The sequence below is a fragment of the Watersipora subatra genome, chromosome 2 (genome assembly GCF_963576615.1).
Source record: "Watersipora subatra chromosome 2, tzWatSuba1.1, whole genome shotgun sequence".
In the NCBI taxonomy this organism is placed as follows: Eukaryota; Metazoa; Bryozoa; class Gymnolaemata; order Cheilostomatida; family Watersiporidae; genus Watersipora; species Watersipora subatra.
This window is the reverse complement of record NC_088709.1, coordinates 55523398-55667576: the sequence shown is the minus strand read 5'-3', so window position 1 is coordinate 55667576 and position 144179 is coordinate 55523398. Positions and strand designations below refer to the sequence as shown.

The 144179-nt window shown below is 34.2% G+C and overlaps 1 long non-coding RNA gene across 1 annotated transcript in view; it reads right to left on the bottom strand.

The window, feature by feature from the left end:
* The window catches only part of LOC137387232 (uncharacterized), a 3944-nt gene extending 3630 nt beyond the window's left edge, over positions 1 to 314 (bottom strand). Inside the window, exon 1 of the long non-coding RNA XR_010977886.1 lies at positions 159 to 314. This is a non-coding gene — a long non-coding RNA (uncharacterized lncRNA). The remainder of the gene's footprint in view (positions 1 to 158) is intronic.
* Between the last annotated feature and the right edge of the window lie 143865 nt (positions 315 to 144179).

The following is a 144179-nucleotide window of genomic DNA, read 5'->3' as shown; positions in this document are numbered from 1 at the left end:
TTTTTTAAACAACACGACACATATACCGGACATTTGACAAGGCTAAAGGAAGAAGTAAGAAAATGTTCACGAAAAGAGGAGTACATCATTCATCAACACGACTAACCATCCCATACCAATCATTTCTAGACAGCATAACTAGGAAGAATTTAACTCACCACATCAGAAATAACAGCGATCAGAATAAGGAACAACAGAGAAAGTAATGACATGCTTCAGATGGCATGCTTATCATTAGCTCGCTGTCTAAGAATGCTTACGGAATGCGAAAGTCAAACATCAAATAGACACCACGTGCAGTCAAGCGATACCGAAGATCCTATCATTAAACTAGCCAGCCAAACTAACAGCTCAAGACGATATACAAGCTCCGCCCATCCTCCAAATTCAACAGCTACGCAAGTTCCACAAGCAACTACCAGACAAGATCAAATATTATCCATTTGCAGTGCGCCTATAATCAACCCGAAGCCTGAACCAACAGACCATGACAGTAACGTATGTATGAGCTAAATTGTTGCCTCTTCGCTTGACAGACTGGTATTTGCCTAGTAGCACTTGCTATGACAATTTTTCATGCTCTAACGCTACTAGTAACTGTCCATTTATCACTAGTAACTTGTCATAATGCTCACCACATGCTAACATCTATATTTCCTTGACAGGTACAGCGTGCCGTATCATTTTCTAATCTCAGATAGTGGCTGATTGATTACCAAATTTGATCAAACACAGCATTCATGGTTCATTTAACCTTAAAAAAAAAAACTAGACGTAGCCACTATGGAATAAATGGCGTGTCTCACTCATGTAACAAAAATTGACTTTTGAATTTTTAGGATAGACTTTATTATGAAATAGACACGGCACATACCAGAAAACGAACTCGTTTAAAACTGTTAACTTTTATTGTGACTTTCTATTTTTTAGGATAAGACAGGTTAGTGATGAAAGGAGATGCTTGGACAATTTTTTCTTTTTATAGGTAGCTCCAGCAGTGGAAAGTGAAAATGTCTTACACACAACTGAGTCATGCATGTTATAACATTTATTTTGTGATTTTAGAATTTTAAAAAGACACGCCAGTTTTTGCTATAACGTTATGTGAAGTTTCTATTTCAAGATTTAGCTTTCTTCCTGACCATAAGACCAATGACTACCCTCCGCATACAACCACCCATACATACCGACATACGGGAGGACCCGTTTACTTTGCCAAGGGAGACGCAATACAAAAACCAGGACAATAATACGCGACACCGAAAGGACAATTGACACTCACCTGGACCACATGGCAAACTAACAACCATATACTTCTACTACTAACCTAAATCTTATTGCTTTGAGAAAATAAAAAAAAAAACAACTTTTATTTCCACTTTTAACATCTTTATGTTTTGGGATTCCATTCATGGTTTTGGTTTTACGAATTATTATATAATTTTTTTTTTAACTCAGGTACATGGGTTTTAAATATCTTTATTCTAACCACAATTTTATAACTTCATTTCATTTTATATATTCTGTTTATTTTACTACCGTTATGCCAACAGCAACGCTACCACGAAATACGACATGAGGACATATCGTTCTTTAACAACGGGAGAAATGTTGTATGGAAATACTCCGAAAACATGATAACAGCAGGAATGTAGCCAAACCGCCGTACAAGCATCGAAACGCCTAAGAGACATCAAAAGATCCCCTAATTGGAAATGTCAAAATTATAATACATCAATCTGGAAACTGATGAGTCAACACCGCCTATGGAAACCGCCAAGGAATTTGGGAGTAATTATATCTATCCACCCATCACCAAGCACTACCAAAAATAACTGAACTTACCATCACCCTAAGCCAGTACTTTTCCATGACATGTTACGGTGCTGACGGAGACAATATTACGCAATCCTAGCATCCAGCCACAATCTCGGCGCACCCCCTGTGACGTATCCAAAGACAGTGTTCCTTCCAATGGACTTACTCCTACAACATAGTATATGATACGAACATTATATACCCGTCCTCAGGCTATCCTAAATGCCTATAAAAGCTTGTGTTTTTTAATAGCTCAGCCTCTTTGGCAGTGACACTTACAGACGTGTAAGACTGAGCTTTAAGGGCAGACACAAGCTTGATGTTGGCGTAAGAGATTTATATTACTTAGTTCTTTCTCACTATTTGTTATCTTTCTCATATTCTAGAACTTTGTTACTGTATGTTAGGTTTTGGTTCATGAAATAAAGAGTGTTGCTATTTGCTAACAATCAACATCGGAGCTTAGCTAGTGTTAGGCTTGCACTAAAGATCTTGGTCAAGTCCCATAAATTGAACTCACACTTTAATCAATCATTGAACAAACCAGGCGGCTTGCCTACACTTAATCAACCATAGTAATATTAGTCTAGATTGGAGAAGAGCTAACAGTGATTAATCATTGATGTTATTGTGCTGTCAAATAAGTCAAATACTTCGATAACACATATAACAGTGGTAAAGCACCCATAGATCCTTTAATTAGATTAAACTAGTACACTTGCTAGTTCCATTTACTGTGAGAGATCATCATGAGTAATCAGTATATTGAGAATTATTCCATGAAGCGGTAAAGCACCCATAGATCCTTTAATTAGATTAAACTAGTACACTTGCTAGTTCCATGCATTGTGAGAGATCATCATGAGTATTCAATATATTGATAATTGTTCCATGAAGTGGTAAAGCATCCATGGATCCTTTAAATAGATTAAACTAGTAGACTTGCTAGCTCCATGCACTGTGAGGGATCATCATGAGTAATCAGTATATTGAGAATTTTTCCATTAAGTGGTAAAGCACCCATGGATCCTTTAATTAGATTAAACTAGTAGACTTGCTAGTTCCATTCACTGTGAGAGATCATCATGAGTAATCAGTATATTGAGAATTATTCCATGAAGTAGTAAAGCACCCATAGTTCCTTTAATTAGATTAAACTAGTAGACTTGCTAGTTCCATGCACTGCGAAAGATCATCATGAGTAATCAGTATATTGAGAATTATTCCATGAAGTAGTAAAGCACCCATAGACCCTTTAATTAGATTAAACTAGTAGACTTGCTAGTTCCATGCACTGTGAGAGACCATCATGAGCAATCAGTATATTGAGAATTTTTCCATGAAGTGGTAAAGCACCCATCGATCCTTTAAATAGATTAAACTAGTAGACTTGCTAGTTCCATGCACTGTGAGGGATCATCATGAGTAATCAGTATATTGAGAATTATGCCATGAAGTGGTAAAGCATCCATGGATCCTTTAAATAGATTAAACTAGTAGATTTGCTAGCTCCATGCACTGTGAGGGATCATCATGAGTAATCAGTATATTGAGAATTATTCCATGAAGTGGTAAAGCACCAATAGATCCTTTAATTAGATTAAACTAGTAGACTTGCTAGTTCCATGCACTGCGACAGATCATCATGAGTAATCAGTATATTGAGAATTATTCCATGAAGTAGTAAAGCACCCATAGATCCTTTTATTAAATTAAACTAGTAGACTTGCTAGTTCCATGCACTGTGAGAGATCATCATGAGTAATCAGGATGTTGAGAATTATTCCATGAAGTGGTAAAGCACCCATAGTTCCATTAATTAGATTAAACTAGTAGACTTGTTAGTTCCATGCACTGTGAGAGATCATTAGGAGTAATCAGTATATTGAGAATTTTTCCATGAAGTGGTAAAGCACCCATGGATCCTTTAATTAAATTAAACTATTAGACTTCCTAGAACCATGCACTGTGAGAGATCATCATGAGTAATCAGTATATTGAGAATTATTCCATGAAGTGGTAAAGCACCCATAGATCCTTTAATTAGATTAAAATAGAAGACTTGCTAGTTCCATGCACTGTGAGAGATCATCATGAGTAATCAGTATATTGAGAGTTATGCCATGAAGTGGTAAAGCACCCATAGATCCTTTAAATAGATTAAACTAGAAAACTTGCTAGTTCCATGCACTGTGAGAGATCATCATGAGTAATCAGTATATTGAGAATTATTCCATGAAGTGGTAAAGCACCCATGGATCCTTTAAATAGATTAAACTAGTAGACTTGCTAGTTCCATGCACTGTGAGGGATCATCATGAGTAATCAGTATATTGAGAATTATTCCATGAAGTGGTAAAGCATCCATGGATCCTTTAAATAGATCAAACTAGTAGACTTGCTAGCTCCATGCACTGTGAGGGATCATCATGAGTAATCAGTATATTGAAAATTATTCCATGAAGTGATAAAGCACCCATGGATCCTTTAATTAGATTAAACTAGTAGACTTGCTAGTTCCATGCACTGTGAGAGATCATCATGAGTAATCAGTATATTGAGAATTATTCTATGAAGTAGTAAAGCACCCATAGTTCCTTTAATTAGATTAAACTAGTAGACTTGCTAGTTCCATGCACTGCGAAAGATCATCATGAGTAATCAGTATATTGAGAATTATTCCATGAAGTGGTAAAGCACCGATGGATCCTTTAATTAGATTTAACTAGTAGACTTGCTAGTTCCATGCACTGTGAGAGATCATCATGAGTAATCAGTATATTGAGAATTATTCCATGAAGTGGTAAAACACCATAGATCCTTTAATTGGATTAAACTAATAGATTTGCTAGTTCCATGCCATGTGAGGGATCATCATGAGTAATCATTATATTGAGAATTATTCCATTAAGTGGTGAAACACCATAGATCCTTTAATTGGATTAAACTAGTAGACTTGCTAGTTCCATGCACCGTGAGAGATCATCATGAGTAATCAGTATATGGAGAATTATTCCATGAAGTGGTAAAGCACCCATAGATCCTTTAATTGGATTAAACTAGTAGACTTGCTAGTTCCATGCACTGTGAGAGATCATCATGAGTAATCAGTATATTGACAATTATTCCATGAAGTGGTAAAGCACCCATGGATCCTTTAATTAGATTAAACTAGTAGACTCGCTAGTTCCATGCACCGTGATAGATCATCATGAGTAATCAGTATATTGAGAATTTTTCCATTAAGTGGTAAAGCACCCATGGATCCTTTAATTAGATTAAACTAGTAGACTTGCTAGTTCCATTTACTGTGAGAGATCATCATGAGTAATCAGTATATTGAGAATTATTCCATGAAGCGGTAAAGCACCCATAGTTCCTTTAATTAGATTAAACTAGTAGACTTGCTAGTTCCATGCACTGCGAAAGATCATCATGAGTAATCAGTATATTGAGAATTATTCCATGAAGTGGTAAAGCACCGATGGATCCTTTAATTAGATTTAACTAGTAGACTTGCTAGTTCCATGCACTGTGAGAGATCATCATGAGTAATCAGTATATTGAGAATTATTCCATGAAGTGGTAAAACACCATAGATCCTTTAATTGGATTAAACTAATAGATTTGCTAGTTCCATGCCATGTGAGGGATCATCATGAGTAATCATTATATTGAGAATTATTCCATTAAGTGGTGAAACACCATAGATCCTTTAATTGGATTAAACTAGTAGACTTGCTAGTTCCATGCACCGTGAGAGATCATCATGAGTAATCAGTATATGGAGAATTATTCCATGAAGTGGTAAAGCACCCATAAATCCTTTAATTGGATTAAACTAGTAGACTTGCTAGTTCCATGCACTGTGAGAGATCATCATGAGTAATCAGTATATTGACAATTATTCCATGAAGTGGTAACGCACCCATGGATCCTTTAATTAGATTAAACTAGTAGACTCGCTAGTTCCATGCACCGTGATAGATCATCATGAGTAATCAGTATATTGAGAATTATTCCATGAAGTAGTAAAGCACCCATAGATCCTTTAATTAGATTAAACTAGTAGACTTGCTAGTTCCATGCACTGTGAGGGATCATCATGAGTAATCAGTATATTGAGAATTATTCCATGAAGTAGTAAAACACCCATAGATCCTTTAATTAGATTAAACTAGTAGACTTGCTAGTTCCATGCACCGTGAGAGATCATCATGAGTAATCAGTATATTGAGAATTATTCCATGAAGGTGTAAAGCAACCATGTATCCTTTAATTGGATTAAACTAGTAGACTTGCTAGTTCCATGCACTGTGAGGGATCATCATGAGTAATCAGTATATTGAGAATTATTCCATGAAGTGGTAAAGCACCCATAGATCCTTTAATTAGATTAAACTAGTACACTTGCTAGTTCCATTTACTGTGAGAGATCATCATGAGTAATCAGTATATTGAGAATTATTCCATGAAGCGGTAAAGCACCCATAGATCCTTTAATTAGATTAAACTAGTACACTTGCTAGTTCCATGCATTGTGAGAGATCATCATGAGTATTCAGTATATTGATAATTGTTCCATGAAGTGGTAAAGCATCCATGGATCCTTTAAATAGATTAAACTAGTAGACTTGCTAGCTCCATGCACTGTGAGGGATCATCATGAGTAATCAGTATATTGAGAATTTTTCCATTAAGTGGTAAAGCACCCATGGATCCTTTAATTAGATTAAACTAGTAGACTTGCTAGCTCCATGCACTGTGAGGGATCATCATGAGTAATCAGTATATTGAGAATTATTCCATGAAGTGGTAAAGCACCAATAGATCCTTTAATTAGGTTAAACTAGTAGACTTGCTAGTTCCATGCACTGCGACAGATCATCATGAGTAATCAGTATATTGAGAATTATTCCATGAAGTAGTAAAGCACCCATAGATCATTTTATTAAATTAAACTAGTAGACTTGCTAGTTCCATGCACTGTGAGGGATCATCATGAGTAATCAGTATATTGAGAATTATTCCATGAAGTGGTAAAGCACCGATGGATCCTTTAATTAGATTTAACTAGTAGACTTGCTAGTTCCATGCACTGTGAGAGATCATCATGAGTAATCAGTATATTGAGAATTATTCCATGAAGTGGTAAAACACCATAGATCCTTTAATTGGATTAAACTAATAGATTTGCTAGTTCCATGCCATGTGAGGGATCATCATGAGTAATCATTATATTGAGAATTATTCCATTAAGTGGTGAAACACCATAGATCCTTTAATTGGATTAAACTAGTAGACTTGCTAGTTCCATGCACCGTGAGAGATCATCATGAGTAATCAGTATATGGAGAATTATTCCATGAAGTGGTAAAGCACCCATAGATCCTTTAATTGGATTAAACTAGTAGACTTGCTAGTTCCATGCACTGTGAGAGATCATCATGAGTAATCAGTATATTGACAATTATTCCATGAAGTGGTAAAGCACCCATGGATCCTTTAATTAGATTAAACTAGTAGACTTGCTAGTTCCATGCACTGTGAGGGATCATCATGAGTAATCAGTATATTGAGAATTATTCCATGAAGTGGTAAAGCATCCATGGATCCTTTAAATAGATCAAACTAGTAGACTTGCTAGCTCCATGCACTGTGAGGGATCATCATGAGTAATCAGTATATTGAAAATTATTCCATGAAGTGATAAAGCACCCATGGATCCTTTAATTAGATTAAACTAGTAGACTTGCTAGTTCCATGCACTGTGAGAGATCATCATGAGTAATCAGTATATTGAGAATTATTCTATGAAGTAGTAAAGCACCCATAGTTCCTTTAATTAGATTAAACTAGTAGACTTGCTAGTTCCATGCACTGCGAAAGATCATCATGAGTAATCAGTATATTGAGAATTATTCCATGAAGTGGTAAAGCACCGATGGATCCTTTAATTAGATTTAACTAGTAGACTTGCTAGTTCCATGCACTGTGAGAGATCATCATGAGTAATCAGTATATTGAGAATTATTCCATGAAGTGGTAAAACACCATAGATCCTTTAATTGGATTAAACTAATAGATTTGCTAGTTCCATGCCATGTGAGGGATCATCATGAGTAATCATTATATTGAGAATTATTCCATTAAGTGGTGAAACACCATAGATCCTTTAATTGGATTAAACTAGTAGACTTGCTAGTTCCATGCACCGTGAGAGATCATCATGAGTAATCAGTATATGGAGAATTATTCCATGAAGTGGTAAAGCACCCATAGATCCTTTAATTGGATTAAACTAGTAGACTTGCTAGTTCCATGCACTGTGAGAGATCATCATGAGTAATCAGTATATTGACAATTATTCCATGAAGTGGTAAAGCACCCATGGATCCTTTAATTAGATTAAACTAGTAGACTCGCTAGTTCCATGCACCGTGATAGATCATCATGAGTAATCAGTATATTGAGAATTTTTCCATTAAGTGGTAAAGCACCCATGGATCCTTTAATTAGATTAAACTAGTAGACTTGCTAGTTCCATTTACTGTGAGAGATCATCATGAGTAATCAGTATATTGAGAATTATTCCATGAAGCGGTAAAGCACCCATAGTTCCTTTAATTAGATTAAACTAGTAGACTTGCTAGTTCCATGCACTGCGAAAGATCATCATGAGTAATCAGTATATTGAGAATTATTCCATGAAGTGGTAAAGCACCGATGGATCCTTTAATTAGATTTAACTAGTAGACTTGCTAGTTCCATGCACTGTGAGAGATCATCATGAGTAATCAGTATATTGAGAATTATTCCATGAAGTGGTAAAACACCATAGATCCTTTAATTGGATTAAACTAATAGATTTGCTAGTTCCATGCCATGTGAGGGATCATCATGAGTAATCATTATATTGAGAATTATTCCATTAAGTGGTGAAACACCATAGATCCTTTAATTGGATTAAACTAGTAGACTTGCTAGTTCCATGCACCGTGAGAGATCATCATGAGTAATCAGTATATGGAGAATTATTCCATGAAGTGGTAAAGCACCCATAAATCCTTTAATTGGATTAAACTAGTAGACTTGCTAGTTCCATGCACTGTGAGAGATCATCATGAGTAATCAGTATATTGACAATTATTCCATGAAGTGGTAACGCACCCATGGATCCTTTAATTAGATTAAACTAGTAGACTCGCTAGTTCCATGCACCGTGATAGATCATCATGAGTAATCAGTATATTGAGAATTATTCCATGAAGTAGTAAAGCACCCATAGATCCTTTAATTAGATTAAACTAGTAGACTTGCTAGTTCCATGCACTGTGAGGGATCATCATGAGTAATCAGTATATTGAGAATTATTCCATGAAGTAGTAAAACACCCATAGATCCTTTAATTAGATTAAACTAGTAGACTTGCTAGTTCCATGCACCGTGAGAGATCATCATGAGTAATCAGTATATTGAGAATTATTCCATGAAGGTGTAAAGCAACCATGTATCCTTTAATTGGATTAAACTAGTAGACTTGCTAGTTCCATGCACTGTGAGGGATCATCATGAGTAATCAGTATATTGAGAATTATTCCATGAAGTGGTAAAGCACCCATAGATCCTTTAATTAGATTAAACTAGTACACTTGCTAGTTCCATTTACTGTGAGAGATCATCATGAGTAATCAGTATATTGAGAATTATTCCATGAAGCGGTAAAGCACCCATAGATCCTTTAATTAGATTAAACTAGTACACTTGCTAGTTCCATGCATTGTGAGAGATCATCATGAGTATTCAGTATATTGATAATTGTTCCATGAAGTGGTAAAGCATCCATGGATCCTTTAAATAGATTAAACTAGTAGACTTGCTAGCTCCATGCACTGTGAGGGATCATCATGAGTAATCAGTATATTGAGAATTTTTCCATTAAGTGGTAAAGCACCCATGGATCCTTTAATTAGATTAAACTAGTAGACTTGCTAGCTCCATGCACTGTGAGGGATCATCATGAGTAATCAGTATATTGAGAATTATTCCATGAAGTGGTAAAGCACCAATAGATCCTTTAATTAGGTTAAACTAGTAGACTTGCTAGTTCCATGCACTGCGACAGATCATCATGAGTAATCAGTATATTGAGAATTATTCCATGAAGTAGTAAAGCACCCATAGATCATTTTATTAAATTAAACTAGTAGACTTGCTAGTTCCATGCACTGTGAGGGATCATCATGAGTAATCAGTATATTGAGAATTATTCCATGAAGTGGTAAAGCACCGATGGATCCTTTAATTAGATTTAACTAGTAGACTTGCTAGTTCCATGCACTGTGAGAGATCATCATGAGTAATCAGTATATTGAGAATTATTCCATGAAGTGGTAAAACACCATAGATCCTTTAATTGGATTAAACTAATAGATTTGCTAGTTCCATGCCATGTGAGGGATCATCATGAGTAATCATTATATTGAGAATTATTCCATTAAGTGGTGAAACACCATAGATCCTTTAATTGGATTAAACTAGTAGACTTGCTAGTTCCATGCACCGTGAGAGATCATCATGAGTAATCAGTATATGGAGAATTATTCCATGAAGTGGTAAAGCACCCATAGATCCTTTAATTGGATTAAACTAGTAGACTTGCTAGTTCCATGCACTGTGAGAGATCATCATGAGTAATCAGTATATTGACAATTATTCCATGAAGTGGTAAAGCACCCATGGATCCTTTAATTAGATTAAACTAGTAGACTCGCTAGTTCCATGCACCGTGATAGATCATCATGAGTAATCAGTATATTGAGAATTTTTCCATTAAGTGGTAAAGCACCCATGGATCCTTTAATTAGATTAAACTAGTAGACTTGCTAGTTCCATTTACTGTGAGAGATCATCATGAGTAATCAGTATATTGAGAATTATTCCATGAAGCGGTAAAGCACCCATAGTTCCTTTAATTAGATTAAACTAGTAGACTTGCTAGTTCCATGCACTGCGAAAGATCATCATGAGTAATCAGTATATTGAGAATTATTCCATGAAGTGGTAAAGCACCGATGGATCCTTTAATTAGATTTAACTAGTAGACTTGCTAGTTCCATGCACTGTGAGAGATCATCATGAGTAATCAGTATATTGAGAATTATTCCATGAAGTGGTAAAACACCATAGATCCTTTAATTGGATTAAACTAATAGATTTGCTAGTTCCATGCCATGTGAGGGATCATCATGAGTAATCATTATATTGAGAATTATTCCATTAAGTGGTGAAACACCATAGATCCTTTAATTGGATTAAACTAGTAGACTTGCTAGTTCCATGCACCGTGAGAGATCATCATGAGTAATCAGTATATGGAGAATTATTCCATGAAGTGGTAAAGCACCCATAAATCCTTTAATTGGATTAAACTAGTAGACTTGCTAGTTCCATGCACTGTGAGAGATCATCATGAGTAATCAGTATATTGACAATTATTCCATGAAGTGGTAAAGCACCCATGGATCCTTTAATTAGATTAAACTAGTAGACTCGCTAGTTCCATGCACCGTGATAGATCATCATGAGTAATCAGTATATTGAGAATTATTCCATGAAGTAGTAAAGCACCCATCGATCCTTTAATTAGATTAAACTAGTAGACTTGCTAGTTCCATGCACTGTGAGGGATCATCATGAGTAATCAGTATATTGAGAATTATTCCATGAAGTAGTAAAACACCCATAGATCCTTTAATTAGATTAAACTAGTAGACTTGCTAGTTCCATGCACCGTGAGAGATCATCATGAGTAATCAGTATATTGAGAATTATTCCATGAAGGTGTAAAGCAACCATGTATCCTTTAATTGGATTAAACTAGTAGACTTGCTAGTTCCATGCACTGTGAGGGATCATCATGAGTAATCAGTATATTGAGAATTATTCCATGAAGTGGTAAAGCACCCATAGATCCTTTAATTAGATTAAACTAGTACACTTGCTAGTTCCATTTACTGTGAGAGATCATCATGAGTAATCAGTATATTGAGAATTATTCCATGAAGCGGTAAAGCACCCATAGATCCTTTAATTAGATTAAACTAGTACACTTGCTAGTTCCATGCATTGTGAGAGATCATCATGAGTATTCAGTATATTGATAATTGTTCCATGAAGTGGTAAAGCATCCATGGATCCTTTAAATAGATTAAACTAGTAGACTTGCTAGCTCCATGCACTGTGAGGGATCATCATGAGTAATCAGTATATTGAGAATTTTTCCATTAAGTGGTAAAGCACCCATGGATCCTTTAATTAGATTAAACTAGTAGACTTGCTAGCTCCATGCACTGTGAGGGATCATCATGAGTAATCAGTATATTGAGAATTATTCCATGAAGTGGTAAAGCACCAATAGATCCTTTAATTAGGTTAAACTAGTAGACTTGCTAGTTCCATGCACTGCGACAGATCATCATGAGTAATCAGTATATTGAGAATTATTCCATGAAGTAGTAAAGCACCCATAGATCATTTTATTAAATTAAACTAGTAGACTTGCTAGTTCCATGCACTGTGAGGGATCATCATGAGTAATCAGTATATTGAGAATTATTCCATGAAGTAGTAAAACACCCATAGATCCTTTAATTAGATTAAACTAGTAGACTTGCTAGTTCCATGCACCGTGAGAGATCATCATGAGTAATCAGTATATTGAGAATTATTCCATGAAGGTGTAAAGCAACCATGTATCCTTTAATTGGATTAAACTAGTAGACTTGCTAGTTCCATGCACTGTGAGGGATCATCATGAGTAATCAGTATATTGAGAATTATTCCATGAAGTGGTAAAGCACCCATAGATCCTTTAATTAGATTAAACTAGTACACTTGCTAGTTCCATTTACTGTGAGAGATCATCATGAGTAATCAGTATATTGAGAATTATTCCATGAAGCGGTAAAGCACCCATAGATCCTTTAATTAGATTAAACTAGTACACTTGCTAGTTCCATGCATTGTGAGAGATCATCATGAGTATTCAGTATATTGATAATTGTTCCATGAAGTGGTAAAGCATCCATGGATCCTTTAAATAGATTAAACTAGTAGACTTGCTAGCTCCATGCACTGTGAGGGATCATCATGAGTAATCAGTATATTGAGAATTTTTCCATTAAGTGGTAAAGCACCCATGGATCCTTTAATTAGATTAAACTAGTAGACTTGCTAGCTCCATGCACTGTGAGGGATCATCATGAGTAATCAGTATATTGAGAATTATTCCATGAAGTGGTAAAGCACCAATAGATCCTTTAATTAGATTAAACTAGTAGACTTGCTAGTTCCATGCACTGCGACAGATCATCATGAGTAATCAGTATATTGAGAATTATTCCATGAAGTAGTAAAGCACCCATAGATCCTTTTATTAAATTAAACTAGTAGACTTGCTAGTTCCATGCACTGTGAGAGATCATCATGAGTAATCAGGATGTTGAGAATTATTCCATGAAGTGGTAAAGCACCCATAGTTCCATTAATTAGATTAAACTAGTAGACTTGTTAGTTCCATGCACTGTGAGAGATCATTAGGAGTAATCAGTATATTGAGAATTTTTCCATGAAGTGGTAAAGCACCCATGGATCCTTTAATTAAATTAAACTATTAGACTTCCTAGAACCATGCACTGTGAGAGATCATCATGAGTAATCAGTATATTGAGAATTATTCCATGAAGTGGTAAAGCACCCATAGATCCTTTAATTAGATTAAAATAGAAGACTTGCTAGTTCCATGCACTGTGAGAGATCATCATGAGTAATCAGTATATTGAGAGTTATGCCATGAAGTGGTAAAGCACCCATAGATCCTTTAAATAGATTAAACTAGAAAACTTGCTAGTTCCATGCACTGTGAGAGATCATCATGAGTAATCAGTATATTGAGAATTATTCCATGAAGTGGTAAAGCACCCATGGATCCTTTAAATAGATTAAACTAGTAGACTTGCTAGTTCCATGCACTGTGAGGGATCATCATGAGTAATCAGTATATTGAGAATTATTCCATGAAGTGGTAAAGCATCCATGGATCCTTTAAATAGATCAAACTAGTAGACTTGCTAGCTCCATGCACTGTGAGGGATCATCATGAGTAATCAGTATATTGAAAATTATTCCATGAAGTGGTAAAGCACCCATGGATCCTTTAATTAGATTAAACTAGTAGACTTGCTAGTTCCATGCACTGTGAGAGATCATCATGAGTAATCAGTATATTGAGAATTATTCTATGAAGTAGTAAAGCACCCATAGTTCCTTTAATTAGATTAAACTAGTAGACTTGCTAGTTCCATGCACTGCGAAAGATCATCATGAGTAATCAGTATATTGAGAATTATTTCATGAAGTGGTAAAGCACCGATGGATCCTTTAATTAGATTTAACTAGTAGACTTGCTAGTTCCATGCACTGTGAGAGATCATCATGAGTAATCAGTATATTGAGAATTATTCCATGAAGTGGTAAAACACCATAGATCCTTTAATTGGATTAAACTAATAGATTTGCTAGTTCCATGCCATGTGAGGGATCATCATGAGTAATCATTATATTGAGAATTATTCCATTAAGTGGTGAAACACCATAGATCCTTTAATTGGATTAAACTAGTAGACTTGCTAGTTCCATGCACCGTGAGAGATCATCATGAGTAATCAGTATATGGAGAATTATTCCATGAAGTGGTAAAGCACCCATAGATCCTTTAATTGGATTAAACTAGTAGACTTGCTAGTTCCATGCACTGTGAGAGATCATCATGAGTAATCAGTATATTGACAATTATTCCATGAAGTGGTAAAGCACCCATGGATCCTTTAATTAGATTAAACTAGTAGACTCGCTAGTTCCATGCACCGTGATAGATCATCATGAGTAATCAGTATATTGAGAATTATTCCATGAAGTAGTAAAGCACCCATAGATCCTTTAATTAGATTAAACTAGTAGACTTGCTAGTTCCATGCACTGTGAGGGATCATCATGAGTAATCAGTATATTGAGAATTATTCCATGAAGTAGTAAAACACCCATAGATCCTTTAATTAGATTAAACTAGTAGACTTGCTAGTTCCATGCACCGTGAGAGATCATCATGAGTAATCAGTATATTGAGAATTATTCCATGAAGGTGTAAAGCAACCATGTATCCTTTAATTGGATTAAACTAGTAGACTTGCTAGTTCCATGCACTGTGAGGGATCATCATGAGTAATCAGTATATTGAGAATTATTCCATGAAGTGGTAAAGCACCCATAGATCCTTTAATTAGATTAAACTAGTACACTTGCTAGTTCCATTTACTGTGAGAGATCATCATGAGTAATCAGTATATTGAGAATTATTCCATGAAGCGGTAAAGCACCCATAGATCCTTTAATTAGATTAAACTAGTACACTTGCTAGTTCCATGCATTGTGAGAGATCATCATGAGTATTCAGTATATTGATAATTGTTCCATGAAGTGGTAAAGCATCCATGGATCCTTTAAATAGATTAAACTAGTAGACTTGCTAGCTCCATGCACTGTGAGGGATCATCATGAGTAATCAGTATATTGAGAATTTTTCCATTAAGTGGTAAAGCACCCATGGATCCTTTAATTAGATTAAACTAGTAGACTTGCTAGTTTCATTCACTGTGAGAGATCATCATGAGTAATCAGTATATTGAGAATTATTCCATGAAGTAGTAAAGCACCCATAGTTCCTTTAATTAGATTAAACTAGTAGACTTGCTAGTTCCATGCACTGCGAAAGATCATCATGAGTAATCAGTATATTGAGAATTATTCCATGAAGTGGTAAAGCACCAATGGATCCTTTAATTAGATTTAACTAGTAGACTTGCTAGTTCCATGCACTGTGAGATATCATCATGAGTAATCAGTATATTGAGAATTATTCCATGAAGTGGTAAAGCACCCATAGATCCATTAATTAGATTAAACTAGTAGACTTGCTAGTTCCATGCACTGTGAGAGATTATCATGAGTAATCAGTATATTGAGAATTATTCCATGAAGTGGTAAAGCACCCATGGATCCTTTAATTAGATTTAACTAGTAGACTTGCTAGTTCCATGCACTGTGAGAGATCATCATGAGTAATCAGTATATTGAGAATTATTCCATGAAGTGGTAAAGCACCCATAGATCCTTTAATCAGATTAAACTAGTAGACTTGCTAGTTACATTCACTGTGAGAGATCATCATGAGTAATCAGTACATTGAGAATTATTCCATGAAGTAGTAAAGCACCCATAGATCTTTTAATTAGATTAAACTAGTAGACTTGCTAGTTCCATGCACTGACACTGAACTACACGGGAGACTAAATGAGTCAGAGCTGATAACAAATCCAATTGATGAAATTCTGAAATAAGTATATCTTGAAGTGGTGTTCGAGATTTTGCAAATGCTCTATTCGGTTATAAGTCGAAGTTACAGATTATGATTCACCATTCTTAAAATGAAGGTCTGAACTTTCATTCGATTGGAGATGAATGTGTTTAACATGTCTTTTGAGGATTGATTTTTTGTTAAATGAAGTCGAACATTCTAAGCAGATATATTTATTAGCTGAAACGGATGATGCACTTCTTTCCCTACTTCTGCTTCTTTCTCTATTATCAATTGAAGTGGAAGGAGTAGAATTTTCCGATGAAATTAAATTATGCTCCCGTGAAATCTTGAACATCTTTGAGGAAGATTTCCAGCTGCCAAGGATTAAAAATCTCATTTTACTATTCTCTCTACATTTATTCATTCATTAAAAGTTTTTTCCACCAATTATTGTAAATCAACTTACCGCATCAGATTTGCTCCAGTTTCCTTCTGAATGGGAAGATGCCGGATACATTTCCTTGTTGTATTCAAATTTCGGAGATATATAATCCGGTGAAACAGAGATAATCCAAAGTTCTGAGAGAAGATTATACATAGATATCCAAATTGTAGAATTAATCCAAACTTTTGTGAGATATATAATCCAGTTAGTTCGGAGAAATATAATCCAGTGAAACAGAGATAATCCAAAGTTCTGAGAGAAGATTATACGTAGATATCCAAATTGTAGAATTAATCCAAACTTTTGTGAGATATATAATCCAGTTAGTTCGGAGAAATATAATCCAAAGTTCTGAGAGAAGATTATACGTAGATATCCAAATTGTAGAATTAATCCAAACTTTTGTGAGATATATAATCCAGTTAGGTATAGAAATAGTTCGAAGTTCTGAGAATTTCATGTATAATAACTCCAGGAAAAAAAAAAAAGTCTCGATAATGGTGAGATCATCAAACTTGGCTGTATTTATACTAGTCAAGTTCAAGGAGGTGGAACCCGGACAAAAGCTATAAATCACTTCTAATCCATCTTGTCTCACTCAACTTTCGCGAAAATTGAATTTCGCGAAAGTGAATTTCGCGAAATTGGATTTCACGAAATTATATATTATATAGTCAACTTTCGCGAAATTGAGTTTCGCGAAAGTGAGTTTCGCGAAATTGAATTTCGCGAAATTACACATTATATATATTATATAGTCAACTTTCGCAAAATTGAATTTCACGAAATTGGATTTCGCGAAATTACACATTATATTTTATATAGTCAACTTTCGCGAAATTGAATTTCGCGAAAGTGAATTTCGCGAAATTGGATTTCGCGAAATTATACATTATATATATTATATAGTCAACTTTCGCGAAATTGAGTTTCGCGAAAGTGAATTTCGCGAAATTGGATTTCGCGAAATTACACATTATATATATTATATAGTCAACTTTCGCGAAAGTGAATTTTGCGAAAGTGAATTTCGCGAAATTGGATTTCACGAAATTACACATTATATATTATAAAGTCAACTTTCGCGAAATTGAATTTCGCGTTTTTCAATTTCGCGAAAAGTCTTCTGATATTATGGATGATGCAGCTAAATTTATCAAAACTCATTAATCATTTGATGAGGAGAATTGTATATAACCAGCAGAATTTTACTAAAACAATATCAATTCTTCATTCAAACTCAGAGAATTAACACACTACACAACTATGGAGGATAATACTCAATCTGGAGTGATAAAACCTGGATCGAATAGTTTAGTGAAGATGTCGAAAAAGAAAATTTCACCTGTAACTCTTTCTAACACGACTCCTCCAACGAAGAAGAAGAAATCCAACCAAATCGAAACGGATTTGGAGCAAAGGGCAAAAGATGTGGCAGACAAGTTAAGAACATTAAGTAAGGATACTTTAATGGAAGCAAAATCACTGCAGAAAATGACAGACCTTTCAGTAGGATTGATTATGGAGGTGACAAAAACGGAAGAAGCTCATTCGATCCATGGAGCTTGCTGTATCATTCACTTCAACTATGTGGAAAATGGGATTAGTAAATCTTCTGCTGTATTTGCTCCAAAACGATTTCTAGATGAATCGCTGTCTTATCCAAGTATTATGGTATATCTTGGACTAAAACCTAAGAGTAATGGACAGGGAAGTTACCATGACTTAAGACGAGTAACAGAAGGAACCTCAACTCCCTTGGACATGAAACGCACTCTAGCCAATCTGAGAACGAAGAGACTTGAAAAACTTATACAACTTTTCGAGACTCGTCATCTCAAGGAGTTCAAAGCACCATCTATTTTCTACTATCACAATGTTGGAACAAGTGAATACAAAGATGCTGAAGGCAAGGTGAATGTGGTACCAACTGTAGCATTTTCAACCAAAGTTTATGGAGAGGAAGTTCAAGGAACTTTAACGATGCCTTCGAGATATGCCCTTTCGTTGAAAGAAAATTATCCGGGTATCATTATATACAAGGGACTAGTAACATCTCACAATACTCGCGAATACTACGATGTAGTAGTCATGGGACATGAAGAAGCAAGCAGATTTTACGAGAGTTCGGCACAATGCAAAAAGGATCCTGCTATCATAGATATTTCCGATGACGATGAGTGATTGATGAACAACTCGATACAAACTTCGTTTTAAAAATTGTACATGATCATTTTCTTATATATATATATTCAATGTTTCATTTATACTATATTATCTTTATTGTGACCTATCTACTTGAACATTTTCATATATTTCAAGTTAAACATAAACTATTTTATTTTTATTGAAACAAAATGATGATGGAAATAATGAATAATACATATAAATATATCTTTTAAAGTGAATAATTTTGTAATAAAACTGATCTTTCATTCAACTTATTAATTTCTCCAACAAATTTCAATCTTACATACAAAAAAAAATACAAAAAAAAAACAAAAAATAAATTCCTTAAAATTCTTAACCATTCAAGAGCTTCAACATTACAAAAACATCAAATCTTCAAAAAATAACTTTGTACATAAACACTTTCTCATATATATTCAATGTTTCAAATATATAACAATCTCCGGAAAATCAACCCCTCGGTGTCCCAGATATTAACCCCCTAACTCATCCGGTAATCTCTCGCTCTCCTCAATAATCCGCGAGATCCACTCCGGAAAACCAACCAGCCCTCGATGTCCCGGATATTCACCCCCCACTAATCCACCGATAATCCGCGACGATTCGGCCGACTAATCCGCAACGATTCCCCCGACTAATCCCGCGATAATCCACGTTTAATCGGATGACTCATCCCCCACTAATCGGATGACTCATCCACAGATAATCCGCCGATTACGCCAGGAGCGGATCCATACCCCCTCGAATTCAACCCCCTACTCTACACCACAATTTCCCCCCAAACCCCAACATCTCATTCAACTCCACGCAATTCAATCTACACCCTTAGCCAATTTAATTCGCAACCCCCTTTTTCTATCCCCCCGCTGGATCCGTCACTTTTTTGTGTATATCTGCTCTCTACATAGTACTATTACCTAATAGCATATATTATACTGGCTGTGGTATCACTCTAAAAGTCTGATAATATAAGGTTGTTGTTGATCAATAATGGTTCACTCCTGGTAAATTTATGTGAGTATGTTGATGCTGCTTAAGGTATAATTGTATGCGGTTCAACCGGAATGGCTGGGGTTTCATTTCCAGCTTGACTTTATCATATTCATAGATTTTTGTTATGACTGTCTCCCTGTTCATCAGTAAAAAGGAACTCTTGTTTGTATATAAACAATAATGAAAAATATTATTCATTTGAATATGGCTGCTATGCCAAAAGCTGAAAAAATTTTCCATCTACCTGAAGGCTCCATGTGATTCTCCCGCTAATCAATGTCACAATCCGTAAAGTTAACACTAACTTTACCTTTTCATATCGATACAAATTGTGTTTAAGTATTGTATTACTTTGTATGCACATAGCCAGTTTTAGCTGGTTTTCCTTTCTCGTTTGAGTGTATACATACTCTTTGATATACAAATACTATCTGTGGTAAGCAGCAACTTATCTCATGATCAGACAGCTATCACTCACCTTATATTTTTATCCGCATGCAAATTTGTTTGAATATTTTATTGTTACTAATTTAACTAGCAATGGTTGACTGTTCCTCTTTTCACTTGATTATGAAATTGATTTCAGTATTCTCAAACTGCACCACAGTGGATGATTAAAAAAATCTTAAAGCATTAAATATATCTTCCGAGTAATTAGTTCTAGAACCATGCAAAAGAACTTGAACAAACCAAGACATTGGCACTATATATGAACTATTTATTTTTACAGTCTTTCTGCACAGGCCAGTTTTTCACATTGTGAGAGGTGGAGTAAATAAAACAATAGCCTTAAAATGCTACACATACATGATTACACAGTGACCATTACCTTTATAATGAATGTATTCAACCAGCAGTCAGACTTAGTTTAAGAAACCTGTATTGTTTTGGTCCCAGCAGTTCAAAGTTATTGTAAGGTAATAAACCATTAACTGCTGGAAGCATGCATAGTGTGTTGATTTCAATTATAATTTTTGTTGTTGGAAAGACAAAGGAATAGGATTAACATATGAGCACATTCAGTACCTGAATAATGTAAACTGGTGCCCCTCAGGCTTAAAACAAACATTACCTCTGTAATAGAGCTGCAGTGTTGCTCATCACCTGGCAACCAACAAAAAATATTGTATGTTGTTAAAACAAATTAATATGTAATAGGCAATTAATAACCAATCAGAGTAGATAAATGTTATTGCAAGGTTCCAACCCAGGAAATGATTAAATTAACCTTTAGTATTCTGCTAAACCTATGGATAGTCAAATGGTCGCAGCTTCAGGTACCTGGTTAAAAAGCATGGCGGCATCAAGTAATTTAGGATTGCCTTTTGTCATATTTTCTATCAGCTTGATGACTGATTTTGCCCAATCAGTCAATCATGTCATAGCTGTATCCGGAGCAATTACCTACATATAATAAGTTATTATTAATTGTAATTACTAACCTATTACGATGAGGGATTGCTGAAACTTGTGGCGTCCAAGACTATACAAACCTATTAGCTGTTGAAGATTCAGGATAAATACTGAGTCTCTAATTTGCTCTACCAACATTGCTAAATAATTTAGCTATGAAGAGAAGATATAGTGAGATTATCGGAGATTGTTTGTATAAGAAATAAACAGAGCAAATGACTAACCCAACTAAACCGATGTTGAAGTCATTAATTCTAGACCTGACCCCCAAAAGATTTTTAATTGCTGACAAAGTATTGAGTGGTTTTGAACACATTTGCAGCCATGACTCTATCGTCATGTTAGAAATAGTGATGGCTCTGAAACTCTAAATAAACTGCATACATTAATCCATAAGGTTTAAACTAAACATATTTACAATGCTTGCATTTGAGGCATAGATAGGAAGGCTGTTGGCTTTTATTACCACATTGATAAAATTGAACAGTATCACTGACTTTGGTTAGAAATACCCTTCAAACCTCAAAAGTTAACTCTTATAAATATTTAGATCCAATAGTCGTTGTTATGTGTTTCTGCTCATTTTCGGCAGCTCTAATACAGAATATAATTCAGTGCCATTAAATGTACTCGAAATTTCAACAGTCGACTGTTTACCAACCATTTACGTGTACATGCTTTTGCTTATTCTTGTTAACTGTCTTTTATTAAGGCTGCCGCTAGTTTAGTTAGCTATTCATACCGCTCAAAAACCATACAATTTTTTTCAATTTGTTTTCCCATGTGTTTGTATATCACTATGTCTAAATTCTATTCTTACAAGCAATAAAATTGTAACGGCTACCTTGTTTAACTTAAGCTATCAACGGATTATGGATATCTATTACAGCGCTACTTAGTTTTGTCTTTCCAGCATGCATACCAAATAAATGTTTGAACGTTTTCCCGCACATACATGAATTTAGTTGTTTATTGGGTTGTCATTAACCAAACAGAATAGGCAGTTATACAGCAGAACTAGATTTAAGAGTATAAAAGCGCCAACATACACAGAAATATCTTATGTGCTATATTAAATATTGCTGTGTGATGCCACTTTGTATAAAAATTTCAAAGCGAGTTGATGCTGAGCGTAATACGAAACTTGCTAAAACCTTATTTTATTGTGCATGAAATGCAGTTTGGTTGGCTGTTTTCACTAAGACTGCAATGCTCTGGCAGCTGAAAGCTGAATTATTCAGAGAGTCACGGAGAGCACACCCAGCCATGAATGACACAACACAGGTATTAAAAGGTCCTCAGCTAGAGAGCAGCATTTGGATGACAACCATTGTGCAGATTGACCATCTTGAGAATAGTAAATATTTAATATATCAAAAATGAAAAATTACTGCGGATGGAAAACCGTTTAATACTATTGTTCAAGATGTAAAATTGTTGCCATTTGTGAAAGTGAGACTAACAAAAACAGAAGTTGCTTACATAGTTGTCTAGAAGGCGCCATTATTTACTTGAAACTATCAACAACTTAGAAGCAACTGGGAATACAAAACTAAATTGGCAGTTTGCCAGTAGTCATGCTATCTTCCGCTAGTGAATTGACCAGAAAATTGTTTGGGCACACACCACCTATATCTTTGTAATCCTCATGATACACATCGTGTAATCAACTGGCGTGTTTGTGCCTTATAAGTCTCCAATCACCTGAGGAACTGGGTTAGCCCCTCCTGAAGTCTGCATTTTTGAAGTCGGCCAATCAGAAACTATTTACTTGCATCCTCATCATACCTTCTGTTAACTCTTTTTTCTGTTCCATATTCAGTGTTTTTACTGGCATCTGTTGGAGCTTCATAGAAATTGATAATTGATTTTGTGCTAATTATATGCAGGCCATTAGTCACTCTCTTAAAGCCTCAATAATTCTAATCATGGCCAGGGAGCCTAAAATTAGGATAAACACATTCTGGTTACCAGCCCACCAAGTTCATTAAAAATTGAGACTAGCTTTGTTAGGTCATCAGTCTAATCATCTCTCCTGACTAACCACCCGTTCCAACCATGACTTCTCCTTCCGCACTGAAATTGATGTGAAGGCTAATATTTGGTGCTAATAATAACTAATAATAGTACCTGTAACGTTGAAAGTAGTAAACATGAGATTCTTACCTCACATTTTTAACATCCGTCCGGCTCTGCAAACAACTAGTAAAAATTACCTACTATGTTGTGGCATTTACTGGGATCCTGAAAAGAAAGTTTCTACACTTCAAAATAAAAACTGACCTTTGGTAGAAATAAAATCTCAGGCTATGCGTCTTTTCAAGAAGCTAGTTTTTTGCTTTTACATCTTTCATGAATCTTTTGATTTTCTTTTCAAACTTCAGTACATAACAGCAGCCAATTGTAGTAAATTACTTGTAGTTGTGTGTAATACCTGTACTGATAAAGGTTTAGATGATCAAAAAAGTCATTTACTCCAGAACTCGAATTTGCTCGCATTTTAAAATGTTTTCTCTGCACGAATACATCGATACGAACACCTATGACGAGTTGACATGAGGACTGATGTGAGCTACGAAACGAAGTTCCGATGCCCCAAACGATATAAGCCTCAATATGCAAGCAGATATACATGTCAATATAACATTTGACAGGAAGTGTAACATGACCATTGGATAATCCAGTGTGTTAATTGCTTTTAGACCTAGCATTTTGCAGTGGATTTAAGCTGTAGTATTTCTACAGACTTAAAAGCCATAGAGACCAAGGAATAGACGGAGTATCTCAGACAAGAGCCAAAGAGGGAAGAAGCCATTACATCGCTAACATTTTATTTTCAATGAATGTATTCAACTGGTTGCCATTACTGATTAAACAGGAAAGTAATATTCATCTTCGAGTAGAGCAAAGTTATAGTAAAGCTATGAAAGAATCAGTTCATAACAGGTTTGGCTTCAATCAATTTTATTTGTCCGAAGGGCAAAGAATTGTGATTAGCATTTAGACCATTTAAGTTGGTAATCATGTAATTGGGTGCATTTAACGTTTAAAACAAATAAACTATTTACAGTACCAGTACCAGTACTAGCGACCTCATCACCTAACAACACCTAGGAAGCCAGCACAAGCATTCAATTTTTGCATTAATTAGCTTAGCCTAGGATTTTGTAGCGTATCATTCCCTCACGCTCTTTAAAGGTATAAAATATTTTGACTTTCAATGTATCCATATATACAAATTTATTATTTATATATATCAAAGGGACAGTATTCACAGTCTCTTGCATAAAAGATAAGAAAATAGAGCGATGTAAAAATAAGTAAGATGAAAGTTTAAGTTAAACTTAAAATTATTACACCACTGGTAGTTTAAAATTGCAAAATAAAAATCATTAGATAAAATAGCTAACACTGAAAGTGTTTCGTACATGTACATAAAGGTTTACATAAAAGCATGGCTGTTAAAATAACTGAAACTATTGCTTATAATTAGAATTAAAACTAGCAAGCAGTGTGATGATGTACAATGTAAAAAGAAAAAAATTAATAAATTATGCGTCAAAAAGTTAAGTTTTAAATTAATGTATAATGGCAATTACATATTTAATGTTTAACTATCAACTTACCCTGATATTATACGTATAAATGTATGTACACATACATATATATATATATATATATAGATATATATATATATACATATATATATTTATACATGTATATACAATATATATTTATTTTTTTGTATATGCATATATATACATATATATTTAGATATATACAGTATATACATATGTGGGTGCAAAGCTCATCTCTTTTTGTGATTTGAGCACTCTGGTGTCTGCGCATTGACACCCTTAAAGTCTGTGAGGCAACTTAGTTGTTTGGTGGCAGGAAGTCAACTCTCATGGGTAATGGGATTTGTGTCCCTTGCTAAGTTCTGAGCTGCACTGATGAGGCTTCAATAGCCGAAACAGTACTGTCTGTAGCATGAGTATATATATATATATATATATATATATATATATATATATATATATATATATATATATACGTATATATATATATAAGTTCTGTGTTTGTCTACTCAATTAGAACAACACTATATATGTGTAGCTATGAAAACTCCGGTGCCAAAAAGGATTTTGATTCAAAACTTCAAGTTTTAGAGATATCTAGCATGTCCATTAGAATTCTGGAATCAATTAGGAATTAGGCAATAGATCACACATAATGATTAGTAGTTAGCCTGATTAGGTGAGTGCCCGACAACGCAATAGTAATAAAATCACCTTATAAAGAGTTTCAAGTAATGCAGTGTAGAGGTCATGTAGTAGGTAAGCTAAGGTAATTTAATGTTTACCAGCTTTTCTTTATTATGCAATCAGAGCAAGTCAATCATGCAATTACTGTAGTTCAATGCAAAAACTGCAATAACCAATAGTAACCAATGCTAGTATCATTATAATAATTAACCAACAGTATGTTGAATAGGCATCCTGGGGATCATGAGTCTTTTTTTATTTTAGATAGCATTTCTGCGATATCATCCGCGTCCATTTTATGTAAAATGTTTTGGTCACACATTTTGGTACCGTTCGTTTTGAGACATTTCATCAGGGTAAAAATCTGCTGTCAGCGCTCGCTCAACTTTCCTTCTATCAGCCAATACATTCTCATATTGCCTTTCATTAGCAAACGCTCTCTCATCTTGCCTTCGGTTAATCTCTTGGATTCCTAATCATGTATAACCATTTGCCACCATTGGCATTTTAAAAATATAACATACATGTATCAGGAAAAAAATCAACATGATGCTTTATATATGCATCAATAGGTATAGAAATATATATTAAGGTATACGAATGCGTATAAAGATGACATCGCATGAATTTTTATAACTGCATGCTTCTAGTGTTCACCAGCATGCATTTATTATAGATATAGATATATATAAATATATATATATATATATAGGTACATATATATAAATATATATATATAAATATATATATATATAAAGGCCTGAGCCAATGGTATAAGGCCTTATATATATACAAGGCCTGTATATACACAAGGCATATATATACATATATACATATACATGTATATATAAATATATATGCATATAAGTATATTTATATATACATATGTGTATATATAAATATATATATGTATATGTATATATATATTTATATATACATGTAGTAATATAAATAAATATATACATATATATATATGCATGCATATATATATATATATATATATATATATATATATATATATATATATATATATATATGTCTATATAGCCTTTGAAAGGCTTTTTATATATTACTTATATATAAAGCCTCGTTCAAAGGCCTGAGTTGGCTACATTGAACAGGCAAAATTAACTGTCATTTACATGCAGACATGTAGACAATTTCTTGTTATGCAACCACAATACATAGTTTGTAGTAAGACAATGGACTCTATGTAGTTAAAAATTTCAATCTGTTAGCTACTTCACCTCTATTATATAAACACCTGTAGTTGATTGACATATTTTATTTGACGATTGCTCCTTCAGAGCATGAAACTATTAGTAATAAAAGTGTTTTAGCCACAAGTTTTAAACTTCTGTTTCTGTGTAAATCTATATATAGATATATATATATATATACATATATATACTAAAAATTCCACTGTTATACAGCCCACGACCAAAGTGATATTGAAAAAAAGAAAGGGTACTAATGGTTGAGAAATGCATTATTAGCAGTCAAATAGCACTGCAGTACAATAGGATAACTGCAATGGTAGCTGTAATATACTGGGTGTGAGTGTTATTATATACGACAAATAGCAATAATGAAAGGAAAAGATTATATGTTTATATCTCTCCACCACAATAAGAGAAATGCAATATTTGCCAATATTAGAAGTAAAACGGACTGATATTATTAGAATAACCAATATTATCTATATAGTAATGATTTAAAATCAATGCACAATTTTGTTTACAATTCAAAACTTCTTAGCTAACAATATAACAAAGTTGTGATAATTATATAGATCTTTAGATATTCTGTACTACGAAGTCATTGTTCTGTAGTCATCCAAACTTACAAATAATTATAGTAATAATCTCATAAGAAACGTTAAAAAAAATAACATCGTCATTTTCTTAACTTGCACTGCGTTAGATATCAATTAGAATACCAAAAAACTTAAAATTGTCTAAAATGTCAGTTACTCTGAAATCGGCAAAAATGAAACGATTTCAGTACTCTTAACTAAATTACAAAAACCTTCGGCAATTCGAAAATGCTATCGACAGGAGAAACGTGTATGTTCTTTTTTTGTGAATTGCGCACGACTTAATCGTTCTATTCTCTGTCGCTCGGTGTTTTAATTTCCGATATTAACTTCGATAAAAGTGAGGCTTAGCAAGTCTTAATAACAATTTTCGGCTAAGTAAATCTGTCTATTTATGTATTATCCGATCAGATGGGCTGGTTTTAGGAATTTGCGGTAACCTTTCAAAGGCTTGGTAACATATTTAAGGAGGTTTATATGCGTTTTGTATCATTATTATACTTAAACGACTTTACTGAAAGATAGTTAACTTTGTTAATAAGCTTTCGTTACAAGGGTTTGGTGACGGCCGTTAACCGAAGGTTTTTCAGGAGTCGTGTGCACATGTGCATTCATCATAAATCTACCAAACCAATCGCTTCGCTCGTGTTTGGCCGTGAGATAATATATATATATATATATAAATATATATATGTATACACAAAAAATATGTAATATATATACATGTAGATACATATATCTATATATATTATATATGTATTTTTTGTATGTGTATATATATACATATATATTTAGATATATACAGTATATACATATATATGCGCAAAGCTCATCACTTTTTGTGATTAGAGAGCTCTGGTTTCAGGGCTTTGACACCCATCAGGTCTGTGAGGCAACTTAGCGGTTTCATGGCAGGGAGTCAACTATCATTGGTAATGGGACTTGTGTCCCTTGCCTAAGCTTTGAGCTGCACTGATGAGGTTTCAATAGCTGAAACAGTACTGTCTGTAGCATGACTATATATATACATTTCTAGAAGTGGGTCGTATGTATATTTGAGTATACGTCATATTCATTGTCTACCTTTGGTTATTATTATAGTGTCGGACCCACACAAACTATACCTCCGTGAATATATATTTCTCAAAATTGGCTTGCCCATCCATATGTGGATCTCTCCGGCAATAGCTATAATGAAGTTTTGTGTTACAGAACACCTGTTAAGAAGTATTTTTTGTAAGGTTCAATTACCATATCTGGGGTCAAAAACCAACTCTTCTCACATAAACAAATACAATTTATTCATGGAAAGAACCTTGATATTCTCACTATTTTTTGTCAGACAAAGTATGATATCTTATTTTTACTTTTGTACCAGTATCGAGAGATAGTATTATTGTTGTATTCAAAGTTTTGATGGATAACTTCTTGCGGAACGGTAACCTTTATCAAACACACATAGTTCTATGGAAGAACTGTTATCATTAATTCAACATATTCAGGATTTTTTTGACAGTTCGTAATAATTGTATATTTACCAAATCATCATTTATTGTACTCGTAGGAAAACCGACTTAACTTAGGTATTACTTGCAAATTATTTCACATTTTTATCTAAACCTTTTGTATAGTTGTTTTATTTTTTGTGATTTATTTGACTTGCACAAAACAGTTCTTTCATGGTGTAAAGTTTGAAAGTTGGAGTTGTTTGACCAAGTTTAGAAACCTTGTCAGTTGTTTTAATTTCTTCGTTAATTTTTTATTTAAAATATATATATATTTATATACTGTATATATATATATATATATATATATATATATGTACATATATATAAATAGTTAAAGATATACACATGTTTATTATCTGTGTCATATATATAGTGTATAGAGGTGACGGCTAAGGCTGGTCCTCCTGAACTCTGGGATTGAGCTGGCTGTCCTAATAAGCTCAAATTATCTGTAATAATTTTAATTTTTGAGCTCTTTCAAAGTAGCTTCCACATTTAGCCTCTGCTTCCAAGTCTTTGAGGGGTTTGCTTCAGAAGGAAAATCTCGAGTTTTACTTTTAGCAAGAGCTCTGACTTTGTTTCCTTTTACCCGTTATTATGTGGTCTACATGAGGCACACAAGGTTCAATAGTTATCGAAGCTCATTTCACTCTGCTGAGTTGGAGAGGTAAGGTCTTATTGAGATTTCAATTTCTATTAACAAATGTCCTTAACTGGAATATTCACATAACAAACTAATCCCCGGAAGCATACTGTATCCGTGAAGTTCCTCAAAAGCAAGTTGCCAGCACTAAATAACGCGAGTGCAAAAATATCATTGTTTAAACACAAGCAAGTTTATTTTAATTCAATTAGACTGTGCCATCGATCAGATTACAAGAAGCAATGAGTAGTTTAAGTCAAAGATATGTAACTCAATACAGAAATAATGTAATTGTTGTTGTCCTATTATATAAATACAATAGTTACATTACTTCTACACTGAGTTACATACAAGTAGCTTTAAGCCAAACCACTCCTCATTATTTCATATTATCTGATTGTTGGTGCAGTCCAATTGAATTATCATATACTTCATTATGCTTATGAAATGATAATTTGCACTCCCGTTATTCATTGCAAGCAGCCTACTTTGATACCTGTAACTCAATATGACTCATTGTAACAGTAAGAAGATACACAAAATATTTGCATGATTTTTCTTTGTATATTTATACCTATATGAATGAATCATGAAGCAAAAAATAACACCTGATATAACCAATCAGTGCACACTTACAAGTTTATAATTTAAAGCAACGGTATATAAGTTGCCAAAAATGTTTAAGCGCAAGCTTTCATGTTGCTTATCAGTCTAAAAAAGAATAAGTGAAAAGCAACCAAATTTTAAATTAAGCATTATATAACAACACTAACAGAATAGTGCTCTATAATATCGTTACACAAATACTGAACTTATATATATACATAAGTTCTTTGTTTGTCTACTCAATTAGAACAACAAAATATAGCCATGAAAACTCTGGTGCAAAAAAGAATTTTGATTCATAGCCTCAAGCTTTAGAGGTGTCTACATGTCGATTAGATTATGGGAATCAATTAGATTGGGTAATCAATAATAGTGAGAATATTTATTACAGCTAAGTTGACATTTTCATTACAACAGTGTAACACACATAATGATTAGCAGTTAGCCTAATTAGGTGAGTGCTCACCCATGCAGAGGCAATAAAAACACCTTATGAAGAGTTTCAAGTAATGCAATGTAGAGGTCATGTAGTAGGTAAGCTAAGGTAATTGATTGTTCACCAGCTTTTCTTTATTATGCAATCAGAGCAGGTCAATCATCTAGTTAGACCAATGCAAAAACTAAAATAAACCATAGTATCACTATAAAAATTACACCATAGCGTGTTAAATCAGCATCCTGGTGTCCATGAGCCCTTCTTACATTAGATAGCGCTTCCGCTATAACATGTTCATCAGCGTTAAGTAAAATGTTATGGCCACCCCTGTTGAAGTCTTTGTTTTGCCAAAACATTTCACTACTAGGCATTTCATTAGGATAAAGAAGTACTGTCAGCGCTCTCTCAACTTCCCTTATCTCAGCCAACCTGCTCTCACCTTGCCTTTCATTAGCCAACGCTCTCTCGTCTTGCCTTCGGTTAATCTCTTGGAGTCCTAACCATGAATAACCATTTGCCACCATTGGTGCTTTAGAAATATAATATACATGTATCAGTAATAAAATTAGCTGATCATGATGCTTGATCAATGCGTCAAGAGGTATAGAAATATGTAAAGGTATACTAATGTGCATAAAGATGACATCGCATGAATTTTTATTACTGCATGCTTCTATTGTTCACCAGCATGCATTTATTATAGAGATATACATCTATGTATATATTTCTCAAAGTATGTCGTATTTGTGTAGGTTTTCCGGCTATAGCTGTTATTAGAATAGCTGAGCTGGACAACAATGCAGATAACAATGCAGAATGGTAAGTCATGGCTTACCGTCATTGGGATCCTAACCTTGTTAACTAGCTTAGTGCAGTTTTCCATTGACAATATGCCAGTCTACTAGCTTAAAAGGTACAGTTGTTTGACAAATTTTAAAACCTTTACAGTTGTTTTATTTTTCTCCTAATTTATTTCAACTACACGACACACTTCTCTCATGAAATGCTGTTTGAAAGTTATAAAAGCAAATGCTGTTATATGTTAAATACCAATCAATTTTCTGTCCAAAAACTCTTTTATTACACGGAAAACGCAGGGTGGCACAGCTAGTATAAATATATATATATATATATACATATATATTTATCCCTAAAACTATATATGTAGATTTACGTTACATGCATGCATATCTATGGATATATACTGTTTCAAGAGCTCAATGAATATTCTATTTTAAGTTCAACCAAATAAGAATGGTAAATTTAATAATATATACCATATGAATCTGATACAAAATATACCATGATCAGTTCAGACCATTTTGTCCTTTCTTGTGAAAGCCACAAGTCAACTAGACTGTTTTAAAGAAAATAATTACAATGTTATCTGAGACTCTACTACTTACCTAAACTTCTGTTTGTTGAGGCAACGTCCATTTTTCTTGTAAAGCTGTCAAAAAACTTCTGGTATAATAATACGAGAGCAGACTTCCAGCACATTCAGGTTTATGGCTAAAACTAATTCGAATAGATTGAGTGCTTGCACGCTGAATGCTTAATCAAATCTACATTGAAAAAGAACAATCAAGTTTTGGCAAGATTCTTTGTCTTTGAATCGGCTCAGTCTGCTGAAACAGAACAAAGAAATATGGCCAAGAGCCATTAGCTGAGGCGGAACAGGTTCACTTATGCAATAAGTTATATATAAAAACGCACACAATACAAACTTTCACGTGATACCAAGTAAACAACGAACTGGACACATGAATAGTGTCTTCGTAATCTACAATGTTATTGACAATTCACATATTGTAAAGGGAACTGCCTTATTTTTTACTCTCCGCACAACAATGATAAACACACAGTCTGCTCAACTATATATATATATATATATTTATATATATATATATATATATATACATATATATACATATATATATATATATATATTTATATATATATACATATATATACATACATACATATATACATATATACACGACCAAAATGCTACAGTACTGTTTGTAGCATGAGTATATATATTTGCTCAATAATCAAGTCAATTAGAGCCGGGTATGAAGTTTATTAAAAACTACAGGTTAAAATCATTACTACTATTAGTTTCATGCAATCGCGTTGCAATCTTCAGGTAGAATGACTAAAATTTATAAGGTACAAACTATAAAATTACTTTATCAAGCTGAAGGCTCAATACTATTGTATGATATATACGTAGTATACAGCAAATATGTAGTCAAAATATGTTATAAGGCTAATTAGGTGTTTTTTAGCATGCCGGCATGTGGAGATCAGCTCCCTTCTAGTGTTAAGGATGGCTAACTTTGGTTCGAATATGATGAAGTACTTTTCCCATAAACATAACTGGCAAGATTTTGTTGATGTGTTGTATGACCGCGCTCTTTTGATGATCTTCCAGGTTATATTATACGGAATGTTTTTGTCTTTCAAGTTCCATATGAGTTTACTCAATTCTGTTTGTAGCCTATTAGAAAGATATTTATAAGATCTTTTGTGGTTGGCTAATCTTGTTTTAAAAGTTGTTTCAGTGAGGCCTACATATGTTTGTGTCTCTTGCGCATCACGTTCTTCAGACTCTACGGTTGCCTGATATACTATGCAGTTTGAAAGACATGCTCCGTTTACAGGCAATTTTCCCGATTTTTGCAGTTGCATTTCCTGTTGATGTTGAGTGGTTGCGATAGTGCTTGTTTAGTATGCCCGCTAGTTATTTGGTTGGTGTTTGAAGTACAGCTATAACTTGTTTTTACCGAGTTTTTGTGGAAGAGTTTGGGTAATTTGTGTTCTGGTGGAAATTCACTCTTTGGGATCTTGAAAAATTGGTTACCGATCGTGGTGTTAACAGCTTTGTTGTGGGGGGGGGGGGGGGTTGTACCATATTGTTTGTCGTTTCCTGTCTCTGTGTTGGTTGGTTTCTTTGTTGGGGTTGTTGTTCTGGTACTTTAGTCAAGTAATGCAGTGTAGAGGTAATATAGTAGGTAAGCTAAGGTAATCTAATGTTCCCCAGCTTTTCTTTAATATGCAATCAGAGCAGGCCAATCATATAGTTAGCCGGCTGCAAGAACCAATAGAGTTTTGCTATTAGGCAGTTTAATAATGTGAGCGAACAGCTTCTCATGACGCGGTTCTTATGACGCGGTCATACTTACAGCAGTTAGGTATTGCTTTGATATAATGCTTTATATTGACATGCCGGTAAGTTGACTTCCATAGTCTGGTGGGCTAGATGTAAGACCTGTGAACGGCTTGGTCAGAGATCATATCCTCTTCAGTACGGAATGATTATTTCAAGATTTTAAGATCTATAGCCGGATTTCCGACATACATACGAAACACGACATACTTTTGAGATATATATATTATACATACATACATTTATATATATATAGTATACCTTTATATATTTATATTTAAATATATAAAGGTAAACGAATGTGTATAAAGATGACATTGCATAAATTTTTATAACTGCATGCTGCTGGTGTTCACCAGCCTTCAGCTATTATAGAGATAAACATATATCTATATCTATATATATATATATATATATATACATATATGTATAAATATATATATATATATATCAATATATATGTTTATCTCTATAATAGCTGAAGGCTGGTGAACACCAGCAGCATGCAGTTATAAAAATTTATGTAATGTTATATATATATATAACATGCAATGCAATTTATATATATATATACTAGAAATTCTACTGTCATACAGCCCACGACCAAAGTGATAATGGAAAAAAGAAAGGGTACTGTTGGTTGTTGAAAAAGTAGTTTTCAGCAGGAATTGACAGGGTATAGTGTAAATGGGACTTGTTTGAGATGATATAAAATAAATTTTAGGGAACACGACTCTAAAAAAGTGCGACTAACAATTTATTTTGGAGGTAAAGTTGGGTTGAAACCAGGTACAAGAGTTATTGGTTGTTTGTTAATATTGCAATATCTATTATAAGTATACAGTATCTTTTAAAGGTCGCGTAGTCTAGTCTCCTCTCTTTTGCGTTGTAAGATTTGGTCATTGAGAGCTAATCTAGTGATGCGCTCCCTAGCATAGGTTCACCTTGTCTTGCAGGCCAGTCAATTACATCATTGTTATCAATTGCAGCCTGAATAGCTAATTTATGCTCATTTTGTGCGGGCCTTTGTGCAAGCGCAAATGTACTTGGAGTGATATGGTCATTTTGAATATTTGGTTGACGTTGCAAGTTAGGTTCATTCTTGTTGGCTTCATTTGGGTTGTTGGCGCCATTATCTGGATTAGGTGCTGGAAGTAGGTCAGCATCTAACTCTTGCACTATATGATGGTCAGGTAATTCCACAATGTCATCAAGTGGCAAAGCATCTATGTTTGCTTGGATAATGTTTATGTTACGATAAAATTCATTGTTAGCGTGATGCCAAATGAGCGCGGCAAGAACTCTTTGACGACGAACTGTAAAGAGATTGGCTGGCAAAGCAATTACGTCAACGTGTCGACGAAGGACAATTATGTCAATTTTTTGTTGTCGGTGAGGTAAATTTATAACAAAGTCATTTACGTTCTGAGGAAAATTGATGACTTGACCTCTGAACCCAAATTGGCCACCACGCGGAAGTCGGAATATAGACATTGTAGGATTAACCTGAGCAATGAGTAATTGTTCTATAAGTGTAAGAGAATATAAAAATTCAACAGATGGATCTGGGTCCATATTGTTGGCTGCACTAAATTTATTAACACCGTCAGGTCCAACTTGTTGGCACGTATGACATAGTTGTATTTGAGCGTTTTATGTAATAAAATGTTTCTCATTACATCCAGTACATATGAGCTGTGATATGTTGTTGTCAAGTCTGCCTAGAAAATTGTTACGCAGTTCTTGAAAAGCAGGACAATCTAAAAATTGAAAATGAGGGATGTGATGAAGGGAGCATCATTGGGAGGAGCATTATTGCTTTGTGCAATATTTTCATGGTCAATAATGTCCATAAAATCATGATCATCCCCTGGAATCAAAGGTGCTGTCAAGTCAAATGTCAATTACATTGCCTACAACATCTACTAAAGAATTATCTCAATCAGATGAGTTGTTGTTATTAATTTTAGTAGCGTGTTGTTGAACATTAGCATTTGATGTAGATGGTTGCTGTGAGAACCTATTTATCCTTCTATTTATCCTATTTATACTCCTATTGAGCTGTAATAATTGAGCAACTTGTGTACGGCCTGTTCTGGGAAGTAGTATGTCCATGGTAGTTGTCAAATTGTTTTGATATTAAATTCAAAAAGTCAATTATGCAAAAGAAAAGGTTGTAAAACATCACACCTAATCTACCACAATCTAAGAACTAGGCTTTAGAACCCAATTTCACCGAAAATCGCAACAAAACGCTTGAATATGTAAAATGGCAAGCTATTGTGTACTACTATACACAGTTTGACGGTAAGTTGTGTTGAATGTAGAATGGCAATGATAGCGATCTTTAATATAAAGCAAGTATAAGCGTTTACACATCTAGAATTTTTTTGCAAAATGCAGCAATATAAAAGCTGTTATAAAACTGTTATAAAGCTGTAGGCCTAATCTACTGTAATGTATGTAATTTAACAACAACAAAAAGGAAATATGTTTACGATAACTCTGAAATGCAAAATTAGAAGTAAAATGGCAGCTACTGTGTACTATTATACACAGTTTGATAGTTAATTTGAGAGTTAATTTGAAAGTTAAGTTAGAAAGTTGAAAAAAATATCAATTAAAGCTGTAGGCCTAAACTACCATAATTTAACAATAAGTAACTTAACAATAAATAAATAATTATTTTAATAATGCTAATTTAATAATGTAATTTAACAACAATTAACAATAAGGAAATATTATTATCATAACTATGAAATGCAAAATTAGAAAAAAAATGGCAAGCCTCTGTGTACTACTATACACAGTTTGACAAGTTAGTTGACAAAACAAGTTGGTTGTGTTGAATGTAGAATTGTTTTGTTAGCGATCTTTAACAGAAAGCAAGAATGAGCGAAATAAAAAAGGCTCTGGTCATAAAAAGGTTTTGTTGTTCAGCCCTAGCTTGTACATAAGTTGTAAAAAATATTTGGTAACGTTTTAAATAATGAAGCCTTCAGTGATTAGACAAAAAACAAAAGCTGATAAACTGTGTTCCACAATTTTGTACCTAGAAATCGATCAACGCCTCTAATGGTCTACATCTATTACAGAAACCTTCGAATATATTCGATTACAAGTAAACAATGCTATAGACTGGTGGAATGTGCATGTTATTTTTCCTCGAATTGCGCACGACTCAATCGTTCTATTCTCTGTCGCCTGCCGTTTCAATTTCCAGTCTTGAAAACTTTTATTAAACCAAGCTTTTCAAGCGTTTTGTGACAATTTTCGTCCTAACAAATCTATCTATTCGTGTATAATCCGATCAGATGGGTAAGTATTAAGAGAATTTCGAGAGTATACAAATACTTGGTAACATATTTAAATAGGCCTATATGTGTTTTTTATTGTTATTATACTTTAACTAATCTACGAAACAATGGTTAAATTTGTTGAAATTTTATTACAAGGGTTCGTCTCATTGTTGATGAATAACTTTTGTAAGTTGTTTGCACATTCATTTATCGTAAAAATTCCCAAAATTCGCATCATCTTGTTTGGTCATGGGATAATATATATATATAAATATATATATATATATATATATATATATATCTTTATATGTGTTATATCTTTAATATTTATATGTTAATATGCAGACATGTATAGGTATATATGTACACACAAACTTATATGTACTGACATGTATGTATATTTGCTAATATATTGACTCGCACATATATGTACAGGCTGCACATACATGTTTATTTGCATGTGTTCATATACACTTTTAATTTTACTTGAGGTTAAACTTGTACACTCAGCGTACACTATAACAAGGGAAATATTAGCACAAGCAAATCCATATACACACAAAATGAAATGATGCAAACAATGTTTACTAAAAAATACTTCATATTATTGAGCCAATGGAACAAAAGAAATAAGCTGTCTTCCAGTTGCACACTTGCTAAGTGTTATATTTTCAAGTACACTTACAACTAACGCGAATGGTGAAAAAGTCGAAGTCATTTCTGAAATTTTGTCACAGCATTTTATTTCCTTCAGACCACGCTTAAGGAGTGCATTACACAAAACCGATTTGAAGCGCTTTCAGTGAAAGTTCTCCGCCTTCTTAATATTTTTTTTATTGGAAATATTTTTGTAGGTTTGTGTGTCTGTGTGTTTTTTTTCTGTGTATATCCAAACACATATGCGCACATATGCAAGCACAAATCTAGTTATGGCTATTAAAATCTAGTATTTACAATTCCACATTCTGATAGATTTGAACTTAAGGTGATTGCAACAGCAAGTTTTAAATCCAAGCGGTGTACCGCTAAGCTATGCAAGGCATTTTAATCCAAAACATTGTCATATACCACATAGCGTACGAACTCGCTAAACTATGTATTATTTTATTGTATAGTAGAAAATCTATTAAACACGATGCTCTATTGTGTTTGCATGAAATTCTATTTCTATTTGTTTCACAATGATCAATCGCCAAATTGCAGTCAAGGCCATATCCTTATATTCAGACATATGTATAACATCTCCGTAGAAAGAGCCTATACATTCTCTCTCTATTTGATCAGACCAAAACAGTACAATATCTCAAATTTTCACTTGTACCAGTATGGAAAGGAAGCAGTATTTTTTCTATACACAAGGACTTATATGCAACAATAGTTGTTGTTAATTCAACATGTTCAGGATTTTTATTTGGTTTGTTGTAATTCGTGTTAATTGTAATGTACTAACACTGCTTCATCTTTTATTGTGATGATAGCAAAACAGACTTGATTTAGCTTGTTATATTGCTAATTATTTCACTTTTACATTTAAAGTCGTTTATAGTTGTTTTATTATTCTTTAATTCAGTTGAACTGCACAAAAGTACTTTTTGTAAGCTTGGTTCCCATAACAATTTCTAGACAAGGGCGGTAGCTTGCGCAGGAAATTGCTTGTGACAGTAAGTTCAACGGCTTCTGTTGACACATAAAACTGCCTTGCCAATAATTGCATAAACTACTTGCTTGCCAGGCCGTTTCATAAATGGTGACCGTCACCTGTACAGTTCTTTTCAAAACAATTTTGCCTGCAGGTTTTCGCGAAATTTAAACAGCACTAGACTCTTGCATTAACTGTCGTTAACTAATGGTGGTACTCGACGGTACCCAGTGTGTACGTTCTCATTTCACCGCCTTAACTGCGGTGCTGTCGCTGGTGCTTTGGCATATTTGGGAACCAGGCTTTGGGATATAAATTTTGAAAGTTACAGTTGTTTGACCAAGTTATAAAAAAATTAAAGTTGTTTTTATTTTCTCTCCAAACATACTCAATTTAGACAAAGCACTTTTCTTGCTACAGGAAGTTGGAAAGTTAGATTGCCAAATGTTGTTATATGCTAAATACAGATAAGTATTCTGTTCAAAAATTTTTTTATAACCCACTAGACATTAAAATAGTACATATATATATATAAATATATGTATATGCATATATGTAGATATATATATGTATATATATATATATATATACATATATATATATATATATATATATACATATATATATATAAATATCTACATATATGCATATACATATATTTATATATATGTACTATTTTAATGTCTAGTGGGTTATAAAAAAATTTTTGAACAGAATACTTATCTGTATTTAGCATATAACAACATTTGGCAATCTAACTTTCCAACTTCCTGTAGCAAGAAAAGTGCTTTGTGGGAAGTTTCGACGGTGCCGAAACTTGTGAGCTGGTCGGTACGTTTCTACTCCATCAGATCACAACAAAATATGGTAACAACTTTAGATTGTACTGAGATGATGGGCTAGGCATAGTAAAAGGTTCAGCATGTAATGCAGAATCTATGAAAAAAGATCTCTGTGCTATATTCAGCTCGTATGGACTAAAGATTACCATCAATGTTAATAAAAGAGTTGTAAACTTCCTTGATGTTACCCTCAACTTAGACAATGGTAAACACATGCCATACGTCAAACCCAATGAGAGACCAGTGTATGTCAACAAAGAGTCCAACCACCCACCTGGCATAATCAGAAACATTCCAGCAAGTATAAATAAGAGGCTCTCTACAATTTCGTCTGATGCTGAATGCTTCAATAAAACAGCAAATATCTACCAAGAAGCACTAACCAAGAGCGGATATAGCCACCAACTAACATACCAAGAACATCTATCAACATCTGAAAACAGACAATGCAAACGGAGCAGGACGATTACATGGTACAACCCACCTTACAGCAGTAATGTCCATACTAACATCGGCAAACTCTTCATCCAACTAGTCAAGAAGGGATTTACGACAAGGCACCCACTGCATAAAATATTTAACAGCAACAATATCAAAATTAGCTACAGTTGTATGAGCAATGTAAGAGAGTCCATCAATGCTCACAACAAAATTATACTGACTGCAAACACCGCAAATGAAGACCGAACATGCAACTGCAGAAAAAGAGAAGAGTGCCCGATGAATGGAGAATGCCTGAAAACATCATTAATTTACCAGGCTACTGTAAAAACCAACACCGATTCACCAGACCAGACATACATTGGACTAACAGAGAACACTTTCAAGACGCGATTCACTAACCATAAAGCTTCTTTCAACCACCCATCTAAGAGAAACTCTACTGAATTAAGTAAATATATATGGTCACTAAAGGACAATAATACCAACTACGCAATATCATGGAAGACCCTACGGTATGCTAAAGCATACAACACTATCTCAAACAAGTGTAACTTATGCCTATGGGAGAAATTCTTTATTATTTACAGACCATCATTAGGCACTCTTAATAAACGTAACGAGCTATTATCATCATGCAGACATTCATCTAAGTTCTTGCTACGTAATTGTATCACTTAACTATTTGGCTTTTGGCTTCTGTACACTCATCCAATTATCAGCTTATCTAACTCTGCATAACAGCGTATTTAATACTGGAGTATGAAATTCATTTTAGACATTTTATCTGAAGAGTGTGATACTGAGTGTACCACATGAAACTATTAGTAATAAAATGTTTAACTTATAGAGTGAAGTTCCACTTATAAATATTTTATATATATATATATATATATATACATGTATATATGTGTATATACAACGTATGTATACATACATATATATATATTTATATTATATATATATATATATATATATATATACATATATACATAATTGGATTTGTGACCTATGCTATCTGAAACTGTCAGTCTTCAGGTAGCAGCCTCAAGATCGATAAAGTCTGGTCAATTATAGGTAGATGAATGTTAGATTGTCATTCAAAGTTTTGGACTTTTTAATTTTCAGATGTAAATTGTGGGCCACCACCATTGGTACAGAATTCCCAGAGGAACACATATGGAAGCTTCTATCTTGCCAACACTAACTACACATGTGATTTTGGATATGACATAAGAGGTGAAAGTACTATTGTCTGTCAGGAAACTGGAAACTGGACATCTCCACCTATATGTAAAGGTATGGTTCTAAACTGTAGTCTTACTAATTATTTGTACTCCTTAAACAAGTTTGTATACTTTTATTATTGCAAATTTTTAAACTTTTATTCATGCCTATAAGTATCTTGTATTATAAAATCAACCTACCTGTGCCTTTTTGATATTCAAAAAATTGAAAAGAGCCACTGTTCACCGCGCTTACACAATCATGCAACTAGCTAACCAATATTGTTTCTTGTAACTTTGGTGGTTTTTAAAACCTCTCATTTGCTTCCGCCATAATTTTATACATATGCATAATTTTAAGCCAACTTTCTGACTGAGAGCCTCAACAAAAAAGGGATTTTAAATAATTCTTTTCATATCACATCGAAAACTCTCCTTAATTCTTCTTACAGGTTTTACAACAATTTACAGCCAAACGAATAAAAATTATTTTTCAAAGGATTATATTGGTGACTTGAAACTGAAATTTCAGAACTATTTTTAGGCGTTTATTTTGGTATAGTTTTGAGACTCATTTTTGCAGCAATCTTTGGCCAAACGCATCAGGCACCTCAACATTACCAATTAATTTTAATTACTGGAACAAAGTTTGATCAGACCGCCGTTTATAAATGTCAGCATGGTTACACAACTAATGATTCTAAAGACATAATATGTTAGCCAAATGAAGTCCTGCTCTTAGTTGTAATTCACATGAGACAGATGTTAAAGCTAAAGATTTTCCAATTTTGGTATTATGCTGATTTTTCTCTAATATTGTAGAAAACCAGTTAATACACTGATCCCCTGGTATTTTTAACATCAGAGTTACTGCACGGGGAGTAGAAAAATTGACTTTTTTTAGTTGACTATTTTTTTGGAGAAATATTTCTAATATGTTTATGTTGACTTGTATCTGAGTTAAAAAACAAGGCACTGATCTGTTTTTTGGCTTAACTTATAATAACATGAGGTGGGCTCAACATTTTTGAAATACTGATTTTTTGATTGAAGCCTCTTTGACAGCATTATTTTCTTGCAGCATTTTACATTTTAACTGACATGTTTAAATGAATTATGTGAAATATTTAAAATATTTCAACTCACCAAATAAAAAAAGTATTTGGTTCTTTATTTAGGCTGTTAAACATTTTTTTTCTTAGTTTTAGAGATACAAATTCAACAATAAATTAACTGTAAACAATTCATTTTTAATCAGTCTGATGCAAACATTTTGGCAGATTCAAGAACATTCTATGTGAATCCAAAAAAAAGTGTACATCTAATATTCCGGCTAAAATTAAAATCGGTTGTATATTTTGTAATTTGATAAACATTTGAAGTTTTAACCTGGCGAATAAATTTTATGTTACCTTTCTTGTAGCAATATCTTGTCGGATGCCCCAAACTCCAAACAATGGCAGATTAGTTGCAATCACTGGTGTAAAAGGGGATAAAATGGCTGTTTATGAATGTCTACCTGGTCACACCACAGATGATCATAAATACATAATATGTCAGCTATAAATGGAGAATGGAGTTCTGCTCCTAATTGCACCTTAGACGAGGCAGCATATAAAGGTAACTTTGACCCTAATTTGCTACTTTGTTTAAGTTGGTCAGGTATTGTTGAAAAACTTGTATTTTCAGAAACACGAAAGTTACTTTTTTTAAATCACAAACAAACATGTACTAAGTCATTTCTATAAAAAACCTTTTTCTACCTTACCTTCCCAGTTTTCAGTTACATATAAATGAATGAGGATTTTTAGATCTTGTAAATATAAAAAATGGAGTGTAATTTTACTCTTCTTTTATCTGGTAATTTTGTAAGCAGCCATTATTCGAAGTTTAAGCACTCATCACTTCTTTTTTAAGTCAATTGCTAGTCTCAGTAGGCCTTTTTAGCCTCCACATTATTGAATACAAAATATAAATTTCTTAGAAGAATTTCAGTATGCACCAACAAACTATTTGCACTAGAAGTTAATCTAGCTGCTCTAGTAGGCAAATGTGTCATTCATTAATTGTGTTCCGTTGCTCACACTCGTCGCTCCTGTTACCTGGCTGGTGTCCATGATTATTTTCTACACTCAGACCATGAAAAAAGTTTTAACATTCCACCCATACTAACCTATTGATTCAGCCATGCTTTTTGGTGCTACTTCGAGGAATTATAACTGCAAAGCTAAAAAAAATATAAGTTCACAACATTGAAAGCAGAAGTGAGATTTTATTCACATGAAGGTAGAAAACCTAAAACATCGTAACCAATAGTGCAGCTACAAGCAAATCAATAAGCTCTAACAGTTAACTGCAGAGATTAAAGAGCAAATGCTAAACTGAGCATCACCTAACTTACAACCAGCAACCCAGGATACACTTCAACAGGTGCTACCATCATCCAGGTTTGACAGCAACTCACGTGTAAAATTTTTTATCAAACATCACAACAATTTTGCGCCATGCTTTTGCTAACAGATGGTGTGAATGTGAACTAGCTCTATTGTTAGAAAAAGCCTTAAAAGTCGATACCTAAATACGTACAAGTAAAAACCAAGCAAAAATATATGAGTTCAACTCTGGATTATGAAAATGAAAAGTCCGATCATCTGAACACATTTCTACTCCAGCCACATCGTAGAAGCAGATTGAGCGCGTACGACGTGGGCTTCATTGGCAAACACTGATACTTTACTTAGATTACATCATAGTTGCTTTACTAGAGCTCGCCATATTTCTGCACCGGGTATAAAAGTATTCAGTCAGCTGAAGAAAGCTGGAATTAAGCTCAAATAAGTAAATTCAGAAGTTTTCAGTCTTTAATGCACTAGTTTGGCCCTGTGGCAAGCAAACAAAAGACGGCTACTAACATAGAAATCTGGTCTGAAAGTGGGTGACATTTTTGTTAGCTCATTCAGCTGCAAGGTTTGCTGAGCAAAGTAGGCTACTACCAATGATACAGTTTAGGCTTCACCACTACAGTGCACAACTATTGCACAGGCTAAAAAAAGGAGCACTAGGCATAGGTAGAAATGGAGCAGGATGCTATTGATGTTTGAAGAGACGCATTATCTCTACACCTATTTATGGATACAGATACCACAATTCGAGTCAGTCATATAGTTTAGGTACGGCTGAAAGCGAATGTGGTGTAAGGGCAAAGTTGTCTCAAGTCTGTGACAAAGCAAATAGTGTGATTGTACACTTCAAAAAAACTCTACCATTAGCCAAAAAGAATTACAGCGTTTCATGGATAGGTTGCTGGCCATAGTCGATGCCATAAATTTCTTTCGACTCTACTTATAGGGCCAACAGTTCCTATGTCAATTTGAACATGCCTTGTTCTGCTGGCTGTGCACAAGAAAACATTCATTTTATTTTGGGCTGCAATGATTGAGAATTTTGACTGAGTTCTAACTCACGCTGAAATGCCAGGCTGGATTGTGCCGCAGAAACACTGATGGGATAAACTGGCAGACATGGAAAGACTGGTGGCATTGCAAGCTCATTAAGCTGGGGAAAGGCAGACTCACATAAAAATAGCTTGCCATAAAAAGCAATTTGTTGACTACACTTGTAGAAAGCTCAAGATCATGCCTAAGTCACCTGGCCCGCTAGCAAGGTACCCAGTCATTTGGATCAACTTACTGATTTTATAATGATAGCTAGAGAAGAGTCAACACTATGCCAGTCAAGGCTGCCTTTGAAATTTTGGCATAGTTCATGCTGAAACTTGGCATAACATTAGCAAGGAGTTGGTTCATATGTAGGCCATGGCCACCATGTACCAATCACTTTTCAAAGAGAAGAATTGACCAAGAGGCAATTGCAAAAAGGAAATGAAAAGCTTTGGCACTCGCATCAAGTCCTGCAATTTTTTCAAATGCAACGTATTTCACTGTAAGACCACACCAAATGATCTAAAGTCTGTTTACCTTCTGTCAGAGAAACATCAGCGTAGCAAATACTCATCTTGGAACACCCTGGGATTGGTAGGATGACCTGTCACTTTCATCTGACTTGGTACTGGTCAAGACTCACAGTAACTGTGAGAAGACTGGTCAAGAGTTATGAGGTGTTCCAAGCCACAAAGCATAGTAGAACTAAGACCACCAAAAATAGACAGAGGCAGTATGCCATTTGGTAGAGCAACAGGGATGATCCTCTATCCAAGCTTGAAGGCCGGTCGAAGCATTATCATGCCAAATCTAAGGAATTAAGACGCCTATTCGAAAGTGCCCCTTTCTTGTCAGATAAAGCTCCAAAATGAAAGGAACTATACTAGACAAGGAGTCATAGCTCTAGCCAGAGAATACGCTAAAACTGTCTACTACAAAACTAAATACTCTGAAACTATGGAAACCCAAAAAACAAGATGAAAGCTTTTAGGAGGAGAAAATTACCCAAAAATGACGAAGATCTCATCATTCTGTGGCAGCCAGCTCAGAAAACCTAGTTTCAGCCATTACTTAGCAGAGTCATGTTACAGTTCAATAAACCAAATCTCCAGATCGGTGCGGTGAGTGGGATTGCCTTAAAATAAAATCAGCAACTTGTGGACTATTCTGTCGTAGTAATGCAGAGACAAAAAATGACAAGCTCATAAATTAGCAATGTAATTCCATATTTGCTCGAATGTGTTATGGAACTAGCTCAACAGAACACCTTTTTCAATGTTACAAGACCAAGTTTGTCACAGCTCTTGTATTCTGTCACTATAGAACCTAAGCAGGAAGAGCTAAATAATTCTTTTGAAAAATGCTTAGCTAACTGAGAATCTTAGAAGCAGACAAAGAGGAGCAGCTACATTTTAGATGGTTTAATAGACTTGCAAGAGGAATTTGTGGCTGAGTGTAACAGCATGGTCATGACAGACTCAACTGAGGCAGTGCTGTATTCTACCAAAGAGAGGATTGGCAGTGTGGGTTGTCTTGGCCAGGCTGACTTCATAAGTTACCCTGTTTTTAAAGAGAATGGTGTTAGTTGTTGAGTTTAGCTTGGCCTAAGAGAGGCCTAAGCTGGGTAAAAGTATGGCGAACAAGGTGCAAGGACTAAGAAAATTTTCTTGCTAGTCAAACTGGGTGAATCTATACAACATAAAATTCACAAATATATTGACTAGATGAGGTAGAAAAGGCTGCACTTTCCGCCATGGTCAGTGTCCCTCAGATTAATATAGAAACCGAGCAGCCAACACTTGACAGTTAATGTAGCTGCCACCAAAGCACTTGTGCTGCAGGTTACATAGGTAGACTAGTCACTGACCAAAAAGACAGCGGTAAAGATTGATTATTTTATATTGCGGGACAACCAGGGAATTGAATCAGTTGCCTTACAGGAGAAACCGGATACGCTTTGCTCATGTGTTTTTATCAAAAAATTCAAAAGAGCAGCTACAATTCCTGCAGCAAGTCGACAATTTTGTGTGCCCTTGCAGGTAAGAGCATAAGTCACAAGACCTGCTGCAAGTACCAGCATGACATGGTGTTTCTAGCTCACAGAAATGGCCATTGTAAGAGACATGGTCTACCATGTCGATAGCACTACCATTACCTAACAATTTTGAAGGTTTGCTGTTGACCGCAGCATTTCTCCACAAAGCAATGAATTTTCTATGTAGCTCCTCCCTGACCACAGCTCCACAAAAAGTAGTCAGCAAGGCCTAAAAGAGAATACACGCATGAATTTGTGGAAAATATGGCCATGTGGAAGAGATTGGCTGGCACGCCGGCAGGAGCCAGGCCAGCCTCCCTAGACACCTTGCTATCAAAGAGGGCGGTCAATGCCAGTTGAATGTGTCAAGGTTAGAAAGCTGGCTAACTCTTACCAAGTCAAGAAAGATTAGGGCCGACTCCGCTGAGCTAAAGCCAAGAGGCTAACCTGGTCTGACCTACGATCTGGCCAAAGACCGAATGGCCGACTGCAAGCTTGTAAATGACCAGTCAAGTGGGCGTCGCGGGAATTTAATAGACAGATCTACGGCTGAGATGACACTGAATGAGCCAATTGCATTCAAGTCTGCAACGGATGGCTTTGGCTACTACTGAGCAAGCTATTTCAAAAAAAGGCCTGAGCCTGCCAGCAAAAAGAACAGCTATGGAGTCCAATGAACAAACTACAGCAGAACATGAAAAGCCTATTGCTGCAGTTTGTTTGCAGACACAATCCATGTATTTATGCTTTATATGTTTATCACAAATATATATAGCCTCGCGCTCTGAAATGGTTTGGTTTAATGTGAAGTACCAAAGGGTAGCAGAAATTCCTTTAGATATGAACAAACATTTTAGTATTTTGGTAAGCTTAATAATCACCTCTGTACTTACTGTCTTAAAATCATTCTAGCTAGAAATAGAAGTATGCAACCAGTAAAAAAGTTCTTAGCAAATTGTTAATTGATGGCAAAATCAAGCAAAAACCTTGGCATACGGTCTAAACATTAATTGCAATATTATTTTAAAACCGTGTTAGCTGAGGTTTTTAAAATGTTTGATTGAAATAAGTGTGTATTATTTAAACCAAACATGTCATGCAAACAGAGTTGTTTTGTGTCAGTAGCTTGACTGATAAAACTTTAGCTAAATATCTTGAGTACTATAAAACCTGTATTTGAAGGCCACCTTTATTTGAACGCCAGCTCTTTTTAAGTGTCACTCTAAAAAAAGAGTTAAAAATAGAACAACATAGAGTTTAAATAAAGGTTTTATGGTAGGTTACATTTTTATCTCCTTTTCACGGAGACATAATAACAATAACAGGAACAATCACTGTCGATCGCATATTAGTAGAGCCTAAAGTCAATTTGTAAAGCACTTTTAACCTTGAACCCAGATTCATGAAAGCTACTATGACTAATATTCAAGTTCTGCACATCATTGAATAAATATTCCTTAAAAAACTAGAGTTTTTCCCAAACTGATATTATCAATTTACAAAAAGCGTGCGCACATTTCTGAGCGACAATTTGATGGAACTATTAATTTCTTAAATATTTGAAACTTGGAATCACTTTTTGACTTCATAAAGAACATTTCAAAGTGTTGTATAACAGCTCATTGCATTGATCTATATTTTTGCCACAGCTAGCTGTAAAAACTATGTTTGTATGTGCAATATGACCAAAGCTATTATTGAAACTCTAAATTGAAAGCAGCACTACTTTTATTACACAAAACCTTTAGCACGGTGAAGGAAAGCCAACATTATGAAGCATTAGGGAAAGGTACTAATTGCAAGGTAAGGCAATTCTAAAAAAAACTAACAAGAGCCGTGTATAGTGAAAATTCAAAAATTATTATTGAAAATAGCTATGAGGTCTGAATCATCTCAAGCCGGGTTTGGATAACAACCATGGCATTATAAAATGCTATGCTATTCTTTTTATGTAATTTTTAATGCAGCTTTTAAGGTTTAGAGCTAGTACATGCATGTTAAGCATTACTATGAGCCTTGCATTGCTTACCTTGATATAGCAAGAACTTTTACTGAAATGATTCAAACCATTAGGTAGATACATAAAATTGAGAAAAAAAAATTAAGGTCAACCTTTATCAAATTGTCCATAATATAAAGCAACTCATGGCTTCCACACACCAAAGTTAATCTAACTTTATTGTTTGGAAGTGCAAATCAAGACATTTATGGCGTTTTTAGTATTGAAACTGTGATTCCTCACATGTAAAAGTCTTTCAGAGGTGACTTGCGGAGCTCCGCCAATAATCAAGAATGCAGAAATGCAGGTATCTGGATACACATACAATGAGACTGTTCATTATAAATGTCATGGTGGATATGAAATTGATGGAGAAGAGTCTGCAGTGTGTCAACTGTCAGGGTCTTGGTCTGTACCGCCAAACTGCAAAGGTATGTGCTCCAGGGTTAAAAGAACCGCTAGTTTTAATTCAAAAGTTCAACAGTCGTACTTTAGAGTCAAGGCAATTTTGACCTAAAAATTTGAACTTTAGAACAGGTTTTCCATCATTATTTTTATAACACATCACAAACTTTCTTCATTGCTTCTTACATGTTGTGTAACAATTCATAGCATAAAAGATCATGAATTCCTTCTCAAAAGATTATATTGGCGATTTCAAGTTGAAGCTTTGCATCTCCTTTTGGGTGTTCATCACGGCACAGCTTTGAGCTGCCAATTTTGCAGCAATCTTATGCCAAAGGCCACAGACACCAACTCATGCCCAATTGGTTTCAATCGCTGGAACAAAGTTTGGTCAAACAGCTGTTTATGAATGTCTACCTGGCTATATGTCAGCTGAATGGAGAATGGAGTCCTGCTCCTAACTGTATGTCACGTTGGAAAGATGTCAAAGGTGAGGATTTCCTAATTTTGGCTTGTGCTGAGTTTCCTTTAATTTTAGATAACCGCACTTGTTACACTAGTGGTCTGCTCTTTTTAATATAACAAGTGAATAGTGTAATAACAGCCCCTCCGTTCATGCATGAAACAGTAGTCACTTTTAGTTAACTACTTTTTCAATGACAAATATTTCCAACATAAAATCTTTGTTTTACGTTAGACTTTTCAAAGAGAAAAAAAATCTGTTCTTTTGAATAATTTGCTTGAATAATGATAAAATGAGAATCAACAACATTTTTTTAATTCTGATTCTTCTAATTTAATTGTCCAATAACCTTTATTTCTTCTATTTTTATGCATTTTGTGCCTTAACCCTTACATTTACATAAAAATGTAAATATGTTTCAACCTACAATTTTTATTTAAATTTATGCTTCTTACTCGATCTGTTCTACATAGAATAATAGTTATAGACCCATCAGTAATGAAATTTAGTGAAATATGTTTTATTTTTAACTTCACAGTTTTGTCTCTGCAAAGCCAACAAAGACTTGCTTATACAACCAAACATAATTGTTTTATTATGCACTGCTTTTAGTAAAAATTTAGATTCCAAAAAATACACTGGAACAAGCCAACATTCATTGGACGTTTTTTTAGTTTATCGCAGCGTTTTATCATGAAATAAATTATGTGGGCAACTAAAAACAGCTTTGAGCAGCCAATAAAATAGTCATTATTTTAGGAAAAGAATATAAAGTTTGATAGTTGTCAAATAAGTTAGAACCAATTTACATAAAATGGCAAACATTTGCTAGTTTCTTTTTACCTCAACTATGCCTAGTCTAAGATCAAAAGTTCCTTACAAAACGCAAAAAAAATGTGTTTAATAAAAAATGAGTCGGGCAGAGTTTTTATCATGTGGTGAACTTGCAGCACTATATAACAAATAGAGCTGCCCAACGATTGTAAAAAGTTAGGCATCATTAATAGTTGGTCTGAACCAGTTAATCTTTGTTTAATCTTAGAATTAAGCTAACAAAATCCTTCATATTTGAAGACAAATAATACAGCTACATATAAATTAATTATATTGAGGCAATTATTATTAACAGGAATATAAGTTATGTACAATGCAAATAGGTTACAATGTAATAATTATTATGAGTATGAAAATAGTCTATTTAAGTATGTATAATTAGACCAGCCAAGAGTTGACGCAGCACAGTTTAATCACATTATCCGAATAAAGATATGCCCTCTTTCTACAAACATAATAGCCAGCTTCAGAGAATAGCCGCTCACAGTAAGCAATTGTGGCAGTAGTAAGCAATAGCAATTATTGTTTGCAACAGCTGGTGAGGAATTCTGAGCTGTAGGATGAGAATCAATTAAAACATATCTTAATGATGAAATTCTATCAAATTCTAATCAAATTCTTTTCTGGCATATAATGCGCTTCACTTTCTTGTTTATGCTTCCTATAACATATGAGCTTGAGCCAAATAGTACTGAGGACATTTTTCTGCTTTCATGTTCCAATAGAGTGTCAATTTTAAGTTACTTTTTTTCTAAAGCTGAAATATGATTGTGATCTTTGTTAAATGAAAATACACATATAATTTATCTGAAAAGTTTTTAAATTTAAACAAACAATAGACTGTAAAACATTAAATAATAGTGAAATCAAATAAATAAATAAAATTAAATAATACATAAATGGTAGTAACGTGCTATGTTAATGTTATATTGTAGCGTACTCCGGGCCACAAACTTATTTCTGTTGTTTTATATACTCACGTATAATTACTTGTATCTATGTTTTGCATATTTTGTCTGTTTTTATTATGTGTCTTATTGCTAATACTCTGTTAGTTTAATCGTAGCTAATCCAATAATCTAATAATCTAATCGTAACTAATCTAATAATCTTATATTCTAGTAGGGATTTCCACCTAGTTCCATTAGACGGTCCGAGGAAAATGTTTGTATATATAGGTAGCGGTCTCGCTTGGAGAGCAGAGTAATCACAGCCCAACGAATAATGAAAATTCTTTTTGGAATTAAATGAACAAGAAACCATACTCACTTCTTTTGCAATTCATGCAACATTTTGTGCATTCTAGATCATGCTTGACTGAAGGCCAACAAAATCATTTAAGATATATTAAACAATACAAAGGAAACACATCATGATCATCACCTCGGTTGCATTTTAATTGAAAATTAATTTGCTCAATGCATGCAATTCATCGTGTATTTGTATTGATTACGTAATTTGTTTAATTAATGCAATCTTGTGCGGCTCTGATAAAAAGTAATCCCTTTCTAGATACCTCGAGATATCAAAATTTGACACTTTTTCTATTTGGGCTTTAGCACTTTTTATAATCAGAAAAATACAGAGTGGTAAGTTTGACAAATATGAACAACTACAACACTTACTCAGCTAGATCTAAGGTAAATTTATGTATCAAAAGTGATTCAAAATGACTATCTTGCTGCTAATATGTTGTTTACATGATATACTGATAATATCACATTTCCTAGAAATCATGTTGTGCTTAGGTTTGGTTGCTTCACTAAATGAATCCAAAGCTTTGCATAGAGAATAAAAAGTTTTTTTGAGCAAAAGTTGATCTTTAGTCAATACTATTTACCAATCTAACTTTTAAATCAATGGATTTGTTTCTGTGAATTGTGCTATTTACGTTTACTGAGTCAACCTGTGCGCAAATCATGCCGTAATGGCTGCCTTACTTACTACAAATCTATAATGATTGCAATAGGCTTGTTGAATATACGATTCTAGGCATTTTTTACTTGAAGACATGCATTTTTCTTCTAGTGAAGTTTCAAGAAATTTTATTGTATGGCTTAACACATAAAGCTAGTTGCAGTGTTTAGAGTGGGCCCCTAACAAATTGGCATGTATTCCAAGTATGTGCCCCATTTATATCATGGTATAGCAAGTTGAACAGTTTAGTACAAGTATATTAGATAACAAGATATTAGGGTTGTGAGTTCAAACCCATTTTCCAGCAAATTTCTTATTTTTAAAGCTTTATGGCTATAGCTAGACAGTTGGAAGTACAAACAGGTGGACCGACAGACAATCATTCAGCTTTGTCTGCATTTATATTTCCCAAAGTTTTTGTGTCTGTGTGTGCTTGTGCATGCGTTTGTATGTGCATGTGCATGTCCAACTATAGCTGTAAAACTCTTAGAATTAAATTCCCGCATTCCAAAGTATTTGAAGTCTCGGAAGCCACCGCAAGTTTTAATTCCACACGCTCTACCACTGAGCTTTAAAAGGCGTATTGATCTATGACATCCTCATATACCATAAAGGGTACGCGCACACTAAATGGCGTATTACTTAAGCATTGTGGCCCCGCGTTATGATGCCCATGTTATTCAATGTTTTTCGCCTAGTCCTAAGAAACACAATTATGCTTTTTCATGATTTTTGTTAAGGCAAGTTTTTTTGTTCTACAATATCAACAATAATTTCTATGAAAATTAAAAATTATGGATTTGTGTACTGATTATATACTCAATTAAAATATATGTGTTGCTTGCTATGATAAGTTCAGTGTTATTCGTCATGCTAAAATGATAAAATTTGCAGTTTACCAAAATCTGCGCTAAAACTTCCTCAAAGTATGTTTTTAGTAAACTAAAATAATTGAGGTTAGACTAAACATTTATGTCACATGTCTGTCTCGAAGGTAAGAGCTCTTCATGTAATGCATTGTAATGCTATAATATCTTGCAGATCATAACCATGAAGTGCACTAAAGTCATTGTAGCAACCTATAGTTACTAAATTTAACAGATTGTTTTATTTTATTCTTTAATGATGATGATTTTGATGATTTCCAGGAGGTGATTGCATTAGATAATTACCATGGGTTTCTATACCACTCTAAGTACCTATATAGCCTATGATAATTTTACATGTCAAAACTGCTATACAAAATTTGGCATACCAATTTTTGCATGCCAACGCTAATTCAAACTAAAATCATATAACTGCATACCAAAGAAATTTTCATTGTAATTGTAGCAAAACAGAGTATATTTAACCGTTACTTGCTAATCTTTTCACATTTACATTTAAACCATTTTACACTTTTATTATTTTTTCTATTTTATCTCAACAAATTCTTTCTTTTAAGCTATGAACTTTGTAAGAGGTTGTTGTTTGACAAACTTTGAAAACGTGAACAATTGTTTTTATTTTCTCTTATAATTTATATATATATTTGTATATATATATACATATATATATATATATATATACATGTATATATATATATATATATGTATATATACATACATGTATACAAATATAAAAGTGTATGTATAAAAAATTTACTGTTTCACCAACAGCTATCCATCAAAACTCAGAAAACGACGATACTGGTACGACTAATTTTCAAAATGAGATATTATAGTGTCTTTTTCTGATCGAAGGGAAAACAATCAAGAGGCCTTCCTACACGAGATAATAAAATTATTGGCGTGAATAGTATTAAACTTTACATCTTAACTTTTTTTTAGCTATTTAGCAATTGAACCTTACAAAAAGCCTGAAATTTAGGTTCACAAAAATGCAAAAAAGGCATCGCGTGTTATGTAGTTTATAGAGTTTAAATGCCAAAATCAAATATCGAGAATCTCTTTGGTTTACATTGTTTTGCCAAAAAACAAGTTAGCACTATACAGTTGAGGAGAAAAAAAACATCACACTTGGTAAGGCTAAGAGTTAATAGAGTTGTAATTATTACGTCGTTTAGGAGTGAAAACAGAAAACAATGTGTACGTTATGTATAAATAGTGAGCAGTTGTACTACCTTCCGTGGTCTTGTGATTAAAGCGTTGAATTGTCAATCAGTGTTACTGATCTTTTTGAGTTCAAGTCCAGCATAATGTGGAAACCAGATTCTAAAGTTTAATAGCTATAGTTGAGCATACCGAAAACAGAAAAAAGAAGACATACTTTGAGAAGTATATACATATGTAGACACTAGCTGTTCTACCTGGCGTTGCCTGGGTAATAAAGATCAGCTTCTGAAAAAGGAGAAGTTATGAGAGTTGCTTGTCCTACTTGCTATTAGCCTAGTATGTTGCAAATAGAAGATTTGATGACTTTTGATTACACTCAATAACGAGAGCCAGCAGCTTTTCGAGACTTTACGCTATGACCTTGCGTCGTACGCAAAGCCATTGGGTATTTGCTCTCATATAGCGACATGTATCGGCCGACAAAGAAATCAATCTATATGGCATAAATAGAACGGCTCCACACTTGCGAACGGGTGGGTCCCAGATCAAATCCTCTTCAGTACAGATTTGTTATCCAATCTTTTAAGATATATAGTCGGAATGCTTACATATATACATACGACGACAAACATACTTTAAAAAAGATAAGTGTATATATTACATATATATAAAAAATACTTTTTGGCAGCTTTTTTATCCATAGTATTTACATTAGGCATTGTTTGACAATGTTGTTAGCAATGATAGCCAATGTCTAAGGTGAATACAAATGGTTAACATTTGTTAACCAATAATAACAAACACTAACATTATTTTTTCTAGCCCATGTTTGATTTGAACAAGTTGTTAACCACATTTAAAAAAAAATTATTTTATTTAGATTCACCAGTATTTAGGTGAATTGAGGCATAAACTTTTGTAGATAGCTAAAATGACTGTGCTATTTGCCTTCAGCAGAATACAGGTGTAATCTGGTTCAGTCATTTGATAGTTTGTGAAGAAAACGGTGAATTAATTTTACAAAATTTTAGGCTGAGTTGGTAAATCGTTTAACAAATCACAGTCAACTACTGGAGACAGTATTTTAGGCAATTCTCCTAAATTATAATTTGGTGAACTTACATGTAAGTGGGAGCAATCGGCAAAACTTGAGATGGTTTGGCTCCAAGATTATAACATCGTATGCCAGTTTTAGAATGGCTACTGATTGATTCTTAAGAGAAATAATAATATTCTTACCTAAAAAAAATCTATCATAGACGCTTGACTTAACCACATTTTTGATGTTAAATTTTTCTTAGAAAAAATTCGTAAGCCCTTCTAAAGATCAATTTTTTTACTTTTTTGATATAATTACATTTTATAGCAAAAAGGTTCTTAACCTTTTGCTCTTTGCTTTATTTGCCTTTTTATATTTGGCTCATTGATTTAAGTTCACAGAATACCTTAGGTTAAATTTAAAAAAAACAATACAATTTTTTAAGATAGCAGCCATTAAAAGTAAACTTCCTTTAATGAGAAGTATTTCAAAGGCAAAATACAACTCCTTTAGCTTAGGGTACTGAATATGCACTTTATTCAGTTGTTACTCTCATATTTACATCAAACATTTCGTCCAATGGGTAGGTTAGTATAAAACTATAGAACATTCTTAGAATTAAGGCTTACATTAACTCATTGCAAAACCCAAAGTCAAATCACTTTAAAATTGTTAATTCAGCAAGTTTGTTCAAATGTAAAACTTGCACAGAAACTATGTTTGCTAGTTTGATGTGACCCTTAAATTGATTGACCTCTCAGCCAATGGTAAAATAAATGTATTGAGTTATTTTTAGGACTTAAATTTAAAAACAGCTATAACAGTGAAATTTCACACTAAATTAAGAATTTGTGTCAAAAGGTAAAATATTATTATATTCGCAAAATACCTTATGCTGGGGATAAATACTGTTACCATTGTTGTAGCAATATCTTGTAAGATGCCTCAAACACCAAACAATGCTGGACTGGTTTCAATCGCTGGTGTACAATTTGGTCAAGCAGCTGTTTATGAATGTCTACCTGGTTACACGACTGATGATCCTAAGTACATAATATGTCAGCTGAATGGAGAATGGAGTCCTGCTCCTAACTGTACTTTACATGAGGAATTATCTGAAGGTAATTGAGCCCCTTATTTGTCCTATACAGAACTTTGGCCAACATAAAAAACTCATTCATGCATTGGTTAGATGCTTAGACATATTTCCTTTTCAAGCAGATGCAAACAAATAAACTTTCTATAACATGGTTTGGACCAATATTTTTCATAAAGTCTGTATTTGGTTTGTATGTAAACTTTCAGGAAATGGTTCATGATGATTTGAAAGGGCTAAGTTTTGTGATAGTATCTGTTTTTTTTCGGTTTTGATGGTCCCTGTGAGAGTTTCAACGGTTGGTTGTATTGGCTATCTATTAATACTAAAGGCTTGTTAGCAAAGCAGACAATCATTCAAATTATTTACAAAACATTTAGCATGCTAAACTGTAGTTGTTGCTAAAGGGCTTTTAACCATCATTTTACTGCACCTTTTTAATCTCAACATCCTTTTGTTATAGCATATATTTTTAAACATGTTATTGATGCGAATATAGCTCCCATTTAAAGTTTGGTTTTAAAAACTAGTTCACCCATATTTTTTTGCGTAAAAAAGTGATTGTTCTTTCATCTTTTGAGATTTTTTGGATGTTCGAGGTGATATGATGATGGCATGTTTCATCAGTAAAGTCAACCAAAACTTAATTGCAAAAGAAAGTTTAAAAAAAAAAATATACATGTATGTGCAAATTAATGTTCCTGGTTGCTTGGCTGGTACTGCCTGCTTCTATTGTTTTTGCTATTGACTATAATGTTCGAGTTGGAGCGTCGTTCGTTTCTATTCTGTAAGTCTTTTTGCCAGAGTGCAAGTGCAGATACTGCAATGGCACTTCTGCTTAAATCTGAGGAATCCGAAAGATGATCTGAACCTAACTGTTAAATCTCTAAACTAAGTAGGTCTAAAGAGCCTAAAAGTACATCAAATAAAGTCTAGCCATTTTGGTTTTGTACAAGTACTAACTGTGCTACCCGGCGTGGCGCGAGTATAAAAAATCAGCTTATAAACATTGAAAATTAGTGAGAGTTTCCTGCCACTTGCTGTTAGCCTTGCAAAATGCCAGTGAAAAATATGAGTAAACTAAATAATGACATTCACTATCTCATGCAATCAGCCTGCATGGTATGCAAAGCCATTGGGAATGTGCTCCCATGTAATGACTCATATCGGCAAATTAACAACTCATTTTCTGTGGTCATCTGGATAGGGCTTTGAACCAGCGAATGGTAAGGATTGAGATCAAATCTTCAATACAAATTGTTTATTTTAAGATTTTATAAGATATAGAAAGAACACAGACACACAACATACAGGCATACAGGCATAAAACGTGCGTTGAGAAATAAATATAATTATATATATTGTTTTTATTTGCCTCAATTCATTGGTGTAAGTTGACCTCTAAACCTTCAGCATGGAATATTAAACAGTTTAATATTTTTATATATTTCAGCACATCGGGAGACATCTAGCTAAAAAAAAATATTGTGAATTGTGGTTTCAACCATTTAAGAAAAAACATATTAAAATTTTATCACCAATTGTTTGCTAGCAAGTCGTATTATGGTATTCATCCCCTTTTTACCTAGAAAAAAGCAAAATTCTATTTATGCATGAAGAGTATTTTATTTTCTATCATTCTTTTTTTGAAATTTTTTTTGTCAACTTTCAAGTTTTTTTTGCAAAGTTACTGGTGGCCAAATTACTTTCTGCTAATTAAAATTGTCTGATTACAATGAATTTTGCATACTCATTTTTGTAGCTAGTTATTAAATGGTATCTAATGGATTTACGAGCTCACATCGCCTTTTGACTGGAACTAACAGTTTTACACTTACTATAGTTGTTTTTGCGGAATCTGTCACCACAATGATATATGTGTTGTGCTTGGCATGAAGCTGACTTTGTGTTTACATTATTATATTTCATATTTGTGTTTAATTAAACAGTGCAAAATTAACTATATGAAACACTATACTAATCATGCACTTTCACAAAAATACACATCGGCTCAAACAAACAAAAGTATGACGTCTCACAATTAACATTCTATTAAGAAAGGCTTCATTCTCACAACTTGATTTAAAGTTGAGTAGGCTGACCCCTGACATCTGCTTCCACTACTTGGTACTAATGTTTTTCTTGTCAACCCCACTTTATGACTCCAGCTACAAGTTTTAACCTACACTTTGTTGCTTGGCAATTAATCGTGATCAAATAGATCAATGGATGCTTCCTCATGCACAAGGTGAGTGATGAGGCTCTAAAAAACGCTGAAAAATTAGGGAGAGGAAAGACTATCTGAAGAAAATATGCATTCACAGAAGTATATATATTATAATTTGCTTGATTATATATCAGTCAGCTTGAACATCAGCACTCACCTCTTACATGTACTTTGAACTTTTATAACAACACATTATACACATTAGAGACCACTGAAATATTCTAAACTACAGAGCTAGCTCTGAGGAGCCAGAGATCTGGAGTCAACACAACTGAGTTTATTTATTTGTTAGCTTTTATTTTTTGCACTTCTACTGCGCTGCTGGCTGGTATTCTGGTTATTTTGATTATGCTGTGCCGGACTGCTAGAAACAAGTGAGTGTTCTAATACTTTATTAGTCATTTAGTTGATTATTTTTTAAGCTACTCGTTAAGTACGTTCTTATGCTATCAGTTTGTAACATTTTTTGCTACCGCTTGGTTACTTTCTTTTGCTAGTTTTTAAGTTTTTCATGCTGTAATTAGTTATTTATTAAGTTGCTAGACTGTTGCTTTCTCAGACTTACCTTTTACTTTATCATACTACTATTTAATTGCTTGTTTGTGCTACTAAACAGTAATGTTACAATTTAGACTACTAACCTGTTTTTTGGTAAAGCTACTACTTTGTTACTATCAGCCATTTAAACTGGCATTTGGAATAAATGTTTTTTTCAACATCGTGCAGCTAAAAAAAGTTACTTTGCCATTACATCATATTTTTCCAAAGATTTCGACTAACAACCTTTTAGTTGTTTCACATAACATGTAGATTCTGACAATCAACTCTCACCTGTCTGCCAATTATTTATTTTAGGAATCATGTAACTCACAATGTAACAACCATCAACAATGCCCTCTATGATGAAATTGTACAGGATGACTCAAACTCATCCTTTGCTGCCATCTGTGAATAGGTTTTATTGAATAAAACTTTCAGCTAATGGAAACAATTTGTAGAGATTGTCTGTTGCATGTTGACTAGAACTATAAGCATCAGCTTAATAGTTGCTCTTAGAATTTGATATTGCTTATTATACTATTGTTCTCTCATGACATTTGTTAGGTCTACAAAGTTTCTGTAATTCTAAGTCTAAAAAATTGTTCCGAACTCAAGCGTATAGTCGGAATGTCATTTTATGTAGTAATTCGCTGATGACAGAAGAAGGTAAAGAGTTACCTATTACTTTTTATCAGGAACTTTGTGACTACCAACTACATGTAATTCAGTTACTTCTGCATTCATTATTCACTTCTTTTGATGGCTATAATATACTGTATGCTTGGGCTATATATATACACAAATATAAGGCATTTATTGAAAATATTTTCAGCTAGCCAATAAAGTTTACAGCATCCCTTATAGTATCATTAATTTAAAGTCAATGTATTCTTTTCTAGCCAATATTCTATAAGTAAAATGACCTCCAGAAATAGTTAAAACAAAGCTTAGCAAATAGATTTTTTAAAACTTGTATTCAACTTAATCATTTAATAATATATATATATATATATAAATAACATGTAATAATTTTAGTCAGTGGTAATGAGGAAACATTGCAGGAATTTTTTTTCTTGATGATCTTGCTGTAAATTTAGTTTACAGTCAAGCTCTACTTTGTTAAAATATTTTAATGGATATAAACTACCGTATACATAGATATAATCAAATCTTTAACTTGTCTAAAATTATTTTAGTCTGAAAGATACAAAACCACTGTAAAGTTTGGTTTCTGGGTTTTAGTATTATTAAGAATCATGTGGTGAATCGCAATACACATTTATTCTTTTCAAGTATACGAATTATATAATAAATAGTTACTCATGCAGTTGACACTAATTTTATTTGATGTTGGTAATATGTTAACTTTTTTAAAGCTCTCAATAATATGTAAAACATGTTTAATGTACATTATGATTCATTTTTTGCCTGGAACACCTTTTACATACCACCGACATATCATCTTTTAAATAGCTGGCACCACTGTTATGCTATTTCACAAGACATCCTTCCAATTGTAAAAAGTGGATGACATACACTCAAGCCTGCTATTATTACTTCACAATGAAACTTATTTAAAAAAACTATGCATATACGCATAATATATAAACATGTTATATTATGTAATATGCTCAAACACAGTATTAAGGTATTTGACCATATTTATACAATGACCAGTATAATAAACTCGCACAAAGAACTTTACCGTGTAGCTAACCCCCGTTGAAGATTTTTTGGATTCAGTTCCAACATGTTTTAGCTCGACAGTATTTGTGTTTTCCAAAGGACTTTAGTTTTTGATGGTGGTTATAAGTTTTAAGTATAGGTTAAGTATATGATATAAATTCCATTATAATTTTTTCACAATTAAAAAAATTTGGGAATTGTGCCAATCCTTTCTCAAAACATTTTATTTCTGGTCTTGGTTTTTTCTATTTTGTCGCGGCGTTGATAATCAAAAAGGCTAAAAGCTTTGTAAGTCATACTCACATAACCTTTCAGCTAATTATAATTTTTTTGCTATGATGTATGAAAAACTAGAAACAGTCCTACGTGTATTTAGCTTTCTACCCTAGGACACTTATGTGTTCGCGGCATCTAACTTTCGCGTTTTCGCGGTGTAATCCTCTCGCGAAAATTTAATGAGCGAAACTAAATTATCATAATGAACGAGCGAAAACGCGAAGTTAAATAGCTTTGTTCATTGATATCCACAATAAAATCGTAATATTAGAAATGCAGGCAACTTTCGTCTGTGGTTAGGATAAATAGGAAATTTCTGGTAAACTCATTATAGCTAATACACCAACTGAACAGCATGGCAGAGCAATATCAGTTTGGTCACCGAATTTGTAACTGATGAGGATGAAAGTCTGGTAGGTTAAGTCGTAAAATTGAAGAATAATTATTGCAGTGATGAATTTTATTACCATCCAAAAACAATATCAACCCTCATCAGGTTCAACCACATTATCTCTTTCACTGCCAATCATGTACAAATTCGTTACCGGCCTAGTGTCAGCCATTTTACCGAAATTGCCGATATTGCTTCATGATATGTATACAGTATTTTTCAAGTTCTACTTTAATTATCTGTATAATCACGAAAATCTAAACTGGCTATTATGTCATCAACAACTAATTACCTGTTTTATGACTCGCGCGGGGTAGTTAATGAACTCGCAGAAAAATGTTCGTTTTTAGATTAGAAATTATCAAACAAAAGTTTAAAATTGCTTCGTTGTTTTAGGCTGATTTTATAGAAAAATCTTCGGACAACACAGTCAATTTCATAAAACACTTAAAGACCGTGGGTTATGTGATCAACAAATAATAAAATCAGGTTACCAGACAATTGCTGAGAAAGTCAGGAAATGCGTTTATGTCAGTAGCCCCTAGAAAACGCATAAATGCGTTTATGGCAGCGTAAGGGTTATACAGTTTTGGTTGTGAAGTTGGTTGTTGCCTATCTATTTTCTTCTTCTTGGGATTCGAGTGTGAAAGTCACGGCGGGAGGGGCCTAGACGTCATTGATAGTCTAAGAAACAAATGGCAGCAAGTGATTAAATTGAATTGTCGATCTCACCCACACATTTCAACCTGTGGTTTACAAATACGAACTATTCCCAAATTGAATTTTTTTCTTATTAGTGAACTGGACCTGAGGAATGTAATGTTTTTTCCACTGCATTTATTTTCACACCACTATATTTTCGCACTCATCAGAGCCACGAAATTAAGTTGCAGCGAAATTTTACTCTGTGTGCTACTCACGAAACTAAATACTAGCGAAATATAAGTGTCCTAGGGTATATCAAAATTTATTACCTCAGCTTAACCCGAAATCTCACAACTAGCTGCTGCAAGCAAAATTTTGTTTCGGTGCAGCCCACTGTGCTGCAACAACATTGATAAATTGTCAGGCTTAGACATGCTCACTGTTACAACTGTGAAAGAGTGCCCGAGTTCATTCTGCACCATAGTTGTGGGGATTTATACAGCATCAGTTAATGTAACATTTACTGATGAGTAATTTGACATCAAAGCATTTTTATAGATCATTTAGCTAAGAAGTGATGACAAGTTATATGCACACCTGTCCAATACTAGGTTATACCGTATACGTAAATATTTCTTGGTAAAAAAATTAATTGGTAGCAAGAGTTCAAAATAAATTTTGTGGTTGCTTAAGTAAAAACCCAAAATGGAAAATGTGATGCGGAGTCAGTATAGTCTTAGATCATAACTGCTGTTTTGGTTTAGTTCAATCGATTCAAGCACAGTGAAGTATTTGTTGAAAATTTTGGAAATAAAACGACATTTAAAAATATTTACTGAAAAATAGACATTTGCGAAGGCTACTCTAAGCACTTGCTAAATCAAAGCATTGTGTGGAGCTCATCTGCTACTCACCTGTTTCATAAAAGTTACGGTGTGATCACGCTGCGTAACAAGCAAAATTCTCAAAGCATGCATAACAATTATTTTACTGTTAGCAAGACTTAGGGAAGACGGTGATAAACTATAATAAAACAGTTATCTTTTCCTGTACAGCAATACGCCTACCTTTTTTTTAAATAATCAATCTGACAGTATGATATCAAAGAAATATGATGGATTTGCTAAAGTTCTTGAAAAAAATGTTCCTGCAGTTCTTGACTAGAAAAAAACTGTTGAAACCATAGCCCATTGCTGCGAATAGTGGCACAAAAAAGTGCACCAAAAGATGTAGGCGTACTACATCAAAACTTTGATGGTAGACAAAATGTCTAGAAATTTTATTTTTCAAATACGCATATTACGTATGGTCTAAGATTATAGGTACTGAGAGTTTATGCCATAAACAAATAAGATTATTCTGAAATTACTATCCGGTCCCATTTTTATGATCACTACTGCAGTTTGTTGGTGTCATGGGAGATATAGCTTCACATAATACATTACGTAATTTTTCTGTAAAACCGAACTTCTGAATTTATAGATTCTTGTAAATTCAGAAAGTGTTCAAAATATTTTTGGTGGTTGTGGTGAGGTTACTATGTTTGCTCTATGATAACTATGTGCGCTATATGATATCTATGTACGCTCTATGATAACTATTAATGCTTCATGATAACTATGTACGCTCTAGGATAACTATGTGCGCTCTATGATACACTATGTACGCTTTATGATAACTCTGCACTTGCTATGAGAACTGTGTATGCTATATGATAGACTATGTATACTCTATGATAATTATGTACACTCTATTATAACTATGTACGCTCTATGATAAACTATGTGCACTCTACAAATACTAAAATTTCAGTGCTATGATTTACATGGTTCATACCCTTCAGAAAGCTATTAATTTGCATGCTTCAAAGTCTTCACACTATTTAAAGTTTGTAGTTGTTATGATTTCGTTTGCTTACTGATTTTGCTTAAATATGCATAAGATAAATTTCTGGACATAGTAACCATAGTAATTTATCATAAGAACTTCATATTAGTTGTATTTGCATTCCAAAATGTGGTATTTGTGTATAATGAACAATATAATATTGAGTAACTATTGGCTGATAATTCAAACTGACAATTATTGTTTGTTTATTTATTTAAGCCCATGTTCTTTTACTATCAGTAGTATATGAGAGATTTAGTAATACATGAAAAAAATAAAAAACATTGACACATTCACAAACATAGATTTTATGGTTATCACATCAAGTAATCAGACATACATGTATAAGGTTATTATGAAATATTCAACATTTTTCTAATTCATGAACAGAAGTGGTAAATTTGAAGTGAGCATCTAGATTGGTAAGATATGTGAGAGGTGTATGGCCACATTTGCAATACATACCTCAAAGAATACATTGAGTTTTTCAGGAACCAATCCAATTATTAGTAAAATTAAAAAAAACTGATGAAATTTTTATCACCAATTAGTAAGAAGTTCATCAAGTATTTGAGTACCTTAATTTTCATGCACAATTTATTGCTAACAACTTCCAATTTTTTATTTGGTTTAGCCTTAAGTAGTTGGGTTTTGTACACAACCACTTGTATCGTTAGTGTCAAAATATTAATTACACCTGAACTAGAGCCATTATGAGATATTTTAGTAAGTAATTCATCTACAGGCATTTACAAGGTTTAAGATTACTGCTAAGTGTAGGAGAGTGCCTTTGAGAGCTAAAGAGAATTTACATGTACATGTAACTGCAAATGAACTACCTCATTTTGGTTGTTCAGGGCATATACTTCAACATTTTCCAAATGACTGTTAATGGCTTTGATTACTTTCTAAATATGAATAAACGTCAGCCTTTTGAAGAGCAAATATATTAGAGTAAGACAAACAGCAGTTGATCAAGCTACTAAAATCAATAGCATTGCTAATCAAATCAGGCTGTTGTTTTCCATGAACAATAAAAAAATATTGTAACATTCTGAAAACCACTGAAGAAAATAAAAAATCTTCATCTGAAAATCGTTCAGCGGCATTCTTTGTGTTATTTTAAGAAATGCTCTTTTTGCCAACACCAGTTTTTAAAAAAAATGTTTGACTACTTTTCAGGTAATAGCGTAGCTTGAGTTTACCAGTTTTTTAATCTAAAACTAGCAAATAGATTGACGTGCATAATTTAGGTCAAATTTCTGACTAATAGCTTCTACACAGCAAGCGATTTTCTATCATTATTTTCATTCTATGTATGAAAAACTCTCCTTAATTCTCCTTACAGGTTTTGTAACAAATTACAAACAGAAATTTTACGAATTAATTTATAAAGGAATGTATCAGTAACTTGAAACTAAAATTTCAGAACTCTTTTAGGTAGGCGTTCCTCTCTGTATAGTTTTAAGCACTCATTTTTGAAGCAATCTTTTGCCGAAGGCCTCACACACCACAGCACTCTCAATTTATTTTAATTACTGAAACAATGTTTGGCGAGACAGCTGTTTATATATGCTTACTTGGTTACACCACTATTGATCATAAAAAAATAATGTGTCAGATGAATGGTTTCCTGCTCTTAATTTTAAATTACATGGGGAAGGTGTTAAATATACAGATTTTCAAATTTTAGGCTTTTGCTGAGTTTGCTCTAAAAATATAAAAAACAGTTATTACATTGGTTACCTGGTACATTTAAAATAAGAATTCATGCTTGAGCAGTAGAAAAATAGGCTCCCCTTGGTTGACTAGTTTTTCTCTGACAAAAAATTCTAAGATATTACTGTTCAATTCTATCTCACTTTTTAAAGAAAACGCATTGATCTCTTTTTTGGTTTGCTTTACAATATAATGAGGTTGTCCCAACATTTTGGGATTACTGATTCTTTTAATTGAAGCATCCAGAAAAATTTATTTTATAGCTGCATTTATGTGTCAACTGAAAAATGTAGATAAATTAAGTGAAATATTTTAAATATTTCAATTGGCTCATTAAATGGTTTTTGTTCCTTATTGGAGCTGTTGAATAATTTTTTTTTAATTTTAGATGTGAAAATTTAACAATGGATAAACTGTAAACCATTCATTTTTACCAGTGTGGTGAAAACAGTTTAACAAATTCAACAAAATTCTATGTATATCTAGGAAAATAGTGTATATCTAATATTTGTGGCTAAAGTTAAAAATGGTTGTTCACGGACACATAATTTCTCCGTTCCAAAACATTTAAGGTTATTAGCATAGCAAATAAGTTTAATGTTACAATTATTGTAAAAATTATTGTAGCAATATCTTGTCAAATGCCCTAAACACCAGACCATGCTAGATTGGTTTCACTCACTGGTGTAAAAGTAGATAAAACAGCTGTTTATGAATTTCTACCTGGTTACACCACAGGTGATCCTAAATACATAATATGAATATGTCAGTTGAATGGAGAGTTGAGTTCTGCTCCTAATTATAGTACCGTAGATTAGGCAACCCCTAAAGGTAACTTTGACCCTATTTTGCTACTTTGTTAAGGTTGGTCAGATATTGTTAAAAAACTGGTAGCTTCAGAAACACAAAAGTTACCTTTTATTTAATGAAAAATACAATAATAGGCTTAAAGCTAATTGGCTGAATCTTTTTTTCTGTGGAAAAAGGTCTTGATTAATTTTAGCTACTACGTGTTTTTTGTTTTGAAAATTATGTGTGTCTCAGCCCAGTATTACCTCATATCCCTAAAGAAAAATTTTTCTCCCTCATTTTCTCATCTTTCAGTTAAATATACCCACATTCAGGTGTCTAAATTTTGTAAATATAAAAAAGTGGATTGTGTTTCTACTAGTCTTATATCTGGGAGTTTTGTAAACACCCAATACTCTGAGTGCAAGCTATATTCACTTCCTATTTAGGTCAATGGCCAGACTCAGCTGGTTTTTTTGCGGTACTCTATATTAATGACTACAATAAGGAAAAATCTTACAAGTTCTGTGTTATGCACAGCAAACTATTTGCACCAGCAGTTTATAGGTTATAAGTCGTATTAGTTAGGGAACATTTGTGGCCCCTATTGCCTGGCTGGTATCTATAGTTGTTTTCTACACTCCTACTCTGAAAAATATTGTTATTTTAACCAGACTAACCAGACCAGTTGGTTTGAACATGCCATCTGCCTGTCTCTTAAATAACTTCTATGTGTAACTGCCAAGCTACAAATAATTTAAGTTCACATCATTGAAGGCAGCAGTGAAATTCTGCTGACATGAAGGTAGAAAACAAAGAGCATCATAGTCAGCAGAAGAGCTATAACAATTAACTGAGGAGATTGAGAAACGTGTGCAAAACCAAGTATCTTCAAATCCGCCTTTACCAATACAGGATACACCCTGAGAGGTACTACCATCACCAGGGTTCAACGGTGGCTCAGGTATAAAGCCTTTTGTCAAACAGCTGATCAATTAGGTAATGTGAACTAGCTCTATTTTTAGAGCAAGCTTGAAAGAGCTGGCACCCAAATCCATTTGGTTAAAAAGCCCAGCAGAAGTCTATAGAATTTTATAATCTGGTTTATGAAAAAGGAAAGTCTCGTCATTTGAACCCACTTCCACCCCAGGCTCACTTTAATGGCAGACAAAAAATGTACTGCACAGCCTTCAATGGCTATTGTTTATACTCTACTTAGATGAAATCGTAGTAATTTTACCAGATTTTGTCATATACTTGCACCAGTTAGAGAGGTATTTAGTCAGCTGAAGAGAGCAGGGCGTAAATTCAAATAGGTTAAAGGTAGGAGTTTTCAGTTTTAAATGTCTTACCTTGGCCATATGACAAGCAAAGAAGGGATGGCTACTGACCTGGAAATTTGGTCTGAGAGTTTCTGACCTTTTTCGTAGCTTACAGAAATGCAAGGGTTCATGAGAGAAGTTGGCTGACACAGTTCATACAGTTTGACCTTCACCACCACAGCACAGCTATTGCACAGATTAAAAAGAAGAGTAGGCATAGTTGAAAAAGTAGGCTGCCATTGATTAATTTGAAGAGATGCACTGTTTCTGCATCAATCCATGGATACCCCAATTTGAGACAGCCAAATATTGCCGATATGGCGTAAAGCGGATGTAGGGTTACAGCAGTATTGTCCCAAGTCTACGACAAAAGCAAGTAGGGAAATGTGCATTTCAACAACACTGTAACATTAGCCAAGAAGAACTGTGTTGTTCTAAGAAAGAGTCGTTAGTCATAGTCAGGCCGTGGATTGCTGTCCAATCTGCTATAGGGCCAACAGTTCTTACTTCAAATTGAACATGCCTCTCTCTGTTGACTGTGCACAAGAAAACCGTCATTTAATCATGTGCTACAAAGATTGAGGACTATAGATAATTTTTAAAACATACTGAATTGCCAGGCCGGATTGTGCCACAGTAATTATGATGGGCTGAACCGGCAGAACTGTGAAGACTGCCGACATTGCAAATTTGTTAGGCTAAAGAGTGGCCAAGCCATATAAGAATAACTTGCCATAAAAAAACCATTCATAGACTTCTAAACTTGTTGCAAGCCCAACAGTCATGCATAAGTCACCTGGACCGCTATCAAGGCAAACCAGTCATTTGGATTGACTCACTGTTTTTATAATGGTAGTTAGAGGTCACCACTATGCTAGTTAATACTAGTTTTAAAACTTTTGCGTGTCTTTTGCATGACAGATTCTTTTTCAAAACAAATTTTTCATGTTTTTGTGCACCTGTTTAGTTTTGGGTTTTATTAACATTAAAAATTATGTGTTGAGTAGTAATAACTATTGATTCTCAATGATTACCTCAAATTGTACTAAAAATATAAATGGTTACTTATGTTACTCACACTATTAAATTTCCTAGATTTTGGTGATATCTATTGCATTCTACAGCTTTTAACAAATGTAAAAAAACATCTCAAAAACAGTTTACATGTCACTGACATATCATGACACATATAGCTGACACCACTGTTACGCAATTTTCAAGCCTGTCACTAACACCTATCAATGATATTATAGGGATATCAAGGAATATGTGTGTTGCTTGGTTTTTTAAAAGTGCTTCTATCGATATTAACTATTAAAATCCTGAGTAGAGTGGAAGTCTAGCTAGTTGTGGAAATAGTCTTAATAATTATTTTAACTATCTATCTACATTAGATGAGCAAAAATGCCTGTATGAAATGCATAAAACCCTTTGCATCGACCGTATAACACTTCAAAAGTAACTGTAATTTAGTGGAAGGCTTTGAAATTACCTATGAGGACTCACATACTGAGATACATGTACTTCTATTTGTAAATATTTTTGTACAATCACATTCTCAGGTAGCACTTTTATCCAACTAGTGGTAAACATTAGTGACACTTGTATATTTAATCTAAAAATTGTTCTTACGTCAAATTTGCTGAGTTCTATGTAGACATAATCATTTGATTTGATGACCTTGGACCCCAATCACTTCATACTGTGCTGAGGTTAATAGCTACTGAGTACAGCAGCAGAGTATTTCATCACATCAAATATTTTACTGCCAATCACTGTCAATATATCATCACTACCAATATATTAAGTACTACTACTGGAAGACTATTGAGCTTGTAGGATTACATTATGTTCAGTGTATTTGAAGGTAAAGAAATCGGCAACCCACACTTTAAAGTTATGAAACGTATTTATGGAAAGATAAAATAGACAACACCATGCTTATAGTTTGGAATTTCAAAACGGTTATAACTAAAATAGTGAATATTTAAAGAATAATAGAATAGATGTGAAAATCTTTGATAATAGCATTATGGTTAGTTCAATCACACTTTCCTAGACATGGAATCATCTTCTTTGATCATGCCTTTTGTTTAAAACTTGTGACAAAAACTAGCACTTTTTATTGTGGTGCATGAAAGCCAACAATTTTGTTTATTTTTCATGATGATATCACTAATAAAGCCATGAGCAAATGTACTCATAACTTTGAACTCAAATTCAAATTTATATACAGTTTGGTTTTAAATTTTAAAAACATTGTTTAGCTTCTGCTGTTCTAGTTGATTTAAAAAGAGAACTGGTCTGAGTTCAGCAGTTCAAATTTGTATGTGTTATTACTCTGTGTTAAGTAGTTTTTAATTTATAAAATAACATTGACAGTATTAGGATACAATCAGACAAATTCATAAATCAATCGAATTAAGTTTCAGGTTTTTTACACGTTCCTTTTGCCAATATCAATATTCCTACTTTCTCTCCTCTCTCTCACAGTTGGTGTTTCAAACTGATTGTGTTATAGTTAAAGCTTTATCGCTGACTTTCATGCAACTCTGTTTCTGTTTTCTTTTGCCATCTGGTTAAGTTTAGTTCTCACAACTTTACAATGGACTTGACTACTTTTTTGTATCTCAGCCCAAGTCTGCCTTGATTCCTTTGTTTTGCAGAACTGCAAATAGCATAAACATTTTGGCAAATCTTTCTGACCAGCCCTGTGCACTTGCCTTGCCACTTCAAAGCTTTTCTATGAGAATATATAAGAGATCAGCTCATTTTAGCATTCATAATATTATACCAAGTGAAATTATGAACTTAAAATTTTTGCTTGACTTATTGATTTGTTGAACAGAGAGAAAACTTTAGATTCTTCAAGTTGATGCTTTGAAATTATGTATGCTATAAATCTCTATCATTTGGAACTGTATGCCTGCTAAAATGAGGAACGCAAATTTGAAATTTAATCTCTAAAATTACATTCTACTTCATGCCTCAATAAAGCCAGACTTACAAAGTATTAGCATTTTACATTTTGATACAAGTTAACAGGAATTTCAACATTCAAAAAGTTCTCCAAAATTTGGAACAAGTTTATTTCTAAAACACTATGTCACAAGTTCATATCTTATGAATATTTAAAGTTACAACAACCTATATACATGCAACTAGTTCTTACGCCAATAATAGCTTTACATAAAAAGTCAGCAGGCGCATTATTTACTCAAATGATAAACTTAATAGGATGCTGTAAAAAGATGCAGTTGGTTTTTGAGCCAGTGATATTCATAATATTACACCTCTACCTACATGTTATCTATCAGCTACCTTCGTGGATTGTTGTCTTTAAATTTTTCTCACAAGTGTCACTTTATTGATACTGTTACATAAACTTTGCATAGACTTTGCAACATTGTGTAAACTGTACTAATGAATCAGTTAGAATATATCATCTAAAATGAAATCATGAGTTATATTAATAGTCATTCCTATATAAATAAATAGTTATGCTTATTAATAAGTGGATTGAAACACGATACTCCTTCAAAAAGTTAAATCATACAGATAATCAGATAAACTTGTGCCAGTTGTAGGCCTATACACTTATTGGACGAGAAAACTATAGAATAAATTGTGATTTGTTACAAAATATCATGTTTCTAATTATTTTAAAAACCAACTTTAAAGTTTTATGTGAACGTGAATGGTGGTTTTATTGTCCAACTTTGATATCTAAACCATAGTGTAAGCATATTAAAAGAAAATGACAAAAACAATTTTTCTCTTAATCAAATGAACTCAAAAAATGTAATTTCATCAAAATATAATAATGGTTTGTCCCCTGTTTATATGAAATTATTACATATATTAAATTATTTGAAAGTCAATATCATTTTCTTGCATCATATTAGGCAAATATTACAATGACAAGTTCGTTCATGATTTGCTGATTGTCGGCTCTTTACTTAGTGACTATAAATGCAAATTTTATAACTTCATCACTCAATGACGATTTTTACCAAAATTAGCTATTTTGAATATTCAATTTTAAACTGACTTAAATAAAAACTGGTATTTTGTAGCCATTATTATAGATTAAAATTGCTAGCAAAATGCCTCTTCTGGTTGTTTGTGGCGGACAAAGTTGTTCTCACCCAGTTTTTGAAACAAAGAACAGACAGCTGTCGAGTTTTACTGAAAACCTCCTGGCACTAGCTAAAATTACTTTGGTCTTTTCTTACGTAGATGATTTTGTCTTTTTATTTGGTTTGATTCTGTCAATGTTTTCAAATCTGTTCTGTGTAGTCTGAAAACCCTTTTTGTGATATTAGCAGTACAAAATTCGAAATTTTTACCACAACTGGCTAACATTTGTAATTAAAACTCCAATGTTGGGCAAATATTAACTGTTTTATCAAACTACAACATCGCAGAATTTTGGTGCTGTTTACCATATTTTACATGTAGTTTACATAAAACAGCTTTTTTTGATCTTTTTAAATCACCAAATCGATCACAATTATATCAGTTTGTAGTTCATCCATACCTAATACTCTGTTTAAAAACTGCTAACTGTTGAAAACCATTCATATTGTGATTTTCATTCTCTGGGTTCCTTGATTTAGTCTGATTAAGGTGAGATAAAAGGTAAAAAGGAAGACTGAACATACAATCACATATATTATTATTTTGGACACACCTTAAATAAACATTGTAAATCGACTACACAGTTCATTCCACTACCACTAGACTCTGTTCAGTTCATGAGTGTAATGTCTAGAGAGGTACTGAGGATCTAAGTGACCACAAAGCAAAAGGCATAGATAAAATTGTATCACCGTGCTATCTTATGATTTAATGTAAATAGAACAAACACTGATAAATTTTGCATTTCAAGGTGCTAACAAACTACTATTTAATAGCCAAACTGAATGTAGCAAATGTTTTTTTTTCACTTTTCAGGTAAAAATAATTCCTGACGAGGGTACTTCTAAGCTGGTCTATGAATTTTTTTTTAATTTAAATGGCTGGTTAAAACTCTATGCTAATCCTCACAGCATATAAATGTATATATACTTTAAGTGTACTATATTTTTCTCCCAATTTTCTTTTTTAGATTGTTCAAATTTTCTATGCGCAGAAATGAGATCTCTAAGGAGAACCATACGACCATTTTGCTTGCCAATAAACTTGCAGATGTTGTCTTTAGGTGGTAACTCATAATTATATCAGGGACAGCAGTCTCCTGTCTGCAAAATACATTTGAAAACCGTAAGAATACAAAATTCCTGCATTTTGTATTCTTATGGTTTTTAACGAGGTTATGCATTTCCAATTTTGTGAGACTGCTATTTAGATTATTGAAGGAAAACCCCGGCTTCACTACTACAATTAATCACTAATACAATTAATCTGATTGCTGATTAAATTTGCTTTAGGTTATTTTAATATATTAATATTTACTGGCTGATGCACTTGACTTGGTTTTCAAATGTATTTTGTAGAGAGGAGACCGCTATGTCAGTAGAATATTTTCAATATAAACTACAATATTTGGTTGCAATCATATAATGGTGCAGAAACCTGGTTAAATATGTAATACAAAAAGTGTTACTTTTTGAAGTAAAAGTGGTAGAGAGTGGCTACATTTAGTTGATAATTTTATGGTAAAACTTCAAAACTGTTTTTTTGGGTTGGTATTTTCTCAGCTGCGATATTCTAATTGTTTGCTGGAAAGAGTGAAAATTTCCCAAAACTTTCAATAGGGTTGCAGTTGATGTTTTTACGGAATTTAGTTGTCATTTCAGTCAATTGAAATTTTGAAACGTCAATTTTTGTGTGAAAGTAGTTTTTGTGGTATTCCTTTAGCAAAGAATACTTTTTTAGCTGTAAAACAACCATCTTTAACTCAAGAATGTATTTTTATTTAAAGTTCACAAACTATAATTACACATTTTAAAAATTTTTGAATCAATATTTTGCTTTAGACTAAAATAAAAAAAGGTAATGGCGAAAGATTCAATGATGTTTTAATTCAAGAAATTTCATATTTATGTAATTTGGTAAAAATATTGTATTAAGCATGTAAACACTATCTATTGTAGAGAGTAACCAATTTGTTCTTTGAAATGTTGGTGATCCACATGCGTTTCTTTTTGACCTTAGACTACAGAGTTGCTGGAGAGTTAATCTTTGGCTATACCTGAACTGCCTGGAAAATTTTTTCTATTGATTTTTACACCGCTGTCATATTCTGTATCACAGGTTCCAGCGGTTTCATTATCTTTTACAATAAAATGATATATACAAATGTCTATACAAATATATAAATTTTTTATTCTTTCAATATACCTATATAAATCTCAAAGCTTTATGTAATCCGTGAATCCGTCTGTTTAGCTATAGCTATTAGTACCTAACAGCAGGCCTGTACTTCCTGCTTGAAAGTTGGAGCGGCAGCAAATGTTAGGCAACTATTTATGAACACCTGAAGGTTTTGGGGCAGTGAAGCCCCTCAACTTTGGGTCAGCACCCCAAAGCTCTAGACCTTTTAAGCACCAACAACCGCAAATTATGCATAAATTCAACCAATTTTAAGCACCAAAATCTACATAAATATACTGTTTATGGTTATTGGTAGAACAGATTTTTCTTTATTCAACAAACACTATAAAACTCACGACACTACAGATTTCTATAAAGGATATTAAAATAACAAGAGCTATTAGTTCCTTATTGATATAGCTCTTGTTTTGTCAATGGGTCCATGGCAGAAATTTTTCACAATTCATTCTGTATCTGTTTCAACATTTTGATACATGTATAATATTACAAGATCATGTAGACAAGCCTGCCCCATAGTGTTCCTCATCGATGTTTTGATTCGGTTATGCTATGATAAGGAAAATGCAAGTTTGGGGTCTTCAGAAAAAGGTCTGGACAGAAAATTGATTTAAACTTCACATATATAACAACATTTTCAATTATAAATTTCAAATTACATATCATGAGAGAAGTTTTTTCTGTAGTTGAAATAAATTAAGAGAAAAAATAAAAACAACTGTAAAAGTTTTAAAATGTGATCAAACAACTGCAACTTTCAAACTTTATATCATGAGGAAATGATTTTGTGCAGAACAGGTTTTTTCTTTGGAGGCATTAGACAATGTGTAACTTCTGAGAATACTTGTATTTAGAAAATTATCAAATTAATATTACATAATATGTTAGTATTTTGTAGTTAAAATTTTATTAGAACAATTTCTGCTAAAAGGGGTTAAATGAAAAATTAGTATTAATAATAAAATTGGAAACTAACCAATTATTAAAAACAGTGATAAAAAATGAATAATTTTTCCTCTTCAAACTATTATTACACTCCAATCACGTTTAAAAAATGCAAGTTGAAATAAAAACCATATTGCAACCAACTTTAAAAATTTATATTATAAACTTCAAAGTTTATACAAATTTTATCAAGGTTAAAAAATAAGGTAAGCATATCTACCTATTTACGCATATATTTCTCAGAGTATGTGAATTCATGTAAAAATAAAAGTGAGGAACAACTGATACTAATGATAAATCTTACAGATAATTTTGCATTATTCTTACAAATGTTTGTTGTACAAAGTGAGAATAATTACGAATTTCTAATTGGCTACATTTGGAAGGAAATATGTGTAAGTTAATACACAAAGCAAGCATGATGAGAACTTTTTAGAAACACACGTTTAACGAACAAAAAATTTGACTGCTGAGGAAAGTAAATAGCCCTTGTTAATATACTATTTTGCTATTAAAATAAGCGATAAATAACAAAATGAAAAAGATTTATACAATCCAAAATGTTTTAATTTTAACTAAAAGAAATATTAAAGGATATAAAAGAAACTGAAAGATTTTTAGACAAATAAAGTTGTTTTATTATATTATATTGTTGTAACAGATATAATAAGTACAAAAGTTGCCAAATTTCAAGTTTGAAGTGAATTATTAGCTTTAACGAAAAGTCCCAAAATATTTCAAAACAGGAGCATTGTAACTTGTGGACGCAAAGCTAACATAATTAGCACACGTAGTGTATATATGCTATATGAAAAAATATTGGATTACTATGGTGTTCTAGCTCAGTGGTTGGAGCATCCGGACAAGAATTTTGTGCATGAATCGTGGTATTAGACGCAAGTTCAAAACCATCTGAAAATAGAACTTTAAAATCAAGATTTTAAAATTTATAGCCGGAATGCAGACATATGACAACATGCGGACTTTGAGAAATAATGTATATATTAATTCATATGCACTATCCAAATGTTTGCTATTGCTCAGATAATAAAACTGTTACTCAATGAGTTTGAGTAACTCACCTGGTAAACCAGCAAAGGTTAGCTTACTTTTATGCAAACAGCTCAAAAATCATTGCGTTTTGAGTAGCTATTAACTATGCTAAATAATGACCCTAAAAGTGTTAACTATGTTTGTTTTAACCGATGTACCGATTGCACTGAAAACTCGGCTATTGTAGCATAATGGTTTAGATTGCTGATCTGCCAAAAAGTAGGTTCCAGGATTAATTCATCCGTGTTGTAGTTCTTTTTTACTAGTCTTTAATTGCTGTAACTTGACACGGAGCAAAGTCTGAGATTCATAGATTTACTTATGTTTATTTATAAATGTTTTCACAGTGTATTCATATATTTTTGTTTTAAAAAAAGTTAGGATTAGAAAGAGAACTCTAAACTCCACAAGTTGACATTATTAAAACTAGAAAAAATTTGACTAAGTAACTTGCGCCATCTAAAATGCCGTTTTGCTCTTGGAGCAACACAGAAAGTTGTAACAAAAATATATTTCCTTATTTTCTTAAAGATTACTGTCCACATATCACCAGTTTTAACGCGTAAAGGGAGCTTTCCAAAAAGAGAGAATTGTCTATCTAGCTGCATTATGACAGCCATTTATGTACCTAAACATAGCAATTATTGCGCATAGAGCAGAAGTTTACATTTTATTCAGTTTATTTAAGTTAAACATCTAGTTATTTGAAAAGCTGTTTATTCGCTTAAGGTTGACTTACACTAGGCATCCTGTTTAGAATACTGCAGCCTATTGAAAACCATTCTGGCTTTAATCTTTCTTTCTTTAGCTTTTTGATTAAGTTACTCATTCAAGATATAAATACTATTTACTCGAACTTACATTTAAAGAAAATATGCTGATTTATTTCAAGCATTATTTTGTATTTTATTTAAGTTTTTATTTTGAGTAATATGTTAAGCATTAGCTACCAACACGCACTGTATAGCCACTTAACAGTTTTCATGTTATTGCTCTATATAAGATAAATCAAAAATGAAAAAGTTAAAAAAACTGCCCACGTTCAATGTTGTGGTAAAATCTCCAACATAAAACTGGTACTTTTTAGCTAGTAGAACAAAATATTATTGTATATGCACAGTTAACATGGAATAATTATTATTCATTACAATAGTTTATCATTATAAAAAAATCAGTGTAATATAATGTATTTCTTATAACTCTTGACTGTTCAATTCACAAGGTGAATTGTGAGCTAGTAGGTAAAATTTTACTAGTGCAAGTAGGTATATTTCTGCTTATGCAAATAGGTATACTTCTACTAGTGCAAGTAGGTTTATTACTACTAGTGAAGTAAGTATGCTTCTACTAGTTTGAGTAGGTCTATTACTAGCAGTTGATATACTAGTAATACTAGGTATAGTACTAGCCGTTGATATACTAGTAATACTAAGTCTAGTACTAGGAGTTGATATACTAGTAATACTAGGTCTAGTACTAGCAGTTGATATACTAGTAATACTAAGTCTAGTACTAGGAGTTGATATACTAGTAATACTAAGTCTAGTACTAGCAGTTGATATACTAGTAATACTAGGTCTAGTACTAACAGTTGATATACTAGTAATACTAGGTCTAGTACTAGCAGTTGATATAAACTATGATATATAACTATAACTATGATTTATAAACTATTTGTTTTACTAACTTAAAGTTGTATGTTCACTGCGTTTTTTTTCCAAAAATAACATTCATGTTTAATTTGTACCAAATCAACCTTTTAAAGCTTTTTGTTATCTAAGTCTGTTTGAGAATCAGTGATAAAGGTTTTGGCACTAGTTCACTACGATGTGTTTCTATACCACTTGATACGATATTTTTAGCTGAAATATAATACTCTATTAGAGCTCTACTTTACTCTAGTACTTTACTAGAACTTTACTTCACTAGTACTTTACTTAGAACTCTACTCTACTTACAATTTTTTTGAATGAATGATCAGGTGAGGTCAAAGAGTTTACACTGAATGTCCACCTGCTTGATGCATCATCGTCACCAGGTGTGGCAACCTTTAGACTATGAAGGTTAGCCAATGACTATAAATCCCTCTCACCACTTGCCTCAAATTTCCTACAGAATGAATTTTATGTTGACGATGGTGTAGCAAACTTCGCTACTGCTAAAGATAGTAGAGGCCAAATCAAAGCCTCGAAAAAAATGTGCTTCGAAGGAAACACCAGGATACCAAAATATCTCTCGAATGACAAGGAAGCAATAGCCACAGTACCTATATCTTAGCCTGGTGAATCTACTGAAGCTATAGACTTACTCAAAAAAAAGAATGAAATGTGCCTAATGACTGATACCTCTTAATTTTGCATCCCAGGATGAAAAAAAAACCATCAACTGAAAGCGGCGTGCTCTCAACCATAGCTCAAATTCACAACCCTATGGGGCTCATTTCACATTTGGTTTGGTTAACTAAAGTAACCAATCTAACTGCATTGAGCATATCACAAGGTTTCAAAACAGAAACCAACATAGTAAGCACTGAATTGCATCACTTTGGAAATGTAAGTCTGAATGATTATGGTGCTTGCTCATATATTAAACAGGTTAATGACAGTGGAAACATTTTGTGCAACCTTATATTTTTCAAAGCATGAGTAGCCCTACTAAAAAAATCTGCTATTCCTAAGCTTGAATTGCATGGAGTTGTAACTGAAACTCGCCTCATCAACATGCTAAGGAAAGAACTAAAGCTTAATGTAGACAATAAAACTTTCTGAAGTAATTTTTAAATAGTTTTGAGATACATATCCATTGATGTCAGAAAGTTTTATCTGTATGTTGCCTACAGAGTAAGTGAAGTTAAGAAGACATCTGAGCCCAAACAATGGAATTATGTTCCACTAGAGTTCAATTCAGCAGACATAGCTTCTCGTGGGATAAGCGCTAAAGAAATCAATAATAACGATATGTGGTTGAACGGGCCTCCCTTCCCTAAAGACCCAATTGCGCTAGATTTCATTAAGAAAAATCAGGTCAACACAACGATACATGAATCTGACCCAGACATGGGAAAGAATGGACTGGTTTCCATGACTATTTCTACAACACAAAAACTAGCAAAAACATTCACTTGATTCAGTCTTTAGAACACACTGATGCCTGGCATAGCATTGCTAGAGGGCTTTATCAAACAGATATAGTAGACGCACATTGAGTTGAACACCAATGACCTGAAAGAGGCTGAAGTACTTGTTTTAAATATGGCACAAGCAGAGATTTATCTTATGAAGAAGAAGGATGAGTCTCTCACATCAAGCTCAATCCTAAAATTGATGATGAGAGTATAGTTTGTGTTGTTGGGAGAGCCAGTGCTTTGACATTGAGTTATCAGCAAAAATACCCTATCATCATTCCTAAGGACTCTCACCTCGCATATCTTTTGACAGTGCATTACCATAAAAAAATATTGCATTTAGTAAGGAAAAACACAGTCGCAGCATTTAGAGATGCAAAAATATGAATGGTGAATGAAACTGGTGTGGTAACCTGCTTGCTTAACTAGTATCTGGATTGTGCTAGACTGAAAAAGGCCCCAGATAAACAACTGATAGGAGACTTCCCCAAAGAAGAACTGGAGACTACTCATTTTTTTCGCAAACATCGGAATCGACGCCTGTGGATTTTATAACGTGACAAACAGGAAAACGCAGCTGAGAAGATGAAAACTTCTGATAACCTGTCGCTACTCTAAAGTCGTTCATATAGAAGTGTTCAATGAAATGAGTGCAGTCACTTCATTACATGCCCTGAGATGATTTATGGCCTTAAAAGGCCCCGTTCAAACAATATATTGTGACAGTGGAAATAATTTCATTGGAGCAAAGCATGGTATTAACGAGCACTTAAAGATAACCAAAATGGTAACTAAGCAGTATTTGCTAAGGAACCGCATTCATTTCAAATTCAACTCACCTGAGGCCAGTCATCATGGAGGAGTCATGGAAAGAAAGATTCACTTGGTTAAAGCAATACTCAATGCAATGGCCTTCAAGCTGAAAAACAAACTAGACACCAAAACCTAAGAACTTTTTTTATGAAGCAGGGAACATAATCAAACATAGGCCCCTGACTGCCACTTTGACAAGCAATCCCAAAGATCATGTGAATACACCTAATCATATCTCTATCATGAAAAGTGAATCATCACTTGCCCAACATCTAGAAACTTCATAGAAGATTATTGTATAACAGCAAATGATGGAAGATGGCCTAAGCAGCATCAGAGGAGTTTTGGTCTACATTGAAAACTGAATATTTGGGCAGAACAAAAATTGATCAGAAATTGCCAGAGACGAAACCAAAATATAGTTTCGCCTCTGTCAATTTCTGACAAATCTTTATGTTCCTTAAAGATTCAGTTTTCAATGTTGTTCTAAACTCCTTTGATGCCGCTTGGGCCATCTTTCATCGTTTGCTGCTATAGAAATCATTTTCATTGAAGTTTCTAGGTGTTGGGCCAGAAGTTCAGATGGCTCTAATGTCAAAAAAGGAGATGTTGTCATTGGCGAAAACAACTGGGCAGCAAGAAATTTTAAGACGCTAGGTAGAGTGACCGGAACTATTGCAGGTTCAGACGGCTCGGTGCGCAACCTGAGAATCAAAATCAGGAACTGATTTCTTGATAAAAAAGAGTCACCCAAGCACCCACCAGCTGTTCTGCAAAGGTCAATTACAATTATACACAATGCACTAGTTTTGCTGAGTAGTTAGGTTAGCAACTATCGATCATGAAAGATTATTCATTCTCAATAATTTAGTGTAAACTAGTCAACAATTAATAAACTAAAAATAAACAACATGGGATTATTTACTAGAGACTACAGGTTTCACTGTAGAGTTTTGATGGAAACTCTTAACTTTATTTAACACATAAGATTATACATGATGGGATTTAACTGGTTATTATGCAGGTCACAACCTTTATTGAGTACCAGTGAAATTTTCCCCTGTATAATCATATGCGTTAAAGTAAGTTAAAAGTTTTCATCAAAACTCTAGCCTACCTGTGTATTTTATTCCTATCTGTACATTCTATACCTACCAGTATATTTCATTCCTACCTGCATATTTTATACCTATCTGTTTATATTTTACCTACCTGAATATTTTATAGCATACATTTTCAGTAAAATATTATGTGAAAGTTTTTACTATAGTATTTTTTGTTTTTTTCATTTTTTGAATTCTTGCTGACTAAGATGTGCTGATGAATAAGAGAGAACTAAATACTTCTATATAGACATTGAGAAATGACTATCTAAAGTGTATTGGAAATTGGATATGGTAGTCTGTCTTAGGTCTATTCATCTAATGGAATGTTACTAAAATCATTCGACGCAACTGGAAACTTAAGAGTACTTGAAAGTCATGTACAACTGAAGTTTGCTACAGATTCTGACGGAACTGACAGAGGTTTCAGTATGAGATGGGAAGGTTGGTCATGTAATAATGCATTAGTGTAGCTATTGGGTTGGTTTACTGCATGAAAGTGTCAAGACCAGCATGTTTTTCCAACAAAATTCTATCTAAAGAAAATAAAGTAATGAATATTTTATTGTAGTCTTTGCAGGTACTCTGTTAAAGGTAGAATGTTTTAATTATTCATGAAATATTTGAGGAAAATGTTAAAAAATAACTATTTTTCTAGCTTCCCTGTGCCATTTAAAACAACATCAACAATTATAACCTTTGTTCTTATTGTAGGTGTTTTTATATTAAAGTGCTCATGACTCAGCATTTTGATTTGTTTAATTGTCTGAGCATATAAACTTCCATGTCGGTATGTATACATATATGTATATATACACAAGCGAATATACAGATGTCTAAATATATTTTGATATCTGTACATTCTTGAGTATCCTATATACAGTTAAACTCAGATAACTCACGCTCGGATAGCTCTAACACATGCTTAACTCAAACGGATTGGTTTGGTTCGTTCCCGCGCAATGATATGTTGCTTTAGATAACTTGACTTTAACTTTGTTAACTCAAACAGTTTTTTGCCCAACGGCTACCAATATTGCTTTAGAATATAACTTTATTTCAAGCCATAGAGATAAACATCAACTTTTAGTAGTTTCAGGCATCATTATTACCGCTCTTGGGAAAAGATTTTTGTTAACGACTCTTCTAAAGGTTCGCAAAAATCCAATTTTACCAAACATTCGCTGGGGGATAGCCTTCCGAAAGCAAAGAAAAGTAAAGTAACTTGTAGATGAATTTAAAAAAAATCTGGCAAAATTGGTTTTTATTAAAACGCTCAAAGGAAAAGTATGTCTTTTTTTACTGAGCTTTTCAACTACAATCAAGTTTGGCCTATTTTAATGTAAAAACATCTTGGCAGTCACATCACCTAAAACAAACAAACAAATCTCAAGTGAAAGGAAAATATTTATACTTTCTGATAAAAATTGTTAAAACATTGCATAGGAGGCCCCTTAACTTGCAAAGAGCAATCAATGCTTTGATTTATATATAGTTTGTATATGTACTGATAAATACATGCACTTGCGACAGTGTTCTCATAACTTGAACGCTCTGATAACCTGAACACTTTCTTTGGCCCTGTAAAGGTCGAGTTAGCCGAGTTTCACTGTATATATATATATATATATATATATATATATATATATATATATATATATATATATATATATATATATATATATATATATATATATATACATGTATGTATATATTGAAATGTATAATACTTAGAACTAAAATCAGAGTGCTCAACATAAAATGGAGCAGCATGAATTGGAAAATTAAATAGTTCACTTATCTTTTTTTCAGCTACTGACAGTTTCCTGCTTAGTGCATTCTTCAGGCTGTAGACTTCTACTGGAACAGCATGGTTACATTTCAAACATCCCACTCTTTCATGGGATTGGTGGATTTTGTCGCGTTCTGATTAACTTGTTACTAAAATTGCAGAGAAGATAACTCTTGGAATGAAGAAAAGATGAGGCAATTTCTGTTCTCTTATTAAAGGTTGACATGTCAGGTTTTTTAATATTGTTATGTTTTTCAGAAATACATAAATTGCACTTTTTCCTTAAGTTACTGTAGGATTTAACGTGTTTTAGTAAAGTTAAGTCAAGTTTGAAGTTAATGCCTCGTTTTTTTAGTGCCGATATGTCCTTGCTCAGTTCTGTAGCATTTATTTTTGAGCTGTTTTTTTACAGTTTTTATGGTTACGGTATTTAGTTTTAAAGTCGGTTTCACAAAGTCCTTTGTAGGTCTCAGCAGTGTTGCTGTCTAGTCTTGTCACTTGTGCTCTGTACACTATGCTCTTCTGAAGGAAGTTTTGGTTAAGCGGACAGTCTGATTTTGTTCTGCAGTTGCATTTTTGGTTTCGGCATTTGGCAGATTTGAAAGTAGCTTTTTGTTATTGTATTTTATTTTGTTTTTAATGTTAGGCATAGTAAAGTAGCTAAATTTCAGGGTATTTTTTGTTAAATATTTATGCAGAGGGTTTATCTTTCGGAAGCACTTGTTGATCAAAGTCATGAATCTTTTTCCTATGTTAGTTTTTACACTTGAGTTAAATGATGGGTTATACCAAGTTATGGTTCGATGTCTAGTTTGCCTTTTTCTTCTGTTAGTTGAAGTTGTATTTTCAAAAGTAAGTATATGGTTGTATCCAGTGTTTTTCAGAGCTTTCTGGTATGTTTTTACGACCTTGTCAAAAATCTGCTTGCTAAAAGAAAGTCCGTTCAGTCTTTTATTAATGTTAAAGGGTAAGTTTTTAATTAGGAGGGTGGTTGCTCAGTCTATGTACATATAAAATAGTGTTAATAGGACTTGCAGACTTATAAACCCAACGAAGGTCAAAATTAGGGAAATAAGTAAAGAAATACTAGCTAATACAACCCTTTCAGTGCAATCTAAAACAAAAGCAACCTTATGGCAAAACATTACAGAAGTTACCAGCTGGTTAAAAAAAATTAAAAATAAACACAAACACTCTTTCATTACTTTTGACGTTTGTGACTTCTACCCATCTATAACTCCAGAACTCTTACAAAATGCACTAACTTTTGCCTCAAAATATGCCAAAATCAGCAATGAATAACGACATATAATAATGCACACAAAAAATTCTTATCTCAGCCATAACAGTGCCACCTGGATTAAAAATGACTCTGCCAACATGTTTGACGTGACGATGAGTAGTTTTGACAGGCCCGAGACTTGTAAACTTGTGGGAACTTACAACTCAACTCTACTACCAGATAAACTAAAAAGTAATACTGGACTCTGCCGTGATGACGGAATCGCAATATGCAATGACACGCTTAAACATGCTGAAAACATGAAAAAGACAACTTGCAATATACTTAAAGCAAACAATTTGAAAATGACAATCGAAGCTAAAATGAAAATTGTCAACTTTTTAGACGTGACTTTTGACTTAGCCTAAGGCTCATACGGCCCATACATCAAACCTAACAACACTATTTTATAGGTACATAGACTGAGCAACCACCCTCCTTGCGTAATTAAAAACTTACCCCTTAACATTAATAAAAGACTGAACAGACTTTCTTCTAGCAAACATATTTGACAAGGCGGTATAAACATACCAGACAGCACTGACAAACAGTGGATACAACCACAGACCTACTTTTAAAAATACAACTTTAACTAACAAAAGAAAAAGACAAACTAGACATTGAACCATAATTTGGTATAACCCACCATTTAACTCAAGTGTAAAAATTAACATAGGAAAAAGTTTCCTGACTTTGATCAACAAGTGCTTCCAAAAGACAAATCCTCTACATAAAATATTTAACAAAAGTACTTTGAAATTGAGCTACTCTACTATGCTATGCCTAACATTAAAAACAAAATAGAATACCACAACAAAAAGCTACTTTCAAATCTGCCAACTACCGAAACCAAAAAATGCAACTGCAGAACAAAATCAGACTGTCCGCTTAACCAAAACTGCCTTCAGAAGAACATAGTGTACCGAGCACAAGTGACAAGATTAGACAGCAACACTGCTGAGACCTACGTAGGACTTTGTGAAACCGACATTAAAACTAGATACCGTAACCATAAAAGCAGTATAAAAAATAGCTCGAAAAGAAATGCTACAGAACATTTATATACAAGTACCAATGTGTTTGTATTTTAGTGCCCATATGTGTTTGCTCAATTGAGCAAACACATATGGGCACTAAAAGGCCGAGACATCAACTTCAAACTTGACTGGACTATACTGAAACACGCTAAATCCTACAGTAATTTAAGGAAAAAGTGCAATTTATGTATTTCTGAAAAATATTACATAATTAAAAAACCTTACATGTCACCTCCTAATAAAAGAACTGAAATTGTCTCATCTTGTCCTCATTCTAAGAGTTATCTTCTCTGCAATGTTAGTAACAAGGTAATCATAGTGCGACAAATCCACCAATTACATGAAAGAGTAGGATGTTTGAAAAGTCAACATCTTGTTCCAGTTGAAGTTTACAGCCTGAAGAACGCAACAGCAGGAATCTGTCAGTAGCTGAAAAGATGAGTGAATCATTAAATTTTCCAATATATATATATATATATATATATATATATATATATATATATATATATATATATATATTTAACTAGAGCGTTGGAATAGGTTAAAGTTACTTCTCTTTCTTCCAGATTGATTTTTTACTCTGAGGTCACGACAGGTCTGTTTTGTGCTGGTGCACTCTTCAGGTGACTTGTGTTAAACCACACGTTTTAACACAAGTCACCTGAAGAGTGCACTAGCACGAATCAGACCTGTTGTGACTCCAGAGTAAAACATCAATCTTGAAGAAAGATAAGTAACATTAACCTATTCCAACATATTTCTTGTAACTTTTGTGGTTTTAAAACATACTTTTTGCTTTAGGCATCAATATAGCTCAAATTTCAATGACTTCAATATTACCATTTGCTTTTTTAAGCAATGGCAAAACCTATAAACAACTTGATTTTCTAACTCGACTACTTCATATGGATCTTCAAAAACTCGCCTTGTTTGATGCGTTTTCATCATCTGAACTAGGCCTACTTGTATGGTTCATACAATAACAATTATCAGCTGACTTGCTTCTTTGGACACCACTTCCAACTATTCATCAGGCATACTACCACACAATATACAAACCTCTCACTTTCTGTAATCTAATGCTTGTCAATCAGTGGATGACTCGAACTCACAGCTTTTAAAGACTAAATAAAATCTAAATTTTTCCTATAAAGTTTCCGATTTTTTCACTTGCTATTTGATTAGTACTAAATATGAGAATACTTTTAAGTAAGTTGATTTTAGGGTGAACTACCAAGCTCCTTCATTAATCCAAAATGCAATATGTACAGAAAATTTTCTGACTGAGATTATATACCTTTAAATTTTGATTTCACTTAAAAACTGGATTAAATGATTACAAATCTAGTGTGTTTTAATCCGCTTTTCTGCAGAACTCAAAGCTTCTATAAATTAATCATGATTTATATCAACTGATAGAGTAGCAGATTAATACAATTAAACACATTATTTAATACCCAATTTTAAAATACCAACTCATTGTATGATTTTAGAGGTAAACTGTGGACCTCCATCAATAGTCCAAAATGCAGACACGCAAGTATCTGGATACACATACAACAATACTGCTCAATATACGTGTCATGATAGATACAAGATAGAAGGAGAGGGTTCTACGGTGTGTTAATTATCAGGGCTCTGAACTTTGTCACTTAGCTGCAGAGGTAAATTTAATTTTGTGTTAAACAAAACTAGATTTTCCAATTCCTATATATAGTGTATAAGCCAAAACAAATTTGACTGAAATCCGAGAGCTTTTTAAAGCAAAATAAAATATTTAGAAAGTAATAGCTTCGCTGAAAAAACTTTCAAACATTCTCACCCTGAAAAATATAATAGTATTTTAGCTCTTGACTTGTCTTCTTTGTAAAACTTATAATCTTAAAATAATAATAGTAATAATGTATGCTGTTTTTTGCCCAATTCCATAAATAAAACATGTAGTCTATTTCTATGTGAACTTTAAAACCAATTTATTTATCACCTCAAATATTTATTGAAAGCTCGATGGTTGCAACTAAAAACAGTATAATTTCAAACCTGGATTGGATTCAAACCTAAGTTGTATCATGCGAGGAAGGAAGTAAAGTAATGTCATTACAAGTAAATAAATGTACATTTGCAGAGATATAATACTCTATCGTGCATAAATAAAAGCAGTGAGCAGTGGGCTCTCTCACACGCTAAAACATGTGCTTTATATTGGGGGATAATAAATCTTTGAATATAATCCTAAAGGTTGTAATCTTAACTATGTTATATCTAAGTTACCGTTTTACTCAAAATGACTTACTGAAAGCAATGCAAGCGACTTGGCGATCCGCACTACCGGCAGAAGATGATTTTTACCAAGGCTAAAAGCCTTACTTAGTGTATGAGAGTGCCTTTGATTGCTAAAGTAAGGTTAACTGCAAATTGGATAACTTATTTTGGTTGCTCAAGGCACTTATTTCAAGATTTTTAACATGACTGCAAATGGTTTTGATTAATTTCTAAATAAAAAAATTCATCCAATTAAGGAGCAAAAATTTTAAAATAATAAAAATTGCGGTTGAGTATGCCAAAAAGGCCAATGGCATTCTAATCGAACTAGCTATGGTTGGCCACAAAAAATGAAAAAATACAGTGAAATTATGAAAAGGCTGAACACAATGAAAATTTGTCAGCTGAAAATATTTTAGCAGCATTATTGGTTTTATTTCAAGAATTGCTTTTTTTGACAATAACAGTTTTAGAACAATGTAGAAAGATTGTCAGGAAAAAATGTACTAGCTTAAATTCGCCAATCTGGTAGTTTGGAACTAGCAAATAGATAGATATGCATAATTTTAGGTCAACTTTGTGATGAGTAGCTAGTAAACAGCAAAGGGTTTTTCGTTATTATTGGAACATCATATAAAAACTATCCTTTCTTTTCTTTATAGCTCTTGTAACAATTTACAGCCAAACTATTAGGAATTCTTTTTCAAAAGATTATATTGGTGATTCAAAACTGAAGTTTTAAAATTCTCTTTAGATGTTTATCTCGATATAGTTTTGAGCAATGTATTTTGCAACAATATTTTGCCACAGGCTTCAGACACCACAAAAGTTTCAATTGATTTCAATGGCTGGGACAAAGTTTTTCAGAAAACTCTTTACAAATGTCTACCTGGTTACACCACTGGTGATCCTAAATACATTACATGTCAGTTGAATGGAGTTCTGCTCCTAACTTTTCATTACATGGAGAAGATGTTAAAGATAGAGAATTTCAAACTTTAGTTTTCTCTAATATCGTAGATATCAAGTTATTACGCTTTTCACCTGTTACTTTTATAGTCAGAGTTCAGGCACGAGCATTAAAAATCGGTTTCCTCTTGTTGACTAGTTTTTCTCTGACAAATAGTTCTAAGATAGTATTGTTGTTTTACATCTGAGTTTGTAAAGAAAAAGCACTGATCTCTTTTTTTGGCTGAACTCGTAATATAAAGATGCGGGCTCAATATTTTGATAATACTGAGTCTTTTGATTGATTCATTCGGACAGATTTATTTTATTGCTGCATTTTGTGTTTTAGCCGACAAACTTAGATGAATTAGGTGAAATATTTGAAATATTACGTAAAATGTCTGAAACATTAGGTGAAATATTTGAAATATTTCAATCTCCAATTAAAAACAGCCTGTTGTTCCTTATTTGAACTGTTAAATTACTTTTGCCTAAGTTCAGGTGATTAAATTTAATAAATGGTAAACAGTAAACAATTTCTTTTAATCAGTGTCGTGCAAACAGTTTAGCAAACACAAAAAGGTTTCATGTAACTCCAAAGAAACATCGTACATCTAATATTTTGGCTAAAATTATAAATGGTTGTAAGTCACAAACACATAATTTTTTGAGTTGCTAACCCTTTTAAGTTTTTAATATGGGAAATAAATTTAATGTTACCGTTTTTGCAGCAATATCTTGTCAGTAGCCCAAACACCAAACAATGCCCGATTGGTTTCTATCACCGGTGTAAAAGTGGATAAAACAGCTGTTTATGAATGTCTACTTGGTTACACGACAAATGATGCTAAATACATAATATGTCAACTAAATGGAGAATTGAGTCCTGCTCCAAATTGTACCTTAGAAGAGGCACTGTATGAAGGTAACTTTGGCCCTATTTTGCTACTTTGTTAAGGCTGGTCAGATATTGCTAAAAAGCTGTTAGCTTTAAAAGCATAAAAGGTCCTCTTTCTGAAATGAAAAGCACAAAAAACAATATCAGGCTAGAAGCTAGTTGGCCGATTATTTTATTTCTGTCGATGAAGGTTGTAATGGATTTTAGCTACTGTGTGTTTAGAGTATTGAAAATTATATGTTTCTTAGCCATGCATTAACTCATATCTGTGAAGAAAGTTTTTTTACCTCATTTCATCAGTTCTTGGTTACATAAGCCCACATTTCCATTTGCTAGATTTTGTAAATATAAAAAAGTGGAGTGGAATTTTATTGTTTTTTTTTGGGAATTTTGTAAGCTGGCATTACTCTAACTGTGAGCTCTCATCACTTCTTATTTAAGTCAACGATTAGACTCAGCAGGCTTCTGTGTGGAAATGTGCAATATTTAATGCAAAGTAAAATATTTCTTACAATAACTCCATAATGCACCAGCTAAGTATTTCCACCAGCAGTTTCCTCAACTGCTCCAGCAGACAAATGCGCCATAAGTTGGTTGTATTAGTGTAAGCACATTTTCTGCTCATATTGCCTGGCTATTACCTATAGTTGTTTTCCAAGGTAGAACTTCAAAATATTTTGCTACTTTACCCAGACTAAGCAGACCAACTAGTTTGAACAATACTCTGTTTGTCTCCTAAAGAGCTTACATGTATAAATGCCAAGCTGTGAAAAATATAGTTTCTCATCATTAGAGGCAGCAGTGAGATTATGTTGACATAAAAGTTGAAAACTGAAAACACATTAACTATAAGAAGAGCTACACATGCGCACCAAATGAGCTATGACAATTGACTGCAAAGATTGAAAAGCTCGTGTTAAGTCAAGCATCACAAAACTCATCTGTGCCAATACAGGATATACAATGATAGATACTACAATCACCCATGTTCAACAGTGACTCAGATTTAAAGGTTTTTGTCAAACGGCTCTACGACTTTGCCAAAAATAATCGATGAGGTCAGAATGAAAACTAGCTCTATATTTCAGATCAAGTCTGAATGAGCATGTACCAAAGTTTGTTCTAGTAAAACACCCATCAGAAATCTATAAGAACCTAAAATCTGATTTATGAAGATAGAAAGTTCAATCATTTGAACCCACTTCTGCCCCAGCCACATTTTAGAGGCAGATAGACCAGGTACTAAAAGATCTTTATTGGCAAACGCTGATACTATACCTAGAGGACATCATAGTCATTTTAACAGATTTCACAGCACACCTTGACCGGTTAGAGAGGTATTCAGTCAACTAAAGAGTGCAGGGGTTTAGCTCAGATCAGTAAAATGCAGAAGTTTTTCATCTTGAATACATTTCTTGGGCCGTGTGACAAGCACAGAACAACGGCTACAGCTGACCCGGTAAAGTAGTCTGAATGCGGCTGACCTCTTAGTAGCTCATGGAAGTGCAAGGTTTCTTGAGCATTACCTACGTTCATACACTTTGAGCTTCACCACCACAGCACGGCTATTGCACAGGCTAAAAAAGTCAAGAACATGTAAAGATAGGCATAGAGGAAAAAGACTTTCGTTGATAATTTTAACGGACGCATTGTTTCTGCACCTATCCACTGATACCCTAGTTTAAGTCAGTCAAATATTTTAGGTACAGCTGAAAGCAAATTTAACAGCGGTATCGTTCCAAGTTCAGGACAAAGCAAATATTGGGCACTTTAGCAAAGCTTTAGCAACAGCCAAAAACTACGGTGTCCCAGGTAAAGGTTGCTGAAAATAGTCAAAGGCATGAATCTTTTTCTACTCTACTCATAGGGCCAATGGTTCATACTTTGAATTAAACTTGCTTCACTCTGTCGGCTGTGTCAAAGAAAACAGCCATTTAACCATGTGCCACGATGGTTGATGATACTGACTCATTTTAACACATACTGAATTGGCAGGCTTGATTGTGCCACAGAAATGCTCATTGGCTGAGCGGGGAGACCCGTGAAGACTGATAGCATTGCAAGCTTGTTAAAGCTTGGTTCCAGTATACATCGCAAAGCACCGACAACAGCACCGCAGACTATTAGCGGTGAAATGGGAACCTACACACCGGGTACGGCCAAGGACTGCCGGTAGTTGCCGACGGCAACGCAATAGTTTTGCTTTGTTCAAATTTTGCAAAAGGCTGCAAGCAAAACCTTCTCAAAATGCGCCGTACATGCGAAGGTCGCCATTGTAGAAATGACATGGCAAGCGAAAATTTTATTTGATTACGGGATAATGTTTACCGATGCAGTTACATATGTGAACATATGCCTCCGAGCCTATTGTCGCAAGCGTTTTGTTGCGTAAGTAACTTCCGAAGTCTCGTAATCAATATGGGAACCAAGCTTAAGCTAAGAGATGGCAGACCCACATAAAAACAAGTTGCTAATGAAGGCAATTCATTGACCTCTAAATTTTTTGAAAGGCCAACAGTTATGTTTAAGTTTTTAGGATTGCTATACAGGCAGTCGGCCTTTTGGGCTGACCCACTGCTCCCAAATTGATAGACAGAGGAGGCAACACCATCCCAGTCAAAGTTCTCCTTGAATTTGACACATAGATCAGGAGAAAACTTTGGTAGCATTGGCGAGGAGTTGGTTAATATCTAAGCTACTGGCCCCAATGTAATGAACATTCGAAAAGGAGAAAAGTTGGCCAGGGGACTACCGCAAATGAGAGATGGAAAACTCTGGCATTTTACAGAGTTCTGCCATTTCTCCAAATGCAACAAGACGCAGAAGCTCAAATCTCACTGTAAGATCACCCCATGTGATGTGTAGTCTATTCACTGTCTGTCAGAGAAACAATCGTGTAGCAAACACACTTTATTTGGTACTGGCCAGGAATCACAGCGACTGTCAGGAAACTGGTGAAAAACTACAAAGTGTGCCAAACTACATTGCACGGTAGTACAAAGACAGTCAAATGTAGGGAGAGGCAGTATGCCAAACGCCTTGTGCAAAAGGAAACGGTGGACTTAGAAAGGCGACTGCCTATAACACCAAAAGGTAACAAGTGAATGCAGGTGCCGCCGGACCACTTTACCTATTGGCCGAATGATCCTATCAGAAGCCACAACACTGGTGGTAGCCAGTACCTTTGACAATCGAGTTTTTTGCTACATGGGTTTCCTAGAACAGATTCACACAGGCTAAGAAACACAATTTAGGAGTTAACTAATGACAGAGCTGTTGCAACTCTGGTGTGTGGAAGATTTTTTATACCACCTCTGGTACCACCTTCTAGTCAATGGACTACTAGAGCACAATAATTGATCACTAGGAGACTCACTCAAACGACTGCTGGTAAACAGTGGACAGCATTGTCAAAGATGTCATACTCCGCATGAAACTGTATACAAATAACTAGAATGACCTAGAGCTAGAAGGGGGCGTGCTAAATATCAAATAACGTCTTTTCTCATGCCCTAACAAGCATGGTGAGCCATTGAGCTCCTGGCTACAAGTGACTCAGCTAGCCAACATTCAGCCAACTCGAAATGCTAGTTCAAGACTTGCTTGATCACTAAAACCGCAGGAAGATTGAATGTTTTTGATCAACGCTGTAAAATCAGCAATACATTAAACACATAATGTTATTTTTCAAATTGAGTTTGAAGGATTCAAAATATGGTCTACTATCGCACCTACATGCATGCCTGTTTACCATTTGTTGAGCAAAGTAGTTGGAACAGTAGCTTATGCTCAAATAGCACTTTTGAATCAGGGAAAGGAAATACAACATGAGAAGAACTAGGGTAGTATATGATTTACATCTCAATAAGCAAGTTTTTACTTAATGAAAGGCACATAGAACACATTAAGATTGACGCTTAGCATTATTATCACTGAGCTGTGGAGTGGTGAAATATTTTGAAATAATTTATCAAAAATCTTTAATTGTTGCTCTAATAATAATTATTATAATTCATTGAATTCAGTACTAAGAATCACCATAAGGAGAGGCTGTTCACTCAAGTCTAGATATTATGGTGGAAGCCAGCCAGTCGAGCCGGCTTGGCTCACTAACAATCACCTAGCTAAATAAGACAACACTAGCCATGTGCAACACACATGATCAGCCAAGTGAGGAGCAATTAGCTAGTTGGCTAAGCGCAACTATCACAGCTAAAGCTTGGATTACCATGACTATGGTCAGCCTAGCACGGCTAAAGCCAGCTATTGCCGCTAAACCATGGCTATCGGGTACAAACAATTAGCTAAGCTTGATAGAAGATGGAGCTTAGAACTATATAAAGAGCCAGGCAACCAGAAAAACCAGAGCACAGGAAAACTGTGCCATTGCAGTTACAGTAAGTGTGCGTTGACTGTATTTGCATATATAATTACTTGTCAAGAAATATTTTAATAATTTATTTATAAATTTTTAATTAATTGTAACCGATTTATTTATAATAAACTTTGCTTACAAAGTGGCAAGGTTTATTATAAATATATCAAGATGTCTCATCCAAAAATGGTTTGGTTTAAGTAGTAAAAGCTTTACAGCAAGTTTTGGCACCGATGGTAGCAATCAAGTTTCTTAATTTCACAATTTCACAAGAGCCAGTGGCCCCCTAAATGAATTTCTCTGGCTACCTTGGTGGTAGTAAAGAAATATATTCGGGAAACATGAGTGTCCCGAGGTTGCATGAACTGTGGATTACAAGATGTTCTGCTGTTTTAATTATCGCAGCCATTCTCTGAGTCTTCGACAAGTTTTTTTTTACAAAGAGAAATTATTAGCATGGTTCCTTGCCTGCCAGAAGTGCAGATAGAGATACAGACTATATAGCCAATTTATTGGAAATGTTGATTGTAGGGCTCGCATCCATTCCCAGATCGCCAATTCAAAACACCTATATACACAGGCAGTAGGCATGTAGAATATTTTAGCAGCAACTTCCAAAAGGTAGCTTAGGTTAACGGTTGGGCAGAAGCAGCCAAACCATTTTACCTGTTTTGATGATGTAAAGAAGAAAGCAAAAAATTTTAGCCCCACAAACTGTGTCAAAGTCATATTTGGCGCCCTCAGGATTAAGTTTAACCTCTTCTATGCAGACTTAGTCTGGATCAAGTAGCTACCCAGACCACATTATATGATCATGCCGCCTAAGTAGAGCAACTGACAAGGTTTGCATATCACAATCTTCCAAATCCCATCTGCCATCATAGCAAAAGAAAAGTTCTGCAGTATGCTGAACAGCCTCAGCCTGCAACAGCTTCTACTAGTTGTGCCTACTCATGTTTTTTACCAATGTTGTACAATGTAGTGAGTTTCTTCATATACTGCCTGGGAAACGCTAGCAACAAGGTGTCTGGTCTATGCAAGTTGAACAAGTAAAGCAGATAGTGATGGATCAAGACTAAACTATCTCCCTGCTAGCACTTTTTGTCAACAGGTGAAGAAGCAGGTTTGGTGGTTACCAAAATAGTGACTCAGCACCAAAAAAAACTGCTTGTCAAGGCCTTTTAGTGTTGCAGCTAAAGAAGCCTGGGTCATTTTCGGAGAAACTGCATCAGTAAAAGAACACATACCAGAAACTAAGGCTGCTTACCGGTTAGATTAATTTCCCCGACATTTATCCCTGGCAAACGATTTTACAGTCAACAGACTGGACACAAAAAAGCCAGTTTGAACTTCAGCAAAGATTGACAGTGAGGTTACTTAAAAATTGTTTGTCATTGCTACTCAAAATAGGAAAGTGATCTTCTGTAATAGCCACCAGAAAGAGGAGATGGTCGCAGGTCTTCTACAATAACTACCAACCATCGGTAGGTAAAGTAGAAAACTTCAGTTATAGTGACTTAACAACTACTAGTCTGAAGGCTTTGAAAAAACTGGAATAACTATACCCATATCTGGCTGAGGAGGAGCAGTCGGAGCCTAAATTTTCCGCAAAGAGTAGGATTGGCAGAAGTGGGCTCGGATACCAGCCAGAAGAGACCCAGATTTCTTGAAGCTGGAAATTTCCCTATAAAGCGGCAAAGCTGGTTTCAACCACGCACTACTTCCAAACTGGACAAATAGACTAAAGTTCTGCTTTAGCAAAGTCAGGAGTGTCCCTGCCAAACACCAGTTTTTTTAAGGGCAAGATTGGCGACGAGCCAATCAGAGCACAAGCTATTGATCAGCCATGTCATTTATAAGCTACTCTCTTACAAGGAAGCTATAGTCGTGATCCATCTAGGTTTTACTGGCACTAGATGCAAAACAAAATTGAGCAAGCAAGTATATATTTTACAAGTATCCGAAGACGCATGAGACCTGCTCGAAAAAAGTTACAGCTGCAACTTCCTGGTCATTCTCTGTAGTCATACAGTTGCCAACAACACTCTAAGGTGGATAGACTGGAGAGATGCCAATCAGCTTGATTTGCTTCACAATTGTCTCTGCTTGAAGTAACTTTTGTTATTTAAGCATAACTCTGCTAAATGGAAGCAATCTTTTGAAAAATATGAAACATTCAGTTGTGATTGCTAAAACAAAATGATTCATTAGGTTGCATCTCAATATGAGACTTTCTGCATTTTAAATATTCTGTTGTGAACACGGACTGTTCTAGATTTGAAACTTTCAATGCATTGTTTAAACATAATTGATGCAATACTTAGAACTTGCAATTAATTTCCGCGTATATGCCTGGTTCTTGTCATATACTTTTACTACACAAAAGAAATAATCCAATTACCGGTAGTTTACACATATCTTGAAAGGAAATAACAACATTTTTGGGAGCACTTGAAGAAAGTTATGTGGGTTTCTATCTAAAACGTTCAAAATTAGGCCTTCTTAAACTTAGTTCTACAGATGCAGCTAACAAACTTGAATTCGAACACAAGATATACTGAAGGCATCTTTTCATGAACATTTGTAATTGTTGCATAAATATATATTCGGAATCATTTTCATTTAATGTTACTTTAGTTGTTAGTAACAGAACAGCAGTGTTAATTTTCACAACATATGTTTTGTCACATAAGCGTTGTAATCAAATTAGAGTTAAAAACTGACAACTTATGGTACTTCTTTTTTATTTTTAAATTTTTTGATTAAATTTTAGAATTTTTGTAATATTTTTCCAATGCAGAAGTAAATTGTGGACCTCCACCAGTTGTGCTCCACTCACAGAGACATGTGTCAGGACATGAACACAATGATACAGCTGATTGCGTTTGTAATGATGGATACATGATAGAAGGTGTCAATACAATAAGCTGCCAAAACACAGGGCGTTGGGCAGTACCACCTGAGTGCAAAGATAAAAGTATGAACTAAAGATTCATAGCAGAAGATTTCTTTTTTATAGCGAACCATGGATTTGCAATTCTAACTTTTGATCCAAATGTAACATGATCTATCTGATATTATTTTTCACTAGCCATTAATAATACTTTCCAATAAAGATTTGCGGTTTTCTACTAGTAGTCTTATTTAACGATTTTTAAAGTTCATAAAAAATTTGATTTATTTCATGCCTATTTAAATATTGGTTGACAAGATACTTACATTTTGGAGATTTCTACAGCAGACTAGAATGATAGCGGGCATTAAAATTTGCTCTCTAATAATAGTTTAAACCTAGAAAAATCTGTTTTTCTTGAAACTTTATTGAATATGCATTTGCTGAGCAAATACATTATTTTGTGAGTTGTGTACATTATTCAGTATTTATACAACACTAAAATGCTTGTGTTACATATTCTACATTAGTCATGTATCAGTTTTTTATTAGCATTATTGTGCAAAACTCATTTTCATTAGGTTTTTTTCTCATCATATAAAATAGCAGTAAAGTTGTGAACCAAGCCACAATAGTTTTTTGTTTACACTTCTCTTCAACCAGTAACTGATTTTAAAATACTTTCAAAAACGTGTAATTTGTTACTTCCAAACAATAAATAATAACTTGAAGGTTTATTTTAAATATTCATATGACAGAAGTAGCTATTTGTATATCTGCCTATTCTATTGATACAGTAGTTTCCATTGTTGTAGCGATACCTTGTGATTGGCCTAAAGTCTCTGAAAAAGCTAAATTGAGTTTTATTTCTGGGACAAAGTTTGGTCAAAGAGCCTTTTTTGAATGCCTACCTGGTTACACCACCAATGATCCTAAATACATAATATGCCAGCTGAATGGAAAATGGAGTCCAGCTCTTAACTGTACATCAGAGCAAATAGTTGAAGGTACGTGAGTAATTTTCTAACTTGTTCAGCTAATACGGTAAACTATGTTAACAGAACATTCATTTAAATTCTTTAGAACTCGTATGGCAGAAAATCATAAAATCGCATGGTTAAGGTAAGAAATGGTGACTTAACATCCTTTATTTGGAATTTAGTTTACAAATAAACAGCGATGAAAGAGTAATATCAATGCTACCATTTTAACAGCAACTTACTGTCAGCCTCCTTCAACACCTGAAAACACTAGAATGCTCTTAATTACCGAAACAAGAGTTGGGCAGACAGCTGTTTATGAATGTCTACCTGGTTACGCAACTGATGATCCTAAATACATAATATGCCAGCTGAATGGAAAATGGAGTCCAGCTCCTAACTGTACATCAGAGCAAATAGTTGAAGGTACAACATTTTCTAACTTAAGCAGCTAATACAGGAAACTATGTTAACGGAACATTCATTTAAATTCATTAGAACTTGTACAGCAGAAAATCATAAAATTACAATAAGGTAAGAAATGGTGACTTAACATCAATTATTTGGAATTTAGTTGACAGATAAACAGCCATTGAAGAGTAATAGCAATGCTACCATTTTAGCAAAAACTTTCTGTCAGCCTCCTTCCACACCAGAACATACTAGACTGCTTTTAATCACTGGAACCAGAGTTGGTGAGACAGCTGTTTATGAATGTCTACCTGGTTACGCAGCTGATGATCTTAAGTACATAATATTCCAGCTGAATGGAAAATGGAGTCCTGCTCCTAACTGTACTTTACATGCGGAAGTATCTGAAGGTAACTGTGCTCCATTTAATTTTCCATCCTTACTTAGTTTTTTACCAGTATTGTAGAAAACCAATAATGCAATAAACACTTGCTACCTTAGTTTTCCAGTTCCATATTGCGCAAATATAAACTGATAGACTTTCTATTAATAGTATTTTAGAACAGATTTATGTACTTCCCATAAGGTCCATCTTTCTTATGTGTGACTGTTGGAAAGATGGTGCTGATTGCTTGTTTTAGCTTGACTATAATAAAACTGGGTTGGCCCAGCAATCTGTTAGTATCTGCCTTTGCATTGCTTGAGTGACACTGTAAAAAGGTTCCACCTTTAGTAGTCGTGGCTTTCTAATGACACCAAGAGAATGTTTACAAAAAAAGAGTCATTCTAATAACCCACACAAGGTTTGTGTTACTGATTTCAAACACATAGTCACTACCAAAGTGCTCCTGACCATCTGCTTTTACACCACTTATTTTTTCTCGATAATTGTTGTTGTGCCAAGTTTTTTTAGCAAGTAATTGTGCAATGAAGTCTATATAAATAGTGGTGTTTTAAAGTTGGACTTGCAAAAAAACTTTAGTACATTTAACCAAAAATTATTGGAAATTTTTTATCATTTTAGGTTGGTTTTATGTTTTTCTTTAATATTTGAGGTAATTTGACTGCCAGAGTGCTTCAACAGTAAAACAAACAAAACTTCATTGTGATTAAAGTGTTCCGAAAAACTGCTAGCTAAAATAATATCGCAGGTTGCAAAGCTACCTGTCGCTGACGTTGTTGCTTTCAACTATAATTTGCATTTAAGTTAAAGTGTTTTGCAATATTATTTTGTTGGTCTCTTAGCTGAAGTGCAACTGCATACATCATGATCACAGTTTCGATTGAATCCTAGCATTCCATAATAAGAATACATTTCAGTTGCTATACTTCTGAACTGGATGAATTTACAAAGTCAAAAATCGCAATAAACTAAAACTTTGTGTCTTGACATTGAATTGATTTAATTTTTATTTGTTTCAATTGCTTTATGTGGTGTAAGTTGACCATTACTCTTGAGGGTCAAAGTTGCTAACAGTTTGATAAATCTATTTATCTCAACATCTTCGAGGGGGAATAAATTAAGCGGACAGAGATTTTTACTTATGCATAATGGCATTCAGGAAAAAATATTAAATTTTGATCACCAATTGTCTGCTAGCGAATTACATTAATTCTAGCAAAAAACTCAGTGTGAACCCAAATAATTTGCAGAGACTACTTTTATTGTCTACAAATATGTTTGATTACAGTAATTTTCTTTTTGGAGTTTGTCTTTCATTCTTTCTGCCAAATGATTTTTTTAGAATAAATTGGTTTGCCAAGGATGAAGTTTGCATATTTCCATTAGCTGTGAGTCAATAAACAATTTTGTTTAAAACTTCATCTTGCTGTCTGACTGAGCCTGACATTTTTGTGGTTAATATGGCCATTTTTTGTGGAATAAGTGACCAGATGGTAATACATGTTTTGACTGCTAATTTGTGACTGCCTTTGCTTAGGATAATTTAGGGTTTTGAAATTAATAAACCTACAAAGGCAAATCATTGATTCTAGGAAACACAAAATTGAGCAATTTCATCAAAATAGACTTTTTCATTAACAAACAAAAGTCAGTTTCCCAATTACGACTTAGCAAAAAACGTGTGATTCTGGCCGCTCGTGTCTCAATTAAGCTAGCAGTTTTATTAGTTAGCCCTAAAAGCCTTATCTTCAATATTTATTTATTATCCTGACTAATCGATTAGACATATTCTACCTTGTAACTCAAAATTAAAGTTCAATTAAACAATAATCAAATAAATCAACTTCTACGTGCAATGCAAGGGATGAGGTAGCCTGTCTTGACAAGCTGTTGTTTTTTGCGTAGTTGTCCCCCCGTCGAGCGGCGAGCAACAACAGCTTGTCACAAGACGTACTGCACCTGATGCATCAGCTGCACTTATAAGAAGTTGTTATCTTCCGTCTACGCGGCTTGGCTGCGATGTTATTCCGGTCGCTCCATCGGTAATCATAACGGATTTCACGCAAAGATTTATGTAGAAAAATTAAGATAAGAACGTTTAACTGGCGACCCCTCTCTGCAGTAAACTTTATTAGAACTTGAGAACTTAGGCAACAACAGCGACTAAACATGTCGTTATTTATGCGCTCAGTCAGTTTTATTTCTATTTTTGTATCAGTCAGTTTTATTTGTTCTAATGGATTTTATTTTAAGTTTATTTTATTCTTAAGTTCTACTAAAGTTTATTACAAAAACTGGTCTTTGGTTAAATGTTGTAATCTTGTTTTTTTTCTACATAAATTTTTGTGTGAAGTCCGTTATGATTACCAATGGAGCGACCGACATAACATCGCGGCCAAGCCGCGTAGACGGAAAAGAACAACTCCCTATAAGTGCAGCTGATGCATCAGGTGCTGTACGTCTTGTGACAAGCTGTTGTTGCTCGCCGCTCGACGGGGGGACAACTACGCAAAAACAACAGCTTGTCAAGACAAGCTAGGGAGGTGGCTGCAAAACATGATATCTTGCTGAGAAATTTGAAACAAGGAAAAAAGGAAAGCTCGCAGAGACTAAGATGTGTTTGATTATATACCGATTTACTTGAACTCAGCACTCTCTAGTTAGTAACAACTTACTGATGCTAAAATAAACTAGTCTTAGGTGAGACAACCATAAATCTTTTCTACTTGCAGAGCAAGCTATTAAGAATACAAATTATGGAGCTGTCTACCTATCTGGTTGTTCTGATTTCTTGCACATCCGCTTTGTTGTTGGCTTGTATCATCATGATTCTTATTCTGCTGCGCTGGTCTGCCAGAAATGAGCAAGTACCCTAATTACATATTTTTTGATTTTATGTTATCATGTTACCAATGAGATAACTCATGAGGCAAATTTATAATTCTCCTAATACCGTTTAGTTACCTTCTATTTACTTTACTATTTACCCTTTACCCCTATTTTAAATTTGTAAGGCGAAGCCTAGTTATTCTCCATGGTTACTATATTTTTTTATCAAATTCTTCGACTTTTTTCTTACTTTTTAAGTTACTAAGTCTCAATTTTTCAGTCTGTTTTTAATTGCTTTCCCAGGCTACTAGACTGTTGTGTTTTAGACCATTAGTTTGTCATTTCCTCAGGCTACTATTTAGTTGCTCACAGGCTATTTATATAATTTTGAAAATTTTGTTCATTTAAAAAATAATTTAGTAATCGCATCAAAACATTTGCAAAAGTTTTTGCATAAAACCTGCTAGTTGATTCCAATAACTTGTGGAGTTTCTTAGTCATCTCCTATCTGTCTGCTAATCATTTGTTTCAGGGATCCTGCTAACCACAATGTTACAACTATCAATAATGACCTCTACGATGAAGATCTACGAGATGACCCAAGCACCCCGCTTGCTAACATCTGTGAATAGGTTCTATTGTTAAATTATTTCAGCTAGTGAAACTCACAAGTAAAGATTTTCAGTTTGCACATTGACTTGAACTATAAGCATCAGCTTAATATTTTCTATTAGATTTTCATAATGCTTCTGTTACTTTTTCTCACATACATTTGTAACGTTACATTTCTCCCGTAAGTTTGGCATGGCTATTTGTATTGTAATTAGCTGATGGTGGCCATGGGTTAAAAGTTGGTTAGAAGTGTTCCAAATACCCCCATATTAGCACAATAAGTTATTGATGCACTCACAATCTGCTTTCTCCCATATTAACTACATACAGTTGCTTTATTTATTGCTGTCTTCCCTATAATTACTCTCATGACATCTGTAAAGGCTAAAAAGTTGTTGCGAATTCCCATGTGAGGTCGCAATGACCTTTTGCGTACTAGTTAGTTGGGGTCAGCAAAGGCAAAGAGTTGTCAGTTACGTTTTATCGGAAATTTCATGCTGTGGTCAGCAAAGGCAAAGAGTTCTAAGTTACGTTTATTCAGGAGTTTCATGAAAACACAATTACCAATTACAAGAGTTATTTATGACAGTTCATTATCTACTCCCTTTAATAGTAATCACTATGTCTGAGTTATATATTCACGCACACATATATAGCTTTTATTAAAATATTTCAAGTGTACCAATAAAGTTTACAGCTGTATAACATATGTTATTTTATGTTAGCTCATTCATAGAACAAACCTGAGTCAGCCATTTTTATAAAAAAAAAACTAATAGCATGAAAAAGTTGATATAAATAGCTTACCAAATGTTTTTTTTAAATGTGTGCGTAATTAAAAAATAGTAAAAAGCTACTAAACTCTTACTAATGTTACAAAAAAGCACAGTCATGATCTAGTTTAAAATTTTACATCAAAAAAGGTATTTTGCTAATGTAAAAAATATATGCATTCAATTTTGAACTCACTGATTTCAATTATAAACTTTAGTGCAAGTAGCATATTTTCAAAAGGTAGGAATGTTTTTAACAAATATTGAATATCGTTATCACATTTGAAATTTTTACGCGTTGTAATATATATATATATATATATATATACATATATATGCAGAATTTTTTTGAATGGAATTGTTTTTGCTGACAATTATATCATATTAATTTACATGTTTTATGGTTTTAATGCATGGAGTTATCAGACCAGCAGTGATCTGATTAAAACTATTCATAAATACAGATATAGTAGTGCATAGTTGAGTTTAAATAGCAAAGGTCATAACCAGGGTAGTTAGCCCTTACTTGGTAGTACTGTAATGAAATGTTCGAGTAATACTAGGCCAGAATCGGTTAGGGCTTGGCCGAGCAAAGGCAAACAGAGCCAAGCCAAGCTGAGCTGAGCCGAGCCGAGCCAAGCCAAACCGAGCCAAACCGAGCCAAGCCGAGTCAAGCCGAGCCAAACCGAGTCAATCCGAGCCGAGCTGAGTCAAGCCGAGTCCAGCCGAGTCCAGCTGAGCTTAGCCAAATAGAACGGAAAAGCAGGGCATCCCACTATATAAAAGCACACATCATGATCAAAGAGCAGAGCTGTTTTGCGTCTGTTTCATTGCTTGTTGCATGCTTTTTGCTGTGACAACTTATAAACAAAGCAGAAATATATGTATACATTCCTTGCACTGAGTCTTATGTTGGTGGAATAGTAAAGACAGCACACAAAACCATTACACTGGTGGCAGCGGTGGGATGATGTGATCCCCAACAAGCTCTACCTCAAGGCTCCTTCAGAAAGGACTTTCTGCTGCCTTCAAAGTAGCAGTAGACAGGAACCTAGGGAGCACGGAGTAGGGCCTGCTCCAAAAATGGCAGCGCAGCGCTTATTGGAATAATTTTCAGCTGGCTTTAAAGTGGCAGTAAGAAAAAAAACAAGAAGGAGTGGTATAAGTTCTGCCTGAAAACTCGGCAGCACAGTTGCAACTGGAAGAACGTCTTGCTGCCTTCAAAGTGGCAGTAGAAAAGAACCCGAAAAGAATGGTGTAAGTCCTGCCTAAAAAAACGGCAGCACGAAACCCACATGACGGCGCAAAAGATGAAGGACAGTAACAGAGCTGCCATAGAAATAGCAAAAACCTACTCGGGAACCTTTCAATAACAAGATGGCTAACCGAAGAGAAAGGAGCCCCAACCCAAGCACCCACCGAATAGTCAAAGCCCTGGAGTGAGTGTTGCTGATGCCAAAACTTCAAGATTCAGTGCGGCTGTTCAAGACTCTTTAATGCAGGGGAACAGGGAACATAGAGTATTTTATTGCTTTATTCCAGGGGGTAGCTGACGCCAATTGCTAAACGAAGGGAGTAATCTTGCTATACCTGTGGGAAGCTGTGAGCAAACAGATCGAGGGCAGTTCAACACTCTTTGGGCTAGGTTCGGACTATCTGCTCGGCAGGCATTGGGACGGTTCCGCACCATCCAACAAAGCAGGAAGTGTCTCTCCAGGAGCATGCCCTAGAATTGAAAAGGCTGGTACACATTGCATACAGATACATGTATCTGTCGAACCCCCACAAAAACAGCATGACAATAGAAGCGTTTTGTAGCTCACTGGGATAACCTGCTTTTTAGCGACATCTTTTGACGGTGCTCACACCTACGCTAGCAGATGTTGTGCAGGCCGGCACCAACTACCTTTAGATACAGGAAGAGAGCCTCAGCCTGCCGGCTCTAAACCATGGAAGACGGAACCCCTAGCCAGGTGAACTTGGCTAAAATCGAGGCCGATTTCTGACGAAAAAAAAGGTGGAGTAACTCCAGGAATGAGTCTAACCTCGAAAAAAAAGGAAGGGAAGCGTCCGCAAGCTACCCTTTGCTGAGGATTGGTGTGCAAGGGCACGTTTGCAAGAACTGCTCCAGCCACCCAAAACCGGCTTCGGTAAACAACGAAGGGCCAAAGCAGTAGCTCCGGCTGCTGACTGTGCTGAGGCAAAATATTATCGGAAACCAGACAAACTCACCTGGTACCAAAGAGACACTGACAGATGGTCTCGCCCAGCGAGGATTAGACCGGGAGAATCTCAAGCATAGGAGAAACCTGTGAAGACGCGAAACCAATATCCGTCTTTGAACGAGGCCAGCCTCAATCTATCCCCGGTCTTAGACACAGCCTACACCCTTTTGTGCTATCGACAGGAATGTAGTTGGGTGCGTAGCAAAATGAACACTAAATCTTCCCCGGCTAAGACACCAAGAAAGTTCGAAGCAACACTTACCAGCCAGAACAGTCAGAAGCCTGCCTTAAAAGTGGAAAGGCTGACACCCCTTCCATTTCAAGAACCCTGCTCGATAGAACAACAGGTGCACTTCAAACATCAGAAAACCCTAAAAACCTACTTTGCCCTGCTGCAAAGGGAGGGAATCGCAACTCCCTCTGGGCTCTCAAAGAGACCCAACTATGGCGCAAGCCCTCAGCTGACCCCATTTAACTAGTTATTTTTTCCCGGAAAAATGGAGGGTCGGATCATACAGTTTTTACTAGATATGGATTGCACCACCGACCTGCTGAACAAAAAATTGCTTGACCGATTGCCCAGAGCCTTGCGAGAACGGCCCGAAAAAAGTGGCAGTCATGGTCTGTTAGCCGATAAAACCAGACTTTCCCTTTTACGAGAATATTTTTCTGCTGATTCGATAAAGGGAAGTTAGGGCGACAGACGTTTTTGTGGTTAGCCGGCTAAGTGAAGATGCCATATTGGACATGCTGTCCTTAGTAGCGCATCGATGTTCCCTGGAATCCGAGAGCCAGTAGGTCGAGTGAATGAAAAGCCGTTAGTATGCACCAACTGAAATGGATAGCTGCTGCAAAGCAAGATGCAAGTGATCAGGGAAGCAGTGGTACCAGCTCCGATGGAGATGACATCACACTGCCGTATCACCACATGGAACTGTTGTCTGATGGCACTGGTTGCAGGGGTCCTCAAGGGACTCCTTTTTGCTTCCTTGAACTAGTCTGGACCTAAAGACCAGGTCATAGCCAGATGTCTGAACACTTTAGTCCAACCGCTGACTTACAAATCTGTTTCAACCATTTGCTAATATACTGGGGTAGACACTCTGCAAGTCGAGGAGAACGATCCCTTATCATGGAAGTCCAGCTCGAATCGAACTAATGGAGTGTCGGCTCACCTTGAGGAGTTGTTCCCAGCTGCTCAACCAAACTCTTTAGAAGCAGGCCACGCAACCAGGATGGCCATCTTGCTGAACCATTAAGCCACTGTGTTTGGCACAGGTGGTAAAAGTGTAGAAAAACATCCAAGGTAGAGCACTCATTAACTCTCAAGGACGGGGCTCAACCGATCTGACAGCTACTCCACAGACAGGGCCAAAGAAGAAAGCAGAGGCCGAGCGACAGGTGCAGGATCTATTTTAGAAGGGCCTGATCAAGCCAGCCGGCAGAGCTTGGAGTTTCCCCAGGGTCCTATCAAAAAAAAAGATGAGAAGTGGCGTTTCTCTATTGATTACCGGCCAGGGCGCAAAACCCCTCTCCAGGACTGATGATAGTTTGGATGTTTGGTCGGGCAGCCGATTTTTCAGCGCACTCAATCCAGTCAGCGAATATTGGCAAGTGCCGCTGGACGCATACGCATAATATAAATTGGCTTTCACTATCAGGACTGGCCTATGGAAATGGAAGATGTTGTCCTTCAGGCTGATCCCTGTGCCAGCGACCTTCCAGAGGTTTATGAAACGCTTCCTGTACGGCCTCCACTGGACAACAATGTTGTTATAACTTGATGACATTATATTCATTGCACCAGACTTTGATGTGCATGTCAGCTGTCTTGAGGTGGTCTTTCTGAAATTCTGCCAGGCCAGATAAAAACTCATAGCCTTTGAAATGTAAACTGTTTCAATCCCATGTAAGTAAGCGGGGCCACATCGTCAGCCAAGATGGTGTCTCCATGGATCCAGCTAAAGTGCAGGCGGTCATGGAATGGCCGAACCCACACAGAATCAAGGAAATCCAAAGATTTCTGGAAAACTTTTGCTAGTATCAGCAGCATATTCCAGAGTTCACCACAACAGCACACATCCTGCATTGTTTGACGGTCAAGGGAAAACTTTGACATGGACAAGTGAGGACCAGACCGCTTTTGACCAGCTGAACTACCACATCAGTTCTGCACCGGTTTTAAAATATCTTGACACTAGTAAGCGGGTATATTAGGGACTCCTACACAAGTTGACACAGGAGAGGAGCTGTGCTGTCTCAGATAAAATTGGCTGAGAGAGTCATTGCATTCTATGATAAAATTCTAACCCTTTCGGAGCGCAATTACTGCATCACTCGACGAGAGCTGCTAGCGGTCACCAAGGTCATAAGGCATTTCTGGCCCCAACTGTATGGCCAGAAATTCCTCCTTCAAGCCAACCACGCCTCCCTTTGCTGGCTATGCAGAACGAAAAAACCCTAAAACCAAGTGGATCAAGAGCCTGAGATCTTGGCCGAGTATCGCTGTACGCTGGAACACAGGTCAAGTCCAAGGCACGGAAATGCAGACGGCCTAAGTAGGCAAATCTTCAAGGACTGCCAGCAGCGCGCAACTATTGAACAAAGGAACAGAGGCCTTTCAAAAGAATTGGCCAAAGAACGAGAGCTGCCAGCCACTCGGGTACTGACCAGTTGGCTGTAGGTGACTCTCACCCTTGACAAGGCGGGATTGAACCTGGGCAACATCGCATTCCCCCAAACGCCGATTGGTAGCTCAACCGGGACACCTGCTCTGAACATGGCGGGTTTGAACTTGGCCACCGATGACAGTTTGGGAGGGTTGCCACCCCTCCCCCCAATTAAATTTGGGCACAAAAAAAATTGGTGCTCATGGCAGCACGAATGACCTCCAAAGAACCGAGCCAAAATGACGAGTTAGCGAAACAACAGGCCTTCGGACAAGGGCCAGTGGTCATCATGTACCAGGACATCGTTAAGGAAAACGAAGTGCCAGCCCAACACTTGGAAGTAGGATGCGAACAGCTGGACCTACTTAGCTGCATCTAAGGCTCTCTCCACATTTGGCAGGGTAGTGTGTTAGAGGCAAGCGTGGCCCCTCAGAACCACACCAGATGTTGCGCCGTCTATCTACCTGTTATGCGGGAGACTGCTGTGTGGCAATAGCACGCCTTGGCCTACTTTGGGGTGGGAGAGACGACGAGCTGCCTCCAATTAAACTGGTACTGACCAGGCCTAACCTCAACTGTCAGACAACTAGTAAAAATTTGTGACTTGTGCTAGGCCACAAAGAACGGAGGAACTAGGACACCCGGAGGGAAGAACAGGCTATACATACACAGCTCTTAAAAAAAGTTAACCGTAACTAGTCGGCCCACTCCCTACCACACCGAAAGAAACAAATCATGCAGAAAGTCACCCGTTGTAAGACAATTGTAAGGACTATCAATTACCTGTCAGCACAAAACAGCATGAATAGAAGAGCAAGCTAAAGAAGGAAGCTGCCAGATCTGCTAGTTTGTAGCCAGCAACCAGCGCATTAAGTTCCATGTGCTACAGCACCCCGCCGTGCTCATTTGCTCCTGTGGTTGACAACACGTCTCCAGGGACCAGGTGCTGCACCATCACGCTACCCACCGAATAGGAGAAGTCAACCCCATGGTGTATCAGGTGGACTGAGAAATGTGGAGAAAGTTCTGCGTGGAACAGGAATGAGACTCTCTACAGATGATTGCCTGCGCCCATACTACTAGAGGAAAGAGACGGCACAGCCAATGAAGGGATGCACCTCAATTTATGCCAAAGCGCTGGCTCTCTGTAAGAACGTGCCTTACCGTGCCCACAGAAAATCCAGTTTCCACAAACCGGCCAGGCGTCCGTACTTTGGCCGAAATGGTGGGACACATACTTATCAGCCAGACACTGCAGCAGAGATGGCGTAGCTAAGCACGATTGCTGGCCCAAGATGCCAAGGACTGGGAGTGGATCATCGATGCTATTCGAGCCATGTTGCATAGCAAAACGCTGGAGGATAGAGAACAACAGCTCTTTTGAAAGGAGATAGAACACCTCCACTAAGGTGCCCGCTAATGCGAGGCCTTAGCCCAGCGGACTCTTTCCCAACTTGTTGATTGGAGACCTGCGTCACCAATGGGGGAGTGTGTAATGGAATTTTCAAGTAATAATAGGCCAACTCAGTGAGGGCTAGGCCGAGACAAGTCAAGCCAAGCTGAGTCAAGTCGAGCCAAGCCGAGTGCAGCCGAACCTAGCCAAGTGGAACAAAGAGGCAGGGCCTCCCACTCTATAAAAGCACACATCATGATCAAAGAGCAGAGCTGTTCTGTGCCTGTTTCATTGCTTGTGACAGGCTTTTGATTGTGACTACTTAGGAACAAAGCAGAAATATCATGTATATTTATACACTCATTGCGCCAAGTCTTATGTTAGTGGAGTAGTAAAGGCAGCGCACAAGGCCTTTACAGTACTTTGAACAATAAACAAAAATAGCCATACCTGATACGATAGCTGAAAATGTAAAACTATGAAATAATATGTATTTAATTGAAATGTTTTTATTTGCTTTAAGTGTTGAAAGAATTGCTTAATTTAAAACATCACACTTTTTTCTAACCCTAATTACGACTTTTTTCAATTTTTAAAAAATTATTTTTCTTTTTGAACAGTCAGTAGAAACCTAGCCAATGACTCTGTGTGAGAAAGGTAATACACACATATACATACGCCATTACGCGCACATGCTCATGCACACGCTTGTGCACACAAACATGCACACACAATTGTACATGCACACAAGCAAGCACGGAAACATGTGCGCACTTCTGCAAAGCTGCAGGCTGAAAACACACTAAAGAGTATAGATAGAAAAACAAGAAAAATAGTAATAACTAACAAAAGCATACATACAAAAGAATGTTGAAATTTTTCAGATATGAGAAAACTTTAGGTGTAGAGACATGTTGTTTATCTAGGCAATAAGTAGAGTAGAAGATTTTAGTTAATCATCTTGCAAGACGTGTCTTAAGTAAAACAGAGATGAACAACTACAAAAGCTGGTTTTCTGCTGAATCATAGAAAAGCTGAGAACCGAACTCAAGAAATAAAGAGAGCAACGCTGTCCCCAAAAAAAAAGTAGTAAACACTCTCTGAAGTTAAAGGCTGCCACAATAACAAATTCTAACAACTACAATTGCATCCAATGATTGTTTGTATTGCTTATTTGCAGCTATTTGCGCTGTGCAAAATATATTGAACAATATATCACTAACTTCATTTCGGAGTTAGCTAAATTGATTCTAGAATGAGAAGGATTCTTCATTGTTTGTCTGCCTAAAGCCAGGGCAAAATGTTAGCTTAAAAGTAAAATAGGTTTAAATATAAAGTGTAACTAGCCATTAAAACTTGCTTTTGTAGATTACCTGTATTAGAAATCATTTGGTAGAAATTTTTTCTTCTTTAAAAATCTACTACTATTTCAGTAGTAGGCAAGCAAATATCACCTTCTATGTGACTGGCCTATTTTTGTCTAAGCCCAGTCAGGTAGAGCTGGCTCAAGTCTCTCAGGTCGGCTGTTCCAAACCGTTCTTCGGTCTGTCGGTTGACTGGCCATATAGTAAGTACGCGGCTCTGGCTCTGGTCATCCACATCTATTATGTGTAAATGTATTTTTGTATTGTTTGGTGTGCACTTTATTGTTTTGTAGTTTAATTGTAGAATTCATTTGGTGCTTAAAGCATTGAAGTTTTGAATAAAATATGTTTTATTTACTCTCCTTTTGTCAGATACCAATTATTTTATTAATACATTTAAACATGGTTTTTAAACTATTTTATTGGTATCTTAACAATTGGTATTCTTTTTTATTTTTTTACTTTTGTTTCTTTTGCATAATAAACTAATTATTTGCATTTTCTGCATCTTGTTTTGAATGCAGATACTTCTTTAGAGTCTCTGATCACTCAATATTTGTTTATTGGTCTTCTTTGTATTTGTTTTAACTTGGATTCACCCAGCAGCTTTTTCCCTAGCACTCTTTGTTCTGTAACATTTTGTGTTCTTTTACCAAATTTGTATTTGCTTTTTTACCTGGTCTTGAGTTCAAACACTTTTTTTAACCTATAACTTTTCCCTTCTTTTCAAAAACAATTCATGATTTGTATATTTTGCTCTCTGCCACATTTTACCGGCTGGGTAGACTAGCCATCTTCATTTGGCTGATTCAACAGAATGTCAGCTGTGCCAGATGTGGGAACACTTTTTTCTCAGGATGTCCTCAATCACTAGATTTGAGATCCTCTTTTTGCTAAGCCTAGTTAATTAAAAAGCATCATCACTGCTCAAGTCATAGTTATAAAATTTAACACATTTTTTTTTAAAAGATGGCATGTAGATGTTTAGCAATAATTGAAACATATTGAGATGTATGAAAAACCAAGTTAGAAGCCTTCTGTAATTATTGTATTTTGAACTTCCAATATGATGAGATGATAATATACAAAGCTGCCTAATATTGTCATCTGAGACACCATTGTTCACGCTTCATTTAAAAAGAACAACAGATATGTTTATTCGAGAAGTTCTAATAATTCTTTCAGAGGTTGCAGTTAGGTTTATTGTATTAAATTTAGCCATTGTATTGGGAGCTCTGAAAGTCTTCAGTAAAGCTCAAAAGATGGTATGGTCTCATTAATGTTGTTGTCTTTTACTAATCATAACACACCGTGCGCTCAAACACATTAGTAGATCATACCTTGACAGAATAGTTAGGTTTATATGAATTCCGAAGCTTGATAAAACTTAAAAAATTAGATTCAACTTACAAATATTACTGGTCCTTCTAGAGTTGGTTTGCGCCAAGGTAATGTAATTTTTAAAAAATGTCATACAACTGCTTGCAAAGCCTTGATGATTTCAAACTGCACAACAATCATACATTTCATGATTCTTTACGCTTTCACATCATATTGCGTCAATACGGATTTCATATTTAAAATCTTGCCTTGTCGTATGCAATAAATTTCTCATCTAATCAGAATGCTTGCTAGCTTCCAAATTAGTGGTGTTGCTAGGTAATAAAAATTATTTCAATGATAGGTATTGCTCGAAATAGATGTGATGACAATCGTACGCTTTGTAATGGGTTATGATGTGGTTTAATAATGTGAAAAAGAAAGGAACAAGCTAAGCATATGTACCAAAGCAGTCAACGTCCATATTTAGCCTAATAAATAAAATTGTCTCAATACATCTATTGAATCAGTTCTTCTATGTTTACAAATGAGGTTCTAAGTATAGGTTCTAATTTTTACACAAGCTCACATAATTAATGTTAGCCTTTCCTATATATCTCATACATACTTTCTGTAAGCAACTGATCAAAATACTTGTTTTCCATCAAGCTTTATATTCTGTTCAAAATAGTAAATGCATGTGTGCTCAACAATGTCATGCAAGTGAATTACCTATTTCTCAACATACAAGCAACATCAACATGTGTTAGGTAATATCTCCAAATCATTATGGGAAGATCAAAAAAGACACGCATAAGAGCGTACAACATCCTCAAGCTGTTTACTTTACATGTAGTTAGTACTGAATTTTGAAAACATTTGGTAAAAATTTTCTAGCCAAAGAGAAAGAAAATGCTTGTAAAGAAAATAGTTTACTCAGCACCAGTTTTAAAAATGCATATCAATCATCATCCTCCTGAAATAGAGATGAGAAAACTTTTGAATAAGTACACAATGAACTCCCTAGATAGATGCAGTGGCAAGGACATGGTATCATGAGACAGTTGTATTCAGCTCAGAATGAATAGCCTCTTGCGAAATAAAGGTAGTGACATTGCCTTGCAGTCCTTTTACCTGAAATGCTGTATAATAGATGTTGAAAACAATCTCACGAAACTTTATTTTCCCTATCTTACGACACTCATACTGTTTTTATAGAAGCTTAGAATCATTTCAGATATCCGGTTGGCTGTCACCACACCATTGATATATTGGAGACATTTAGTTAGAATTGCCCAACCTAATTGATATAATGAAGATATTTTTGCCAGTTGGACAGTAAACAAAATGTCGCACAATTGTTTTGGAACTATTGACACAAGTCAACAGATTGCTCTTTTCACACTGTTACAATAAGGTACATTATTTTGAAGCATTGATTCTGATTTTTCGTTGACATCCTTTTAATTCGTTAAGTGTCTGTGTTTTGTGCACCCGGAGAAAACAAGTTTTTTTCTATTTAAACACTTGTTGCTAAAACAAAAAAGTTCTATGATTTCAAGGGTTTTTATGCAATGTTCATGAAGCTGTGTTGTAGAGTCATTAATGCGCAGGATTAGTAAGCAAGTTGGCAAGTCATCGAAACTATGGTAAAATAAAGCCTATATAATTAGTGAGCTATTCTCTCAATTATTTCAGAGTTATTTGGTAGCTTAGCTAAGTCACACCTAGTTATCACAATACTTTTAAAAACAGTTTTTTTTACATTTTAACTTAACTTTTAATTGCAGTTCTTAGTTTTATCTTACTTGTTTTTAACGATCTTTGCTTCCAAAAATTGCAATATTTTTGTGTTGGTTTTTTTGACTCTACTGTTGCGAGTAGACTTTGATTTGTTATTACATACTGTTTTTTCCTTTGTTTCATTTTACGGATAATTTTCTTCTCATAAGAAGATCTTCCACTACTTATTTTCTTGCTTAGTTTATTCGTAATTGACTAGTATAGTTCACAATTATCCAAAATAGTACTTTTGCTATTAATTTAAACTTTTGAAATATAATTTGTTTTCCAGTTCATTGAGTAGTCATGATAGCTAATCAGTGAGTATTTATGCTAAAACTAATTCTATAATTGACTCCCTACATTACAGTAGCAATAAATTTGTTAGTTAGTCTTATTCAACACCAATCTTAGCCTACAATATACACGACGCATGTATGGCACGTCCCTCACTTATTTTCTTGTCTTAGCTTAACAGAAACCTCATTTCAAGCTTACTTATAACATTGATATTTTGCTTGCGGGTGTTTTTGACAAAGCAACATATTCCCACTAAAGTGCAATATCTGCAATCACTCTAAAAACATTTTACAACTGGCCTCACTTAGAACAAAAGGTTAGGTCAATAAGTTCATTTTTGGTTTCGGATTTGCATCATTATGTGTATTGCAATTTTAATCAACATTTTATCTTTTTTTGCTGCAATATTTGCACTCAACTTGTTTGCTGTCTTATATGTTGCTCCACATTTTGGCAACATCTAATATGTTTCAGTAAATGCATTAAGCAACTTGGTTTTTAATTCATATTTTAACCACAGAGTATCTGCAAGTGCTGCTATAACCTCTGAGTTCAGACGATAACATCAAATATTTTGATTCTGGCTTCCATAGTAAAAATTGTAATAAATTTTTTTGATTTTGGAAGTATTCATAAAGTTACATTATAAATAGTAGCACCCTAGCCTGGGCATGGCTCTCGTGGGGAATTGGGAGAGAGCCTGAGACACATAGTGAAAAAAGGTAAGATAACTTCTGCAAAACGAGCGACATTTGTTACATATGACGCGCAGACTGATACTAATGGAAGCGTGTCAATAGATTCGGATTTCACAATGTATTAGATGTGGCGCGTTAAAAAGCCTATTGTCACAATTACGTGACTTGATCTAGTAAAAAGCCCTATATTTTTGATAGGCTGAGTGGTTATGTAACATCCCGTTTGATAATAAAACAAAAAAAACCATAGGTTTCTATTCTTTTGCGTTTTCACGTTAGCAATTTCATTTCCTATACTGATAAAAAATGAGCGATTCAAAAATTACTATCAAAGCTAGGCATAGTCACACTGAGACCAAAACAGTTTCAAGCTTTACAACATATTATCACAGGTTTTGACTAATTTATAAATCTTCCTACTGGCTTCAGAAAAAGTATTTGCTTTCAGATGGCACCATTTTGCAGTGGTAGGTCCGAGTTGTTCATAATAACTGTTGCGAGTAATCATAATACTCGCGAGTAAACTAAAACTGAGATTACTTTTTACTAGATAAAATTTTCATTACTAGCAGCATGCGATTCATTTTTGTTGTTCTATTGCTATTCGTTTGCTATGTTTGTTTTGTTATTGTAAATTTTTGTTATCCATATGATTTTATTTTTTATTATAATTAAATCAAAACATAACGAATTGAACATATGAACTAATATAACTCTCGTGATTGATTTATTATGCCACCAACATTTCATACTTACTAACCAGCATTTGTCTGCTGCCAATTCAGATTAAAAATAATACATAATACTCATGCAGATCATAAATAAGACCATTACACCATACTCTTTCGGAAATAACGATTGTGATATTAGTGATTTCAAAAGTCGACTTTTAGAGTTGTCTTCCCACATGTTGCTATGCGTCCCAGGCTCTCTCTCCCAATCCCCCATGAGAGCCATGCCCAGGCTAGTAGCACCCGGTTTACATCATTATGTCTAATCAAATTAGAATCTTCAGTGTTACATCTGTCAGATTTTATTATTAACATAAGCAACGTTCAGAGTTACAGATACTATTTATAACACGGTTAAAACACATATAATTTTACATATATAAAATAAAATATAGCAGTCAATATGCAAGTTAACCCATTTAAGACTAGTAAGTCAATAGTTCGCATTGGGCATGTGTGTGCATCAAAGGCAAACTATATTTGTAAAGGCCTAGCTTAATCATAACTTTTTAGTCTGTTCTGAATGACTGTTTTCTGGTGATTACATACTGAGCGTAAAAAGGCATAATAGATGAATAAACTTTAAATACTTTTATTTACTCCGGTTTCATTTTTGTTTAGCTAACATATATTTTGTACATCTGATTTTTATTGCAGTTCCATATAAAGTCATTCTCTCTTTTTCTAATCGCTTTCTGTTGGGACCATTTGGAGTCAAGAACCTATTATGTTTATTAACCCGTCCTTAAAGACAAGCTTTTAGAAACATTTTTATTCATTTGAAATTACACAATGGAAATTTATATGTGCGATTCTTGAAATGAAGCGAGTGTTTTTGTATTTCATTAAAAGGAATTTTTTGTTTGTTTCCAGTTTTTGATCAATGTTCATATGACAGTTTTTTATTAATTTTTTACGCCAGTAATAAAATTAAACCCTACCTTTGTTTAAAAAATAAATTTGTACCACATAACAGTTATACCATACATGTGATTTAACAGTCATGGTACATTTAAAAACGATAAAAAAATAACATATTGAGCATGACAAGTCAATTATCTTAATTTAACAAAATTTTGAAAATCACAGTTTGGTTGTGACAAGATAGACACACTGCCAGCGTATTCTTTGTAACCGTACAAAAAGCATTTGTATGTTTGTATATCAATTTTTAGCCATTTAGATTTAAAAACCATAATAAAAACAATTTAGATTTATTTTCTGATATTGCATAAATGTCAAGTGTTGAATTTTATACAGTTTCTTTCACAGATGCTCTTCTTTTTACAGAAATATTTTTACTTTTTCTATGAGTAAATTTAACCAATCGATTCTGTGATAATCAATATTTTATTGTTAAAATAACAAATGTTTAAAACCAAGCTTAACAAATAGCTATTTTTACATTTATATTTAACATAATTATTTTCTAATATATGTAGACAACAATTGATAATTTGAGTCAGTCGACATGAGCTAAAATTGCATGAATTTTTTCTCTTGTTGATCTTCTTGGAACTTTATTTTACAGTCAAGCTCTATTTTGTTAAAATATTTATCTAAATAATATACTGTATATATAGATATAATCAAATATTTAACCTAGTCTAAATTTATTTCAGGCTGAAAGATACAAAATCTTCATAAAGTTCAGTTTTGGGTTTTACTAACATTAACAATCTTGTAGTGAGTTGCAATACATATTTATTTTTTATAAGTACCCCAAATTATAGAGTGAATAATTACTTATGTTACGAACACAAATAGCTGAACTAGATTTTGGTAATATGTAATATATTGTACAGCTTTCAGCAAATGTAAAAAGGTGTATCTACATTCCGATTCCTTTCTGCCTAGCACACATTTTACATATCACAGACATATCATTTCAAATATATCTGACACCACACCTAGGTTGTTTTCATGCCTGCCGTGTGTACCTACTGTAATATCGAAATAGATTTAAAAGATTATGTATATATATGCATAATTTATAAACACGCAATATTATATGATATTCATGAACACAGTATTAAGATATTCTACCTTATTTATCTACTGAACAGTATAATAAATCTGCACAACCAACTTTACTATGTAGTTAACTCAGCAAACAATTTTTTGGATTCAATTCTAACAAGTTTTATTACAACAGTGTGTATGTGTGTTGTACAAAAGATTTGGTCATCCTTGATAGCAGTTAAAAGTTTCAAGTATAAATAAGTTAAAAACAGGTTATACAAAAGGAACTTCTTTACAATAAAAAGAAATGTTTGGAAATTGTGTCAATATTTTGCTATAACATTTTTATCACTAGTGTGGTTTTTTGTTGTCACGATGTCAATGATCTAAAAGGCTACAACTTTTATAAGTCATATTCGCATGATTTTCAACTAGTCGTAAATGCTTTTATATGACATATACAAGACTGGAAACAATCCTATTTAACTTTTTTACCTCATGTTTATTACTTTATTTTGCTTTGAAATTTCACAACTACAGTGTATGTTGCAAGTGAAATTCTTTTTTGCGGCCTACTGCACTGTAACAACATTGATAAACTTTTTCACTCAGACATGCTCATTGTCTTAACAGTAAAAAAGTTTCAGAGCTCTTTCTGCAATAGACTTATGATATTTTATATAAAATCAGCTAATGTAAAACTTTACGCTGAGGAATTTGACATCAACTTTCGTTTATAGACTGTGTAGTTCAAAAGTTATGACAAGTCATATGCACTCCTGTCCAATGCTAGGTTCTAATATAATTGTAACTATTTTTGGTTACAAAAATAATTTGGTAGCGAGGTTTACATATAAATTTCTGCGGTTTTTTAACTAAACCCTCAAAAAGGAAAAAATGGTGCAAAATCAGTGTACTCCTAGATCATAAATGTTGTTTCGGTTCGACTGAATTGATTCAAACATAGTGAAGTCTTTGCTGCAAAATTTTAAAATAAAACTGCATTTAAAAGAATTGACGGAAAATCAACGTTGGTTAAGGCCACATAAAGCATTTGGTAGATCAAAGCATTGTGTGAAACTTATATGTTACTGACCTGTGCTATATCGGTTATGGTGTGATCACACTAGGTCACTGGCAAATTTCTAAAAGCATGCATAGCACTTGCCTTATCGTTAACAAGAATTTTAGGTGAAGGTGATGAGCTGCAGTAAGGCAGTTATACTTTCTCGTACAGCAAGTAGGTTTATTTTGTTTGTGAAATAGCTAATTCAACAGTAGGCTATCAATTAGACCTTTGATAGACTTTTTAAAGTTCTTGAAAAAACTTAAGTGGAAGTTCTTCACCAGAACTGAAAAAATAAATTTTTAGCCACTGCGCACCCATTGCTGAGATTAGTAGCACAAAAAAAAGTTAAAAATTTGAGAGTAATAATTGGCTTACACCTTTAGTATTAATTTAACTTTTAAAATGACTTCAATTTTAAGATTTATTGCGTGATAAAAGTTATATTTGGTCCAACTTTGGTAAAAGTGCTTAGTGTTAGAAAACATGATGCAAAGATGTGTATTACTTTGCTGGTAAAACTGGTAGAAGACAGTAAAGGTTTTATGAATATATGCCAACTCAGGTATCTGCATGCAGGTATAACTTTTTATTGCACTTTGCAATTATCAGCTAAATAAAGTTTTTCGCTGAATGTTTAAACAAAAAAAAGATTACATAACTTTGGAATTATTAAAAGAGTTAAACGAAAGTGGTTTAAAGATTCGTAGATCAATAGTATTGTGTAGAATTTGGAATAGTGAATTCTAATATGTAGTAATATAGAGTCATTACATTAAAACATGCAGTAGTAAATGTAGCAGGTTGGCATCACTTTAAATATAGCTTCAAATAATGTATTACATTGTTTTGCAAAAAAATATGGAGCGTGTAATTTTTTAACTACTTGTAATATACTGATGTGTACCCAATATTTTGGTGAGATAATTATGCATGAATCTTTTATGATAAACAATTACAGCAATAGAGTGGCCAAAATAGAACTTAATTTCTGTATGAATACTGTAATTTCATCACTGAGCTGAGTCATGCCTTGTTAATGACCTCTGGCAAGTTATTGGTGCTACAAATTTCAAAGTTTTTACACTTTTTAAATTTGGTATTTGTTATGATTATATGTTGTTTCTTGCTTTGTTTTTAAATATGCATCAAAATCTTTCTAGACATTGTAGCCTCATATTACAATCTATCCTAGAAAATTAAGTAAGTTGTATTTGCGGACTGTAAGGTACTATTTGTGTACTATGAACTTTGTATTATTGAGTGCTAAACTGGTAACTGTTATTTATTTAATCCAGCACATGACCCTATACTACCAGTAGTATGATAAACCTTTGGTATTATATGAAAGAGTTTTATAAAAATCGATACATTTACAAACATAGATTTTGTGGTCATAACATCAAGTAATGAGAGACATAAGTGTAATACTAAATATTCATCAAGTTTGGTCTTACTCGTTCATAAACAAAAGTTGTTAGTTTGGAGAGACTGTCTATTTTACTAAGACCTGTAAAAGATAAATGGCCACAATTGGATTACATACCTCAGTGAATACTTCAAGTTCTTGGGCAACTTTGTGCTGTTTAACAACATACTAGCAGATTTAAAAACAATTGATGAAGTTTTCTTCTTTTTAATGAAAAGTTTGTTAGGTATTTAGTACTTTGATTTTCATGTACAATTTTTTGTTTATCACTATCCATTATTCATTGTTTTTAGCTGCATGTAGTTGGGTTTTGTACGCATTACAATTTTTATTGTTAATATCAAATTACTAGTTATGCATGAAGTATGGCCATTCTGGGATATTTCAGTCAGTAACTCATTTGCAAGCATAGAGCCATCCATAAAAGTAATGCATTTCCAAAAATAACACAATGTTTGTTGTTGTATATGTGCATTTGGCTATGGGTATATGTACACGGTTGTTCTGCAAGATTGCTCAGTTTATTCTTTAGCTTGCTGTATTGGAATGTAGTAAACTAACATACCAATAGTTAGCACTTCTTTCTACATCTATGCATTTGTCTATACAGGCAGGCAAGGACACAAGCACACACATGCACAACATGCACTTGCATGAACACACATGCACTCACATATTACTCTAAAACCAGTTAGTGCTTTGAAACTGAAACTCTCTAAATAAAACTTCTGCTGCACTAAACTAGTAGTGATGACTTAAAGCGGAATGCGATATGTATGTATTTTTTGTGTTTGTTAAATTGTCAGTGTCAAAGTTAGCTATTAAGAAACCAAAGTAGAGTAGACATTTAGGGTGTGAAAATAGTCTAAATGATCATTATAACTATTTATCTACTTAAATTGAGCAAAACTATTAGTATCCAATGCATAAAAAAACTTACTGGTGTTGACCATATAACTCTTCAGAAGTAATTGGTTTTAGTTAAAGGCTATCAAATTATTCATGAGCACTTGCGAACTAGGATATTACTATTTGTAAATATTTTTGTTCCGGTGCATTCTCTGGTAGCGCTTTCATCCAACTAATGGTAAACATTAGTGACACTTGTATATTTAATCTAAACATTGTTGTTCTTATGTCACGTTTGCCGATTTTTACAGTATGTAGACAGAGCCATTTGATTAGATGACCTTGTAACACGTTTACTTCAAACTGCGCCTATATTAATAGCAAACGTTACTGTGTCAAGCAGTAGTGTATCTCGTCACACCAAGTACAGTGCCAATATCTGTAAGTATTACCAATAGAAAACGGTTGAGATTTTTGGTATTGAATCATATTTGGTGTATGTAGAGGTAAAGGATAAGTAGCAGGCACTTTTAAGATATGAAAAATTATATTGGACAGGTAGAATGAAAATTAAAATGCTCGAATGTAGGAATTTTACATTGGTCGTATCCTAACTAGTGAACCTTGAGAAAATAATAGAATGGATGCTAAAACATGGTTCAGAAAATCTCTGAAAATAGCATGTTTGTCAGTTCAATCACACTTTCCTAGGCATAGCATCATCTTCTTTGATTGTACACATTATTTGAATCTTGTGACAAAAGCTAGAAATTTTTAATATAGTGCATGAAAGCCAATAATTTTGTTTAATTCTCATTATTTTATCCCTAGTATAACTATGAGCAAAATTACTCATAATTGTGTAGTCAAAACAAGATAAATACACACTTTCATTTTAAGTTTCACAAACAATGTTTTTAGGCCTCTGTTTTAGTTGAGTAAAAGAGAGAACAGATTTAATTTCAGTGCTTCATATTTGGCGGTGTTATTATTTTTTTCAAAATTTTCTGTGTAAGAAAATTTACAATATTTGTATAAAATCACATTGCTTGCCTTCAATAAATTCAAGTTTTATGCTTGTAAAAGTTTTTTTAAGCTAATCGTGATAATGCTACTCTTTTTTCTCTCTATCCCTCTCCCTTGCCTAGCTCCCTTTTTCCCTCTCTTCCTCACTCCTCTCCCTCTTTCCATCTCTCTATTTCTCCCTCTTTCCATCTCTCCCTCTCTCCCTCTCTTCCTTTTTCCCTCTTTCTCTTTCCTCTTCTCCATCTCTCCCTCTTTCTCTCTCCTTCTTTCCCTCTCTTCCTTTCTCCCTTTCTCACTCTCTCACTCTTTCCATCTTTCCCTCACTCCATCTTTGCCTCTTGCCCTCTCTCCCTCTTTCCCTCTTTCCCTCTCTTCCTCTCTTTCTCTCAGTTTTTGGGTTTTTAAAATGACTGTCTTATGGCTTAGGCTTTATCACTGACTTCCAAGCAGCTTTGTTTACTGTTTTCTTGTACTGATAATTTTTTGCTTTTCTTTACAGCTTTTTTTAGGTAGTTTTCTTGTAATTAGCAATAATAAACCAGTGGTCTGTTTTCAAGTGCCTGTAAACTCTATTTATTTCAAGAGGTCAGAAATCACAATTAGTCTGTCTATATTTACTAACCAAAGCAAAAATAACAATATGCTGGCATACTTAGCCCTATTTGTTATGACCTTTATAGGTTCACAAAGTGTGTGTCTAGTAGGCGTGTAGTGATAACTCCTTCTGTTGGCAGGGGGACTGAATAAACTTATTTCTCTCAGAGCTTGATAGTTTCCTGTCTTTCTAACGCTTTGGGTAAACTGTGGGTGCTGTGTGTTTTTTTCTAGATGGGTTGGTCCTCTGCAGGCTGTTTGTTGCAGGCTTTTTCGACTATCTCTAGATTGTATTAACTGATTTCGGTCTTGACTCATTTTTTATGTGCCCCTAATTGCTGCTTGTCTTGCTGCCAGCTTCTTGCTTTCTGGCTTGCTGCCAGTTCCTCGTTCTCTGGCACAATACCAGTTGCTCGCTCCTTAGTCTTGCCACCAGTTTATCCTTATAAACTCATTCTCCAACAATTGACAAGTGTCATTGGTTACCTGAGTTCATTCCTGCGCATTGTACAACATTATCATAATGCCCATTTTTAGTAGCCTTCAATGTCAACCAGCATTCCTTTCTGACATATGATATCTTACATCTTGACAGCTGACATCTTCTGAGATTTCATGATAATGCGATTCACCTGTGAACTAAACTAAGTCAATAATTTGTGCATGGTTGACCGTAACTTAAAAACCGTCATTACCTGATTTGTAAAAATAGATTTTTCTTTAATACTCATCCTGAGACAGTTCTAATTATTTGTCTTACATAAGACAAGAGATATTCATATTTTGTGCTATACATTTTATAGCCATAACATTAATCTTTTCTTGTTTACAGAACCTCAAAATTCATGCATAATTCTATTGCGATTTCACAGAGTAATTTTTTCTATAATAAATAATGTTATAAGCTATATATATACAAGTGTTGTAAATACTTGATTTGTTTAAGCCTGGTCAATGATTCGATGGATATATGTTTCTGCTTGTTCTAGACACTCCGCAAAATTGCTTGCTCTGGAGATTAATCTTTGGTAAATCTCGTGATGTATTGGTCTCTTTCAAATGTAGTGGTTACAATTATAGTTGACTATCATATGGTTATACATCTCCCACATGTGTAGTAGTGACATCATATATGGTTGTACATCTACAATATAATGGTTGGGTTACCTTGTTAGAGATGTAATATCGAAAGTGCTACGTTTTCAGAGAAAAATGGAACAGAGTGGCTACATTGAGTTGATACTTTTATGGTAAAATTTTAAAACATTTTTGGTTGGGTTTAATGGGGTAGTGAAATTATAATTTTTTGCTGCAAATAACAAATGCAAAAAAAAGTTGAAAAATATTAAGTGAACTTGTGTTTTTTTATTCAAAATTAGTGCCGTTTTAGTCAATTAATTTTTTGGAAGATCTGTTTTATGAAATAATGAGGTACAGTGTTATCCAAAAAAGAATTTGTAGAAAAAAGCGCTTTTTGTTATTCAAAGTTTTATTTTCTTTCAAGTTTCATTGCAAATTTCTCCCGACTTTAAAAACAATTGAAGCAATATTTTGCTTTGAGAAAAAATAAAAATTTATGACTAAAGAATTATTGATCTTTTATTGCAAGAAATTCCATAATTTCATCAGTTGGTGAAACATTGTATTAGGCATCTAAACATTATCTGTTGCAGAAAGCGGAAAATTTGCTCCTAAAAATGTTGGTGATCTACATCCTTTGCTCATTGACCTTGCACTACAGACTTGTTGGTGAGTTAGATATTGGCTGTACCTGAGCTACCTGCAATATTTTACTATTGAGAACTTACACCACTGACAATCTCTGTAGCCCAGTTTCTAGCTGTAGCATACTATTCTATAATGAAATCTGCTATATAAACGGCAACTGTTGTCTGTCTGCATGCGTGTGTGCATGCGTGTGTGTGTGGGTGTGTGATTGAGTGCCCGCCTTATAGAGTACTATACTTTTTGGACTATTAGCCGCTACTAGGTATCTAGAGCGCATTAATGGGAATCTCAGGTTAGTACACGCCTCTATACATAACCTATTCATCATTTTTACACAAAATCACGTCATTGCTGTTTAGTGCGCCTCTTTACGGTGCCCAACGACACTGGTGCGTTTGAAACAGCAAAGTCGCTGCCGTGTTAAAAATCACTGTCCTGAGTTCTGCAGCATATAATATACAAAGGTGCCTATACTGCTATACAAATGTACTAATCATTAAATAAAATGAATTAATGAATAGTAATTTACATGCGATATTTACTGCCAACGTGTACTGAGAAGGTCACGCGAACGTTGGTTTCTTGCGGTCAATGGAAAAAAAACGCAGTTCTCACCTACTAAATTTCTACATAAAGAGGTAAGTACTTCTTATTCAATGTTGTATTGTCTATGAATTGCCACACTTCCACTACATAACCCTTTCACTTGCGTCCGCGTACAAATTTATCTATCAACCTACTGCCAGCCATTTTGCTGATATTGCTTAATATATATGCAATATTTTTTCAATTTCAAACTCCATCTAGAACGTTTGTTTTGGTTATATATTTTATTTTTCCAACATGTTAACAAGCACTGCTATACAAAAAATTAGTTGTATCTATAATTTGTGCATTGATAAAGCGATGTGAAGCTACAAAGCAAAACGATCCTCTACAATGTTCCTTATTCTTACAAAACCATTACTTTCATCGCCATCAGAGTCAGTTCTGCTGTTGCTATTTTAATTATCTGTGTAATCACAAAAATCTGAATCGGTTTGAATGTCATCAACATAAGTAGTTATTTGCTTTCTAATTCGGACACCTTTAATGAACTTACACAAAAATGTTCGTTTTTAAGTTGGAAATCCTCCAACAAAGATTAAAATATTAAACTTTAGGCTAATTTTATAGAGAAATGTTAAATCAACACTGTTGCTACCATAAAAGTCCTAAAGATCGTTGGTTATGTTATTGACGAATAATAAAATTCAGTAACTAGCAATTGCTGGGAAAGTCACAAAAATATGTCTACGGCGGTCGACCATAGAAAACGCATAAATGAGTCTACTTCGGTGAAAGGGTTGAAAACGTTGGATTTGCCACTGTTTGTGACAGTAAACATGTTCATTTCCTTTTGAGTTACTTTTGCTTTTTTTTAGCTATGAGTACTACAGAACTACAGCTACTACAGAACTTGCACAAGTACTGCTACTGTGTTTTAACTATTTTCATGCATTTGTTTTCCTTATTGTATCTCATAAAAAGGCTATCATGTTGGTGCTATGTTTTATTATTGTAAAGTGCTAACGCTGTATCTGCTTTGACATCATACTGTTTGTGCTGTTATACATATAAACTTTATCGACACAACTTCATTACTGTTTGTGTATACATGTCAAAACACAGGCTATAGGCGAAAACTGGTGAGCTATGATTAGTGTTTTAAGCATGTAGAAGTCTCCATTCAATAAAGGCTGGCAATAGCAAAATATTTTGTTTTATTTTGTATAAGATGCAAAACTTTTCAATACTGCCAGTTTGAAGAACTCCAGTTTGCCTAGCAATATCAATTTCATTATCAGTTCTCTGTACAAAAATAGGGCAACTCTGATTTTGAGAGGTTTGACACTGATGAATTGTAAACTAGCTGTAAAATGTATTGCAGATTTCCATTGTCTCTCCAACATTATTGACATATATGACTGCATATGTGTATGCATAGTGTGATCAGGGCAAAAAATTTCAGTAGACTGCATATTTGAAGTTGTTTTACAGTATGAAAGACAACTCTCAATAAACCTTTTGCTATTAATGAATCTGCTGCCATGGACGGGTAATGCAGCTAGCGGTTTGGGGCCGTGGCGTCACTCGGGGATGCGCGGGATACCTTTTTTGCCACGAGTGCAGCGAGAGTATCCAGGCGCGGCTTTCCGGATAAATGAGTTGGCCAGTGCTAGGCAATTGATTGCAAAGTGATTGAGAGCTAGGCGATTTATTGCGAGGTGATTGATTGCGAGGCAATTGATTGCGAGGCGAGTGCAAAGCGATTGATTGCAAGGCGGGTGCGGGTCGATTGATTGCAAATGTGAAACGATTGATTGTGAGGCGAGTACAAGAGTGCGATGGTCAACTGCTTGGTGAGTGAAGACTGGTCAGCCAGTGTGAGAGCTCGGCGGCAGAAGTGCGCGATCGTCAACTGCAAATATAGACAAGTATGATCGGATGCATGAATCTAGGCACATGAATCTAGATTATTCACTAAACTTTACACGCATCTAGCTGTAAAACACATTGCAGATTTCCATATTTTGCCCAACATTATTGACATGTATATGTGTATGCATATTCAGGAACACAATTTCAGTAGACTCCATATTTGGAGTAGTTATACAGTATGAAAGACAACTCTCAATAAACCTTATGCTGCACGTGAATCTGTTCCTGTAGGCGGGTAATCCAGCTAGTGATATATAAATATGAAATTTTACATATATATACATATATGTATTAATGTATTTATATATATATGTATATATATATATATATATATATATATGTAAAAGAAGTAGGAGATCACTAAAAATGAGTTTTATTACTAAGAGTTTCATGTACAGAGTACAATCATCAGACAAAAACTCATGCTAAAATGACTACTCTATTGCCAATGTTAGGGCTCACATTCAAAACAGCATCATTAAAAGATTAAAATTAAAATCTGTGTGGTACCAGCCTGTAGCTCACGTATGGAATAGAGAGCTTATAAAAGTTACTATCCAAAAACAACGTTTTATGGAATGTGTTTATGTATATGTATATATAATTGTTTTCTCACCCCGGTTAACCCGTATGGGTGGTAATTTCTGCTCTAACTAGGGTCTCCTACCAGAGACCTGGGAGTTTGAGCACTCACCTAAAGATCTTAGAAGTTCCTAACAGCGCACATTTCTGCAACTCATTTGTGTTGATTGCTGTCGGTATCTGGGCAAGCCACATTTTATGCGTCAGAGTTATTGCACCCAGTGCCCCAATAACTACTGGAATTACAGTTGTTCTTACATTCCAGAATTTTTTAATCTCTTCTCCAAGAGGGGGAAATTTATCTACATTTTCTTTTTTTTGCTTACTATATTGTATTCATTGGGTACTGCTACTATATATATACATGTATATATATATATATATATAAATATATATATATATACATATATGTATATATATATACATATATATATATACATATATGTGTATATATATATATATATATATATATGTATATATATATATATATATATATATATATATATATATATATATAGTGAAACACGGATAACTCAAACTTCAAGGGACCGAGCAAAAGTGTTTGAGTTATTAGAGCGTTCAAGTTATCAGGACAGTCATAAGTGCATGTATTTATCATTAGACTCATGTACATATACAAACTATATAGCAATCAAAAGCATAGATTGCTTGTTGCAAGTTAAAGGGTCTCTCATGTGAAGTTTTAAATATTTTTAAACCGAAAGTATAGATAGTTTTCTATCACTTGAGATTTGTTTGTTGCTTTAGGTGATGTGTCTGCCAGGACGTTCTCAGATTAAAATTGGTAAAACTTGATTGCGGTTAAAACGCTCAGAAAAAATACATACGTACTTTTCTACCGAGCGTTTTAACCAAGATCAACTTTGCAGTAAGTCAGTTATTACAAAACTGCTTTACTATTAAAAACCCATTATCAATTTTGCCGATATTACTTTAAAGTTATCCAAATTTTACCTCGCTTTTTTTGCTTTTGGAGGGCTTATCGCTAAGCGGATGTTTGGTAAAATTTGATTCTTGCAAACCTTTAGAAAAGTCATTAATGAAAATATTTGCCGATGCTGGTAATAACCAGGCCTAAGAACTATGAAAAGTCAATGTTTATCTCTATAGCTTGGAATAAATTGATATTCTAAAGCAATAGTAACAACCGTCTCGGTAGCCGTTTGGCAAAAAACTGTTCAAGTTATCGGAGTTTCGGTGGAATTATCTAAAGCCATTTATCATTGCGTGGGAACGGACCCAGCAAATCCATTCGAGTTAACCATGTGTTCGATATATCCGAGGGCGATTTATTCTAGTTTTACTGTATATCTATATATATATATATATTTACAAACCCCAAAGAAGTTTGTCGTCTGTCATTTGCTCTGTTCAGCTATAGCGCTTAGTATCTACCAATAAAAAACCTACAGCGCCGAAGATTTGATATCAGAAACTTCCATTCACAAGGTGATAGCCACACCCATTAAGTTAGGCAAAATGCAATAGGTTCATTAGGCGATTTGAGTGGTTATCTGGGTTAAAATATGCTTAGCACTCTGCGTTAAGCGCAATGTCACTAAAGCTCAATCTCACAGCTCTTATTTGTAAATTTAGCAATATGGATATTACTTTACTCACATTAGCCATTAGCAAAGTACGGCACCATGTTAATGGCAAGGGGCAAGCAGCTACATTACCTGTCACTACTTATAAGCTGTCTTTTAATACCCATTCAATGCTAGTACAATCAGTAGTACAAATACATATTGTTAGGTGTATATATAACAAAACACATTTGATTTAACCATCACAGTGCACTCTCAGGATGCGATTAGTCTGATAAAAGATTTTGTTACCTTACGAAGTGGAAGATGATAATTTTCTCACGGTACCATACAAATCTCGTTTCACCATACAAGTTCAAGCAATTTTTCGCAGGAGTTTAAATTTAGCAGTCGGTGTGCTTATTACGTACATCACAATCACAAAGACACCGCGATACTGTTTGCTGCAATTTTTCAAACCGTCTGAATGAAACACGATAACCAATTTTTTTCAGTTCAGCAGTTTTTGTGCATAAAATGGTAATAATTTCCCTTTAAAATCAGTAACAAAATTGGATTTATGATATCTTTAAACAATGGACCAGTGGTCAGACGACTTATCTTAAGCTGCTAACAAAAGTTCTCTTCCTTTTGAAAACAGCATCATTCAGGCTTTTTTGCTAAGTGAGGTTGAAAAAGGTTTACGAGACTGGCTAATATTGCACCGCACACTGCAATGTTATATTTTAGTGCGGATCATAACCACTAAATACACTAAATACATTTAAGTTACAGTAGACAACTGTAGTTTTTAAGGTTAACATACTATTTTACCACTAATTTTTAATATGTGCTGCACTTATATAAAAATTTTACAATTTTTGCCAGAGTAACATATACTTTAGTATACCCAACTTTAGTATACAAATACTTTAGTAATAGAGATAACAGTACTTTAGTGTCTGAGGTCCAAGTTTGCAATGGCAGGATATTAAGCTATGGTCGATTGGCTAACAACTACAAGTAACATCATAAGTAAATGAATACCATAATACAATCAAGTTAAAGGTTTCAATGGCACTGATTGTTGTTACACGCGCCTAATTATATTATTTAAATACAAATAAACATATTTTATTGTATATGTTAGAAGACCTTAGATAACCAACAAAAATATTTTTCTCTTTTTGTAAGACAGAAAATGATCAACTTTAAATAGTCCATCTACTGATGGGACACATTGTACTAGGTTACAATTTTGGTTGCTTCCTTCTTTGTTAAGAATTGGTGCCACCCATTTGTGTTAAGGTCAAAGCAGGTGGCTCAAGCATCTAATAAACTAATGCTTCTCATTTTTGTGCCCAGTAAAAGTCTTTGCAAAGATTATATAAACTATCATCTAGAAATGTGCTTCAAACAATACTGTTTCAAAACTTGGAATTGTTAGAAATTGTTTTGATTTTATCAAAAATAATCCTTAAATAATATTTTATTCTTTTAGAAAAAAAATTTAATACTGTTAGAGGCTTTTGTAGTAAGAAACAATCTGTTAGTATGCAACTTGATAACAACATGTTAGTTTTTTTCCTTTAGAAGATTTTGCATTTGTTTTTCAAAATTTGTTGCTATGAAATTCTAACTCATTTAAATCTTACAGATTAACTAGCAACTATACTTGAAATAATAACTTTTAATGTTTCACTATATTAATTGGCAGCTATCTTGTATGCTACCAATTAAACTTCAAAAGTTTAAATTTACAATAGCAAAACATAACAACTCTTTGCTCACAAAGTATTATAATAGCCAATTTACACACTCTTCATTGCCAGTCACCTCTTTTCCAGTAGCCCGGCTAGATGTATTTATTTTGCTTGCTCAGCAACATAATCTGTGTTGCATAGCCAACAATTGTGTAGCTGAGTCATAATGTACACTTATTAATAGATGGGACTCCTTGTTCATCCAACACATTTACTGAGTTATCTGGATATTTGACTTCTCCAAATTACCCAAACTACTATGATACCAATCTAGACTGCAAGTGGAACATAACAATCAACGGGGCTAATGCCATAAAACTGATGGTTGATGACATAGTTATTGAGCATGCACGTCATAATCATGACAGACTTAAGGTACGTCACTTACTTAAACTCATGGTTTAACTGAGAACACTATGTGTTGTCTGTTTGTTGCCATTCAGTATTGTGCCACATTTTTTCTGTAATGTTTGTGTTTTTTTTTTTCATAATTCCATGTAGTTATATTCATAAAAAAATTTATAAAAAGTTGTACCCAAGTTAGTACAGGTTTTTAGTAAAACTAAAAAAGAAACATCACAATTCATCCCAAGACCAAACATGAGGAAAGCGATTGTTTGGAAGCTTTATGATAAATGCATATGTGCACACAACTCACAAACATTATTCATGAATGGCCATCCCAAACCTTTGTGCCCAAATTTCATCAACAAATTTAACCATTTTTCTATGGAGCCGTTTAGGTATAATAACGATACAAAACACATATAAACCTAGTTAAATATGTTACCAAGTCTTGGAAATTTGTAGACAATATCCTAAAACTAACCAATCCATTTGGATTATACATAAATAAACAGATTAATTTGGCCTATAATCACCATTAAAACTTGACAATCATTTTTTAACCAAAATTAAGACCGGCCAACAAAACGCCGATAAGGCTGTGTGACTGAGAGTAGAACCATTATGTCGTGCGCATTTTACAAGAAAACTGTGCACATTTCACCAGTCTATGGCATTGTCCAATTGCCAAAGGTTTCTTTAAATAACATAGAAGTACTGAAAGGTAATCGTTTCTTCTTTGCCAATTTCACATTAACTGACAATTTGGACACTTATAATGAGTACTTTGGTATTCCAACTGATGTCCAAAGCAGTGAAAGTAAAGGAAATGACGATAATATTTTTTCTAACGATTCTTATAAGATTATTACAACGATTAATTATAAGAATAATTATTTGATTTTATAATATCGTTGCAAGATTTAATTATAAGAATAATCATTTGAATTTACAAGATCGAAGTATATAGTGACAAATTTTTGGGCAATATTTTATTATTTTTCTAAATAATTTCGTTAAATAGATTTTCCAAAAATCTAGATAAATATCACAACTTCTTGATATTGGTTGCTATGACATTTTGAAATGTAAACAAAATTGTTCATTGGTTTTTGTTTTTCAAACTTAAACACCGGTTTTCTCAGAACTATGTTTTCGCACTAATGGTAAACATGCATTCAGTTTATTGACCATAAAATCTGCTGTAATTAAGCTGGAATCCGGTTTTGTTGCAAAATAACTGATGATTTTCTCCTTCTGCTAGTGTAGATAACTGTAAGTCCCACAAAACCGACTGAACCAGGGTTTCTGTGATCATGACCCATTTCTTCACTTTGCTTACATATCGCTGTCAAAACCATTACGCATTCAACACAACCAACTTTCATACTGTGTGTATTACACAGCAGCTTGCCATGTTACTATTAATATTGCATTTATCATATTGCAGGGAAAAGATATAAACAGATAATCTCTTCTTTTCATTATTGCTGTTTGTTGTACATAATAACACTTAGTACATTACAGCTACCATTGCAGCTACCATTGCAGTTATCCTATTGTACTGCAGTGCCATTTGACTGCTAATATTGCAATTCTCAACCAGCAGTATCCATTCTTTTTTCTAATATCACTTTGGTCGTAGGCTGTATGACAGGGAATTTCTAGTTTATTATATGTGTGCTTGTACCAGCAGTGGTAGTACGATTTCAGTAGTTAAAAGTTGTGAAACATCTAATTTGGTCAACTAAATGATCTAACAGCATCTTTTTTTTAGATATAAATACTTGTGTCTGGTTCAACTTTAAACACTCAGTAGTGAAACCTTTTCATATGATTATGTATAGATATTAGCTTTCTGACTTTGGTTTGAACGCTGAAAATGTATTCTTTTTAGAACAGAGATTACTTTAAACTTCTATAGCTCAACATTATTAAAGAGTTCTGGTTTTGTGTAAACTTTAAAGTGAAAAAGGTTTAATTATGATCAAATCAGTTTTCTAAATCTGGCACAAAAACAGTTTACAGAGTTCAAGTCTTAATTTTAAGACAGCTTGGGTTAAAGTTTTTCCTAGATTCAAGTCTTCTGAGTTTCTTACTTCAAAATGTGACTTTAAAAATTTGCGATAATAAACAGTCTGCTAAACAAAATTAGAAAAGCTCAAACTGCTCATAAGTAATGAACTTTCCATAATTTTGAGTTTTGTACCAATGTTTTCTTGATTTTAGCTACCAAAAAACATCGTTATATAATAATATGTTTAGCTATTTTTTTCTAAATTCTAAATTCTATATTTCAGTAAATTGCTGAAAATTAAAGGTAACCGTGTAATTATTTAGCATAGACTATTTTAAGTTGCTGAGAGCTAAATATAACTGTCTGTTTTTTAGGTCTATTCACCTTCCGGTGAACTATTAATAGCTTTTAACGCTACTGGCAACTTCAGTGTACCTGGGAGTAGTGTACTTCTTGTGTTTGCTACTGATGACGCAGGAACTGGCAGAGGCTTCAGCATGCGATGGCAAGGTCAGCTTGTAGTCAGGCAGTTCAGTAGACTTTGTTTTGCCTTATCTTATGTGAATGCTAGATGAATGCCAAGTGTTGCACGTGTAATAAAAAAGTTTTCGTACATAAAGATTTACTTTTAATCAACATATACACCATTTATCATTTTAACTTAAATTAAGGTGTTTGTTTATTTTTGTGCACTGTGCTATTTCTATTTACTGTGTTCATTTCTGTCTAATTCATACCATACGGCCTGAAGTGCCTACTACAGATCGATACAAGTTGCAATAGTTTTGCTGGCTAGATTAGTTTAGGCATTTTTCTTCACAGATGGTCATGCATTTTTCTTCTGGTATGGTTTTACAGATTTTTCTTTTCATATGACTATAGGCATAATGCCAGCTGCAGTGTTTAACCTAAAGCCTTGAAAGACTGGTATGTGTTCTAAATATTTGCACAATTTCTTTGCTTATATATCCAGTTGGACTGTGTAGTGTATTGGATGAATGGCTGTACGCAAGACCAAAAGTTGTGAGTTCAAATCCTGTTAGCAACTTGTATTTATTTTTGAAAATTCATCGCTATAGCTGAACAAAAAGAAATGTAGATAGATTAAAACTGGAGTATTGGTGCAGCAAGGAGGATACTAGTCCATACTGTAAAGCAATGGTGATTACAGTCATAGCACATACTCTGTCAAAACCGTGATCTTTAAATTGTTCATGCAACGGTAAAGATTCATGGCATATATCATCTTAATATATAACTTTTATCAAAATACTAGGCTGAGATTATTGTCTAGTCATACATTTCACCAATATGTTTAGTTTAGTTGACCGGCTAAGTATATTTAATTGAGTGTTGATATGAGTAATGATTTCTAAAGTATTCAAAAAATGAAATTTTTTTATACCAAAAACAGTAAACTTGTCAAAAAATTTCTCATAATATTCTCTAATAAATTGGAAATCCATTTTGATTTTGTAAAACATGTTTAATTTGGTGCCTTCAAGAAGCAGATTGATCATTTTTAAATCGGGTCAAACAAATAATTAACAGTTTCAAAAACTAGCGACATCACAGAAACAAAAGCTTGCAACGGTTGAAGTTATCTAGATATTTTTCAAAATGCTATAGACAGAAACAGATCGCAATGTAAAACTATTTTATTTTAGCTAAACTTTTTAGTTTTTGATTATTAAGAAATATTAACATTTCTGAAAGATTGGAAAACCCCTGGCCAGCTGTTTTAAAAAAAAGCTTTTTGTCCATATAACCGAAACAATTTTTCAGTCTTTATTTTCCTTGGTCATATAAATGCCGAACGATATATCAAACAATGACTGAAAAATGGAAATAGCAACAATATTTTAACTGAGCTATTGACAATCATACAGCAATAGTACTTATTGGTATTAAAAAACCAAATACTCAGTATGACGAAAAAATTAAAACGATGAAAATTTCTCTTAAAGATGAAGTACTTTGATGCTTCGGTATTTAACTCATGTTTGAAAATAATCATTTAACTTAACAGTTTTTTCTGGTAGGTTAAGTATTAAACATGTACATTAAACATTTTTAGTAATTAGTTTTTATATACTTCTTCTTTACTCTTGAAAACATTAGTTGTACAGAAGTTTAGACATCTTTATTGCTAATAATAGTTAAACATTGACTTCAGGGCTATTTTATAAAAGTTTTTATTGTCAAGAATATGTGAACTTCCATTATTTTGGTAGTTGTAGCAGTGTGAGAAGAGAATCCAGATTGTTAACAGTAGAATTTGCTTCACTGGTTACACTCAGATTGTATTTATAAAAATATGACAGGTGGTTTTATTTCTTTTCTGTTAGGTAGTTATACTTCCTGTGGACATGAAACAGATGGTTGTGATGAAAATGCAATTTGCACTAACCCCTATAACTCTAGTAACAAATGTATATGCAACAGTGGTTATAAATTGGATGGAAGAAACTGCACACGTACGTAATATCTCACCCTTTTACTTACCTGTTGGTAATACCTTACATTGACATTGTGATTTTAAATTGTGATTCATTTCTACACATATGTACTTTCCTTAAGAATCTGCTCGCAAACTTAATAGTGAATGAAACCAGATAGAACTGGTTGAGAACATAAGAATGTAAATCCAGGTTGTTCATTTTAAACCAAAGGTGATGTGACAGAGGCGACTATTTTAGTTTGTTCATAATTTGATTTTATTGATTATTTATAATTAATTTTGTTAATTCTTCGAAATTAAATTTTTTAAGGATTTAACATTCATTTTGCAGGTTTTCGTGCAACGTGTCCAACCTGTAACAGACAAACACACAGTTTTGTTGTTATAGTCAGCAGCCAAAGCAAGACCACTAAAATAAATATATATTACAGTCGAGACATACAATATTATCTTTGTATTGACATAACCTTGCGAAATAGCGTTTTTACTTCATGGAGAGATACGTCTATGCAATGAGTAATTTGACACTATTTTTTTAAAAAACATGCAACTAAAATATTTACAAATATAATTTGCTAAGCTGTTGGCATTTTACATCTGTAGCAGCAAATAAACTACTTGACAGAACACATTTTTAGGGGTATCCTGTGGCCCTCCCCCACTTATTGAGAAATCAGATGCTCAGGCCACATTTATAGCAGGGACTAAATATATGGATACAGCAAACTATACTTGTCTTCTTGGATATGAGTTTAAAGCTGGATTGAACACAGTAACCTGTCAAAGCAGTCAGTCATGGACAAATCCGCCAACATGTGATAGTAAGATTATTTTGACTGTTTTATAAAATAAGTCCAAAGTTTGTCATCAAGGTTGTAAAACACAAGATTCTCTGAAGTTAGTAGCAGCTATAAGTTTAGCTTAGATGGTAACTTATTAACTATGACAGCAGGTATGCAGCATCAAAAGTGATGTTCGATTTTTACATCTCTTTGTAAGGATTTTTCACCAAGTGGCCAGAATAAGTGACTAGAACAAGATTGTATGCAAGCGATCTGTGTACTTAGCGTCATACTTACGATAGCTGCTATAGGAAACTCAAAAAATCTACAGTTCATTCAAACACAATCTTGTGTGCGAAGCGTTGATCTATAAATAGAATTTATTACACAAGTTGTTTGGTTACCCATAGCAATTAATTTCAACTAAACTGTTGTTAGCAACTAATTACCAAATATATTACGCCTTTAAATTCAAGATGGTAATTTTGGACTAAGATTGTCAATCGTTTGTTAATGACCTATTTGGGAGCTATTAAATAAAACCTAATGGGCATACTTTGCAACTCACAACCTCCTGCTAACAAACTACCTCTCAGGACCTACTACTCACAATTTCATAATAATAACTTGCCTCTCATAGTCTACTTATGTGTAAAGTTACTTATAAGCATGACTTGCAACTTTTAAACTCATAACTCGTATTTGAACTTAATGCTCATAACCTTATAACTATCAATTACCTGCGAGTCAGAACCTGCTGTATATAACTTGATACTTATAGCTTGCAACATGTAGTCCGTCGCAGTTATCTGCTGGTTATGACGTGCTGTTTAGGATCTGCTGGCTATGATCTGCTACTTCTGAACAACTAAATATGACAAACGCACATTTTCTAACATACATGTATACCGAAAACTGTGTAGGTAATAAATGAGTTATAATTAAAAATATATATGATTTAAGTTATAGATTGTGGGAAACCACCCAAAGTAAAAAATGGTCAGCTACTTAATCGCTATGGCAACACAACATTTGAGTCCATCTTTACCTATATGTGCATTGGTCCAGAGTACCGAATGCTTGGCTCTGAGCTCGTACGATGTACTGAAGATGGATCATGGTCAGCCCTACCATTTTGCTACAGTAAGACTTGCCTCTATGTTTTTGTTTATAAGAACTCCATCACTTAGATATGTAGTTAGCAGGTTATTTTGATCTAGCATGCACTGTAATTGATATATTGATAGCACCTAAAAAGTAGCATAACTAGTCACAGCGCTGAGCAGCGACTTATTCGCTATGGTAACACAACATTTAAGTCCATCGTTACCTATATGTGCATTTGTCTAGAGTACCGATTGCTTGGTTCTGAGCTCGTACGATGTACTGAGATTAGATCATGGTCAGCCCTACCACTTTGCTACAGTAAGACTTGCCTTTATGTTTTCGCTTTTAAAAATCTTTTTAATTCAATGTACAGGTAGTTGTTGTATTAATTTAACATCATGAATAAATGTACAGCATAATGATAACACTCCATTGGCTGCTGAATTAGGCATCCAAACTTTTCATCGGATACTAACTCATGATTTGCTAACTATTAACCAAAATAAAAATTAAAACTATTGATTCTATTAACCCACAAATATAATATTTAGTAATTTCAGTAATGTGTATTTGATTTATTAATTTTATGCCAACGTTCTAATAATAATATTGTTAAATAGTGCCTCACTTTGCAAAGAACACAAAATATATTTAAATTTATATTTGAATAAACTACTAGTAATGGTTTTGCTACAAAAATTAATTAAAGATTAACATGAGTTTGAATATCAACTTCAAGTCTTTTAATAAAAGGCTTCTAAATTAACAAAGAAACATTATTTCTAATGCTGTTAAAAGTTAACTAAATTGTTACAATGGCAAGCTGACCCTTAAAGAAGTACACTCACTTTTATTTGCTGCACAATTGTCTCCGCATGAAGTGATTTTTGTTGTTTCAGCAAAACTCTGCTAAATAAAATAATCTTTTTTATAATACTAAATACTTAATAGCGACTGGTAATGATAGCGACTGTCACAAAGTGGTGATACAATGTGACCGGTTCAAGATATGGGGTGTTGTGATTGTATCCTGATGTCTGCACAAAGCAAAGAGTTAAGACATCCGGGTGTAATATTGCAGCTAACTATGTATAAGTAATATAGTGTCTATATAATAATATGCCAAATATTGCTGTGAGAGTATAAAAGAATCATTTATTGCTGGCTTGTAGACATATACACTGTAAACTGAAATGTTATGAACTGCCTTGTATTAGCTGCAGTCAGACTATTTATACTTCATTACAATTATTCTAGAAAATTCCAGAAAATCAATTCAGTAAAAATCTAGTAATTGAACAATATTCTAAAATTATGATCATGACTCATCAAAACATGTACATCTACATATATATATATATATATATATATATATATATATATATATATATATATATATATATATATATATATATATATATATAGGGCACTCATAACACCACTGCAAATTGGCTGAAGAGGCTTAAAGAGAACCAACAACACACTGTGGCGCAGCAAGGACTCACCATCAGCAAAGACGACATTAAGTGCAGAGTGCAGCGTATGAAAAACTGGGCAGCACCTGGCCATGACATGATTCAAGCCTTCTGGTTAAAGAAATTGACATCACTTCACACTAGAATGGCTAAGCAGATGGAATACCTAATAGAACAAGGTGACCATCCAGAATGGCTGACCAAAGGACGAACTGTGCTTCTGATAAAAGATCCAAAGCAGGGGCCGATTCCCAAAAACTATCGACCAATAACGTGCTTGCCCACCACTTGGAAACTGCTCTCAGGAATAGTTGCAGACAAACTGGAAGAGCACATGAGTCACTATATGACCAGTGCTCAGAAAGGAATTGGGCGCAACACCCGAGGAGCTAAACATCAGTTACTGGTGGATCGGACGGTCTGTCAAGACAGCAGGAGAAGGCAAACCAATCTTGCCATGGCTTGGATTGACTACAGAAAGGCCTATGACTCAATTCCCCATAGTTGGATACTTGAGTGCCTCAGTATGTACAATGTTCACCCTGCTCTTGTGGCATTCATCAAGATGTCAATGACCAAATGGAAGACGGAACTGGAGGCTAATGGCAAAAAGCTGGCGAGTGTGCAAATTAAGCGAGGCATCTATCAAGGTGACTCCTTATCACCGCTGCTCTTCTGCATATGCCTAAACCCTCTAAGCAATATGCTGGAGGAGACTCAATATGGGTACCAGTTTAAGAGTGGCACCAAGATAAACCACCTCTTCTACATGGATGACATCAAGCTGTATGCTAACAAAGAAAGGGACATTGATTCGCTCATACACCTCACTCAGGTATACAGCAAGGACATCGGAATGACCTTCGGTATTGAGAAATGTGGAAGGCTAATTCTAAAGAAAGGCCATTCTATGCTCACAGATGGCCTAAGAATGCCAAATGGTACCATCAAAGATATAGAAGAAGGGTACAAGTACTTGGGGATTATGCAAAGCAACATCAACCACGAAGCCGAGGTACGTCACAAAGCCATTTCCGAATACAAGAAACGCCTTCGGCAGGTCTTACGGAGCCAGCTCAATGCCAAGAACCAAATCATGGCAATAAATACCTACGCACTGCCAGTAATAAGATATCCAGCAGGCATAATAAAGTGGACTGAGGAAGCCATCAAAGAAACAGATATAGCAACTCGTAAACTGCTGACCATGCATGGAGCACTCCACCCAAAATCTGATACTATTAGATTGTATCTTGATAGGAAAGATGGCGGTAAGGGACTCAAAAGTGTACAGCAGACAGTGAAAGAGGAGGAGCGAAGCATCAAAGCATATGCAGCCTCCATGGCCATCTCAGATAATTTGCTAGCTGAATTTCAATCGGCTGCTCTCACAACGGACCTATGCCCTGATGATGAGGAAATTGACTGGCATACGAAACCTCTTCATGGTGCTTACCACCAACAAATATCTAAGGTTGGCGATCTTCACCAGACATATATGTGGCTGAACAAAGGAAACCTAACGGCCAATACAGAGTCGCTAATCATGGCAGCCCAGGAGCAAGTGCTCCCAACAAGGCAACTCCAAACGAAAATCTATCACACTAGAGACGATCCTAGATGCAGACTGTGCAAAGATGCACCTGAAACCATCCAACACATCATCAGTGGATGCAGACAGCTAGCAGGGAACGCATACACTGAGCGGCATAATCATGTCGCAGGTATTGTGTATAGAAGTCTATGTGATGAGTATGGCCTTAATAAACCACAACACTGGTGGGAAGCTCCTGGTAAGGTCAATGAAAATGACCGCGCTAAGATCCTCTGGGACTTCTACATCCAAACTGACAAGCATGTCCTAGCAAACCAACCAGATATAGTGGTGGTAGACAAGGAGAACAAGAGGGCTACTATAATAGATATAGCAGTACCCAATGACTACAATATAGCCAGCAAAGAAAAAGAAAAGGTAGAAAAATATCTCCCTCTTGGAGAAGAAATTGAAAAATGCTGGAATGTCAGAACAACCGTAATCCCAGTAGTCATTGGGGCACTGGGCGCAATAACACCGGCGCATAAAATGTGGCTTGCCCAAATACCAACAACAATCAACTCAGGTGAGTTGCAGAAAAGTGCGCTATTGGGAACAGCTAAGATCTTGAGACGAGTGCTCAAACTCCCAGGTCTCTGGTAGGAGACCCGAGTTAGAGCAGAATTTACCACCCATACGGGGTATCCGGGGTGAGGAAACAATTTTTTTTTTATTAAGAGGGCTAATAATAATCCACTGTATTAGTACTGTATGATTCATCAGCGTATTGCGCAATAGCTATTGTCATACTATAACTTTGTTTACTTATAGTACATGTATACTATATACAGTACTCAGAATCTTTGACAGCGACATAAATATTCAATAGGTTACATCCAATTATGAAACTTTCTATGTTTTCAATAGTTTGTGGTAAACACAAGCGGTTCCATGTTTAAAACCATTAATGCATTGGTTAAACATAATTGATGCAATATTTAGAATTTGCTAATAACTCCTGCTTATATGCAGGATTTTGTCATATACTGTTTCACAAAAATTATTGTTTACCCTGTTGTAAAGTTTTCTCAAAATTAAATAGGTATAATTTGGGAAACATTTGAAGTAACATCCTTTGGCTTCTATTTAAAATATTACAATTTAGGTTGTTTTAATTTTCCGTTTATGTGCGCAACTAACAGGCTTGATTGCAAAGACGCAATCTACTGAAGGTTTCTTTGCATAAGCATTAAGTATCTGTAAACATTGCAAAAATATGGATTAGAAAACTTTTTCATTCATTGCCACTTTATTTGTTTGTATTAGGTTAGCAATATTGATTTTTACAGCAGTTTTTTGCCATTTACTTGTTACATTTAAATCAGATCTAAAAGTTCAAGACTTCCAATTTTTTTTGAGTTTCTTGATTAATATTTATCTTCTTTTTTATGATTACAGAAGTAAATTGTGGACCTCCACCAGTGGTGCTAAACTCACAGAGACATGTAACAGGACATGCACACAACGATACTGCTGATTACGTTTGTAATGATGGATACATGATAGAAGGCACAAATACAATAAGTTGCCAAAACACAGGGCACTGGACAGTACCACCCGAGTGCAAAGGTACAGTAAATGTGTAAACAAAAAAACTTATGCTATAAAATTTTTTCTTTTAAAGCAATCATCAATTTACGATTTTGAGCTTTTTAGGTAAATGTGACACGGCATAATATATATTATTGGTTGCCAACTATTTTGAAAACGCTTTCAAAGAATGTTGTTGCTTTCTAGTTTTAACTGTTTTTAAATAGTGACGGTCTTTAACCTTTCCTTCAAACTTACAAAAAAAATTTTGATTTATTTTTTGGCTTCTTAAATATTTTGTCAACATCAAAAAAGACCTAAATCTTTGAGATTATCACAACTGATTAGAATGATGTTGGGCTTCAATATGGGTTATCTAATAAAAATTAAGGCCTAGAAAGGTCTTTTTAACTTAAAACTGCATTGACTGTGCATTTTTGTGGTGAAAACCGGGCCATGAAATTGTAAATTTGTGTAGATATTTATACATTTTGTATCTTCCATGCTGTGTTTTTATTTTTATTATATTGTTATTATATTTGTTATGCTATCATTTATCGTCACATAAATTATCATAATAAGGCGCTAGCGATCCCACTTATTCACCTTGTTAGTCGGGTTCTTACCGTTAGTCGTTAGCCAAAACGGGTGATGTTATTATATACTAGCTGTGCTACCTGGTGTTGCCCGGGTAATAAAAAAGGCTTTGGACAGAAAATTTGATTTGTATTTAACCTATCACAACATTTGTCATTCTAACTTCTAAACCACATATCACGAGAAGAATGTTTTGTGTAGTTGAAATAAATTAGGAGATAAAAAACAACTGTAAATGTTTTAAATCTTTGTCAAACAACTGTAACTTTCAAGCTGTTAGCCAGGAGCATTGCCAATAGAAAATTCTAGTAACCTGGCTAATAAGATAGACTTCTAATGGCAGTAAGCCATGACTTTGCGTCTGCATTGGTGTCTAGCTACAACTACCGAAGGACACTTATATTTTGCTAGTATTTAGTTTTGTGAGTAGCATACAGAGTAAAATTTTGCTGCAACTTAATTTCGCAACTCTGATGACTGCGAAAATATAATGATGTGAAAATAAACGCAGTGGAACAAACATAATTATATTCCTCAGGTTCGGTTCACAGGTAAAAAAAAGTTTCAATTTGGGACTAGTTTTTAATTGTGAACCGCAGGTAGAATGGTAGGGCCAAGAGTGATAATGCAATTTGATCACTTGCGGCCATTTGTTTCTTGGACTACAGTAGCATGGAATTTAATTACGCTGAAAATTTTAACGTTTTTGTTACAGAGCCATGCTGCTTGTGTAGTACTGTGAGTTTCAGTGTGTCTTATTTTCTTTCAACACGCGATGCTCACTGCATTGATTGATGTCCCCAACAGACAATAACGCTACTAATGCTTATGCATTTACATCAAGTTCCTATCACTATAAATCATTATTAACAGGAAAAAAATCATAATTAATTGCAAAATGATAACGTAATAAATTTTGACAGTCAAATTATTTTGTTTTATATTTCAACGATGCTATAGTGGTCGATAAAAACGTTAAAATAAATGTCGTTATAAAATTCCATTCTACAGTATCAATGAACAAAGCTAGTTAATTCCGCATTTTTGCTCGTTCTTTAGGATAGTTTAATTTCGCTCATGAAATTTTCGCGAGAGGATGACTCCGCGAAAATGCGAAAGTTAGATGAGGCAATTACATAAGTGTCCTAAGGTATTCTAATAATAGCTATTGCCAGCGAATCATTCCTACAAACATTCGACCAACTTTGAGAAATATAAATATAGATAAAGGAGCGTGCTCACTTAGTTGAGCAGAGCAAATTGCCTTACGCTCTTCGACTAGTGGATTTTCTTTCTCTAATAAAAAATTGAATGAAACCACACAAAATTTATTGCTTTATGAAATAGTCTAGATTGCGCCAAGTAAAGGTCGGCAAATTCCTTCACACTTGCTGACCAATACATTATTCTGTTGGTTGTGTCAATGACTCAGTGTTTTTACAAGCATGAAAAACTTATTTTAAATGATCTCCTTTCTTATATATCAAGTTTCCAATAGCAGTATTTAAAAAGTATCTCCCTTTAAAAAGGTTCTTTTGTTTTCCGATTTAAAGGAGCAGTCAATTTGTGCAACCTAATGCTGTTAATGTTTTGCGGAGGTCTCTCTATAAGCAGTAAACACTGAAAAAATTACTCTCAGGAAATAGCGATTATTTAATTCAAAACAACAAATAATAACCCAAAGTTTAATTCTAAATATTCATATGACAAAGGTACATAATTTAATAGCTGTATATCAGTGATGCTTCATGTTCCATTGTTGTAGCAATATCTTGTCAGATGCCTCAAACCCCAGACAATGCTAGACTGGTTTCAATCACTGGTGTACAATTTGGTCAAACAGCCGTCTATGAATGTCTACCTGGTTACACCACAAACGGTCCTAAATACAGAACATGTCAGCTGAATGAAAAATGGAGTTCTGCTCCGAACTGCATTTCACATGACGAAGTACCTGAAGG